Here is a 144,179-nt window from a genome sequence, read left to right as displayed (position 1 = left end):
AGTGAGGCAGTTCAGGGTATAGGCTCCGGAACCCTGTCCATCCTACCCTCACTCTCCCCTACTGCCGGATGGGAAGCTTGTTAAAGCCATGTCGCAAGTTTCGCCCCCCACCCCCTTGAAAGAAGGGCGCGAGGTGGAGTGCAGGCTGGAATGAGGGAGGAGATAAGCAGTCCGTACCACGATGTGCGCCTGCGCGCAGCGACTTTGATTCTCAGTTCTAAACTGACCCTGATTTTCATGTAAAACAGATTCAATCCCCAAGATTGAACTCCAACTCTGTTCTTTGAACTTTTCTCCTTAAGAAACCCGCTGGCAGGCCCAGAAACCTGCCAGAGTGGACCTGTTGTTACTGCACCCTCCCATTTGTTGAGCTTTGAACTCATATTCCTGGGCCTTGTTGTTGCCAGACACACGACTTGCCCTGATGCACACACATTTCTCTGTCCACGAAGGACTGGGCAACAATCTTTTGCCAGAGTCTCCCTGGCTACATCCAGAGTCGTCGTCTAGGGGTCACTCTCCCATCCCTGAGCAATCCTCTCAGCTTGAGGGACCATGGGTTATCAGTCCTACCCTCTGTAGAAATTTTCCTGCCTCCACAGGGGTCCAGTTCTCTGGGTAATGTGCCCTTACTACGTTGTCTCCACTCATAACCCTCCAATCTAACATGCCGCCAATCAACAGCATAAACTTCCAAGCACTGAGTTAGCCACCACACACACACACACACACACACACACACACACACACACACACACTTGACTTCCTCTCTTTCAGGACATCTTTTTCTTAATGTGGTCTACGAGGTGCCTCCACTATCCCAAGTTCCACTGTGTCCTGCAAGGGAGGAGGCAGAGTAACAAGAGTTTCACAGAAGACCCTCTCTTGGGCAGGGCTCAGAAGCCTTGGGCCTTTCTGCCTCCCCATCCCCCTATCTTTCCCACCCCACCCCCATCCACTTGTTAAAGTTTGCTCTTCAAACTTGCCGGACACCATTCTGTGCAGGGCCAAGAAAACAAGAGGGGAGGAAGAGAACTGGTCAAAGAAAACAGGAACACAGTCAGGCCCCAGACAAGCCTGGCAGAGAGGAGCTCCTTAGGGGAAAGAATGTGGCTGCCTAGACCAAGAATGTTTGTCCTCTGCCCTGCCTGTGCTGGACACCAGCATTCACCTGCTTGCTTGTCCTTGGCCCACTGCCCACCCCTCAGCGTTGCTATGGGTTTCCTCAGGCCCAGCAGGTATAGAGGAGACCTGACCTCCAAGATAACACTGGGCTTCTAACCCTTAAAGTGCACCAGGAGTCCTGTCTCGCCAAAGTGCACCTGGAATCTCATCTAAAGAGAAACCGCTCTTGTTTCTCAGGCCATTGTAGCTACATCTAAGTTTCTGAGTTGGAGCCAGGCCATCAGTCGGTTCCCTGGAGAACCCGCCCCTCCAGCAGCTGCCAGGCCCCCACCCCCATGTCCTCACTCACTCAACCCCTGGGTCCTGGGCCTGTGGTTGGTGGGAAAAACGTCACTTAGGGTTCCCCCTTCTCTCCACAGAGGTGCAAGGACAAGCTAAATGCCTTGGCCATCTCTGTGATGAACCAGTGGCCCGGAGTGAAGCTGCGAGTGACCGAGGGCTGGGATGAAGACGGCCATCATTCAGAGGAGTCTCTCCACTATGAGGGCCGAGCCGTGGACATCACCACATCCGACCGGGACCGCAGCAAGTACGGCATGCTGGCTCGCCTGGCTGTGGAGGCCGGCTTCGACTGGGTCTACTACGAGTCCAAAGCCCACATTCATTGCTCCGTGAAAGCAGGTAAGCGAGCCTCCCACCGGCCTTGCTCCACCCCTACGCCTCCAGCCCTTCCCACCTGAAGGTCTGGAAGAAAAACAGGGCTGAAGGGAGAGGCATGAAAACGGAGAAATGCTCTTGAAAATCAGTAGATCTCGGGGAGGGGGGGGGAGCCTATGACCCCTCCCCCAGCCAGGTACTTCTGCAACCTTTTAGGCCACAGGCCAGCATCTCTACATGGTCGAGTTCCTGGACTGGGTGGTTTCCAGAGCCCCCTGCTTCAGGTAGTAGAGACAGAGGTTGTCACAGAGCATTGTGGAAGGGAGCCTTCCTGGTGATTACAGATATCAGCCAGAGCACGCCTTGATCTCTCTCATTTAAGGCTTAAGAACCTACTGCCATCCCTCCCCCACCCCCGTGGGCAGAAGGGTCTGTCCAGGGCATAAAGCTGGGTACTGGCTTCTCCCCGCTGGGCGCCTGTGGATGCTACACTAACTCACTAGCTAAGCTTGTGTTGAGAAAGGCCTGGTGGAAGGTAATAAACTCTTTACTTCAGGAGACCCGCAAGCCTAGAAGCATCCGTTCTTATTAGGAGCCCAGCTGGGATTCAGAAAGTCCCTGGCAGGAGTGCGGAAAGCGATCCCGCTGCAGCGGCTGCCCCCAGCCGGCGCGAGGCGGAGTTCCCTGGGCCTGCAACGCCACACGCTGTTGGGGGGGAGGAACAGCTAGGGAGGCAGGCAGCCAGCGCACGTGCAGTGTCCTCTATGAATTGTGTGTTCCCTGACAAGCAGCTCACGGTGACTTTCCATGGAGTTCTGTCCTCCCCGAGGCCCCCACCCCAGCTTCCCAAGTTTCCTAAACTGTAGTTTTAGCGACACATGTTAGTCGGAAATAATTTAAACGTCAAGAAATACTGAGTAGGTGATATCGCCTCTGGCAACAATCGCTGGCAAGGATGCTTAGGAGCGGCGGCGGGAAGGCCTGTAGGAAGGCGTCGGCTTCAGGAGTTCCACCCCACCAGGCTCCTCGCAGGACCCTGGTCCGGGCGCTCCTATTAGGCTAGGGTGAGAAATAAAGTTGGCGGGCCCAGGCCCTAAGTAAGCTCTTCCCTGGACCTTAAGTGTGCCCTGAACACACAAGGCTTCCCTGCCACCCCTGTCCGCAGAGTCCCTCTGGAGGGAGTCCCTAGGGGATCTCCTCCCAAATGAGCAGCGGTAATCCAGCCCCGAGGGTCTCGAAGGCAGTGCAGACCCCGGCCAGCCGGGGAGGGCAACTCATTGGCATTCTACACACGCGGGCTGGGGCGCCGCGCCGTGTGTGTCAAGCGGGGTCGTGCGACTCGACGACTCCGGCTCGCTAGAGCCCCGGGTCGCATTCCGGGGGGCTACGGAGTGCTTCCAACGGCCAGCCCCGCACTTCATGCCGGGGAAAACGATGAGAAGATTAAAAGCCTTCTGTAATTCCAGCAGGAAGATTCTTTCTGGCGATCTCTATTTGCCAAAAGCATGATCCTGGAGATTGGAATGCAAAGAAGACTGGGACCTCCCCACCCCTCCTCCCTGGCCCCCTGCGCTCCGCCCCATCGTCAATTATTGTCCTCCGGGACAGTGAGCCTCCGAGAGCTACGGAGGGCTGGGTAACGCGGGTAGTCAAGGGGCCTTGAGAACCCGCGCTTCCAGCGCTCCGAGCAGGCCTGGCCATTTAAAATTCAAATACACATCTCGAGTGCTTGAAAAAGAGGCCGGGCTGTGCAAATAGTGCCTTGTGAGGCCCGGGCTTCTGGAGAGTCCCTGTGTGTGAACTGCACCAGGGGGAGGGGTTTGCACCTGAGCAAATAGGGAGGGGGCGGCCAGCGAGCTGTAGAGTGAGCTGAGAATGGGGGTGGGGGGGTTGGAAGTGTCCCCTCTTCCAAGGCTGACTCCTATTTATCCCACAAATCACAATGACAATACCAGGCTCTTTATTGGATTTTAATTAGAAAATCCACACAAGTCTCGGGCTTTCACACCTCGAGCAAGCCTCTGGAATGTTTGTCCAGTTGCTACAACGACTACTGCTATTTTTCGCTCTCCGTTCCCTGGGCATCCATCGACCCACACCAAGGCCCTCACTGGGGAAGCGGGAGGCGGGGGCGGCCGGGGTTCCCGCTGCGCAGTCACCAAACACTGCGCACCGAGAGGCGCAGCGCCCCGCTGTCCCGGCGCAAGAGAGGAGGGTGCGCCTGGCGCCCGTGCAAGCTCAAGGAGGCTTCCTCAGGAATCCAAGTGGAGAGTAAATATCCTTCTGGGTTCGTGGCGAGGTTGGGTGCATAGGAGGGCAGAGTGAAGACAGGGCCGGAGGCAGGAGAGAGGTTGGGAGTGTCCCCTGCCTCTTGGAGCGGATGGCTGGCTAACTTTTACCTCTGCGGGAGCAGTCTTGGAGGGTCGTTCAGGAATGTGCCTGAGTCTGAATTTAGCCACTGGAGCGCTGGGATTGCTGGCATAGGGCGATCTGCGCTGGGCCAACCTATATCTACCCCCCACCCCGCCTCTCCACCCCAAAGCGCGCGCCCCTGGTCCAGCGGAGTGGGACATGGACGTGTGCCCCCACGCACACACGCACGTTCACGCACCGGGTTTACTGTCTCCTTTGGCACTCAACACCGGGTCTCTCTCTCCCCCGCAGAGAACTCCGTGGCGGCCAAATCCGGCGGCTGCTTCCCAGGATCGGCCACAGTGCACCTGGAGCAGGGCGGCACCAAGCTGGTGAAGGACCTACGTCCCGGGGACCGCGTGCTGGCGGCTGATGACCAGGGCCGGCTGCTGTACAGCGACTTCCTCACCTTCCTGGACCGCGACGATGGCGCCAAGAAGGTCTTCTACGTGATCGAGACGCGGGAGCCACGCGAGCGCCTGCTGCTCACCGCCGCGCACCTGCTCTTCGTGGCGCCGCACAACGACTCGGGGCCTACGCCCGGGCCGAGCGCGCTCTTCGCCAGCCGCGTGCGCCCGGGGCAGCGCGTGTACGTGGTGGCTGAACGCGGCGGGGACCGCCGGCTGCTGCCCGCCGCGGTGCACAGCGTGACGCTGCGAGAGGAGGCGGCGGGCGCGTACGCGCCGCTCACGGCCCACGGCACCATTCTCATCAACCGGGTGCTCGCCTCGTGCTACGCCGTCATCGAGGAGCACAGCTGGGCACACCGGGCTTTCGCGCCCTTCCGCCTGGCGCACGCGCTGCTGGCCGCGCTGGCACCCGCCCGCACGGACGGCGGGGGCGGGGACAGCATCCCTGCACCGCAATCTGCAGCGGAAGCGAGGGGCGCCGGGCCGGCTGCGGGCATCCACTGGTACTCGCAGCTGCTCTACCACATTGGCACCTGGCTGTTGGACAGCGAGACCCTGCATCCCTTGGGAATGGCGGTCAAGTCCAGCTGAAGTCCGACGGGACCGGGCAGGGGACGTGGGGGTGGGCGGGTCGGGGAGCGAGATAAGCAACCGGTGTGAAAGCGCACGGAAGGAGACTTTTAATTATAAGAATAATTAATAATAACAATAATAATAATAAAAAGTAGGACAGTCCAAAGTAGACTATAAGGAAGCAAAGACCCCGGGGATTTCTGTTGTTGTGTTTAGTTTATATATATTTTTTAATTTTTTAGTTATGGTCTTATTTGGGTTATATTTCTCCTCTCCTGGCTATTTATTTGTTTCGTATGAATAGATGTTTTAAATAATATGAACGGACCTTCAAGAGCCTTAACTAGTTTGTGTCTTGGATAATTTATTATCGTGTGAACTGTACTCACAGTGGGGGAAAGATTATTTTGTGAGGCCAAGCAACCTGCTGAAAGTCTATTTTTCTACATGTCCCTTGTCCTGCGTGTCAGAAGGCAAAACTCCGCACTCCTCACCTGCTATGATCCTGCTTTTCCGCAAGTGTAAACTAAAACCTGCTCCATGGGGGTCCACAAATTATATTTTTATACACAGAATTGTAAATTAGATTTTTGAGAGATCAATACTTAACTGAATGACATTTCATTTTTTGAAATAGTGTAAAATATGAAAATATATTATTTTAATTTAACTATTTTCCAATGTAACAGCTGTCTTCTGTACTGCCTTCTTGGTTTGTATTTGCTTTGTAACCGCCACTTTGGTCATGTTCTTGGAAACCAAGACTGTTAACGCACACATCCACACTTTTTTTTTTTTTTTTTTTTTTGACAGACTGGAAGAACTGTTATTTTTAACTTCAAAGAATTTATTAGAAAATAATATTTTTTAAAAGCGCACATAGCCGCGAGCCCACGAGGATGGAGCCTGTAGTTTGTACAGAGAAAAACAAGGATGTTTTTGCATTAATAAACTGAAAAATAACTGCTGTAAATTTACTAAAATGTATTTTTTAATATTTTGTAATAGTTTTATAGAAATAAAGCGTGCCACGCACCCAGTGGTTAGTAGATATTTCCTGAGAATTCCTGTTGCGCCCCTTTTATGTTGTTTTTGGCTTCATTTCTGGGAAATCTGGAGCCCCAGTATTCTGTTGTAATATGAGTTGTAATTTCAGTCCTACTGACTTAGGAAATCAAAGTCAAAAAACAAATCCACTGTCTGCCCTCCTCACTGGAAGACCTCATCCCTGTGCTTGCTATGCAAAGCTCTTTCCACACTCTCCAAAGTTGGGGAATTGAGGGAGACAGTCCCCCCAAGTCTTTGCCAGCAAACCCTTCTTTGTGGGCAGGAGAGGCCCAGAGTGTACAGTTTCCTTTGCATGGTAACCTGATGCCTTTCTCTGGCCTTTAGTCTCTAATCTAGAGGGAACAGCCTCCATAGCTGAAGATGGTGGTCCTTTCCAAACAGGGTTCCCTGGAAACTTAGTTCTCTTAACCCTCCCAGGATGGTCGTTGGAGTAACTTCTCCATCTGGGCCTGGTAAGCTGCCTGCCAGAGGGTGGCCACTTTAGTATCTCTTGGTCTGTGTCTCTCTGGAGCAAAGCCTGTGGTTTATCCCCAGGGCTCAGTCAGTGACAGTGTTAGCCAGGTGTGGTGGGAACCCTTCCAGTTTACTGCTGCCTGACAGTGTGTTCAAGAGGACTCTGCCCTGGTTCTTTGGTGTATGGAAACATGTCCTACTCTGTGCTTTGGGGAGGAATGTCTGAGAAGCTTTGATCAGATGGAGGGGTCTCTGGGCAGATGGGGCCAATGCAGAGGCTGGCCCTGATTTAAGTGAACTTTCTAAGTGCCTGGCAGGCCTGACATCCAAGAAGAGACCTTTGAGGGTGTCTGCAGCCCTGAGGAGTTTCCTGGTGACAGCCTATCCTCAGAGATTTTCCCAGGAGGCTGTGCCCACTACAGTAGCCTTGGGCCAGAGATTTGTCTTCCGCCTGCTTCCACAAGGCCAACCCTCTTGGCAGCAGCAGGCCTTGGTATTTCTCTGCAAATGATTTTTCTTTGGTCTCATAGGTCTCAGATGCAGACTCAAAGCTGATCGTACAGATGCCTCATGGAATTGGCCGCTGCTCTTCTTCGGAACGACTTTGCACACCAGCAACTTTGACTGTGCCTAGCAACATGATCAATTACCCATGCAGCAGTTGGTCAGAGGCAAGAGTTGGATGCCCACTCAGCCCAACAGTTGGCCCCGACCTGAGAGGAATTCTGGAAACAAGGGCACCACAGAATGCACAACTCTAAGCAGTGTCTGTTCCTGGAGGAGCCACAGAGTCCTGTTGCTCACCTTCCAGGCTCCCTCTGTCCTTCTTTGCAGGATTTTTCTATGGTCATGAAAGAAAGGTATTACATAGGTGTGACAAAAAAGGTCCTGAAGAAAATACAGGCCATCCAGCCTTAGAGCAGGGCACCCATGTATCTCTTCTGAATTGGTGGTATCAAGAAATTGTGCAAAATGTATTATGTTTCTTACTGCCTGCACCTCATACCTAAGTGCTTGTCAGTTCTTGTTTAAAAACAAACAAACAAACAAACAAAAAAACTGCATCAGAATATCCTCAAAGCTATATGGGTTGAATAAGTTAAGAAATCACAGCGACTTCCTGCACTGTTGGTTATGTGACAGAATTCCTATCCTGTGCTGTGGAGAACACTCTTCATGGCCCTCCGTGAGGCAACCTGTAAGTAGAAAGGAAAAATTCCCATTGAGAGGGTGGATGTCACTCTCTCAGTGGGTGGATTGAATCAGGCTGTGGTAATTTTTCCTGTGCAGGAAAACACATGACTTAGCAGCTGACAGGGTCACAGAGTAGCCCTCCCCTGGTGGGATCTCTGTTGTCAGTGACACGATTCATGGGAAATGCTGAGCACACATGCAAAGGATGCTGGGTGGCTCCAAGGCTTGGCCAGGAAGGACCAAAGCTCCTGCCAGGGACTCAAGCAAGCACAAAGAAGCTGGCTGTACTCAGCCTATGGGGCTCCCTAACACCTAGGAAAGCTGGGTACCCAGGGGTGTGGCCCACATGTAATCATAGAAACAGATCACAATTCGCCACTCAAGCCATCACTTTTTCCAAGCACTCTGCTAAGAATACATTGAAAGACAAAGAGCAAGCTATGACCCTGGGACAAATCTAGTCCAAAGCCTACTTCCGCGTAACTCATAAACTGACATTGTCCTTAGCACCTGTAAATGTCTGAGACAAAGAATCTCAATGACAATATTTTATGGCACCTGAGAACTTCATGAAACTTGGAGCTGAATAGCCATCAGTAAACTTTCCCTGGGACACACCAGGCGCACTCACGGCACCTTGCCTGTGGGACAGAGCTGGTGGGTGCAGCAGAGATCGTGAGGCCTCTGGAACCCTGGATATGTATTGCTGTGGACAAGGCTGTTTCCAGTCCTCTTCGTAGGATTCCCAACCACGGCTGGGGATGTGATTTGGTCAGCAAAGTGCTTATGACACAAAACTTGAGGAACCAAGCTTGATCCCAGTACCCACATAAAAGGCCTGATGGATCAGCACTTTTCTGTGATCCCAGAGCTGGGAAAATGAAGATAGAAGAATCGAGGGCTTTCTGGCCAGCTAGCATGGCCAGATCAGTGAGCTCCAGGTTCAGCAGAAGACCCAGTTTTAAAGAGTAAGGAGAACAAATACAGGACATGTGATATTGACCTTGACCTCCGCGTGCACATGCGCACACATGCGTGCATACTCACACACTTTAAACACAAAAACTAACACATATGTACACAAAATGACAGATTAACCAATTAATTAAAAACAAAAATGACTTGGGGGCTGGGGCTGGAGACAGGGACTGGACTGCAGGGGCTGCTAGCGTCAGAAGCAGTGATGTCTTTCACTAGAATCCACAGGGCTTGTACACAATGCCTTCCTCCCTAAGAGCCAGAGAAGACATCCAAGGGTTTCCCACCCCCTCTGGTGGTGAAGCTGCAAAGCTGATGTCAATCAAAGATGTACTTGGTCAGAGAGACTAGCCCATGCTCAGAGCCACCACCTTCCAGAAGAAACTTCCCAAATCACCCCAAAATAGGAGTCTGGGATTGGAAGGGAAATGGTTCTTTCTCCCCTAGAGCTTCATTCTCAAGAAGAAAATTCACTGCCAATACACATGTTACCACACTAAAAGTGCTGAGCCGATTGGAAGGAGGCCTGTCTCCGGCATGAAGCTCAACTTCCACGATCCAGTCTAAAGGTAGGGTAGCCATGTCTCCAGGCAGGAAGCTGGTTTAACCTTAGCAGGCTGAGAAATCTGTAGCAGAAGAAATGATAATACAACAAAAATCAAAGAAAAAACTGTCCCCACACAAAACTGATTTCTCAGTGTTGTCTTGTGTGCACGGTGAAGGCCTGCATCTAGCTTCTGCAGGAAAGTATTCCTCTCCCCGATTCAGCCTCACTTCATCTGGGAAAATCCTTCCAGTGGCTCTCGGCACACACCACAAGGGCTGGGTTTTAGATCCTCACAGCCTGCAGGCTAACCCAGATCCTTGAGAGGACTTTCAAGTTCCAGGCCCATGTTGATTACCCCTGTCTATCACATCCATAGGGTTGACGGCTGTCCTGGTGGCACCCATCTCTGGCAAAGAGGGCAGACCAAACAGCTAGGCAGGGCACTAGGACCTAAAAACATGGAAGCAGTCTCCTGAGCAGTTGACATCCCTGGAACAAATAGACTGGGAGGTTCCTAGAAGTCATGCATAGAGAATAGAGGAGGAAACCTGATGTTTACCTTGGCATGCACGTGCACACACACAGCAGCGTCCCCGCTAGAGACCAAATGCCTTCTTAGGCCCTCTCTGGCTTTTAGGCAGGAAGACATTGGATGCAGCCCTGTGAATTCTACTGGAAGATAATCCCACTCCTGACAGTAGCGGGTCCCTGAAAGTGCGGTCCCTGTCTCCAGCCCTGCAAGCCAATTTTGCTTGCTTGTTTGTTTGTTCATGTGTCTGTGGCATATGCTTCTGTATATGCTTGGTTTTGTGTTCGCAGTGTATGGGTGTGCATACATGTGCGTGCATGTGGAGGCCAAGGTCCACCCCGGGTATCCTCCATCTGCGACTTCTAGAAACCTCCAAACTACTAGGTCGAAGTCCACGGTAGCTGCTATCAGCCCTGATAGCACCGTCAACCCTCGCAGAGACAGACATCCCAAAGGCAGCTCCGGAGGGATGCTGGGCAACCCCGGCTCTCTTCTGGCCGGAAGTGAAAAAGGAAGAAAAAAAAAAAAAAAGCTGACCTAGCAGCCCTGAGCCTTGTACGCACGCCTAGCCATATCCTCTCTGTTTTCTGACTCCCATCTGTCGCATAAGCATGAGGCATGGGTGAGGGGGTGTCCTGCGATGGTGAATCCCCCACCCCTTTCATTTTCTAGCAGCTGTGAATTCCCTATGATCCAGCGCTGCCTGGTAGCTAGGTGGAAAAGGAGAGCAGAGAGCCGAGCGCAGCATTCTTCCCTGCGTGGAGGCCGCGCGCCCTCTGGTGGCCGCGTTGTGAGACAGTCTTGTGGACCCAAGCGGATGGCTTAGGAACAGGCTCTGCACAGATACATATAAATAAAAATTTTTAAAGAACAGCCAAATTAGAAGTACTGCACTGAGCCGACTCTGTAGCAGTGGACAGATGGGTCCTCGTATATCTTATCATCTGAGGCGTGGTGAGTCCAGGGCTCATTGAGATAAGTTGGACAGCAGATGGTTGAGACCTGAGGGAGAGAAAGGCATCCCTTGCTCAAGGGACCTGAACATCTGAAAGGGGCCTGGCACTGTCCTAGCTTCTTTCTGCTGCTGTGATTTAAAAAAAAAAAAACTATGGCTAAAAGCAACGTATGGAAAAAAGGGGGGGTTATTTGGGTTCAGAGGTTACAGTCAGTGAGTCCCGCAGAGAAACACTGCTTGCTAGCTTGCTCATGGTCTCACGTTTACCTAGCTTTCACATACATCCCAGTACCACTGTCCTAAGGAATGGGGCTGCCCACAGTGGGCTGGACCACTGAGGAAGGAACATGGAGAGGTACAAAGCCATGCTTGCCATGAGGACAAGCAAGGAGGAAAGGTGTAATAGAAATGCAAGTGACCTGCTGACCAAGGGTGGAGGGTAGAGACGCCCGCACAACTAGAACCATTGAAGGCATTCGTGGGGGGCCCAAGCTAGTACAGCTGTGCTCACCCTCCACCGAAACCTTTCCTCCAAGACGATTGAGCCCCTGACCCTTGCCTTCATGCTAACAGAAAAGCATATGGGTACAAGTTCACAGTTACACAGAGGGCACAGGGGACACATGCCTGGTGCCATGGATGAGGCGCACACCTCTCCTTGCCCACTAGTGACAGTCCCAGCCACAACAGACCTTCAACATCAAGCTGCCAGGGTTGAGCTGAGAGCACTCAGGACACACCAGTGAGGGCGGGCACTTGTGTGGTGGCCAGTGTTATCAACAGAGGTGAGATAGAGCAGAGGAGGGACTGCCATCTTACTCTCTCAAGCTCCTGCAGGAAACATTTTGAAAGTCAGAAGAGGCCAGAAGGTAAAGAAATGAAGGAAAGCCAGCCAGGACCCTGGGCTGCTGAATCCAGAATGCTATCCAAGAACATGAGGAGGTCCCCTGAAGAAGGCCAGCCCTGGCTGGAGAGCAACATGGGATCTATTCCAGGAGAGATGTAGTGTGGGACAGCAGGAGTTCCTGTCCTGTGGTATCCAGGACCTCCCAACACCTTCTACAGTGGCAAGCAGAAACTCTAGCGCCAGCATGGCAGCAAAGCTCTTGTGTTCTGTAAGCAAGGGTCGGCCATCTTTCCTTCCTTATTTGTGATTGCTGGTTTATGTGTGTGCAGATTGTACCTGCATGCGTGTCTGTGCACCACATGCGTGTAGTGCCTAAGGAGGGGTATCAGGTCCTCTAGAACTTGAGTTGTGGACAGTTGTGGGCCCTTTTGTGGGTGCTGGGAATCAAACCTGAGTCCTCTGGAAGAGCAGTCAGTGTCCTTAAATGCCTAAGCCATCTCTCAAGCCACCCTCCCTCCGTTTTTAATAAACTTTTGTTGAAAGGAAAAAATATGATGCGTGCCTGCTTTATGCTGGAATCTGCCATAACCGTTGCCACAAGCCTCATACAGACCAAGCATGCATTGTATCTATGCACAGCTCTCCTGCCTCTGACACTCTGCCCTTGGGGAACAAACTACAACAGGACCTGCAGTGCCTTGTGGGAGCAGTCTTTTATATGGCAGGACCTGCAGTGCATTGTGGGAGCAGCCTTCTTTACACTTTTTATTTTGAAATAAGATTTCTTTCAGTGGCCTCCTATGGTCTTGAATTTACTCTGTAGCCAGATAGGATTTTAACTTGGTAATCTTCCTGCCTCATCCCCCTCAGCTGGTTTGCAAGCCTGTAGTATCATTAGTATCTATTAAATGTATAGTAGCATTATGTAGTTGCACGTTTGTGTGTTTCTGTGTGGGGTGTGTGTGTGTGTGTGTGTGTGTATCCTTATTGCTAAAAAAAAAAAAAAATGGCAAGAACCATCTGGTCCTGTTGAGTTGTACCTGCTTCTGGGGGTCAGGCGTCAGTGCTGACGACTGTTGCTGACTGCTGACTAATCAGGGTGGTGGCTGTGGAAGGCTGGGGTGGTCAAGGTGATTTGTTTATTTATTTATTTATTTATTTATTCATTACCTTAGTAAGAGAGTGGAGTGAGCCACACCTGTCCACTACTCCCTTCATGAACAACCCCTGCAGTTTTCAGTATCAAGGACATTTCTTTTAACACTGGAGTAATTCTCTCCAGCTCTGTTGCTGCTTCTCAACTAAGTTTCCATGATACCCTGACTCCTCTGTTGTCACAGGGGTAGATTCTGTCTCAAGAAACTTCCTTCTGGGGCTACGGAGATGGCTCATCAGTACTTCTCACAAAAATGTGAAGATCCAAGTTTGGGTTTCCAGAGCCCATGTAAAGTCAAGCCTGGACTGAGGAGATAGTTCAGCGGATAAATGTTTACACCAAAAGCCCGAGGACAAGAGTTCAAATCCCAGCATGCACCTAAATCCAGATGAGCCCTTCTATAACCCCAGCACTCAGGGTGCAGAGATAGGAGACCCCTGGGGCAGACTAACCACACTGGCGTGCATCAGCAAGCTCCAGGTTTAACAAGAGAGTCTGACTCCATAAATAAAATGAAGAGTGGTCAAGGAAGACACCTGATGCCAACTTTTGACCTCTATACGCATGCACGTGCGCGCGCGCGCACACACACACACACACACACACACACACAATAATGACATGTACATGCAAATAACTAAGCTTACATGGTGTGCACTCGATTCCAATGATGACAAGCTAGGAGGTGAAGCCAAGTGGATCTCTACAATGAATAATGAGCCAGCCAGCCAGACAACCAGGCTGGGAGAGGAGTGTGGTCTCAGGTCATTGAGAGACCCTGTCTCAAAAGATAGAAGGACCCTGAGGAATGATGCCTGAGACTGTCTTCTGACCTCCACATCCACGTGTGCACACATGCTCCCTGTCCGAGTTTGCCTTCCATTGCTATAAGCGCCTTGGTGAGGAAAGGATCTACTTGGCTTACACTGGAGGAGCCACTCAGGCAAGACCCTAGAGGCAGGAGCGATGCAGCTGCCGTGGAAGAGCACTGCACACTGGCTTGCTCAGCCTGTTTTTTTACACCACCTGAGACTACCTGCCCTGGGTGGCACCACCATAGTGGGTTAAACCTTCCCACACCAATCAGTAATCAAGAAAAGGTCCCTACACATGTGCCCACAGGCCAGTCTAAAGGAGGCAATTCCTCAATTAGGGTTTCCACTTTCCATGTGACTATATTTGTGTCACATTAGCAAACAAAAGAGAATAAACACACACACACACATACACACACCACAAACACGCACACACACATACACACAGTCACATATACACACATACCACAAACATGCACACACACATGCACACACACATACACACACCACACACACGCGTGCGCACACACACACATACACACACTCATACACACATACACATACCATCCACATGCACACACACATACACACACCACACACACGCACACACACATACACACGCACCACTCACACACACCATACAAACGCACACACTCACATACATGCACACACACACTCACACACACTCACACACACTCACACAGACGCGCGCACACACATACACACACACTCTCGCACACACGCACACACACACACACACACACCTCTGTTGACAAGGGTCAGCAAGAGGAGGTAAAGATAAGGAAACCGTTTACCCTTTTAAATGATTTGAGTGTAAGAACATGTCACTCGATAACAAAAGCATGGAAGCACGATCTAGAGGCTGGAGAGATGGTTCAGTGGTTAAGAGTACTTACTTCTCTTCCAGGAGACCCAAGTTCAGCTTTTAGCACCCATATCAGTTTACAACCACCTGTAACTTTAGCTCCAGGGGGAAAATGGTGCCTCTCACAGTATCAAGAAGAAACCCATTAGGCACCCTCGCACATTTGTTCACACACATAGATATAACACACCATTTTTGAAAAGCCTAAAAGGGTAGGAATTTTTGAAAGAGAAAGAAATGCTCTCCTGTGATCATCCCTGAGGCCAGGCTCTCAGCTGTTCATGTGTAATCTAAAGACAGCAACCGCTTACTAGTCTTTTGGCCACAGGTCAAGTCAAACTTGCCTGCCGCTTCAGTATCTATCTGAAGCTACCTCCTCCCCTGTGGGCTGCAACAAACTTCCAAACTTCTGCTAGTGCAGAGACTCTGTCCTCCCTGTGAATTACTATTGTTCCAAATGGTGTAAGAATGGCAGAGTCTCTCTAGGTTTCAATTCACTTTGCTCAGCTCCACTGGAGAAGCCTCTGTCCACCGCTGCCACAGCCCTGTAAGTCCACCTTTCCATAGACCAGAGTTGGGATTCCCTCCTTCTCTGTAGGCTGCACTGTGGTCACAGGCTTGAGCACATGGGCCTGTGTGCCTCCACCTACGGAACCGTCAGTATTTTATTATTTACTGATTTTTTTGTTTGGTTGGTTGGTGTTTTTGTTTTTGTTTTGTTTTTCAAGACAGGGTTTCTCTGTGTAGCCCTGGCTGTCCTGGAACTTACTCTGTAGACCAGGCTGGCCTCGAACTCAAAAATCCACCTGCCTCTGCCTCCCAAGTGCTTAGATTAAAGGCGTGCGCCACCACTGCCTGGCCTATTTACTGATTTTTAAATTTGTTTTCCTATGCTCTTCTCCTGGGCCCTCCCCTTTGTCTCCCAGACAGTTTCACTTCTAATTTCCTGCCATAGATACATACATGATGTTATGTACATATAATCTAGAAGTAAGTACATGATATTTGTCTTTCCGTGACTGACTTAATTCACTCAATTTGATAGTCTACAATTGCTTCCATTTTCCTGCAAATGGGTTGGCTTTATTCTTCTTTGTGTAAAAAAATTCCATGAGTATGTATATGGAACACGCTTTTTAATATATATATTAAATTGTATTTGCTTATTTGTTTAGTGTGTTCAGGGGTAGCGATCTCTGCCAGGGTTCATGGTGAAAAATCAGCGGTCACTTTGTGGGAGGTGACATTCTCCTTCTACATGTGGAATCCAGGGACTGAACTCAAGACTCTCAGGCTTGGGGGCAAGGCCCCTCACCTGCCGAGCCATCCAGCTGGTCCCTGGATAGTTTCCACTCCTCTGTTGTTGGACACTTAGTTTGTTTTGCAGTTTCACCATTGTGAGTGTTGTTGCAGTAAATGTCAATGCGCCACAGCTATGCTCTCCAAGGGAAGCTTTGGCCTGAGCAGTAGCCTCGTTAGTCACATGGTGAGCAGAGATGGGTGTGTCCTCCAGGCTTTGCTGTCCCATGGTGGTCCCGGACAAGTGTCTGCCTCTCCTTCTAAGCCAGGCATTGGCTTCTCTCCAGCTATGAATGTTCCCAGGAGATCCCTCAACCAGTGAAAGAGGGTTTACACTGAAGGCAGGGTTTACACCGAGTGTCACTTTCCGACTACCCTCTGTCAGCTCTGTAGCTTTGTCTGGGTCAGGTAGTGACTGGAGGGAAAGCTGAGGTTGGTTTGATCTCTCCAATGTGACTCCACAACCGGCAACATGGCTGCTTTGCTTTCTTATTGCTATTGTGCTTGGCGGGGCAGCGCTTTCAATTTCCTTCCAGAAGTTTTCCCCAGCACTCAAAACTTGGCTAGCCTCTCAGTGCAAGAGGCTTCATGTTAGCCTGACCCTAACCTGAAAGGCACGTCCTTTCACTTGGGATGTTTAGAAGCTCATAACCACACAGTTATTCGCTGGCCAAATTTCAATATTGTTGCCTCAGAAAATAGTAAGGTCTCAAGGCCAGAGAGATGGCTCAGAGAGCAAAGGTGATTTACACCAAGCCTGGTGGCCTGGGTTCAGCCTCCAGAAACCAAATAGTAGGAGAGAACCAATTCCTCAAGGTTGTCCTCTGACTTCCACAACCAGACCATGCCATGGGCATGCCCCTTACTGGGGCGGGGGGGGGGGGGGTGGAGAGGGGAGGAGAGAAACAGAGAGACAGAGAGACAGAGAAAAAAAAAGACAGAGACAGAGAGACAGGGACAGAGAGGCAGACAGACACAGACAGACAGACAGAGACAGATAGAGACAGACAGAGAGACAAAGACAGACAGGGACAGAGACAAAGACAGACAGACACAGATAGACACAGACAGACAGAGACAGAAAGACACAGAGACACAGAACGACTCAATTTTAAAAGAATTAAATTACAAGAATAACAAAGACTGATGGTCACAGATCACCAGAACAGACAGAAAAACAGAACAGCAGTGGTAATAGACTTCAGCATGCAGGATGCCATGCACCGTATAGAAAGATCGACACCTGTAAGCCAAGCCCTAAGGTGGCCGGTGTAGAGGACTCTGCTTTTTCTACCCCATCCTCCTGGCTTTGAATATGCAGTCCCTTAGGACTTACTTTGGTCTGGGGAGATGGTTCAGTCAGTATGAAGATCTGAGTTGGATCCCTGCAACCCATATGAAGGTGGCATGGGCCCGTAATCCCAGTCCAGGGGACACAGAGTCAGACAGATTCCTGGGGACTCACTGGCCAGCCAACTTAGCTGAATCAGCAAGCGTCAGGCCACTGACAAAACATCCAAAAATAAGATGGAGAAAAATTGAGGAAGACAGCCAACCTTTGGTCTCTACATGCACATATAAAGAGAGAGGGGGGAGGGGAAGAAGAAGAAGAAAAGAAGGGGGAGGAGGAGGAGGAAAAGGAGGAAGAGGAGGAGGAGGAGGAGGAGAAAGAAGTCATCTACTTTTATTTTTTTCATTTACATTTAAGATGCCATCCCCTTTCCACATTTCCCCTCCCTAGAACACCTCTGTCCCATGCCCCCCTTTCCTTTTTGCTTTTATACAATTTTTAAAAAATGTCAATCAAAGGATTTATAAGTTTGGTAATGCTCAATCAGAAGCGTAACCCAATACCCAACCTAGATATAAAAACTATCTTTGACTGGTGGAGACATGTGAACATCTGCCTCCATGCCCCCTCTCTCTTTCTCTCTCTCATCACCTAGCTTCTCTTCTTCATCTTCTCTCCTTGTTCCATCTCTTCCTCTCAGTACTCCTTCCCACTTAGCTCCTCCTACATATCACTCTTCCTGTTAAAGTAGAACTTTTCTCTCAAAATACAATTAGAGCATACTTATTCCTAATTGTACCAGTGAGATACAAGATAGTCCTAATACCCGGTCCATCATTCTGTTGACTAACCAGAACCTCTGTCATCTCTTCTAACTAAAACACTTACTTTTGATCCTGGCTTTTTGGCTTTAGAATGAATGTCAGCTGAAAACCATCTACTCAGATCTTATCTCTCAAAGTAAATAGCCAGGATTGGCTATGAGACTATAGGTCTTCAACCCCATCAGAAATCCAGAATGACTGAGTTAACTGAAGTTATGGGAAGCACTAAGCATAGCTTCTAAAACTTAGCCAATTTATAGAGACCGCTGAACACCTGAAAAGCCCCTATACTACCGAACGTTGGAGCAGCAAATCTTCAGCCTTCTGGCCAGAATCATCTGACAGACCTTAGTGATGCAGGATTATTAAGGGCTGATTACTTTGTCTAGGCAGATATAATCAGTCGACTATTCTGCATGTGTGTCCTTTTCTGGACAGTAATTTGTCTGTAGATGGAGAGAGGCAATTCTTGCCTAGTGGCTGTTACCACACAACTGGAGTAACTCCAAGGATGCTCAATTTCTTCTTAGAATCCACGACAGGAAGCTGTCAGGAGCAGACAGGTCTCTAATCAAAATGAACATTAATATATAAATATTTGTAGCATCAGTTCTATGGACTTCTGATGTTTTGAAAACCAACTATCCATGTAAGGTAACCTGGACTGTTGTCTGTTCACTCCTCTCAGCTATTTCTAAATAAAATATGGAAAACACCCTAACAATAAACTCAAAACCATGAATTTGCTATAGTCCCTTAACTCATAGGTTAACCGTCCTGAATCAGTTAAAAAAGTTAAAAAAGGGCTGGGTCTAGGCCTTGTATTCCTAAATGTGTTATACAGGCACAATGCCCATGAGCGTATCAATATTCATCTCATTTTTATATTAATAAGAGGCTCATACCAATGAAAACCTTAAATTTGAAATCAAAGTAAATTTTGTACCATTTAAGAAATTATAACTTCATCTTGATAATAATTATACAGATTTCTACCAATAGGTTATGGCTATGCAATAAGTCCTAGCTAATCCCCCCTGTTCCAACAAAACCACTACTTTTCCCTGGAAAGACAGACCATTATTAACCACATTAGTCCCCAAGCTCAGGGAATAGGGGCGCTGACTCTTCTTTAACTTCTTCAAGCTGATTAAGGGCGTTGAGATTTTAGAAGAGGGGTGGGGGGAAGAGTAAGTTGATAAGCCTCTGATGCTGTGTCTTCACTGAATCCAGATGGAATTCCAGGACATCGGAGGTTTCGGCAGGTCTGCTCAGTATGCTTGATGAGTAGATACACCAAGGCTGTGTATTCTGCAATATACAATTCTCAGAACAAGTTTTAGTATCAAGAAAAACAAAATTTCCCACCCCCAGGGGCCTGACATTTTTTTTTTAAGATGTTGGTTCTGACGACTTTTTTTTTCGCTTGTTAAAATTGGTTGTAGTATTTACGTTTCAGATTTTATCCCCTTACCCTACTTCCTCCCACCACCCAGAAACCTCCTATCCCATCTCCCTCCTCATGCTTCTATGAGGCAGTGACCACACCTACCCCCCCCTCACTATCCCCTCCCCGCCCTCACATCCCCCCCCCCACTGTGTGTTCATTTTTTTTATGGGACCAAGAAACTCCTCTCCCACCTATGTCTGACAGGGCCATCCTCCCCTACATATACCTCTGGAGTCTTGAGTCCCTCCCTATGTGTTCCCAAGCTGGTGGTTTAGATCCTGGAGGGCTCTGGTTGTTTGGTATTGTTGCTTTCCACCTGGGGTCACTAACCCTTTCTGCTCCTTCAGTCCTCTCACTAAGTTCTCCATTGGGAAACCCCTGATCATATCAGTGGTTAACTGTGAGCATTGTCCTCTGAGTGTGTTAGTCTTTGGCCGACCTCTAAGGAGACAGCTATATCATATTCCTCACATTATGCACTTCCAGCCATCCACAACAGTGTTTAGCTTAGGTGGCTGTACTTGGGGTGAATACCCAGGTGGAATGGTCTCCTGATGGCCCCTCCTTCAGTTTCTGTTCCATGCTTTGTTTCCCTATTTGCTCCCTTGAGCATTTTTGTTTCTTGTTCTAAGTAGAACTGAGGCATCCCCTCTTGGTCTTCCTTCTTCATGAGCTTCATGTGGTCTGTGGGTTGAGTCTTCGCTAATCCAAGCTTTTGGGCTAACATCCGTGGAGATATGTTTGTGTAACTATCTTCTTTTGGGGTTTTTGGAAGATTACTTTCTTGCTTTTTCTAGGTTGTAGTTTCCCTCCTTGTGTTGGAGTTTTCCACCAATTATCCTTTGAAGTGCTGGATTTGTGTTGAGATACTGTGTAAATTTGGATTTGTCATGGAATATTTTGTGTTCTCCATCAATAATGATTGACAGTTTTGCTGGGTATAGTAGTCTGGGCTGGCATTTGTGTTCTCTTAGGGTCTGTATGATATCGGTCCAGGATCTTCTGGCTTTTATGGTCTCTGGTAAGAAGTCTGGTGTAATTCTTATAGGTCTGCCTTTATATGTTACTTTACCTTTTTCCCTTACTGCTTTTAGTATTTTTTCTTTGTTTTGTACATTCGATGTTTTGACTATTATATGGCGGGAAGTATTTCTTTTCTGGTCTAAACTATTTGGAGTTCTGTAGGCTTCTTGTATATTTATGGACATCTCTTTCTTTAGGTTAGGGAAGTTTTCCTCTATAATTTTGTTGAGGATATTTACTGGTCCTTTAAGTTGGGTGTCTTCCCCCTCATCTATACCTATTATCTTTAGGTTTGGTCTTCTCATTGTGTCTTGGATTTCTTGTATATTTTGGGTTAGTAGCTTTTTGTATTTTGCATTTTCTTTGACAGTTGTGTCAATGTTTTCCATGGTATCTTCTGCACATGAGATTCTCTCTTCCATCTCTTGTATTCTGTTGGTGATACTTGTGTCTATGACTCCTGATCTTTTTTTTAGGTTTTCTATCTCCAGGGTATTGTCCCTTTGTGATTTCTTTATTGTTTCTACTTCCATTTTTAGATCCTGCATGGTTCTGTTTAATTCCTTTTCCCATTTGGTTGCATTTTCTTGCAATTCCTTAAGGGATTTTTGTGTTTCCTCTTTAAGGGTTTCTATCTGTCTACCAGTGCTCTCCTTAAGTTCTGAGAGTGTTATTTATGTCTTTCTTAAAGCCCTCTATCATCATCATGAGAAGTGATTTTAATTCCGATTCCTGCTTTTCTGGTGTGATGGGGTGTTCAGGGCTTGCTCTGATGTGGGAGCTGGGTTCTGATGATGCCATGTAACTTTGGTTTCTGTTGCTTACGTTCTTGCTCTTGCCTTTTGCCATCTGGTTAACTCTAGTGCTGCCTGTACTTGCTGTCTCTGACTGAAGCCTGTCTTTCCAGTTATCTAGCTTGTGTCTGATCTCCTAGGGGTCCAGATGTCTCTGTGATCTTTTCCAGCTGCACTGATTACAGTGGTACCTCTAGGATGCCTCAGGATATGGTGCCTCCAAGGTAGTAGTCCAGCTAGGTGTCTGCTGTTCTGGGTGCAGTGTCTCCTCTAGAATATCTCAGGATATGTTGTCTGACGCTCTGAGTTCAGTTGTTCCTCTGTGGCTCTGGGTTGAGTGGACCTTCCAGTATGTCTCAGGTGGAATCCGGGGTCCACACAACAGCAGACCTGGCAGAGGTCTGATCCAGGCCTCAGATCTGAGAACTAGTTTCTAAGACACTGTCCAAGTTAGAGCACCTGGGATCCCTGCTTCCTCTGGGTTCTTGGAGGTTGGGGGACAGAGCTGCCACCCAAGATCTGCTCAGTGCTCTGGCCCAGACCGGAAGGGACCAGTGTTCCGGGCCGGGAGTGACTTCCTGGGTCCTTTTGGTTCCCAATTACTCCCTGTTTAGGGCGGGCCCTGCTGTCTGCTTACCTAAGATACTGCCTGAGTTAGAGCACCTGGGATCCCCGCTTCCTCTGGGTTCTTGGAGGTTGGGGGAAGAGCTGCCACCCAAGATCTGCTCAGTCTCATCTACTTTTAAGTACACAGAGTTCAGCTCCCACCCAAGCCATCTCATTATGGTAGTTCTGAGTCCTGCCCACAGCCCCAGTTTGAAGCCTCCAGACTCCTTGAAAGCCCATGCACTATGAAGTGTGTCTTGGATACACCTTTGGGCTTGCTCAAAAGAATGCCAGTTCCTAATGACCCAGCCCCATCTACCTCTGCCCAGGCCTAAAGTGTGACGTGGGAGCTCTATCCAGGGCATGTGTCCCTACAGGGTGCATCAGCTGTGACGTTTTACTATGTTCATACTGAGACTGTATATAGTCTAGTCTAGCCAATCCTCCAAGACAAAGTATTCAAACAAAAAAGCCCCTATTTGTTGGGAGCCGACTTTAGTAGAAAGCGGCTAGATCAACTTTGCAGCCATCTGGAACCATATACCCTGATAGAGACTTGCTTTCAATAGCCTACAACAGCTGAAGCACACTCTGATACATATATTGTTTATCCCACATAGCTTGTTTTGCTGTTTAGTGACCCCAGCTGCATGGTGCACGTGGTAAAATGTTTTCACCTGTGTTCTCCTGCTTGTGCTTACAAATACCCAGGATTTCCTTGTAATAGAGAATAGGGGAAATAAAGGAGTAACCAGACTTGACTACACACTCTGGTTTGTCTCTATTCGCGTCTCTTGCCTCTCCATCCCCACTCTCTCTCTTGACCAGAGCACTTAGCCCCAAAGCGTGGGGCAGTGTGGACAGCAACATAGTAGCCCCAAAGTGTGGGGCAGTGTGGTCCCCAACACCTTTTTAGGTGAGGGAAATGAGTTTTTAAAACTTTAACCTCGTCTATAAATGTGTTAGATGGAGTGGGGGAACATGGAAACTTTCTGTCAGGAGAAGCTCTGGAGGCTTCCTCTAGGGTAGGCTTGCCAGAGCCAGCCCCTGGCCCCAGCAGGCAACCCTGAACTTTTCTCCCTGCCACAATGTACCCACTAGTTGGGCACTGTTGTTGCAAACACCACAGCTCCTGTAGGCCCTGGCAGAGTCCCCACAAATCTTTTGGTCCTGTGGGCTATGACCTGTACACTCATGAGGGCCAGCAGGCCCTGGGAGATTCTCTAGTGCTGAACTCAACTAGGCTACTTTCTCCCTATCACAGAGACACAGAGCTGCTGGGGATCACATGGACTCTGGGTGATGTGAGAGAGGAAGACTCTGTGTAAGCATGTACATAGCTATCACCTGTGCATCACTCTGCGAGCCATTGAGTATATGAGATTTGTATATGTGTATGTATCATGTGGTACTGTGAACCCATGTCCACATAGTGGACAGAGGTGGAGCAAGGTATGGGGTGCCAGCAGAAGCCATCACTGCTACATCCTCGCTAGGGTGTAGGCATAGTGTTTTTATACACTGTGTAAAGTTTACCCTTGTGTTATTCAAATGTTGATTTTTCTGCTCTCATATCTTGTTTTAATCCAGACACAGTACTGTAATGCTTATACCAAGAATCTCTTGTCTCAAACTTGTATGAACAGTTCTTTCCAGTTATTATTCTTCTGCCTTGTCAATAAATGCTGATCGCCTAATGGCTGGGCTGAATAGAGGATAGGGCAGGACATCCACCAACCAGAGGAAGGAGAGAAGGACAGAGTGAGATTCAGATAGCAAGGCGGGTGGAGGATTTGGAGCCATGAGGAAGTAGTCTGGAGAGAGATTACAGAAACACACCTGAAGTCCCAAGAGCCAGATTAATAGTAATATGCAAGCATTGTGGGATGGGACCTGAGGTAGCCAGATTAACAGGTAGATCATGTAGCCGCTTATCTATGGAGGTGCAGTTTCAAATATTGGTTTTTCTGTGTGATTATCGGTTAATAGTATAAGGCAAAGAAATGCAGCCCTAGGATTCATTTACTGCTACATTTATATTCATGATATTTCATTTACACTGGGGAATGACTCTGAGTGGTGCTGGATATAGAGGGTCCCTGTCCCTAGTAGCACTGTGAGCACCAGGGTGTGGAGCTTCCCAGGTCAGCCTAGTGGGTCAATAACACTCAAGATCAGCTGCAGTGATCATCCCTTCTGCACTCCCAGAAGGGCCCCTTGGTCGTTCACATCCTCCCCTCCAGCTTCTTAGTGTTTTGCAGATGGTCACACAGTGAGCAAGAGAGAGGCCATTTCCCCTTTGGTCCTGTCCTCCCTAGCACTACAACAGCTGCTCCACGAGAGAGCTCCAGAGCCTTTGGCCAGAGACCAGGAGTGGGTATGGGCAGAAAGGAGCCCGGATGTGACCGTTCTAGAGCAGCTCTCACCCTGTGGATGGTGACCCTTTGGGAACCCTTTCACAGGGGTTGTCTAAGCATTGGAAGGCACTGATATCTAGATTATGATTCATAAGAGTTGCAAAATTACAGCTATGAGTAGCAACAAAACGAATTTTATGGCTGGAAGGTCACCATGAGGAACTGTACTAAACGGTTGAGAACTGCTGGTATAGAGCATCATGCCCTGAATATAACGTGTCTTCCCTTAGTGTTGAAGGCATGATGGTCAGCGGGTGTTGATGTTAAGAGGTGATTGGATGGGGAGCCACTATGCTTTGACTTTGAAAGCCCCCTCATCTAAGGTCCACATGTCAGGCGTACAGCTGCCACCTGCTACCTCTGGAGGGAGCTGCCTTCCACGGTGGATTATTCATGGGAAGATTCATGATCTGATCGCAGGAGTGGGGAGCGGTAGAAATGAAGATATGGGGCCTAGATGAAGGGAACAGGTTATCGGGTGCTGTCCTTGGAGCTACATATCCAGAACTCCTCTCTGCCTCCCTGCTTCCTGGCTGCCAGCCATGGACCAAAAACCCTGAAACCACGAGCCAAAATAAATCTTACCTCTTTTAAATGGCTTCTTTCAGAAACCCACCACAGCAGAAGGGACAGCTACTAGCCATGAACACTGAGTTTGTTAATGAGTTACGCCAGTAGTGAATTGATACTGAACAGGAGGTGGGATCTGTTTTCAGAAAGGGTGTCACCAAGGAATTGCCCTGGGGTATTTTCTGCCCCTGCTATCTCTGGCTCTTCTTTGTCTCTCCCTCCCCAAATATCTATTAGCAGCAAGGATGGCTGACTCAGACGCTGCAACCTATTGAGGTGCCTGCAGCCTGTGTTCCTAGCTTCACCCAGGACAGGGTGGCCTTTTGATGATGCAGCTGTGTTTGAGGCATTTCTGTCCCGTATGTAACCCCTCAACCACTTGCAGTCCAGTAAGTAAACCCAGTTAAACTCAGTAGTTTATCAACTGGACTTTGGCAGCGTCTAGGTCGATTTCCATTGCTTTGACAAAGCACCATAACCAAAAGCAACTTGAAAAGGGAAGTGGTTATTTAACTTACAAGTTACAGTCCATTAGGGGAGGCCAGGGCTGGAACCTGGAGGCAGGATTGGAAGCAGAGACCATGGGAGGGTAGCTTGCTCAGCTTGAGGTTTATACAGTCCATGGCCCACAAGCGGCACCACCCTCGCTGGCTGGACCCTCCCCCATCAACCATTAATCAAGAAAATGCCCCAAGACATGCCTACAGGCAATCTGATAACGGCATTTCCTCAATTGAGGTTCCTCTTCCCAGGTTAACTCCATCTTGAGTCAGATTGACAACTAGGCTGGACAGGTGGAATCTGTACTTTGGTCTGTACTGAGGTGAGTAGACACTTGTTCTTGTCCCCCTGGGACAATGTCACACAACACCCTCTCACAATCCTAAGAGCTAACCCCACTGACATCTTGATCTCAGATGTCCAGCCTTCAGGATTATGACAGTTTCTCATTCAGGCCCAGGCTATAGTGCTTCATTCTAACAACTCTAGGATGCTGTGGTGATTCACACATTAGTAACTTGACTGGGTGGAGACACATCGGGAGTTGTGTCTGTGAGAGTATCTCCAGACAACTGTAACTGAGAAGATGCATCCTACAGGTGGGCGGCTGTACCGGCTGAGCTGCCCCATGTTGGGCGGCCAAACTGTAACGGCCCGCTCTGTTCCGCAGGCCCGGGTCTAGAGCGAGAGAGTGTAGGGGCGTGGAGACAAGACAGAGGGTCTGATCAAGTCTCAAGTCTCCTTTATTGTGTCTCTCTCTCCTTTATTGTCTTTCTCATTGTCTCCCGTATTCTTTCTATTGAAGGGAAATCTGGGGTATTTATAGGCTTTTGCCACGTACCTTGTAGGCGCGTGGATACCACGTGCCTTGCAGGTATGGATATGACATAAGCCTTACAGGAGTGTATAGCGTGGATAGCACGTGCACCGTGTGCCTTGTAGGCTTGGATACTACGTGTGCCTTACAGGCATGTATGGCGTGGATAGCACGTGGATAGCATGTGGATAGCATGCGAACCGCATGCCTTGCAGGTGTGGCTACCACATGCTCCTTGCAGCTGGGGGCAGTAAACAGCAAAACAAAATATGTGGGATATCAGCGTGTGCTTCAGCTGTTGTAGGCTGTTGAAAAACAAGTCTCATGTCAGGGTATATGGCTTGAGATGGCTGCAAAGCTGATAGCCGCTTTCTGCTAAAAGTTGGCTCCCAACAGGCGGCACTGTCCGCAGGGCACCCACCCTAGACAGGAAAGCAGAAGCTTCTCTCTGCTTCCTGACTGCAGGTGACTGGTGGGCAGTCCCACGCTTCAGAGCTCACATTTCACCACACCTGTGTTCAACACAGCATTATTGCTTGAATATTTGGTTTATTCAGGTTTGCTCAGGTCTAATTGTTCCTTGCTACGTCTCCTAATCTTGTATGTTGGGAGTATGGGTTCCCCCCTCCCATTTTTTAGCGGTTCACAGATGATTTGGGTCTCAGAAGAGACTTTGAATTTGGGCTATCAATAAACATGATGGGGACTCAAATCGATGAACTGAATGAATACATTTGGTTCACCTCTCAAGGTCCAGAGGTGGAAGGTTATAGTTAGAATGTGTTTGAAAATCTAATTGGCAGGGAGTGTGTCGGTGTAAGGCGGCACACTCGGGAGTGTGTCGGTGTTTCAGATCGTTGCTTTGTTTGCACACTGACCTCATCTATAGATTCCTGCTGGATTTCTGACATGATGGCACAACTGTGAGGGGGTAACAAGTAGGAGGAACAAACTGGCAGGAAGCAGGCCATTGGAGGCATGCCCATGAAACTGTCCATTCCTGGTGCCTCTCTCTAACCCTTTCTCTGCCTCTTGACTGCTATGAGATGAGCTAAAATACTTTGACTCCCTGCCATGATGAAATCACAGAGCAAGAGAAACAATTCCTGTGTTTAAGTTGCTTCTGTTATGTATTATGACCACGTGTATACAGGAGAGAATACACATGTCTGGCAATGAGACCCATCTTTGGATAATTATGACATGTCTAACTCATGTACCGGCTTGAAACCTATTATTGCTATTTCTTAGGAACACTGATCAGGAACACGAAGCACCCACCTATTCATTCGCCCTCATCTCTTTCAGGTTTTGATCATTTCCTATTAATTTTATTCTTTTGTTGTGGCAATTTTCTCTTTTGTGCTACCATTATCAGCCTGCAATTTATACAGGTGAGGGCTATAGACTTTTTTTCATATTAATTTGATCTGTAGCTACTTTGGTTTTTTTTTTTTTCCTTCAAAACAAATTCAATTTCTCAATATACAGTCAAAAATGCTGAATCCAGGATTTAAAGACATTCAAATCCTCATGTTCATATCTTCACAGTAACAAGGTATATAAGCTACTCAGATGCTCAACACACGGACAGAGAAGCAAAGTGTAGCCCACCAGCAGACTAAAAAGGAATTTCTTAAACAAGCTGCATGTACAGACCTTGAGGACAGAAAAGCCACAACATCCTGTATGATTCCTTACCCATGAAATCCATCCTGAGTAGAAAGGCAGCTGCGGGGAGTCTGGCGTTTAGTGGGGACAGAGCCCAGGTCTGTCTGCTGAGATTGTCGTCAACACACAGCCTTAGCCTGAGGAACAGGATGGAAAGCGTCCTGTACCATAGAGGGGCTCAGAGGACAGGACAGGTGCTGACCACACACAGACCTGATGGCACTCTTCACTGGTACGTCAGTAACCTCCTCCTGTGTGCTTCCTCAGCTTATGGTCTGTGAGAACCAGGATTTTAACTTTATTTTATTCAAGTATTTTCCTCTTGACTAAGTCCACAGGTTTCTAGTTAGTAGAATAAAACATGGCAACACGTCAAGGTCTCATTCCTTAGCCATGACTCCAAGCTGAAGGACACACAGGCCCTCACCAGAGCAGGGTGGGTGTCCACTCACAGTGGTCCACCCTGCAGGAAAAAGGAAGCATATTTTTACTACTGGCTAGTCAGAAGGACTGAAATGGCCACACTCCAGAACACACTTGGAAAGGCTCTCTGGGCTCCTATCTCCTAGCATATACATGCTTGGGCACACAGCCCTTCACGCAGCCCAGGCTGGGCTGAAGGCGAAAATGTAAAAAAGAACTACCTACAACTGGGAATCTTAGGATTTGTGGCTAAAGGTCTTCTTCCTGTTCAAGCAACAGGAGCGTCCCCAAGTCCCTTCCTGTTGTCAACACACAGGCTTAGCCTGACGGACGAGACACAGGGCCAGCAGGGCAAGGCTGCATGTGCACCTGCCTTAGCCACATTCACAGCCACTGGGTGATGAGGGTCAGGATCAGGTATGACATGCACCCCCTTCTCAAGAAAGTCAAGGGGCAGGCAAGAACACGACTGTACAGAACAGTAGTTGGCCCAGAGATACCAAGGAGAGAGATACACTGGGAGGAGAAGGGAGAAGATGCAGCCTAGGATGAAACCTCTGGCCCATCAGGCACAGTCTGGCTTCTCTGAACAGTACCCAGAAGCAGGACAACTTTATGAGGCCTTAATCTCAGAACAGCGAGATCTACACCAGACAGGGCTAGCAGTTGCAAGGTGGGTGTTAGGGCCAATGCCTCCATGGACAGGGTCTGGGCAGTGCCATCATACTCATCTCTTGCAAGTTGTAACCATGACCTGTAAATGGACTAATAGTTCTATGGAGAGACAAACTCCCTGACCACAGCAACACCCTGTCATCATCAGGTCAGTTCCAGGTCTTTCGAGCTCAAAGATAGTGTTGTCAAGTTCCTGATTTCATGGTTCCATTAAGGAGACACTGGGTCGCGGCTCTAGGCTGTGCTGAGTGCTGTTCTTCCCCCCCCCCCCCCCGGGCCCTTCCATCCATCCAGGGCCAATCACTGCCCAGAGCATTGTGTGGGGCGGACAGACGCAAAAAGAAGTGAACTCTTTAGAGCCAGGAAAACCTCTAATATTTTATTGACAGAATTTTTGGTTACAGTACAGCTGAAACACATGTTCTGTTATGAAAGCACACAAATGATACACGCAACATTACACTTTCGTTTCATCTACATCACAACTATTCTTCACATATATAGCCTGCAAGAGTTCCCACGTAGTTAATGCAAAGGATAACTGGAGTAAAGCACGGCAGTGTCACTCATACGGGAAGAGCACGTGACTGGCAGAAACACGAAGACCGGCAGAAACAGTGAGGCCAGAGGAAAGCAAGGTGGTGTCTCGTGGTTTCTAAGCAGCCAGCGCACTCCCAGCAACACAGCCTGCACTCCAAGCTGCCTGCACAGCAGGGAGGCGCACATACATTACACGACGATGAGGGCCATATCAGCAAGGGCAGTATAATGGCCACACGGCCACCACTTCCAAGCGAATGAGAGCACGCTACCACTAACACTGACCCATGCCCCAGGTCCTGCAAAGGTAGAGGGGTAAAAACAGAGAGGGGTGGTTAATGACATGCAGACCACAGCTGAAAGGCACTGGCATCTTTAGCCCAGAATCAAACTGCAAAATAACAAGCAAAAGGTCAAGCTCTCCAATTCAGGTTCTGGAGGAGCAAATCCCAAGGAAAGACCTGTCAAGGCAAAAGTGTTAGAGAAACTGCACATGTGGCCCTGGTGCAGACATCCACAATGTTCCCTCCTGCCAGAGGGAGCCTGACTCAAGCGGGTATCATTGGCCACCGCAGGTGTGGAAGCCACAGAAGTGAAGGGAAAGAACATGCAAACAGAGACTCACTGGGTGGGGGAAGAGTGACAACACCTCAGGTGTCAACAAGATGGAAGCGAAGCAGAAGGCAAGGAGGGAGTCAAGAGTCCCAGCCAGGGCAGGGGAGTAGGTCGCATAGTGAGAGAAGACAACAGAACACTAGACGCTCTTAAAGTGAAAGGAAAGCATGGGGCACTGCTGCAGCTCCTGAAAATGAAACATCAGAATTAAAGCCTGGGAGGGAAGTCCTCACAGAGGACACAGCTCCCGATCGATTGGGATCCCGTACCTGTCAAAAGTAAAGAACAAGTGGTTATCTGCTCCTCAGCGGCCAGTCAGTATGGGCCGGGTGCGGCCCGCTGTCTACAATGTGTGTGCTCTAAGACAACAATGCAGAATGCAAAGTGTTAGTCCCCAAACCAGCCTCCGATGCACGTGTCCTTAAAATAAAAAGTAGTTTAGCAGAAAGTCATGTAAGAAAGTCAAGAGGCCTACTGCCTAGAGCATATTAAACTTTCCAACACAGAACACAGCAACATGCACCTGTCTGTCCATCCAACCTGTGTGACTCTTAAGAAAAACACAAGGCTCTCTCTAAAACACCAACAGTTTCCCACAAACCTTTCAAAACTCAGTGACTAGAAGCAAGGAGGACACTTAACAACCTCGTCTACTGTCCACCTAAGGGCAAGGGAGAGCTCCGTCAGTGCAAGGACCTGTCCTTTCGGTTGTTCTACCAACATACGACAGAAAGAGGTAGCTGATTAGCAGTTCTTAGAAAAGTGAGGTGAGGTACCTGACAAGTGTCCCTTCTGACACCGGATACCGGCAGGAGGTATACCTGTGATCCAATATGAATCAGTGGGTTGCTCTGGTTCTAGTACACAAACCCATGGGTTTGTATACCTAAGAAGTGAGGCATTTTAAATGAACAAAACTAAGTAGGTTACAAAAAAACCTTACAGGAAATCCTTAGGATTTAATAAATCAAGGCTAAATGCCTTTTCAAGTTTATATTTAAAAATATAAAAAGAACACTTCATCATAAACTTTAAAATACCCCAGCCATCATTGCAGAATCATTAAACTCGGTGAAGTGTCTAAGGCCCTCCCATAACTGAGCTAAGCTCCTGGTGGCTTCCTCTGTGGGGAGGGGTCTTGTTCCTGTCTACTCTGTGCCCCATTAGTTATCTCCTTTGCAGAGCACATCAAGGTATCATCCCCTAGACCTCTTCTCCCTCTCTGAGTAACAAAGTAACTGGGCATGAGAGTAAGGATGCAAAGCCAGAGCTGGGGCCAACAAGCAGGAGGTGAAAATTAAAGCTGATTCTTAGGAAGGAGACACCAAGCAACAGAGCTCCCCCAGTGTGGCCCACAGCTCAGGCACAAAGAAGTGCTTCCTGACTCGTGCATTTTGTCTTGGGTCAGAGGATACAAAGAAGACCCTCAGAGCACCCAATGATGACCAGAACTAATACTTAACTACTGCATGGACCTCTTGGGCTAGTGCTCTTATGTCACTAGGACCTATCTTTGACTGGTGTCAGCCAATGGCCTACATTGAGCTTACCTTTCTAATAATGCCACAGGGAAATAAAAGACGAACAAACAAAAACCAAAAGACAGAAGACAGGGATAGTCCTTAAGCCTAGTTCTCCAAGAAAGACCCTTCACCTAGCTTATGTCATCCCGAGAATTCCCTCACATGCCCATCTGTGGTTCTCTACACCTGAGTGAAGGGCCACCCTTTGGATCCCATCAGAGGTGCACATCATTGACACTCCATCCTGTAAGTCTCTCCTTACCCACTGGACCACTGTCCAGTCCTCCCTCCCATGCCTTCCCTACCAGCTTCCATGAGCAGCAAAGCCTTCTACCTTGCTTCAGGCAGAATGCTGCTTGGTGGGGGGAAAAAAATGACCAATGGGTGCAGAACCTAAGCTCCATCCTGATTCAGACAACCATCTCAGATTGTTGCATATCACATGAGAACTACCCAGATGAAAATGGAAAACCCACCTCCCGCCCCATCCAGCCACACTCCTCCACAGCAAGCCATGGGCACAGGACCTGCACAAGAAGCTGCCTATTTGGATTGAGTGGGGGCCATGGTGGGAGGGTTGCCTCAGACTCTTTTGAAAAAGAAAAGGTGAGATTTCCCCCTCAAGAAGAATATAAATAAGGATTTAACAAATGTGGCCAAGCCAAGGGCAGCATAAGGTTATGTTCAGGTAAGCAGCCAAGTGACTCACATTCATTACAACACAAAATCAAAATCAGCAGAGAAAGGAGGTACCTTGTCCCTGCCCCTACTCTCTACCTCAGGACAGATGTGAGAGTCAGTCCTTCAACCTTCTGGAACTTGTGAACAAATAATACACAGATGAGGGTTAATGCATTGACTTACTACCATCTTTATGAAAATCAAATGTACACACAACAACAATTATGAAAGTGTCTCCATTAAACTTTGATAAGACAACAAAAAAGAACTAACAAATAGCTAAGATGTTGCTGTTTGAGTTGAAAGCATTTCCATTAACGTTTTCATCTGAAAAGGTCCATATTTACACAGTATGCTAACGCTTTTCCATCTCATTTTAAATGCATGATACACAAAGAACAGAGATAATGGTTGCAGCAGATCTTCCACGGTCTGACTTCACTGTGAGAAGGGCACTGCAAGTGGGGAACGCTCTTTCTAATTCTGCTTCTTTCACTTCCAGTGGTTTCCTTCACAGAAGCTACCCTTTAGGACTGGCTTGCCTGGTCTGATAGTCCACTCCAAGTGAGCGTGTAGCAAGGTGTTCTAAGCAGTGCCTGGAGCTGCTCTCACAGGACACTGCTCATGTGTGCAGACAGTTAAGGGACACACATGCTCTTGGATATCTCATCACACTCAAAGTGGCCCTGAGACCCTTGGGGAACAGTGGTGGTGATGAGGATGTTTCCTTACCTGACTTCAGTGCTTCAGTGCCTACTTTTCAGACAAAAATGCAGAATTGGGTTTTAAAGGCCCAGCACTCCAAACCATTTGAAAAGCAGTGAAATAGTTAAATTCATGTTCCTGTGTCCTAACCCTCAGCCTCCTACATGGCGTCCATCTATCTTGTCCATCAAGAGCTAACATATTACCAAACTCACAAATTTAACAAAGTATCTATCAACATTTCCTGTGTCCAAGTGAAATGAGTGGGATTGACAGTGGGGCGACCAGCTGAAAGCAGTTGGATGGGCTAGGGCTGAGCTGAGTATAGCCCTTGCAGGGCTGGCCCTTAGTGCACCAAGCAGGGGTGAGGCAGAGGCTTTGTGGTCAGAGGCGGCACCATACCACAAGGTCTTCTAAGACATCCTATGAATGCCTTAGCTCAACTGCCTGGAACCCAAAGAACAACTGTGTCCCCCAGTGCTCTCGTCAGCACAGTGTCATCTCAGAGTCAATCCTATGCAAAGTTTCTTGGGGCCTGGAATACCATTCTCCGGTTGTCAAAACATTGGCAACTTAATTGAAAACATAATGTAAAACTTCAGCTGTGGAAGCCAGCTGCTTTGAGCCCTGCGCCTAACTCCTTTCTTATTACCCAGTGACAGTAGATGACAACAGACTTCTGTCTCCCTCCATCCTACTCCAATACTGAGCTAAAAATCACAGGTATAAAATACAACTAAAAAGTCCTGAGTGTGTCCTAGTGTCAGTTCATTCTAAAGTATGACCCAAACACTGAAGCTTTCATGGGGGAAACATAATAAGGCACTGTGTTCAATGTCTGCCCAGCATGGACTTCCAAGGGATGCTTTGTAGAAAGCAAGTCTCACCTGTTGGAATCAACCAAAATGACTAATGTGGACAGATACACTTATCTTGGGCAGCATCAGCCCTGCTGAGAAATCCATCCCTCACACATGTGATAGAAGGGCAACCCAAAGGAAACTCAAGAGCCCTGAAGGACAGTGAGGCAATCAAAGCAATGACAGCACACGCCACAGAGCTAGGACATTTAAAAAGCAGAGAAGCCCAAGCAGGTCTGACCACCCTTCAAGCTGTACCTCAACCTATGCAAGGAAACTAGGCCAAGAGGGCTGCCTGTAGGGTGGCAGAGCCACTGGCTCTGGAGTGCCCTGTGCTTGCCTAGCTAGCACTGTGCCCATCTGAGAGTTTCTGCTGAAATAGGTGGCACTTTGGAGGTATTTACAAAAAGCAGACTTGCCACTTCCACGGCACCATTCCCAGACATCCATCTCACCCCTGGCTTTCCAGGGCAGGTGAGTGTCAGTCATAATTACCCACTTTTACCTAGGTTTTACCGGAGCCTGTGAGGGCTTTCTGAAACCACTCCAGTTAAGCCTGGTTGAGAACTCTTTCCTAGCCTGTACTGAAGATAAGTGCAACCATTATCAAATATTCTTTGCTGTGGAAAAAAAATCCTTGGAATTTGAGTCGGTAACGTTCTTTCCTGAATCTACAACTGTGACCAATCACACAGCAGGATCACAGAGAACAAGTCTACATGCATTATAAGCACTTGGAAACAAAAGAACACGAGAACAGAGTTCTTGTGGACAACAGAATTCAAAACAATCTAACACCAGACTCCAATCCCATGTCCACCAGTTTAAACAGCTCTCTTCTGGAATCACCCTGTGGCTGGCTGGCTGGCTGGCGCGCAGACAAGTTGGCAAACTGCAGATCAGAGAGACCTGCACTGCAGGGGATCCTGCACCGACTGACCAATAACTTCCTTGAAGAAATTCCACAGTGTGTGCAGCATGAGGTCAGATTTTTTCATTCAAGATCACTCCACAATCAGGGCCACATTTATGTGGGACAGATCAATCATGTGCCTGTGGGGATTTGAAGAGACAAGTTAAAACAAACTCTATGACAGCAATTCACCACGGTGCATGAAGTGAAGCAGAATGGTGGAGGTCCTGATGAGCAAGTCCTAAGGTGTACGGAAGTAGAAGGGGCCTCTCCAAACAACAAAAACAGTTTACAGAAAGGATGTGGACCCCGATCTTGTTCTGCACCTTTGTACAGCATTGCACTGCACCCTCCTCTTCCCAGTCACCAACTAAAGAACACAGAGGATACCTGTGGAATTTCTGCTGAAATGCTAGTGCATGGGCCGGCTCCTTGAACTTCGCTATGGCTTTCCGTTGCTGAGGAAGCATCTGTAAACTCTAGAGGAAGAAAACAAAGACAATTAACTAATGCCAACTGTGACATAAAATAAAACATGTCATAAGTTTCTATATAGGAGTCTAGGCTGTTGGCTCACACAGGAAAATAAGTCATCAGTCCTCCTTGGTCTCCCTGGGCACCTGTACAGAGCAGCGCTCCTCAATCAGCGGGGAGCAACATGTCCACCCTCTAGTATGATACAGGTAACCACAGGTGCAAACAGTTTCTTTCCCTGTACCTTTTTGGAAGGCAACTTTTGATGGTGCCCTCACCCATCTAAAGAATGGCACTCTGCCCTAGTTTACCACAGGGGAAATGGGTTCTGGGCATGCACTGGGGTGAGCTGGGGGACCTGTAAAAAAATGGCATATTGAGCAGCAGAGCCTTGGCTCTCTCTCTGTTCTATAGACATAGCAGAACTGGCTCCTAAGTCAAAAGCTGCACACTGAGAAATGGCAAAGCAGGGATCTTAACTCAAGACAGGCTCCAGCGTCTGTTATCTCACAGCTCTAGATAGCTGCCTTTCTGAGGATTAGTGTGCACTGAGAAACAAACTTACAGTTACTAGGCATTTCAATCTAGTCTACAGAACTACTAGAACAAACAACTAAGCTAATACAGAAAATGAAAAACGAGCAGTATCTGGCCAGAGGCAGCAATTAGATACCAGGTATCACTATGTGATGGCTCACACCCAGTGCTGTCAAGAAGTCATGGTCACTGAGCCATGTGAGGAGTCACTTTTTGTTCTTGGATACTGGAGGTTCATGGGGGTAAAAATTTTCTTCTGAATATAATTTCAGGCAGAGCCTAGCAAACAGATTTGTTCTAATAGAGGGGCTTCAAAATTACAATGAATTTATTTCCTTGGCTCTAAGCTTTAACCTGGCTCTGCTCTCAGAACGAGGCCCACATGTATCTCTTGCTACATCTTTCATTAGTCTCCTTTGGTCTGTGGGAACTTGCAGAGCATTAGGAAGTAGCACGCTAACTGAAACCAGTAGTGTCTGTGGGGTCGCTGCCCCACCAAACACAATTTTCAGGTCTGTTGGGTACTCAAATATAGTTTACCATCATTCTCTCTTGAGTAAAAGGCTTGAAAGACCAGGTATCCCCTTGGGTAACAGTACTAAGTCAATGAGCACTAGACACACCAAGTACATTAACTGCTCAGCCATCTCTCCAGCCCTGAGCCACAGCTTTACCCATCAAATACTACCAGACTTTGTTTTGTTTTGTTAGTGTACACTCTTAATCCCAGCACTTGGGAGACAGAGAGGCAGCTGGATCTCTGAATTCAAGGCCAACACAGTTTATAGAGCCAGTTCCAGGACAGCCAGGGCTACCCAGAGAAACTCTGTCTTGGAAAAAAAAAAACAAAAAAACCCCAAAAAACCCAACCAACCAAATAAAATAGTCACGTAATCCTACTCAAAACCATTACCCTGACCTAAGACCAGTAGGAACCAAGTAATCTGCTTCCAGAAAGGCAAGGCCTTGGCCCAGTAGTCCCTAAGGGAATCCCAGGATGGCACACAGCACTGAAACTTCTATTTCATCTAAAGGGCAGGCATGTTACTGGCTAAGTTAGATACATATAACATGCCATTTATCAATAACAGCATTCTTTCTGCTGGGGATTTTAGGTGACCACAATAAACTTGATTTAAAACACAATTATTGTTTTCAGAACACACACACACACACACACACACACACACAAAGTGGCAAATAAAGGGGGAAGGAGATGAGACACTTAAGAGCTCTATATTAATCCCAAAGTCCCACCTAACATGTCTGCTGAGGATCACCAGAGTCAAGAGAATACCCAGGATGGCTTATGCTGAAGCCAGAGCCCATGGCAACAGTGCTAAAGCTGCCCTCGCCTTCAGTGTACAAAGCCCAGAAAGTGAGAATCCTCACAATTATAAACACCACTTCTTCAGCAAGCACCTGGGGCCACAGTGCGTAACAGTGTTAAAATCTGGATGCCAGGGCCATTGTGCAACCCAGAATCTTCAACTAGTACTTATTTTGACACTCTAGTTACAATAACTACATGCTAACACATCTATAACCTCCTATTATTAATTTTGTTCCTACAAATAATCTACACCATAATCAACTACTCAGAAAGCATCTTTTTAGACAATTTCAATCTATACCCCTTTTTAGAGAGTCTCAATATATATTCCAGCTAGCCTCAACTTGTGCTCCTCCTGTGCAAGAGCCTCTCAGTGCTGGAATTACAGGTGTGTACCATTACAGTAGCTAAAACCACTTATCCTTAAAGACAGAGTTTCTAAACAGCTAGCAAAAGTGGTAGTCAAAGTTTAAAGATTAATCTCTCAATTAAAAAAGACAGCAACCTAAGAATCCCATAATAAAAGAATCCCATAATAAAAGGTGGCTGTAATTAAACTCAAATACCTAAACACCAGGCCCAGTTTTGGAAGGCTTTCTCTTCTACTCACTCTTAGACCTCTTAAAAGTAAGCAGACATATGTCTCTTTGACAAAGGCTCCTTCCTTCTTCCTATATAACCCTGGCAGGCCCATAAGTAGCCCAGACTAGGCTGGCCTCATTCTCAGAGGTCCTCCTGCCTCAGCCTCCCAAATGCTAGGGTTAAAGGAGTAAGCTACCACACCCAGCTGTAAACGGGAATCTGAAACATCTTAGTGAAGCACTAACATTAAAAGAACGTCCGTCCTTTGTTCTGCTCAGAAATGTGTCATTCCCTGTATAACCTGCATTTTCCACTGGCCATGCACAACTCTGAAGACCACTTGCTCACAGCAGACATGGAATGGTGTCTGTCTCCATCCTTCATATGACTGGTAACAAGCTCAGATCTGCCATTTTCAAAGGATATGACCACAAAGTTTAAGTTACTGCTCCATCTGTACTGCAAATGCTAAGATAAGCACCAGAACTGTGAGTGTGTGATTTGGCTTCAGAAAGTAAGACAAGGAGGCTAATTACTTGAAAATTTGAGAAATTACCACAAATAAAATGTGATTTAATACAAAAACATATAGGTACGTGTACACATATAAATTTTAGGATAGACTTCCTAGGACAATTTGTTCTACCAGAGTATTTACTTCCTAAACTTTGTGAGGCAAGCACTAGCATCTTCCTTCTTACTACATCTTACTACAAATGTAACTCACAATGGCCACTGTTTTGGAAAGATCAGCCACGGGCATTGTCGCCACATGCAGGCAACCCACCTGGATGGGCCCCACAGACATCAGCAGGCTCTTCAGCTGGACATCAGTAGTGGATGAGGATAGGCCTTCCACGGACACCACACAGGGCTGTGGCTTGCATTCCACCACTCGAAGGTTCTGCTTATTTGGCATTAGTCGTCCCCGGCCCATGGGACCTGCCACTCCTCGGCCTCGTCCATGCATGATGGCCTGGCAATGACAAAGAAGATGCATTCTGACATCTGAGTGGATTCTTCCTGTAGTGGCTAATAAAGTACAAAAGTAAGAATGTGTTCAGGGTCCCTCAGGACATGCTATGAGCCACAGGATCCTCTTAGAGGGTGGCCTAATAGGTAACCAGGGCAATACCAGCAAGTAGAATGAGGCTATGGTGGAAGTCCCAGAGTCGTGCAGCTATATTTGGAAGGGATTCCGGCATTACTTACATTCATGATACAAGCACCATACAAGCACCGCAAGGCCAGGACACTGGCAGCAATTAGCACAGGGAGGGGTCATATCCTATTCTAACTGTCCCAAGCAAACACCTCTCCCACCATGGTGCAGGCCAATGGACATATGGTATACACAGGGTTAAATCCCCAGCTGTAAGGAGTCATCTAGGATTCGACACCAAGCGGCAAGGTTTATATTTATCATCCTCAAACACTGAAACAAGACCTCGTCTAGCCACATGTGACAAATCACCTCCAGAGCTTTCACACAGTTATACACCAATCTGTCAGTAAAAGCACCGTCTTTCAAAGCTGCCCTGGCCTCAGAAGCACAGTGAGGAGCCTTCACTGTAGAAAGGCTAGATGGCTGGCATTTCTAGCATTTTTAACTGGTGAGGCTATTAAAAAAAGAATATCTAATTCTGCAGTTAACTCGCTAGGCGTGCTGACAGTGGAACCAAAGTACGCTGGACCTCACCCATGTCCTACCCCAATTCTGTCCTAGCACTTGGTTTAAAGGAGTAATCCACCATACCGCACTACCTCGCAAGGAACGGCACAAAGCCAGAGTTGATACTCAGAATACGTGTGGGCACCACAGGAATGAAAACCCAGAGGAACACAATTAGAGATCCATCTACATAAGGTCACTACCGTTCCTGTGAGGCAGACTCTGGAGAAATGAGGGGACACTTCAGGAACTCACAGGAGACACAACAAAGGTGAATTAACCCGTTTGCTGCTTTCATTACAGAAAGTCACATTATGTACACTCTGGGATAGATTTCAGCCAGATACTAGGTTTTAATATAAAGTCTTATAAAAAGCCTCACAGTAGTTCCAGCAAGGGAGAGACACCATTGGCCTCTTAATGGAGAGCTAAGGAGTCAAAGGTGAAGCCCCTTCTAGCAAGCCCACATTTAATTCTCTAAAGCCATGTTCTTCATATAGCCAGAGGTTAGGTCTGAAAGGAAACGTAGTCTAGTGCAGCCTGTGAGACCCATCATTTTATTGCTGGACTTTACACTAATGTGTGCATCTGCCTGCAGCAACCGTTGAGTCATCTATGGGCTCCTGTCTCATTAACAGTGTGAGAGACAGCACATTCACCGTATCAGCAGACACCACATCTAAAGAGGGGCAGAACCTGAAACATTCTCCTTCTGCCTGACCTCACCTGCACCTCAGACATGTGCCACTGCTGTAGAGGGGACTTTGTATTCATCCACTTCTGACAGTTAGAAAGCTGAGGAACATACATGGAACTTCTCTTGTCTGAAACATGACTAGACTGGCTTCCTCAAGAAGGGACAGGGAGCCTCTGGGCTCCAGGCCTCCCACGTGGCAGGCCGGGCTCAGCGGAGATGCCCTTCACCTCCACCTCCACAGGGCCTTGTCTTTATTCCTTAAACTGAGGGGTGACTAGACAGGACGAGCACGCCTCCAGTTCTCCATTAGGAACATTTCTGCTATCAAGTGGGTGAGAGGAGCAGAGGTGCCAGTGCTGTCTGGCTGTTCCAAGGTGTAGGACAGCCATACTCTACAGTTGTACCTCCAAGTAAATGAGTTGAGGGAAATAAGAAAACAGCAGCTCACTTATTAATGTGAATATTAGCAAGCACCAGAAAAGCACCTGATGCCACCTCCTCTCAACCAGTGGGCCAGGAAAGCTTAGAGGACAGGGCCTTTCCACGTCAGTACCTTCTTGGCTGGGTGAATCCCCTGGATGCTTTTGATCCCTGGAGGAATGGCCGGGTACATGTGCGGCCCCACAGGAAGGTGCTGGGGCTGCTGAGGAACCCCCTTGGTCAGCGTCACCTTGCGGGTAGGCTGCTGTCTCATGTCTGGAGGCTGCGGAAGCCGCTGGGGCTGGCCTTCTGTGTGAGAAAAACCATCGCTCTCTCCTCCCTGCTGAAATCAACAAGGCAGCAGGCAGATCAGTGTCTGCCCACCATTCTGGTCAGGCATTGGCATCCACTGCCAGTGTTGACCTCCAGGCAGAACCTTTCAGATATAAATAATACCAATCTGCCTCTTCCCTGGAGCCAGTAGGAAAACTTCTCATTGGGCAGTGGTTAGGGTTTTAAATATAATATTTTTGAAATTTAAAGCACTACATTTTCTTTCTAGAAATGTATTCATTTAGAGAGGCTGCAATAAACATAAGTACTGTTTAATTCATACTGATGACATTGTAAAACTACTTCATTTTTATTGCCAAGAATACTCCTGTTGAAAACTGACAACCAGTCTTAATTTTGTAGTTATTGCTCAAACCCACCACAAATGGAAAAGCTGCCTGGCTCCAGGGTCTGCTGCAGGAGTTCCCCCACCTGAGATCTACACCACTAGCAGGTTGCACAGTCAGCCAATGTCAGAAGAAGCACATGTGCTTGGCTAAGAGCTTTAGAAACATCCACAACCTGTTCTCTGCTCTCAACTCCAATGGCTCCTGACCACAAGGACCTTGAGCTATGACCATAGGCATGTCCATGTCTACTGAACTATCAAGCAGCAGCATGAAGACAGTCTGTGGGTGAAGCCAATGGGCCATCTGAAGTTTTCAGCAGTGTTTCAAAGAATGACTGGTGAGTGAGACAGAAAGAACAGATGACAAGAATTCTGCCTTGCTATATTATGCAATCTTGGTAGACATGGATGCTGGCCCTTGACAAGTGGCAAGTGTACTTGTACTCCTCTTGATGTGAAGAGGCATAGACCAGGTGATGGTTGGTAACCTTCCCAAACAGGCTATACAGCCGTGAGGGTAATGGGTGGTGACTTAGCAAACTATTTCAAAAGAGGTCCATGTCTATATCCATTTCCTACTCCCATCCAGCTATAGGGTGGATTATAGTTTATCCCCACCAAAGCCCTTCTGAAGTTTAACTGTCACTGCAGCAGTATGAGAGCTCATAAGGCTTTTAGAAGGTGTTCTGGTCACAGGGACTCCACCCTCCATAAAGTGATTAATATGGTTCTGAGAATGGGTTAGTTACACCAAAAGCTTTCAAACAGCACCTGGCCTCTTACATCTCCCCCACCTCCTACCTCTCTTCTGCAAGCATCTGTCTGACTTCCATGAAACCCTCACCACAATTGGGATCCTGGCTGCCATACTCTAACATTTCCCAGCCTGGAGAACCAAGAACCAAAATTAACCTCTCTTCTACAACCAGCCTTTGGTATTTTGTTATAACCACAGGAAAAAAAAAGGCTAAGAAAGTCTCCTAAGTTATCTTTTAAAGACCACTTAATGGGAGAAGGGGGCCTTCAAGGAAAAGCAACCAGTATAACTATTACCCAAGAAAAGATAAGCTGTTACAAGGAGCCAAGCTTTGACCCTTGGCAGTATGCAGAAACTGGCAAGTCTGGTCTCCCTAAAACTTCATAGCCTTGCAGAACAACAATTTTGGGGCAGTAGAATCAACGGTGAAAGAAGAGGTGACAGAGCACCGTTTTCCAGGACCAACTGTCACCTTCCCCCAAAGGACCCAGCAATTATGTCAGGACAAAACTGGATGGACCAATGGGACCCACAAGCTTCTGGGGCTGTGGTCCCGTTTGAAGACTAAAAGAGCCACCAAGAGCCCAGGCATTTTCCTCAAGGTGCCTTGGGGGGTGGGGAAGAAATATGACCTGAAAGGCTAAGCTATGCAGTACCAGTCCAGAACTAAGGAAGACATGGAAAGAAATAATGATTTAAAAAAACATTTAAAGTGAATTAAATTCAAATATTACAGTTATTCCAAAAAAAAAAAAAAAAAAAAAAAAAAAAAAGGGAAGGAGAACAAGTTAAGATCTTAAGAGGAACCAACCCCACTTCCAAATAAAGGAGGAAAGGGACAATGAAGGTCACACTCCAGAACAGATACAACGAAGCCACTTCTCTAACAGCCCCACAGGCTCCTCTGAAAACAGCAAACATCACACTCCTTTAACCATCCTGACTAAGAAAAATGAAAGGGCAGAGGACAAATGTTTCAAATTGGAAAACAGAGGGACTGAAACAATGCAGTTCAAAGCAGTGAAAGGATGTTAGGAACATTATGCTAGCATATCAAGTCAACTTACATGAAATGGGCTAATCCTACAAAAACACACACCCAAACTGGCTCAAAACCCGTGGAGCAAAGACTAGAGGTCTAAAGAGCAAGGAATTGACAAAGAGACATTTCTCACAAAGAAAAAAACACAAGACTTCATTCCCCCAGGGGATTCTACCACAGTGCTAGGGTAAAAATGTTACCTAGTTCAGTCTTGTTCAGGAAAAAAAGGGGAATGGGAGGCCCATGTTATACTGACCTCAGAGCCACCAACATCAAAAGGAAAAGGCACCTACTGAAGAACACCCTCAGAAACACCCAAAAACCTTTATCAAGATGTTAGCTGGTTCACTCTAGGAAAGCAAAAAAAGCATCTCACACCAAGGTGATTCAACTCTTAATTAACTAGTACACCATAACATGATATAGACGGCCAGACCGAGCCTGAGCTCCTACAATAGAGGTCACTGGCTCCTACAATAGGTGGCTATGTACTGACATTTAAAAACATTTTACCATGGAAATTCTCCAGTATGCACAAAAATAGATAACCAAATCACATTCATTCATTCATGTTTTGTTTTTTGAGACAGGGTCTCTTTGTGTAGCCCTGGGTGGCCTCAAACTCAAGAGATTTGCCTGCCTCTGCCTCCTGAATGATGAGCTCAAAGGTGCATGCCACCACCACCTGGCTTCACTTTTTATTTTTGAATCAGTTATATTTTGAAAAATGTAGGTACTTAGAACAGGCCTTGCCTACATGGATGCATCTCCTATTCCCCAAGGACAAAAACTTCTGAAAGCTCTTGACAGGCAGAGGGCGACAGCCTGACTTTCTGAGAACCATGGTCCTCTGAGGAGTCTGCCTTTCCACAAGCTTCCACTGGGTGGAAGGTCAATTCTGGACTCTTGCACAATGAAAAGCTAATTTTAGGCAAAGTTTTTGGCTCTCTGGATTAACACTAGAAGAAAATGGGCTATTGCCAGGAACACATTTTTATATCTAGAGTCATGCACATAGACAAACCTGAATGAGATTCAAGACAAACTAAATCTACCCTGTATCTTGCTTGGTGTGTCCTGTACACCTGGTTCTAGCACTGAAAAGGGACCTGTAATTATTAGTCTCTACATCGCACAAGTTTTAAAATACTCTTGCTTCAAATTAGGCATCTTAGAAATCTGTTGCTGAGATGTAAACAAACCAGTATCTCTGAGTAGATGGCAGCTGGTGTCCCTATATAAAAGCAAGTCTGCAGGAAAAACAGTCTCCCCAGGCAGCATGGCGCATGCTGTAACTTCTGGCACAGCAGTTTATCCAAAGCAGATGAGGGGCAAGAAGTTGTAGCCATCATAACCACCAGGTAGAGACATACTGTTGAATTGCTCTAAAATGATTGTCTTTTAATGAATAAAATAAAAATGTTCCTTTTAGACTAATGTTTGGTTTTAAAATTCCTATCTGAATTAAGTAAGCTCAGGGAATACTTTTTATCAGCTTAATCTTACAAAAAATGAGGTTTGTGGCCATCAACATTAGCAGGACAAATTTATTTATAACAAATGGTTTAAATGTACAGATAAAAATGCCCATTGACACTGTCAGGGCTTCTTGCAATTTGACAGATCAAATCTTATTTTCATTCTTGAAAGCCCATGAAGAAGTGATATCGCTGAGTTGCATTCACTAGCAGGCAAATTGATTAATCCCTCGCCACAGAGCCTCGGCCCTTGATTATACCTATCAGGCGTTAAGCAGCATTATTCTGGAGTGACAACACTTGACAAATTCCCCAATCATTTTCCCCAGCCTTTGTGGCCCTGCTAGCTTGTATTAACCCTGATGAAAAATTAATTTTCCTTATCTTCTTCTAAACCCCAAAATCCAAATCCGCCAAACTGGCAACTCTTTCTGTAAAGGTATTATGAAAACCTCTAAAAGATTAATTGCATGTCTTCAGGTGACATTAAATTAATTTCTATACTCATGACAGACATTTGATACTCAGCACTGAAAGGACAGATAACATTGTCAGGACACACAGAAGGACAGTGGCGTGGTGTCCTAGGGCAGCCTCTTATGAATTCTCCTTCTGATAAGTCCACACTTCACTGTCACCAGCACTGTGGACGATGGTGCAGCCACAGACCTCGCTGCACAGGTTTCTATTAAGGACAACAATACAGGCCTATCCCAGAAATCCCTAGGAGGCTCGTTTGGGATCAGCACAATAAATGATATGCAAGCTATGTAGAGATTCTAAGTACACATATGTGTAGAACTCTATGTTCTCTCTGTAGACTGCCAGACTACATGAGAAACAGGACAGAAATGGGCCAGCCCTCCTCCTTGCCTGGGTGCAGCTATCGAATGTAAGAACACCTTACACTGATCAGTCATGTCTATATGCCAGCAAGCACACTGAGGACAGAAATCTGGAACATGATTTCAGACATCGGGTCCAGAGAGCAACTACAAACCAAACCCAAAAGACAAAAGCAGCTTGAATAGCCAGACCCAACTACTGGGCTTCACTTATGGGGGATTCACTTAGCACATGTGTTCTACTTTACCATACAAGAATGTGTCAGTTATTCCGGTGCTTACCTTGTAATAATCCTCCCTTATGAGATTAGTTAGATATGAGAAAAGAATTAGCTAGTCTTTAAGTTAAAAAAATTTAAAAAAAAAAAAAAAAAAACAACAATAAAAAACTATAGGACCCCAAAGGGCTGCTATGCCCTGGCTGAGACTTCCCGTGTGCTGCTGTCTACTAAGTAACATTCTGCGGATTTTCTAAGATCGAAACATCCTGAGGCAGGCATGGTGCCCCAGGAAGGGAATTTACACTTGACATCCCATCGCCCCAGCTGAGTTCCTGTTGGTGTTTTCCTTCTCTGGCTTGGTGTATATATATTGAGCCTGCTCAGTAAAAGCTTTGCATTCTCGAATAACGAAAGACTCCAGTCTGTGTCTTCCTCTAATCCCCCAGGCCTACGCCTGAGCTCGTACAGTGGCAGCGTTGGCGCTGTCAATAAAACAGAACACCAAAACCTTAAGCCTCTGAGGAGAAACAACAACGTCTAGGGCAGATGGCACAAATCTACCAGGTGAAAATGAAAATGTATTACAAGTGAGGTTCTGGGTGCTTTGCAATATGGAAGCTTCCTAAACAGTGGGGCTGTGAACTGGTTCTTCCAACTCAGAGCTGAGGCTTCAAGGACAGTTTTGTTCCTGCAGGCCTGCCTAGTGCCTACTGGCCCCACCCATGTTACCAACAGTCTCTCCAGAACTCTATCCATGGTCCTGTCCTATATACCTGCAAAAACCAGTCACAGTCAGTTCTATCTCCATCTAAGCCACCTAGGCTATGCCCAGGTACTACCAGACTGCCCTACAAAGCTAGCTTCTGCTAGAACCAACCAAGCAGGGCAGAGCTGTGTCCTCAAAGTAACAGTTTCAAACTAGCAAATGTGACAGATCTACCACTTCAAAGTTCAAAACAGCAGACAGACCAGATGGCTCAATGGGCAGGGGTATTTGGTGGCAGGCCTGATGACCAAAGTTCTATCCTGAGGCCCACAGGATGGAGAGACAACTTCCGTAAGTCTTCTCTTCTCCACATCGGCTCACCAGAATAACTGTGAGCAGTCTGAAAATGCAAAAGCAGCAAACAGATCTTACAGAACAATCCTGTTCAGCAAACCAAATGAAAAGGAGTTTGAAGAGAAAAGCAGGAAAAGGTAGCTGCAAAGATTAACAGTAAAGATCAATGTTATTCAGGGCCCTGCTCCTGTATTGCTCACTTCCTGGCATCACTGACAAGGTCAGGGGACAACTATCCTGTTCACTCTGAGACATTCTGGAGAGATTCCGAGTCCTCTCCACCTCTGCTTTGACACAAGAAACCCAACTATGCAGACATCTTCAGCTTCACATTTGCGTTTCTTAAGTATTTCTAACGCTCTTGAAACTGTCCTAGGCTGTGGTGACAAACATGGGGGGAAGGCAGAAAGCTCCTAAAAGAGCAGAGAGCAGGAGCTGGAGCTCTAAAGCACGGAAGCTCTAGTCAGCAGGCACGACAGAGCATGTGCAGCAGCAGGGATCCCAGAACAGTAGTAGCAGTCCTGAGCAAGAGAAAACAGAGGCTCAAGAGTGGGCACCTCCAGAGAACAAGAAGGGGATGTGAACATTCTACATGAGTCTGGGAATAAAGACACGTGTGCAACTCTCCATCAGGCTGGTCCTTCCCAAAGTAACAGAAGACTGGAGAAATAAAGTATTATGTTTCTATTCACACAACCTCAACACTAAGGTGATTGGTTATGTCTTATGTACTCTATGTATTATGCTTAAACTAGAACTCAACCCAAATCTGGAAAACAAACCAACAAAAATGCCAATTTTCTATCTTCCTAGTCCCCCCCCCCCCCAGCCAGCAAAACAAAGTGAGACCATCAACTCATCAGAACTTTCAAGTGTAAAGCCCTTCTCCAGACTCTCCTGATCTCTGTCCTCAATCTTCAGTTAGGAATTGCTGCTACAGTCACATATACCCACACTCCCCCCACACACACACCTGGAAGAGCCACCCCTTTACTGCACTCAGAAGCCAGGTCTCCCTGCTATGCTGCCCATCCCACTTCACTTCTGCTTGTACCTGCTATTACACTCAGTCCACGGAGTGCTCAGTTCACTACAGAGCTCCACAAAGGCAGGCCTGCTTTTGTATGCAGCTCAATCACCACTAATGCCTAGTGCCTCAGTTCATGTTACACCTGTTGTGACAACTGAGACCATGGCTGCTCTGCAGGCTCTGATAAGACCTCACCGCTGATATAATATCAGCATGTATAGTATACCATGTCCTCCCTCCCTGAATAACTTGGCAGGCAGAAGGCCTCACCAAAATGCATGAACACTAGAATCCAGAAACCCTGCCCTGAAAGGCAAGTCCTCAGATAGTCTCCCTTCCCATTAAGTGTCCTATGTCCTGGCTAGGAGTAACAGGAGCAGGTCTTGGCTAGACCCTGAGGTACAGAAGAGACTCACTTCAAAGACTCAAATATATTCAATTGTTCTTTTGACTACAATATAACTCTCATAGAGTGTAGTTAAAAAAAGAAAAGATAGACACATTTATATATTGCCTGCCAATAATCTTTCAAGAAATAGGAACCCTCAGTAAAACCCAGCAGGCTCAGCAGTACCTTGATGCTTGTTCTCTTTTCAACTCCCAGAAGAAGGCATAGATCTGCACTATCTGTATTAAGGACTGACAGCCAGGATGATCTCACATGCCCTTCAAAGGCCATGGTTAAAGATGTGGTTGGTTTCCAATCTGTGGTGTTCATGGAAGACTGAACAGGTCATTGGAAAGTGCCCCAGTTATATGGTTATATGGCACTTTTTTTCCAAGCATAACATGAGGCCATCCATCTTGGGATAGAGAATACTGTGGCTCAGTAGCCAGAGCCACTAAAAGCAAAACACTGGTAGCTAGGTCATTGTAATGGAAGAGATGATCACAGAGTCTCATCTAGGATTCCTGTCACGGCTCCTTCCTGCCCTCTGCAGCTACAAATGATCTTAGAAAATGTTAGTGTATATCAGACATGGAAGATTCACTGAAAGTAGAACTCCATGATACATCTTTCATGAGGTCATTGTCTATAATGGAGTGGTAGTGATACAACTTGAAGGTCACCCACATCCTTGTACGTTAACCTTCCTCTATGCTCTGTAAACTCATTGGTTTACCAAGTTGGACTTGGGTAGAATTCTATTTTGGTCTGCCATTGTGATCTATGGACAAATATTGTTTTCATGTCTCCCAGGAAAAGCTAATGAATGAAGAGATTTCTGGAACACTGGCTCCTTTCTCTTCCTCTCTGCCCGGCTGCTAGGAGACAAGGAGGTCTTCTCTGCCGTGATAAAACTGCTGACATAACACTGAAGAGGTGAGGCTTAGAAACTGTGGCTCAAAACCTGACTTGGTGAGACAAGGCAAACGTTTTCTTCTTTCAAACCAATTACTCACTTTTTCACAGCAATGGGAAGCTGATAAACACAGCAGGCCATGGCATCTGTGCTCCAAGGGGCCAATGACTTCTAAAGAGAAGACTCACCCCAGAGCCGCACAGAAAAAGGCTGAGACATTTCAAACAAGAGTTTGAGTATAGGGAAATAAGCATGCATTCAAAGAACAATGGGGAGTTCTCAATGTGCACAGAAACCAACAAGAAGAGGCCCTCTCTGGTCAATAGTGCTGAGTTCTAGCATCAAAGTAAATAATGGCAATGGCAGTTCATTGAAAACCAAAACCTCACAAAGCTGACTGATGTTAAGTAAATGAACAAGTAAGAGCTGGCAGATACACAAGGCACACTAGAATTGGATACATCAGTGTTGGATAATAAGAAGCTAGTAGTAAGGCTGATGTACTGTAGCATGCAGCTACAGTCTAGTGCCTCTGACCTAAGGCAGCACTCTGTAACTCCAACCTTCTCATAAACCATCTGAGGAAGAGAAAGTACTCGATCATAAATGGACACTAAAGGACAGAGAGACAGGGGTGGAGGCGGAAGAGCAGACGCAGCACAAGATGTAAACGCCTGGTGAATGGAGGAAAGGGGCAAGGCCTCTAATTTTCTCTTTCATTGAAGATGTAACAAAACCCACACACTGCCTCTAAAGGAAGCCTGGTGACAAGGATGGAGAGACCCTCACTGCCTAAGATAGGAAAAGAGATGGGCAAATTCACCCCACTTTCCAAAGCAAGCTCCTACAGATCAACTGAGGACTTCCATAGGGTAGTAGGACAACCTTTAAAAATAAATACAGAAAGAGCCACAGCTCAACAGCCGGCTTTCCTGCTGGGGGAGGGGGGTGTCCTGATTCTCTCCCACTTCTCCAAGTGCTCAGAGGAAAAGCTGTTTACTTAATTTGCTGGCAAATTTCTAAATCTTTCATAGCCTGGGTCAGGCTGAAGTATCTGCCTACTTTCCTGACCCTTTCTCCCTTCAACCAAAGGACAGTTAGTTCCCTGAAAGGAACTAGGCCTTCATTTTACTGATAAGCAAAGAAGCTCAATCCAAGTGACCAAGGTCACTCAGAGGTGAACCGGGTTTCATCTCTCCTGAGCCAGAAGAGGCTGCAGGGCTTTCCCAGACACACACTTGTTTTAACTATTTGTTTCTGTGGTTAATCAGAGAATGACTGATGGCACCAGTAGTTCACAGTAAATAAACTTTTTACGTGTCCTATCTTGGCGTTTATTATTAAATAGGGCCAAGACTCAGAATTGAACCCAACCAGATGCCTGGCCCTACTGCTTTGTTATGTGGAGACTCAGTTTGCTCCACTGTGAAACAAGAATGTGCCTCATGAGTGGCACATGCTCAGCCCTGGACAAACATTAGCCGTTGCAAATGCCATCAAGAAGCACACAGACCTCTTTAGAGCCTCAGGAACACCTCATCCGCCAGTGATTTTCTTCTACAACTCCTCCTAGATTAAGCCCATTTATAGATAGGAAATTAAGATGATGACGAAGAGGGAGAGGAAGAGGAAAATGAAGCAGCGACAGCACAGCATCCCAGAAGCAGCTAAGACAGACAACTACCCAAGCATGGTGGGAAGCATCTATGTGTCAGATGATCACACAGAAAGTTAGCTTGTGATCCTGGAGAGGGAAAGCTTCAAGTTCTGTGTGCTATGGAAATGAGTTTCAGAATAGCCAAAGCCAGATATGATGGCAACAACAAGCCCCATACAACACACAGTGTCTTTCTCCAGGCATAACTGAACAGTGACCCAGTCACTACAAGCACAGAAATTGTATCATTAGAATTATTAGTATCATTATTATCATTATTAAAAATAATATCATCATTAAGAAGTCATTTTTAAAAAATAAATGAATAATTTATTTATTTTATGCAAACGAGCTCTCTATCTGTACGAACACCTGCATACTTGAAGAGGGCATCAGACCTAGTATAGATGTTGTCAGTCACCATGTGGTTGCTGGCAATTGAACTCAAGTCCTCTAGAAGAGCAGTCAGTATTCTTAACCACTGAGTTATCTCTCCAGCCCCCAAGAAGTCATTCTTATGAAAATATTTAGGACTGTTTCCTACTACCACAATGAAATTGTTTTAATAAAGAGGACTCAAACCATTTCAATAAAGAGAACTAATGTACAACAACTAGAAGACAAATCATCAATGAAAACATCCTTAAAGGTAACATAATTAAAGAAATGAAAAACCTAAAATTTACTGTCTTAAACTCAGGCTCTCTCTCCATGTTTCACAAAATCCAGTTTTAAAAAAAAAATTCTCTAAGAAAGTCAGGTATGGTGGCAAGCCACTTTAATTCTTGCATCTGGTAGTGTAGGCAAAACATCAGGAATTCAAATGACATAGCAAGTTCAGAACTACATGAGACCCTATCTCAAAAAACAAAATGAAATATGCAAAGATAAATGATTTCATTTTTAAATCAGCTATGGAAGACAAGAAACACCCACTGTGAGTCACAGCAGGCTCACAGGTTGTAAGTCTCACACACACACACACACACACACACACACACACCCAAAGTTGGGTCATTCCCAGCTGGTATGAGGTATAAGAACAGCTGGCTAGAACCAAGCACAGAGACTCACGTTCTTAAGTAGAAAGTCAGAAAGCCTTGCTAGAGAGTGACTGCCAGAAGGAAGAGACTACTCAACACTTTCGACATCATTATATAGAGTTTGTGTTAGCCATAGAGGAGGCAGCTCTCTTAGGAAGCATGAGCTAACTTCTGCCCTATAAGAAAAGGTTCTCCAATGGTCAGCCCTGAAAAATACAAGTAACATTATACAGGATGAACAGATTGTACTTATTTATTTAGGAATTCATTCATTCTCATTCATATTCTCTCTCTCTCTCTCCTCTCACTTCCCTCCCCTCTCCCTCCTTCCCTCCCTCCCTCTACAACTAAAGCAGCAATTCTAACCTCTGTGTTGTGAGGTGGCTGTCTAGCAACCCTTTCATAAGGTCACATAAGACCATTGAAAAACAGATTATACATACATACATACATAACTGTGCACTTGCGCGTGCACGTGTGTGTGTGCATGTGCATGTGTGAGAGACATGTTGTGCATGCCTGCAATCCAAGCATGCAGGAGGCTAAGGGAGGAGGATAACAACTTGGAGGCCACTCTGGGAAACAGTAACAAACTACCCGCCTCCAAAAAAACAGGAATCAAAAAGAAAACACATTAGGTTTTCCTTAAGAAACTTTGTAAGGGATGTATTATACTTTCACTCTATTAGAAGTCAAGACCCCCTAGCAAAATAGAATTCAGCCAACAACAAAGTATTGTAATTCAAACAGTGAACTGGAAAACTAAAAGCTTTCATTGACATAGATGCCACTTACAAGCTTGTCCTCCTTGCACCCTCAGGTAGCCCGACTGTGATCCCTGGCTCAGTGCAGACTCATAGCTAGACTCTAGAGGCAGAGCAGAGGCCTGAGCCCTAGCATGACGCCAGTGCCAGGAAGAGGACAGCTATGATGGTTACCTAGTACCAACTGAAGGCGATGATAAAAGTCAAGTAAATGTGACAGCAGTAGATGCTGGGACACACAGCTATTTATTTTCTGAATTGTCCTAATTAGGCACACTTTGCAACTAACCCAAAATTATAGGTTCTCTTAATAACAGCTCCTATCCACTTCGGGGTGGTGGGGGTAGGGTTGGGGGCAGCATTAGGGAAATACTATTTACTCAAGGTAAAAGCGAGCAGCACCAGAGACTCATCAAAGCTGTCAGCGCAGCAGGGCTAGAAATGCACATTGGGACTTAAGAGTCAAAGGGAAAGGTGAGACAGAGCCTGTTCCAATGCGCTTGACGGTGGCGACTGAAGTAGAAAACTCCAGAGACTGTCTTTCCTATTTGTTGTAAAATTAGGCAGCAATGAAGTAAAATCACAAATAAATTTCGTATTAAATGACTTAGTTTTGTTTTTACATTGGAGCAGAGAGATAATTTTAAGTAAATACAGTTTTTTTGAAAGGAAGTCTGCTTTCCAGTGTAAATGCTTCTCCCTATGGGTAGATACTGAACTTCTACAGCAGAGCATCTACACAGTTCGTCCCACAGGGGGGAAGTCTATGTCCACCAGCAGCCATCTTCTCTTGAGCTTTGAAGTCAATGAGACAGACTAAAACCTCAAGTTTAAAATAAAGACCCAAAGCTAAAGAGCCATTGCACAAACTTTACTGTGCCACTGAACACAGCAGCTTCAGATGTTAAATGTGACAGGAGGAAACATTCAGATAAAACAGGATTGTGGATGCTCACTGAGTATTCTACATATGTAATTTATTTGACATTATTAAGGACATTCATTATGTCATGTCTTTACATCACATGGGAGAAATGCTGTTTTCTGTCTCCGCATACTCAGCTGACTGACAAGCAAACCACATACACAGCACTTCATATACCAAGGGGGCACTGCTGTCCTTCATGGGTGGAGTTACAGGTCCTTTTCCTTTTTGCTGTACCAATGTTGTGCCTTTAGTCATTCATTTCCCCAGTTTACAATGTGAAATGCATACAACAGGTATTATTGCTACAGAGCACAGAAAATACGCAGACAAATATGTGGCTCGAAAGTGGGTCCACCCCCATGACCATACATGTATAATGCCATCAACAACTACTAGGTGTATAACAATTTTTTTTTTTTTTTTTTTTTTTTTTGAGACAGGGTTTCTTTGTGTAGCCATGGCTGTAGAACAGCACGGCCTCAAACTCACAGAGATCTGCCTGCCTCTGCCTCCTGTGTGCTAGAATTAAAGGTGTAAGCACACCTACAACAGACCTGATAGTTTGTTTGCTGGATTATGAGAAAAACTGTTACTTAAAAAGAAGCTAAAACTGAGAAAGGTAAGTCACAGGATGTCACAATGACCTTTCACCAGACTCAAGACAGCTGAGACAATATGGATTCAGACAGCAGTAAAACTTCAATCTTAAGGTTTGGTTAATCTACATGACTCTACCAGAGTTCACATTCAACTCTTTTTATGGAGACTAATACCCTCTAAGGCAAACAAATTTACAGAGAAATGCATAAAATTTGTCAACTTACCCCTCCAGACAACTTAATCACCCTGACCTTGGAGCTGACATGTGGCCCATCTCCACCACCTCCACTGTTGGCCCTGTGCATGACAGTCCTCTTCACCCCTGGCTTGGTGTCCTGAGGCCGGCCCTGGAGGGACGTCACTCTGGCTGCCTGTGGGGAGTGGGGGGTCTCCTCCATATCCATAGGTTTGACCTGGAGGACTTTGTGTGGCAGCTGTCGCAGATGCTTCAGTGGCCTCAAGTGTTGCCCTTGATGCTGCATGTTAGCACCAGGTGGGACAAAGTTTACCGCTTTGGGCTGAACATTAGCAGTGGTGACATCTTGGTTTTTAACAAGAAGTCTGGTTTTCACATTCTGCCTGCATTGTGCCCCCGGAAAGGGCAACAATGGGTTACCGTTGGTGGGTGATGGTGTAGCTGCCAGTTCCTCTTGCTCCATGGAGCTCTGTGAGCCATATATCTGCTGTTGCTGCTGCTGCTGCTGCTGCTGCTGCTGTTGCTGCTGCTGTTGCTGCTGCTGCTGCTGCTGTTGTTGTTGCTGCTGCTGCTGCTGCTGCGCAAGTCTTTCCAGTAACTCCTTCTTTCTGGCACCAGCCTGCTGCTGCCTTCGTAGCTCCTTCTGCTTCAGGATTTCTTCTCTCAGCCGCTTCTGCTCCTCTATCTTTAAGCGATATAACCTTGTCTCTTCATCTTCATCAGGAAACTAAAATGGAAAACACAGTTCACTATGCCTTACATGATAGGGTGGCCATTTCAAACAAATGACTCTCCCCCCAAACCTTGCAATTCAGTATTTGAAAGAAGGCATTCAAAGATCTGCTTAACAAGAAGTATAACTCTTTCCTCTAGGGAGGGGGAAAATTATACAGCTAAACCTAATTTGGAAAATCTTATCAGAATATTAAAAATGAAATAATGTAAATTTCCAGTCATTTACAAGTTTGAAACCAATTAAACTATTCATTTAAGATATCAAAATATGTTTCAAATGGAAACGGCAACAGCCTGACTCCCTGCTGTCACAGGGTTTTATCTGGCTCTTCCCTGACAAACCAACAAAAGGTGGGGTGTAAATGACCTGAAAGGCCCTGATTAGAACTATTGATTTTTCGTACAGAATTTTCAGCCTGATCTCAAACTCATTTGTCACAGAATAATTGGTTATAATGAATAGCACAAGTCAATCTTTCTGACCTTGAACTCACGCACCCTCCTCAGAATCAAAATGCTGCCAATCGCAGTATTGGAATATTAATGTTAAGTGAATGCCCTGAATAACCCAGACCCAAACTACACTCAAAGTCTATACAGAAAATTCCTTTCAAAAGTCTAATGATTTATTTATTTTTTTTTACTAAAGAATCCAATAAAGAAAGCTTATACTTTAAAAATATTTTATAAAACCACCTATCCATAAAATCTTTATTGAAGATTCAATCTATCTACAAATTCACCTAGTTACAAATTAAAAGCATAAGACAATCATAGAAGTGGAGAGTTGAGTGGGCACCCTATGGACTTCTTGTTGAATGTCAAAGTCTTAGGTACATTTCAAACAAAACTAAAGGTAGGAGGGTAGGTGAGGGGTTGTTACTGCAGCAGGCATGCTGAGTAAGAAGCCCACAGTGCAATAATAGCAAGGGATGCAGCCATCAGCACCAAGACCCAGATGCACCATTTCCCAACACAGGAGTAATTCCTCTACATTTGTTTCCCAAGCAGTCAAGAAAGGGTTAAAGTAGGTTCAGAGATATAGATAAAAATACTTTAGATTTATCCTTTACTGTACCAATAGCAACCAAATAAATCTAAGTCAAGTCAGTAAGTCACCTTTAGCTAAGCAAAATAAATATATTTTTTTAAAAAGAAAAAATATAAGCCTGGTTCCATTTATGTGTGTGTGTAAACAAAAAAAAATTTAAGGCATTCAGCCTATACCACTACAATCTGTCAACTTTCTATTTTACTTTCATAAATTATCTGCCTGCCTGTAGTAAATTTACAGGATTTCTGGTAAGTCTAAAACAAAATAAGTAAACATGGCTGACTGTTCCTCTCCTTGTAATATTTAGTCGCTGTTATTATGTAAGAAACATATAAACCAGACACTCTCACACACACATTCTCTCTCTCTCTTTATATATGTGTATATATATACATATATACATACATATATATGTGTGTGTGTGTATATATATATATATATATTTTCCCTAAGCTAGCTATATAACCCAAAGGCACTATGAATGATTGGCACGCGCACACACACACACACACACACACACACACACACACACAACATTTTTTTAATTTAGGGTTTGGTTTTTTTTGGTTTTTGGGCTGCTGAGATTGAACACAGGTCCTTGAGAATGTTGGCCATACTTTACTACTGGGAGAGGGGAAATACACACACACACACACACACACACACACACACACACACACACACATTTATTATATATTATCTATATTTATATGTCTATAATATATTATATACTTATAATATATTAATATATATTAATGTTTATATATATAAAATCACTTTATTTTATTATTATTTTTTAAATTCTGAGAAGGAACTAAGTTGCCCAGAATGGCCTTGAACTATTGATTTTCCAGCCTCACTTAGCCTTCAGAGGAGCTAAAATTACAAGGGCGCATCCCAAGACCCAGATCAGAAAGGCTCTTTATAAACCACGCCATTCCAGTTCAGTAGAGCCAGTTTATGAAACCCACATATCAAACTTTTATTAAGACTGTTAAATGACATCCAAAACATTCTGACTTTCTAATTTTGATGTGATACAATTAATACCATCATAATCACTTATCAGAAGAAAACCTGAATGATGAAAACCTAATTAAAAGGTTAAAACCATGTTAACTGGTTTTTTAAAAGGATGAATTCCCTCAATTCTTGCTATTATTACACTGAACAATAATCAGTCCACACAACATGGATTTTATGGGTGTGTTCACATAATTCCATGTACTTATCTGTGCCCAGCTCCCAGATATACCCTACCTTATTTCATCCCCATTTAACAGGTAAGAAAGTTGAGGTCTATAAGAGGTGAAGATCATGTAAATACTGCCCCACATTTATTACTCCACACCTACTCTAAATCACCAAATATAAGGAAGGCCACAGAACCACATGGTTTTGTGAGTAAGGTTTTACTGGTTTTCAACACACCTGTGCCTATAAGAATTATTTATAAACCACCTTGTACAATGGCAGAGGTAACTAACTAGGATTGTCTACAACATTTATAGAACTTGGGGGTCCTTTACAGAAACATCAGCTAAACCAGGGTATATATTGATTCTATATAATACAACAATAACTGTACACATATAATCCTCGCATGAGTGAACTAAGCAGAATATACTGGCACTCAGGACCCTATTCCAGAACAAATATGGCCCAGGAAGGCGTCCTACCTCTGCTTCTGCTTTTGCTTCTTCCTTAGGTTGAGCCCCAGGACTAAGTGGCTTGGCTTTTGCATCAGTCTTTCCCTGTGAGCTCCTCGAAGCCACCACAGCCCTACAAGGTGGGGATGTGTTGACAACAGACTTCACCTGAGCTGCAGGTGTGGAGGAGCAGCGATTTCCACTCATTTCCAAGACATGTGAAGGTGCTATGGGGAGCTCACGCAGATTACTGTTTCTGGGAGCACTGGGTTGCATCTGCTGCATGGGCCGTTTGCTTATATTCTGAGATGCTGCATTCTGTCACAAAAAGAAACACAAGTTTATTAGTGAGTAAAAACACAAGGGATCACTGTCATCAATACCTGCCTTCCTGTCTGAGAGGTAAACACTTACTCTTTGGCTAATACTTTTTATGCTTAAGTGTTGCTGTGTGCCCTGATGCTTAGGATTCAATTCCATAAAGATTCAGCTTCCATTTATAAAAGTGAAACCCAGTGATTTTTCAGTATATAGACTAACATTTCTAACACCATTCTGGGCTAAACAATAACTACAACAACAACACTAACTCACTCTGCATGCCTCAAGGACCCAACACACTATGTCTACTTTACCTAAGTTTAAAACGGAACAGGAAACCCAACACTATGTTTCAATCTTATAAAAAGCTTTCTGGAAGAGAAAGGTACCACAAAGTTCTATCACAAGAAGAGATATCCCTGAGAGAGAACCCACATGTCAAGGGTCAGAGGTGGCTAAGAGAAGGAGGAACTGAGCTTCTGATGTTACCTTAACAAGGAAACAGGACTACACATGCCTCTTCTCTATCTAGAAATCCCCTTAAAGCTTTTGTCTGAGTCATATTATGATATAGAGGCAGATTAGGAAAACAGGTTCAAAGCAACTCACTGACTTGCTCAAACTCTGAGGATAAAAGTACAGGACGAAGAGGCAGACTTATAGAGAGGAACTGTGCTGGGATACTGTGATCTGTCCCGGAAGAGACAGTAATGGCAGTCACTAGTGGAGGACAAGACAATGGCAGGACGCTACGCTTTACTCTCACACCAACCTACTATTCCCCAGTTCCTTTCGATGGATGACAAGACCCACATTTGCTGACCATAGGTAAAATGTAACATAAAAACCAAATAGAAGTGACTTTCCTAGAACTGAATGCAAGCTCTTATTCAGGCCCCACAGAGGCAGACAATCTGTCACAAAAGCTACGCCCTTGTACTGGAGGAATGACTCAACAGTACTGTCTAACCACTACAGAAAACTCAAGGCTCAAAAAAGGGTAAGTAAATATCTATAGTTTAAAACTTTTTGCAAAGTACTCTAAAAAAAATTAGTTTTGCTTTTGAAAATATACTGTTTATTAATTTTTAAAAACTAGAAAATGATCTACCTCAAAAATTATGTCCCATAAAGCCTGTATGTTAACCCACATCTGTTACTCACGTGCCGGAGCCCCTGACGTGGGGTACACTGCATCCGACTGCTGTTGGGCTGAGGCTGGGCAGTCTGTACGTGCGGCCTGAACTGCGGCTGAGCCATGGGCATCAGAGGAGGGGGAGGAGCAGAGAGGTGGTGGTGATGCTGGTGCTGCTGTGGCTGATGCTGCGGAGGAGGCTGATGCTGTGGGGGAGGCTGGTGTGGAGGCTGGAGGGGAGGCTGAAGGGGTGGCTGGTGCTGGTGATGCTGGGGCTGCTGCTGGGGTTGCTGGGGCTGGGGCTGTGGTTGATGAGGTGGTGGCAACGGAGGATGCAAGGGTCCCTTCCATTACAAAAGAAGGAGAAATGACAGCTTATTAATAAATGTGCTAGGGTGATTTCAATGCAATGGTCTCCTTAAAAACCCAGCATGAGAAGAAGCTTATGTGGAGAACACACACTGTCATAAATGTAGCATCTGCCTGAACATTCCCTCTGTGTGCCTAAACATACGCATCATCATAAAAGGCAACCTCCCACAGCATGTTCAAAGGGCCTGCCAAGACCACAGTGACTAGAGTACCTGAGGAAAAAGTACAGACACAAAGACACACTGCATTCCAACTAAAAAAGACACACCTACATGTTCAAGGCAACTGCTGCTTGGTAATGGAATTATTAATTTCTTTAGATTCACCTATATTCTATTATTTCCATAACAAAGGAGAAATTATTTTTAATTTTAAAAATCAAAATACTTAACCCATTTGAACACTGTAAATAGTTATCTATTCTTTTTAGCTTAAATATATATTCTTTTTAATTTTTCATGTCATTTACTTACTGTTCGACTAGATGTGTGTATATGTGAGTATATAGGTACAAGCATCAACACGTGCCCAAGAAGATCGGAGGATAACTTGCTAGAGTCAGTTCTTTCTTTCCACCACTTTCTTTCCAGGGGTCAAACTCAGGTGATCAGGCTTGATTGCAGATGCTACACTATCTTCACCAGCTTAGATATGCTTTTAAATAATTTATTTATGTGTATGGATGTTTTAGGTGAACTTACATCTAGGTAACTTGGGCATGTCTGATGCCCATCAAGGCCAGAAGATAACTGTGGATTCCTTGGAACTGGAGTTACAAATGATTGTGAACCACCAAGTATCTGCTAGGGATTGGACCTCATCCTCTCGAAAGGCAGCAAATGCTCTTAATGACTGAGCTATCTCTCTAGTCTCTAAATACACATTCTTATATTCCCTGTGTAGCCAAATAGTTGAGACAAGTGTACTATTAACAACTCTCCCCACCCTTTTTTGGTACACAATATTTCCCAAGTATTAGATAGATAGATAGATAGATAGATAGGTAGGTAGGTAGGTAGGTAGGTAGATAGATAGATAGATAGATAGAGATAATTATGATTAAAATACAAAAATAGATAGATAGATAGAGATAATTATGATTAAAATACAAAAATATACTTGATAGAAAAAAATGTCACAAATACTTGTACTGGCCAGTAAATGCCTACCAGCAGAGGGCGCATAAGTCTGTCACATAAAGAATGAGAAACAGCACACTTTTTTTCCTCCCCACCAAGAAAGGCCCTTTTTTCTCCCTAGCAGGAATAGGACGATGAGAAAGCACTACCAAGATAAGCAAATGCACTATCCGGGCATAGTTTAAATGTTAGTAGTCTTACATCCCTTTTAAAATTCCAAGAGTGACCAAGTCCAGTTCCTGGAAAATGAGAATCACTTTTTTCACATTCCCTAATATTAAGGAAGTAAATAATACTGTCAGGAAGAGCTGGCTGTAATGAATACTTAAGACTACCACTCATATCCTTTATATAACCATAAGTTAGCAGAAACAAAACCTGAAACTTCCCTTTCCTGAAACACAAAGGCTTAGCACCATACAAGCATGGCTTCCGTCAAGGCTGGTTCATGTGCATACCTGAAGGTTAGGCTGTGCATGTGTAGGCAGGAATGGCTGTCCCGGGCTGGGTAGAAACGGCTGTCTAGGAGGAATGAAAGGCCTGGCAGTTGCTGACCCTGGCTGGCTAAAGTGCAGGATCCCCACTGGGCCTGGGGGCTGTAGGGCTGGTCTTACAGGCCTCTCTCGAGGGAACACTGGCTGCTGTCCTTGCTGATTAAATGCTGGTCCAGGCTGAGTGAATGGCAAGGGACTCTGAGTAGGGACAGGATGGCTGCTGTTCAGGAGCGTGGGAGGAGGCGGCGGTGGAGGAGGACTTCGCTGTTCCAAAAAGAGATGACTGGGGAACCTTGGTTCACCTGAAACTGAATAGTAATGTATTACTTTCAAGTTAGAAAAACCACACACTTCCTGATAAGCTGTAGAGGAATTTTAATACAGCAACATGGCTGCTTTGGCAAAGGATCACATCCTAAGATCCCCCCAGAATGCAGACACGCTAGTACACACCTTTAATCCCTAACAATGAAAGTAAGGTTAGTTTGTAGAATGAAGCAGCCAAATTTGAAAGCATCTAAGTGAGGGACAGATAGAGTGATAGATCAGAGAAAGATCTGACAGAATGAGTGAGAGATAGGATACAGGCAACTCACAAAGAACAGACAGGAAAGATAGGCTACGTAAGAGGACTCAGAGGAAGAAAGTGGGTGTGAGTGTGTGTGGCTGTTTTTTGAAGAGACAGGTTGCAGAGAGAAGAAGCTAGACATAGGTAAAGACAAAAGAAGGCAGAGAATGAAAAGAAGCCAGAAGATTAGAATGCATTGCTAAAGTTAGTATGAGGCCAAGCAAAGCAATTCAGGCAGAAGCACAAAGAAGGCAGATCTAATCAGTCAGCTTGGAAGATTAGACAGTACAGGGGCCAGAAGCTTCCAGGCTCAGGCCTAGGGATAGTTAGATAAAGAAATGCTCTGGGCTCAGCCCAAGCCCTTTACTCATATAGCTTAGGTTAGGCTCTCATCTCATCTCTCTATCGAAGAAAATAAGTGACATTTACAATGAGTATTTTCAGGAACTGCTTCACTATTTTCAAGTGTTAGTAACATCCTATTTTATAAAGAATCCTAGATTTTAGCTATCCCAACATGATTTTGTAGGCCATTATCTATAACCCCTTCCTTCTTTGTATAAGACTGTCATATTTCAGATCCAACTATTGTTTAATTTTAGCCACTGAGATGACTGGTAGAATCACTGTAACACATCTCCTGGTGGGAGGCAAATCCTGTTTTAGCAGTAACTGCACAGGTGCACCATTAACGCAGCTTCTGTCACTTTATCTTGTGCCCATTACACCCCTTCATGTACCTCCTAAGAAGAAAGGGTCTCTTTCTTGAGGTGGGGGTGGGGCTCTCCACTGGTCCTGGAGAGGAAGTCGAGGTGGCTGGTTAAAAGTGTTGGGAACAGGTCCAGGTGTGTGCTGTGGAAATTCTGGAGGGCCCTAAAGAACAATGGAAACAAGATGAAAAACACCATGTGGTTTCAGAGTACACACATGATCCCAGGCTTGACAGTATAACATGCACTTCCTAAGTCAGCCTGTTTCTTTCTTTTGCCTACGCACATTGATGAAGAAAAATATTGATATGTATATAAATATTCAATAAAAAGCAATTTGCCATAAAACAATCAAGATGCAGCATCAAAAAAATTAATTCAGGATTTTAACATAGCATTGCTCCAAGACTTACTCAAATCATATACAACTGTTGACTTTCACTTTCAGAAACCCAAAAGACCAAATGTCTATTTTGGACATCCATGGCATTTGTCTTGTCAAAGATGTTATTCTTTGTTATTTACCTCACACAACCCTAAGTTACAGCTATGAAGCAATTTACTTCAAAAGAAGAAAAAAAATTTTAATTTGTACCTTAACAAAAATTAGCAACCTCAGATTAACAGAAAAGCATTACCTTAGAGCTAGAGTGCTCTTCTGCCACCAACGCGAGGCCCTACATCCTATACCAAGCACCTAACGAAAACCAAACTAACCAACAAACTCAATCCTCAGTAACTGGCCTCATCTCACTGTCCTTAGCGTAGTCACTGAAATAATTCAAATTTCTGCTAGTATTGAAAGAACCACTATTCAAAGAAAAGACCAAAAAGTGCTCTAAAACAAAATAATAAATATCAATTTCTCTTCATGTAGTATTACCTCACCCATGGGAAATGACCCGGTATTTCTCAACTCTTAAACTCTTAAGAATGCCTGCTGGTTTTGCAGAAGACCTGAGTTTGGTTTCCAGCACAACTGTAAGCAGCAGCTCATGATCACTTGTACCTCCAGCTATAGGAGATGCAATGTCCTCTTCTGACCTGTCAGCACTGTACTCCCATGTACATATATAATTAAAAATAAAACTTAGAAAAACAATCTTTCTTATAAACTCAAAACTCTTAATGCCTTGCTTATTGTTTTGCTACAAATTTTAGCTATTCTCCCTAAATGTGACCCCATTTTACAGCACCAAAAATACTTTTTTCCGTTGCCTTTAAATGTCTGCTCTAAGGCCAGCAAGATGGCAGTGGGTGCAAAGTGTCTCACATCAAATCTGAGGACCTGAGTTTGACTCCCAGAACCTATGTGGTAGAGGAAAAAAAGAAACTGACTCCTGCAAATTATCCTCTGACCTCCTCACATGACCTTACACACAAGCACACAGAAACAACAAACAAATGTAAAAGTCTACTTTAGAGTTGGGGAGATGTCTCAATGGAGCTTGCTTCATAAGCATGGAGACCTGAGTCCCAATCCTCGGTGTACATATAAACACAGGCTGTGGCAGCACGGACCTAGAAACCCAGTGCTGGGGAAATGAAGTAGGAGAATTCCTGAAGCTCACTGGTCAGTTGCACCAGCTAAAAGGGCTCAAGATTTAGTTACAAACTTTCCAAAAATAAGAGAGAAACGTGACTGAGGAAGATATCCAGCATCAACCTCTGGCCTATACATGTGCACTCACAGAAAAGACACACACGGGGGTTGGGGGGAGGAAGGGAGGGAGGGAGAGAGCAAGCCTGAACCTGGGGGTACAATAAGAATAATGCAAAACAAACACTCCTATTTACCACAAACCTGTAAGCCTATTAGCTAAAAATAGCCACACACACACACAAAAGGTTTGAAATGTAAATAATACATCTTTCTCAAACTAAAGCATTAGAATTTATTGAAAGATATAGAACAAAAGCCCCACAGATCACATTTTTTAGCTGTTAATTTTAGCTATGTCAAGTGAGACTGAGGCAACCCTCACTATATCAAAGTCTAAAGACGTTTCTTGCTACCAAAAAAGACGTCAAGATACCTTCCCCTCAAAGCTTAGTCATTAAATGAGGAACCTGTGAATATGTAAAACATACTTGCCCATTCTCAGAACACACACACACACACACACACACACACACACACACACACACACACGATAATGGTACTAGCTAGACATATCACTGCTCTGATGTTCTGAGGATTCTTTAACATCTTCACTTTGATAAAATGTGGAAAGCTTTTTCTATCAACACAAGTTACGCTGCTGATACTTAAGAAGCCTGGATAAGGAGTTCTAACAGACATGTCCATTCTGCCATGAAGTCAATGAAACACATCATGTACATTGTATGTAACATCTTTGTTTTTAAGAGCTCAGTATGAGGACTCCAGTTTCAGTTCCATGCGTCAGCATATTCTGGCCCATACAACTTGAACATTCTTAGTCTGAAAAAATCAGTAACTTTCTAAGTCACATTCAAAGTTTCATATTGCAGAATTCAAATTTTGGCTTAAAGTTACTCAATGGGTAAAATCTAGGTTATGTATTCCCCAAATTAGAAAACTCTGAAACCTGAAATACTCTGGTCCTAATCATTTCAAATAAAGATGACGCAACACCTCTAAGTGTATCCAAACATGTTTTAAGTGATCTTCAAAATTTCCTGGATTATAAACTAGAAATCATGTTTATGTAACATCTGATGGGATGGGGAAAGGAAAGGGAGAATGGAAAGGAAGAAGAAGATATAAATGAATGAATGAATGAATGAATGAATGAATGGGAACCAGTTTACATACCTCTGGTATGTGAAGGTTTAACTGATCTTGTGGCTTCTGATCCAAGTGCCTTAGTTAGGGTTTCTATTGCTGTTATAAAACACCATGACAACAAAGAAACTTGGGAAAGAATGAATTTATTTCATCTCAGCCTGCTTTCTTCCAGGAGCATCAGGTCAGAGTAGCACACCTCACTGTGTGCTGGGCTCTCTCATGTCAATCATCAATCAAGAAATATGCCCTGGAGGCTTATTCACAGGCCATCCTGGTACAAACATTTCTAAGTTAGGACAAAATGACTCTAGCATGTGCTAAGTTGACATAAAACTAACTAGCACACCAAGTAAATCAGCAATCCTGACCCTTTCCAATTAAGACAATTGTCCTCCAAAGCTGTGTAGAATTGCCACCTCAGGGGCAGTCTGAAATGAAACACACTGAGGCCATCAGAAATCAGAAAGAGTGAGCCCACCTCTTGTAACAGTTCAGAAGATTAGAATGGTTTAGAACTCAGTATGTGTGAATAAGGTGAAACCCCAACTCTATAGAGCCAGGCACCTGGCATGGTTACAAGAGGTTACTTGAATCTAGTGTTGACTGTCATTGGTTATATGGTTAATCTTGATGTCAGAGAGCTGGGAGAGAGAACTGGCCTGAATGAAGGATCACATACTCTCTACCTTACAGTGATTTTCACATAAATCTTTTTAAAGATTTATTTTATGCATATGAGTACACTGTAGCTGTCTTCAGACACACCAGAAGAGGGCATCGGATCCCATTATAGATGTTGTGAGCCACCATGTGGTTGCTGGGGATTGAACTCAGCACCTTAGAAGAACAGTCAGTGCTCCTAACTACTGAACCATCTCTCCAGTCCTCATAGAATTTTAATAACTACCATTTGACTCCAAGAACATAATCATATACTTCATAATGATCTACAGAGGACCAATGGTGTTCTGGTTTAAAGATTGTGCTACCATCACTGCCCATACAAGGCCCATTACCTCATCAAACACAACCAGGAAACAAAATCTTTATGGTGTCAAATCACTACCTAAAATCAAAGTCATACCTCTACTTTGGTAACTTTAAACCATACCACAATCACTCAACCACATCAAAAGATTTCACTGAAAAAACTCAGTGTGAGCTCCCACAGGTCATCCCTGTCAGGACAAAGCTTGCAGAGTTGGGGATTTCAAACAGTAATCAACCTTCCCCTTAGATACATCTTTGAACATCAAGGCCTGTATTCTCTGTGGCACTATACTAGACTTCTCTGGAAACTATACTAGACTTCTACAATGCATCTATTTCTTTAAAAACTTTATTCATGTTTTTGTTTTAAACTAAAATATAAAATCCTCCTGGGAACAGCTTCTCTGGTAGAAATGGCATTCTGCCACTCCTCCTCATTCCAGACAGGCCTAGACTGCTCTCTGAGGTTTGTTTCACTCATCTACCCTGGGGTAGACCACAGAGGACCCGCATTCCTACTTCCCAGCCTGCTGAGGGACTACACAACGAAAAGGCTCATTACAGCAGATTAGTATCACCAAGTGATTTTAACTGGTTAATCATCACTGGGAAGTTGTTTTCCTATCCCTAGTCAGCTTCTTCTCACACTGCCCTGGTCACTTTCCATCTGATCATCTTCTGGTTCTGATCTACAATACAGCTGCCTCTATGCCTGCAACAGCCTGAGCAGCCTTACTGTATCCAAGTATTGCATATAATCATTAGTAATGTGCGTGCTAATTTTTAGCAGCAGCCTATTGAAGGTAATCTAAGTTTTCATTCTATTACTTCATTTAGTCAATTTTTCATAGAAACAAACAGTATACTGGTATACTGAATTACAGCAAGCACTGAAGGCATGCTACTGATGTGGTATTTATCAGTGAGCATGTTTCAGGCTCTTAAATTTTTAGCTATGTTAACAAGGTGACAAAGAGTAGATGCCAGAGGAATTGAAGAGGGAAGAATTTAATTCAACACTTACATAATACTTACACCAATAGCTGGATATCACCAACACTCAGTGTGAAAACTTTTAACACTTTAACTTTCAACAATTTCAAAAGAGTGCAGGAAGCCTAATTTATTCACAAGTCATCATCCTGTGCTGCCGCTGTCACCACTGCACAGCTGCTCTCCCCACCCAACTGATCCACCTAGTTCCTTCCCAAAACCAGAGTGATTTACTGCAGTGTACCTGGCTTTCTAGATAACCCAAGTTATCAGGAATTACACCTATATGCTTCCAGAACCAGAGTGACTTCCTGCATTGTGACCCTGGTTTCTATACAAATCTCCTTCATTTTCATGAAATGCAAGACAAGACCCTCTGCAGCTGGCCTTTCTGTTCAAGCTCAGAAAGATTCAATCTCAGCAAGCTCCAGTTTCTTTTCACTCTGACTTCCTCACACAGACCTCATAACTGAGTATAATTAAGCCCAGCATTCTTGTCTGTTTTTATTACTGGGCTCACAGAAGTAGAACATGTATTGGTTCTGTGAAATGATCAATAGGATGAGTCATATGGCACACAGGCCTTTTCATAATCCTCCCCTTGCCCCACCACCACCCCACCCTCCACCTCTCCAGACAGTTACTTTTGAATCCTCCAAGGAGATAAGGTCAGTGGAACTGGAAAAGAAGGCTGTTTTCCACACTGTGAGGAGTGAAGTTTTGCTGAGTTTTGCTGTCATGGAGAGACCAGGGTATCACTCTCCCCTTAACCCTTCATCATTGCCCCAATTAGTGGTCAGAGCCAAGAGGACTCCAGGGAGACCAATGCATAGTTTCCAGTAAGAACTTCAAGCACTGGGTGGTGGCGGGGACACACATATAATCCCAGCACTTGGGAGGAAGAGGCAGACAGATCTCTGTGAGTTTGAGGCAACCCAGTCTACAGAGCAAGGTCTAGGACGGCCAGAGTTATTTACACTGTGAGACCCTGTCTGGAAAAACAAAAACCCCCAACAACTTCAAGATATGGCAGACTAAGTACACTGCTTCTCTGAATAGCTGTAGCCCAACCCCAACTGTCATTCCTCTTTAGGTGCTACACACCTGTTCTGTCAGACAGGTCTCTCAACTCACCAAGCAGGTCAGACCTCACCAAAGCTGGGATTACAAGCATGCATCATTACATCCAGATTTGTTATGTGTGCTTGGTATTGAACTCAGGTCTTCATCTTTTGCATGGCAAGCATTCTGCCAACCGAGCTATCCTCGTGACCCCAGGTATATCACTTCTTGGGTCTCTATATGCTATCAGAGTCCACAGAAGAATACAAATCTTTATAACTTCCAAAGACACCCTTTTATATTAAATTGAAAATTTAATGGGATCTCAACTCTTGCCATTCTGGATTCTTAATACTGTTAAGTTTTTTTTCCCTAGTACCCATATGCTGTTTAAATACATATTCACAAGCATTACAATATATAGGGTATGAATTCTATGGTTCATTAGAACATAAAAGCTTAAGACTCATGGAAATTCTTAAGCAGAGCATTATTCTCACTTCCAGATGAATCTTTAAGGGCCCAGCTGAGAATGGATGCTCACAATAATAGTAACTGCAGCACTTGCTCCAGGGTATAGAGCAGAACCCAGAGCTGACTAGCAGCTGCCTCAGCCCTGTCATCCTCCCCAGTCACTTCCCAGCTGTAGCCCAGAGCAGCTGACTTATTGTCTGGGCCCAGGTTTACTAACCTGTAAAATGGGAATAACAACAGTAACTAAAAGTCACAGGACAGAAAAGTACTCTGCACAGTACCCAACAAACAACCTAACTCTATCAAACATGTCATTACCATTCTTGCATGATGTATTTGCAGATGGTCATCTAGACTGTGAAATAAAGCATAGGACTTCTGATAATTTCCACATTTCCTTGTCATGTAAGAAACAAAGGAGTTGAAAACCTAAAACCCCTCAGTATCTCCAGTCTGTTCTCACTTCTCTCTGCCTCTAACTGAAGGCCTGTAAGGCATAATGCCATAAATATCGTAGACACTATTATGTCTTCCTTACTTGGCACAAAACCTGGCAAACAGGCTGTCATGAGTTGTTATATTTAGTAAATAAATAACTTCCCACATTTAATAGCAAGCTATATAACAAGCCTCACATTCTAAACTTGGAAGTACTGCAGTACACTAAAATACTGGCTTCCACAAACCACACTGGTATTTATAGGATGACATAAGGCAGGAGGAGAAAAGGAGGGAAGAAGAGAGAAGAGGGGAGGGAGGGAGGGAGGGAGGGAGGGAGGTTAGTTGGTTGGTTGGTTTGGGGTCTTAGCTTAAATGTATCTGAAACTCACAAAGTGCACAGATGCCAAGGTCTGAAGTGACCATAGGTTTTAGCACTCTTGGATTCTCTGGCTTTGTAACATTACTAGAGAAGGAGAGATAAACATGGATTCTGTCTCCCCTATTCTTTTTATTCTTTTTAAAATAAAAAGCAATCGCTTTTTATTTTAAAAAGAGTTAACATTATTTGGACAGTCTGCTATCTACTTCTAAGACTGTCAACTTCCATTGCTGCTATAGACTGAACTGAGAATTCAAACACCTGTAAGATACATAAAGTCCAGCTCTAATCATTCACCCCACACAAATCAACAAGTACTTTCTGGTGTTAAATCCAAGTATAAAATGAGGTCAATAAACTAGAAATATCCTCATTACGGCAGAAATTTTTCCAAGAAGAAGAAGACAGCAGGAGGAAGACTGCTCCATACTGCAATAACCCATCTATGCAACAACATCTATGTAAGTAATTTCCTGAATTTGTCCAAGTGCTAGCCACTGTGAATGGCAGTTAATGGAGAAGTAGGAAGAAGAAAAGAATCCTATTGTTATCAAAAGAACATGGGTACTAATAAAATATTAAGACATTCCAGTGCCATTTGTTTTATACCAACCTAAGCCCCACTGCCCCAATAGTTGTTAGAGGTCCTCAAGTGTTTCTGTCATGCTCTGAGAACTAGCAAGGCTCTGGCATGGAGCCTTCCCTGACGGTCTTGCAGCTAGGAAAGCATACATGGAATCTCTAATCTAGAAAGCTAAAACCTCCCATAAATTATCCTCATTCTAGGCCTGGCGGTGGTGGTGCATGCCTTTAATCCCAGCACTTGGGAGGCAGAGACAGGTGGATTTCTGAGTTCGAGGCCAGCCTGGTCTACAGAGTGAGTTCCAGGACAGCCAGAGCTACACAGAGAAACCCTGTCTCAAAAAAACCAAAAAAAAAAAAAAAAATCCTCATTCTTTTCCCAGATGCCTACAAATGTGGAGAGCACATCATCAGGGCCAGAGGCAAGGAGTCAATATATATGAAACTTGAAAAACAAACCATGTAGGTAAGAACATTTTTGTAGTTCCACCTGTGAGGTCACCAATTCTGGGTACTCATAAAATGGGCACTCTGATGCCATCTAGGTATCAAAACCACATCTGCAGATGTTTCAAATGCCACCCAGACCCATATTCACTGCTTTTCTGAAGTCTACCTAAGACAAGGAGGGAGAAACCTTACATAAATATGCTGACTTGTGCTCAGGGCTCTGCCTTAAGTAGGGGTAAGGGTATGGGGCTCAGGACTCTTCGCTGGAACCACATCTCAGCCTGACTTCATATCCTTTCTTTCTTGATTCTCTCTGCCTAGCCAGGTTATGCTTCTGCTACCCTCAGATTCAGCTCCAGTTACCATCACTCCAGCCCAGGAGCTCAGAAGGCCACAACTACAATGCTATCTAATTCCTTTAATCCTAGGGTGCTCCAGCTAGCAAGCACCATCTAGCAAGCCTTACTCTGGAATGCAGGCACTCAGGTAGCAACTGAGCAGGTAAGTAATATAGGTCCCCAAAACACAGAACTACTATCAACCCAACATGTTCTCCCTTTCTCAATCCTCCCCTCTTACGAAGATCATTGAGATCTGGTGTATGACCCTTGAACACACCCTGGCCCACACAAGTCATACAGACAATATTGTACTTAGAAAGATACAATGAGCCATTATTCCTTAATAGGAAGAAACTCAGGGTGAAGAGTTCCACCATGGATGAATGGAAGCCACACCTGAGATTCTTCCATCTACTTAGTTCAATGCTTAAGCCACAGAAGACTTTACCATATCACTCCTCCAGTGACTCCTACCACTGCATGGGTATAAAGCTTAAAGAATGACTAATTCCAAATGCTGAATTCTTTTTTACAACTGTGTTGTCATGGAAAGAAAAGACTAGTTTAATCCATTCAAACTGTTTTGCTTCTTTAATATCTCTTGAAAAATCCAAGATAAGAGATTATATCCCCTCATAATTCCTGTACAGATTGTTCTTTTACTTTTTTTGCATCTCTTCTTAATTACATGACATTATCTATATTAACCCTATTCAGAAAGAACTGATAACTTCAGTTACAAAAAAACATAGATGGAAATTTTGCATAAATCGCTAAGCACAAACTTAATCGTATAAAGACGAGAATAAAAAGGCTTCAACTGTTATTATGCCACTTATCAGCTTCTCTAAAAGGGTCAGTTGATATGTTTTAATAAGACTAATTAAATACCTTAACAATGTCATTGAAATTTCCTGAATCTTTCAATAAATTACAACCTTCCTGTTTAACATGTTTCATTTATTAATCTCACTTAAAATGCAAAGAACACTTTAAGAAATTAACTGGCACTTAAGAACACCTCTCAGTTAATTCTGATTAAATGGGTTAAAAGCAAAGAATAAAGACCACCAGTGACCCCTGACATAATTAAAATTACAGCCTTCTATCACAATGTGTTAATCCTATTATCTGAGCATTCTCTATAGATTTTTTTTTCCTTTCAGGTCCTGCCTTGTTTAAATACACTAATTTTCCTAAAAAGTATTTTTATATTTATAGATACAAGTTATAAACTCCAAAGAAGAAGTTTTAGTTTCATGCTCAGAAACACTGAGTGAACTCACTCAAGGCACTGTTGTTGGTTCAAGCAATAAACTGGAATGGTGACCGTAAGCTAAAAACCACTCTGTTGTATAAAATACTGCTCTTGTAACCTTCCAAGAGATCTTACATTCTGTCACAAAGTGAAGCAATGCACTTGTGTATGCAAACCTGCCACCACTGTGCCTGTTAACTAACAGGCCTTTCTTGCAAACCTTCCCAATGACTGTTAGAGTCTTATAGAATTAGTTCTGAGACTTTTTTTTTTTTTTTTTAAAGAAAACAGAAGCAATTAAAAAGCAAAGCCATAGCCAGGCGATGGTTGCACAAGACTTTAATCCCAGCAATCAGAAGGCATGTTCCAAGGTCTACAGAGCAAGTTCCAAGACAGCCAAGGCTATACAGAGAGATCTTGTCTCTAAACAACCAAGTGTAGTTATATGGTCTAATTATATAGAGAAAAAGCATATAGCCTGTAAATTCCCAACTGTGAACACATTTCCCACATGACCCACTGACAACCTAGGGATGAGCACTTGTTTCCAGCAACACTGTAGTGAACAAACAAATGGCAGTACTGGAACACTACACAGCAACAACCAAGGACAAGTTACCAGCAGGTACAACAAGGCCAGACCCCAGACACATGCAACAGTCCATTTAGAACACAAGATGCTCAGAGAATGGAAAGGCCAACACAGACCATGTCCCAGTGACTGATCCTGCCTCAAAATAAGTAAAGTGCACAGATCCTGAGGAATAATCCCTAAGACCTAGACATGTGTGCATGCACTCTTTCAAATATAACAAAACAAAATAACTGGTGTGCTCTTTGTAGAATACAACTCCCTCCAAGAGATTTTCTTAGTTTAGAGAGCAATTCTTATCATTGATGGCTACATTACTAAACTGTTAACACTGGTTAACAGTGTTTAACAGTTTGCATAAATTGTAGCATTAGTGGTGGGCTACATTACTCTGTCATCTAGGGACAGAAAAGGAGCTCAGTGGGTAAAGGCTCTTGTTGCCAAGCCTGAGCACCTGAGAACCCAGATGGTAGAAGAAGAGAACCAACTCTCAAAAGCTGTCCTCTGAGCTCCATATGAATGCCCAGGCATGAATGGGTGTGCACATACAGTCTGTACATGCGACGATTCTGACTGTTGTATAAGAAATCTGTATGAAACAATTTCAGTGGCCAATTTGTGGCCTCTGGGTTGTCAGTGTGGCCTTTAACCCAGCCCCACCTCCAGCGCTGTGCATAGGGAATGCTGACATAACAGAGCCAAGTTACTGAAACTGATAAGTCACCTCTACCTTTAATGGCTCTTTCCACTGTGTTTAGCTGCTTGTGTTACTGCTGCAGATGGCCATTCATTGATATGATTAAATTTGATGGTATGATAATGTATGGTAATCATGATTAATCAGAAACCCAGAAGCAAGTGGAGGATGCTGGGTATTATGTCACCTGCATTTTAAACTGCATTCTCTGAATGCAAGCCTGACAATATCTGACAGCTGGAGGGATCCCCTACCACATTCTCCTGCTACTCCTCAAAGATCTGATAAGAGAAACTGTCCATCATCCCTTCCCTATCTTAAGTGCTAATAATTATAAGGCATTGCAGCCATGTTGTAAAACTGTAAGCACTCAAAAGCAAGGCTTCCTTCCTAGAGAGCATAAGACTTGATTCTCATCAGTGAGGTTGTAATCAGAAAAGAAATGGGATTTGCTGCAGCAGTCTCTCAGACGTGATTTGCATGAAATAGCACTCAGGAACCATCCAGCAAGCCCCAATTACCAGCACCTGATACCACATACCATAGCCTGGCCCAGAGCTCTGCTGCATTAGATTCATTTGTCAGCTTAAGCCAAACAATAAAGACACTGCTAAAGATTAATTCCAACTTAAAACTATAAACATTCTCATCCTTGATTTAAATAAAGAGCAACAAAAACTTATTCAACACCGGTATGGAGAAAAGAAAAAGTGGACACATAGTCCCACTCTTAAGCAAGAAACTACTCTCAATTAATACCTTCTGGGAAAGGGAAAATCAACTTTTTCTCTAATGGGAATGTAACTGAGTATTATCAACCACACTCCAGGGTAGACCCCGTGCGTACATGTTACTATTTTGGGAGGGGGTGTGTTAGCGGGGTTTTATTGGTGTGTGTGTGGGGGGTGTTACTGGGCTTCTGTTTGACATTTGGTTTTATTGTTTTGTGGAGGGACAGAGAGAGGGAAGACTGCACATGGGAGCATGAAATTGTATGAATAGGAAGGTGGGGAGGATCTGGGGAAGGGGAAAATATATGCAGAAAATTTCAACTCAAAAAAAAAAAAAGAGAGAGAGAAAATTTCTACAGCCTGTCTCTATGTTACTGGGTATCAGAAACATCACTAGTCTAATACAACATTACAAAGTCACAGGACTGAGACAGCTTTAATAACCTATGTCAGGAAGCTTTTTTATTCAGTGATTCTCAACCTTCCTTATGCTATGACCCTTTAACTTTGGTGACCCTCCAGCCAGAAATTTTCTTATTACTTCATAACTATAAATTCGCTACTATTATGAATTGTCTAACAATCTTAGCTCACACCCCCTTGAAGGGGTCAAATAATATCCCCAAAGGAGTGGAAACCCACTGTTGTCTGAGAACAACTGCTTTAAATGGAAATTTATATATAAAACAGCGACGGAACTGAAAATGGAAACGATCTTGACAAAACTCCAAAGTCACATTTATTACAATAATTGACATTTTAGCATTACTGTGAGCAAACAATGTCTTTTCTAGGACAAACAACTAAAAAATATACATGAAGAAAAGAACTAACTCACAACTTTCCATGGTGATGACATACAAAGGAGGAACTGTCTCTATTCAGTGAAACAAACAAGATTTGTAACATGAAAACAGTAACACATGAACTGAAAGTAGAACTTAGAAAAAAAGACAGGACCTGGCTATAAGATAAACTAGTGCCTCCTATTATAAAAACAAGACATACATGTGCTCTGAACTGATACTGGCAAGCTCTCGATGTGCAGTGAGTGCAGAGATTGGTGCTAACAGGCAGGGAGCCAGAAAGAACACCCCATGAGCCCTGCCTGCCTTAGACACTACTAGCTCCTGTGGACATCCCTCATTTAAATAACAGGTGCACTTCACATTCAGAAGACTTTAACACTGACTCAAGAAAAATGTGAAACATAGCCATTCTCTGATCAATATCAACTGAGATATATTTGCAAGAAATTTCTAAGTGTGGTCTGAAAATACAAAATAACCATTTCATTAAATTAAAAAAAGAAATCCACTGCATAGATCTAATTTTTAGCCTGAAGTTTAAATCACAAAGTACTGAGGCTTACATGGGTGGAAAAGGTTGGAAACCACATCCATGCATGAAGACTAACATGACCCAAAGACAATGACCAAGGAGCCTCCAGAGCAGCTCCTTCCAAAACAGAGAACTTACAACAGGATTTCCTTAGAGCATTTCTCACCTTGACATTTAAATCTTTTGACCTAAAAGATGATATTCAATTATCAAATACTCACTGTTTGTCTTACAACAACAGTCTACATTTTGGTTTTAAGAGTGAAAATCTATAATGCCAAGTAATCACATGAAGGTGTTTGTTGTTAGGCTATCTCTATTAATTTAATGGTGGCAAGATGGAGGCAAGGTGGAAATAATCTGGGCTCATTCCCCAGCACCACTAAACCACAAGCACATACTCAAAATCACTTTCTTTTTTCCATACAAACAGCATTGGCATTTCATTGACTGGGCTAATTTCCCCAGGGCACTTAAAAAGAACATGTATTCAGGGCATTTATAAACCAAGAATTCAAAGAAAGTAAAATGCATATACTTAATACTGAGCTATTTTCTTCTAGTTACAGATAAATGACAACAAGCATATGAGTGTGTGCTTTGTTTCAGACTTAAAATTTTCACTTAAGAACAGGAGACCTGTAGCTCAGGAATACTCTCAGCTCTTTAATAACCAAGCACTTCATTCTTATTTCCTAGAATTTAACACAAAGACTCATATATGTCATGTTCCCCATAAGATGTACCCTCAATACAGAACCATGACAAAATCAGAATTCATATTCTTTAAGATGAAAGGCATTCCTCTGATAGTCCTGACTCAGCAATTTTACAGCTACAGAATTAATTCTGCTCTCAAACAGCCAGTGACCTTAACGTTTTAAAAAACACTTTTCACCAGAGACTGCAGTGTCCACACTGTTTCTGGCCAGGCAAGCAAAATACCAGTACCTTTCAGTTACCACACACTTCCCCCTGCCAGAGAGAAGAACAGCTGCTACTCACTGGAAATCTTTGGGGTCCCACGGCAGGCCTTGGCTGGCTTGGAACTGGCAGCAAGGGCACTGTAAGTAAGAAAATACATTTCAATCACTTGGAATCAGACCAGGTGGCAGAAGATAACACATGAGCTCTTGAACAAAGTATACATTACATACACTGTGCACACAGTAACATTCAGTTTAGACTTCACCTATAAACACTTAGTACTTAAGGGAGAAGGTAGGGAGGAATTTTGGCCCCCAAATAAAACAGTACCAATATGAAGCTTAAGCTCTAACAGAGAATTACTATTTAGAATTCAAATATTTTTACAACAAAAGATCATTTTCTTATGAAATAAAAGATCTAGTTTCAGTAGGATATGACATCGTCTCACCATATGCAATCCAAAAATTAAGCCCAGAGGAGTGAGCCTGCCCATGCCTACACTTCCTGGTAGTGCTCATTATAGCAACCTTAGCAAGAATAATCAAAGGTGTGATACAGCACAACTTTAAGACAACTCTGGGAAATGAGACAGAAAGACACAAAAATGTACCTGAAGAAATCAACCCAAATCACTTTTATATAGTGACAAATCAAACTGTTTCACTTTCTACAGTTACAAAATGAATCCCATACATTAAACTAAATTGTGGTTAGTATAGTTAACATCACGCTTTTATAGGCTCACTGTAAACTGAGCCTGTGGGCAACAACCCTATTTTGATCAAAAGCAAATCTAGCAGAAATCCAAACCTCCCTTTAAGTCTATTCCACCTTAAAACTTCCTGTGAGAAGACTCAGAGCAAACAGGAATCTAAAGGAAAAGAGAAAGAAAAGAGAAAAGAGCAGGCTATGACGCAGAGAAAGGAAAGAAAGAAGAGTATTCTCTCAGAAGATTATGATGAAGGTGTAGAAAAGAAGGTGCATTTAACAACAGATGGACAGCACTTTTAAATCAAGTACCAAATATAAAACACCCAGCTAGCTTCTCTACCAAACCATTTATAGAAACTAAACAATTCCAACACAGCACAGTATGAATTAGGAAATAAGAGCTGATTCTAATGAATGGGTTAACAGAACCTCAGGGGAGTTGGCAATACTGACAATGTCTCCGCCCTCTTTGTTCCAGAAAAATAAACCATGTACAGAGTTTACAGGAGCACAACAGAACATGGGAACAGGTGTGATCTGGCCCAATCCAGAGAGCAGTAGTAGATCAAGACCCAACCCCTCACCATGCACCTCATGGAGCAGAAGGGAACTTAAAATGTTTGATGTTTCCACCAGTCTAGTTAAGCACTGATCCTGAAACTCTGGTATTTACTACGTATTTAGACTCTTAGCAGCCTGTGTATCTAATAGAAGACATTTTCAGTTTATTACGGTTGTAAGGATAGATATCTGGAGAATAATTTAAGCATCTATCAAACAGGTTTAATTATATTACAATGAAGCAGTCTTTCACCCTCAAAAAGAAAACAGACATAATTTTTAGAATACATGCAAGGCCTGAGGACTCTGTCTCAGTGGAAAGCATGTACCTAGCATGCACCTAGCATAAGGGAGACTCTGAGTTTCAGCACCAACACCACATATATACACATATGTCAACATACTCATACATTTACTCAGTAAATTAATTTTCAGGGGGATGTAGAAATAATTCAGTGATTAAGAGTATATACTCTCTCTTGAAGGGACTCAAGTTCATAGCTCCATGCTGGACAGCTAACTACTACATACAATTCCAACTCAAGGGATCCAACACCAGGTGGCCTCCATGGACATCTACATACACATGCACCTACCTACATCAACAACCTTTTATTCTAGCACCCAAGCAGCAGAAGCAGGCAGATCTCTGTGAATTTCAGGTTAGCCTAGTCTACATAGTTAGCTCCAAGACTACATACTAAGACCCTGGATGGATGGATGGATGGATGGATGGATGGATGGATGGATGGATGGATGAATAGAATGTAATAGAACACATTCAGCCTCTCCCAAGAATTGGAGCTTCAAATTAAGCTTATTAACAAAGTACTAAATGAACAAACACTACTAGGACCTCACATGAAACCAATAAGAATAAGGTTTTCCTCTTTCTGGCATCAGGTACATGAAAGGCAAGAAACAAGTAGTATCAAAGACCAAGAGCTTCAAACACTGGGCATTTACTGAGTCACTCAAGTTCCAGGATGCAAGACCTGACTGAATTTAGTACTTTCCCAGTCTGATACTTCTAGCAAATAACACCACTTGGCCTATAGAACATTCCGGGCCTATTTTACAGCTTCACTATGTTGTGCTTCCAACACTATTATTTCTGTTAGGCTGAAGAAAATCTATGCATCTTACAGCCACCAGTTTCCCACTGAAATTTACAAGGAAATACCTAATTAACTGATGCTGGTGTAGGACAACCTTGGTGAAGTTCAATCTGGGGGAACAAAAAGAGACTTATGTTGGGGGCTAGAGGGATGTCTTAGAGATGATTAGATCCCAAGGACCTGCAGAAATGTCACATGGCTATATAACCCAGCTGCAATCCCAGCACTGGGAAGACAAAGATGGAGAATGCCTAGAATACGCAAGCAATTTGACTAGCACAGGCAAGGGACCCTATGTTTCCTCTCTCAACCAGTGAAATCTCTCTACCTCTGGAGCTCATCATCAAAACTCTTAACTCTCTCCCTTTCTCAGAAGTCCCAAAATGTCAAGGATTCCCCCCACTCTTCCCGAAGGTGGGTTCCTTACCAATCCCACTGCTATTCCAAACTCAGACCCAAGCCTCCTACTACCTAGAGCTTGAAGTACCTCATGCTACCTCCTCTACTTTGCAGAATCAGTTCCTGAGTCATTGCCATCATCTTCAGAATCCTCTGTTCCAGTCCTGCTGCCACCTCTGGAAGAAGGTGCCTGCCTTCCTGTCCATGCAGCTGTCAACACTCCATCATCTCTCTCCCTCCAGGAGCAATTTCAATAATGTTCTCCCTGTCTGCTATCTTCACAGGACCCATCAATTTCAGGCCCGGCTTATCCACTGCTCTGCAAACATAGCTGTCTATGCTAAACCCACAATAGGAGGTAAGCATAGCCAGTGACGTGACATAGCATCAGGCCAGCTCTCAGGTCCAATTGTTTTCTCCAAATCGAGGACTCACTCCTGGCCTGCTCCAGAACACAGCTTCAAGGCCTCTCCGCACACTTTACCACATACTCTAGTCTACCACTTGCTCACTAGAAAAACTGAGGCCATCACAAGAACTTATCCAAGATTCTGCCTCCTACCACCATACATGTACATTCTGCACTTACACAACTGCCCCAGATCCCATGTCTGTAAGTTCCCCATTCCTACTCCTAGTCCTCAGGGTTCTGCCAAGATAAGCTTTGCTTCTTACCTAGAACAGTGATTTTTCACTCCTGTGCATCCCTGTAAGTATGGGATGTGACTCAACCTGTTTTAATCTTTTTCAAGCCTACGCACCCCCTCACCATCCCCCCTCCCCAAAAACCTACTGACAACAACTCTGTTTTAGAGAACACTATGGAAAGAAAGCCTGTCAATACACAACAGGACCTTTCCATTCTAGGCCCAATTTAGTCAGGCTCCTTCCTACCACTTTCACTTTACAATTCACCAGTAGAAATGAGGCCTTCCTTCAGCCCAGGGCAACCAACAGCCTATCCAGCAGTCACTTGCTTCCTCAGCTTCCCAGCCCGACCCCCAGAGGCCCTGCCAGATTCTCTTACTCTCCCACTCACAACTCCAGCACCCCAGGTTTCTACACCTCTACCTCTGCTAATGCTCTAGGACAGTGGGTCTCAACCTTCTTACTGCTGATGATCCTTCAATACAGCTCATGTTTTGGGTGACCCCAACCAGAAAATTACTTTTGTTGGTTCTTCATAACTGTTATGAATTGTAATGTAAATATCTATGTTTTCTAATGGTCTTAGGTGATCCCTGTGAATGGGTCCTTTGACAACCCCCAAAGGGTTGCGACCCACAAGCAGAAAACCACTGCTGTAGACCTATTCACCAGCAATGCCCAACTTGAACTGCTAGCCCAGATCATTCGGACTTGCTCACTAGTTAAACCAGTCACCTACATCCTCCAAGATACTCAACCTCCCTTCCTTCCCTATTCATCCACTCTACCTGCAGACATGCAGCCTCTCATTGCCTCTGCTGCACAATCCTCACTCCTGGCTTTTGTAGTCATCTACTAGCTAGACACACACGTCTCCCCAAGTACACTTCCTGGTCCATCCACTAAGCTATTACCTTTTACTACATCACAGACGGTTCAAGAAATAGTTTGTTGTTACTGAGTAGAACTGAGGCAAAAATGACACTTTTGATTCTCAGTTAGCTCATGAGACACCCACCTATCAAGACCTTTCACCTTTCCAATTTACCCCAAATGCTAAATGACTATTAAGCAGCTGCATTGAGCTCTAATGGTACCCTACTTCAACAACTGCTCTGCTGTCACTGTGACTTCTGATCTTGCTCTTTCTTTCTTGCACTACAATGTGCATTAGCTAGTGGCTCCTGGGCCAAACAAGCTGTTGATGTTTCCAGTTGTCTCCACAGTAGCCCACTTTTAACTCAGGTAAGAGAATCACTACAAGTTGTTTGGTCTAACATCATTTACACAATATAAGGATTAAACAGTAAGATGTCATTAGCAAAAAATAACAGAGCATTAAAATGATACATAAATAGAAATGCATTCTATTACCAAATGACCAGTTTCAGCTATGTAAGAACAAAAATTCCTTTTTGCCCCAGATTAATATACCACAACCTAGGCAACTCCTCCCAGGAAAAACTAAAGTCCTTACATTGGCCCACACAGGGGGAGGGGGGGCCCTGCATCACTTCTCTCCTTTTGCTAACCATAAGGTGTTTGTCTCTCTTAATTACTTCAAACCCAAGACTTGTGCTCACTATCAACATTCCCTCTTACTTGTGTACCTCTCCAAGACTTGTGACCATCTTCAATGATTCATTCTGATTGTTCCTAGAACTAACAACCAACTCAATGAACCCCCAGATAACTGTATGCATTCCTGTATCTTTAATTTTTTTCAACACCTGTTTTTAATGATGGTTCTTAAATGCTTTAACCTCCCTTTTAGCCCACTATCTACCAGAGGTAGTGGAAACAAAAGAATATGGGGAAAGTAGACTCATTTAGAAATGGTTCTTTGGAGCAAGTCTCATCTGTGATGTCTGGAAATGGGTAATTCAGTTCACAGGTCAGCAGTGACAGCTCAATCTACTCACAACACCTCATGGAAAGATCAGCAGTCTAGTTCAGTAGTCAGGTCAGCAGCAGCGGTGGTATGATCAAGCAGGAAGAGCCAGGCCTCAATCTCAGCACAAGTCAGCAGAAAAAAGCCAGAGAGACACCACGAAAAGTTCTCACTTGTGCCTCTCACTCAGCACAGTGAAGATCAGCAAAGAAACAAGAGCAACAAGCAGTGTACAGCTAGCTCTATCAGCAAGCCTAGCTCAGCCTCCATCACTATCTGTAGCATCCTATTTATACCCTCCAAACATTTTCACGTGTCCACCATGGTCTTGCCTCAGCATGTGTCTTGCCTTAGCATGTACGTCTGTCTCAGTTGACATCACTCTGCCAATCAGTCCAAGTCCATGGAAGCACATCACCAGAAGTTTTTTGGCCTGCTTCTCTCTATGTAGTCCCAACCAATGCAATGTAAGGCAGACCAATACATGCATGCCATTAGCAAAGAATCTTTCATCACGTGTCCTCTCACGTGCTTGATTTAGCAGAACATCCTCTCTCTTGTGTCTACTTCAGCAAAATGTTCCTTCAAGAATCTGCCTTAGTCTTTCACCTGTGTCCACTTCAGGAAAACACTCCTTCACTTGTGTGCCCCAACAAAACACCATCCAACACAACTGACTCTCCAAAGAACTCGCAAGTTTCACTTCACACTCCCAACACTGTTCTACTGTCCCTCTTCATCTGCATTTAATATGCCACACTAGGCCTATTACCGACCTTGGGTACTGACAATCTGCCTCTGCCCATGAAGAAGCAAGAACACGAACAGAACTCTGGTCTGCTCTGCTCTCCAACAAAGCCAAGTTGCCCAGAACAAGTGGAACAGAAAGAGAAGCAAGTGTTTCAAGAAGCTACACATAACAGCTGCCAGCTCCAACACCTCTTCTGTTATACAATAAAGGAAAGCTAGCCTGGTTCTTCCCTGCCAGGTAACAAACTAAAGAGGCACACCATGTATGACCTAAGAAGAACAGTTGTGACTTCCAACATTTTTGCCATGAGACATGAAATAAGCATTCAGAGACTTAAACAACTACCTTCAGGTTGTACTGAAATTGGCACAGTTATATTCCATTCAGTCACAAAGTAAGACATAGACATTTTGAAGAAAGGAGCTTCTTCAAAGTTACACTACAAGCTACACTGTGTCTGTGACTCCTCACAGACCTGAACATGAATCTAGCTGCTACTGGGGTGGCTTTGTGAATGAACACATACCAGAAAAGAACACGTACCTTGAACAGGGGTTACCACTGTCCCCTTGAAGTGTGGGTTGATGTGGATGTTCTTGGGCTGCTGAGGAGTTACTGGGGGAGGGGTCAGCATCATCCTTGGAGTCTCAATCTGGGGGGGCATGTGCACTCCCTGAGGTGGGGAGGGGTGATGCGGGTGCTGTAAGGGGAGTAGAGGCTGCAACTGCTGCTGCTGAAACAGACTTCTGATTGGCTGCTGCTGAGGTGGTGGTGGTGGTGGAGGAGGAGGCTGTGGCTGTGGAGGAGGAATTAATCTTGGAGAGTGAGCCTGAAAACCACCAAAAGAGAAAAATTTACAGAAATCAACATTTAGAATACAAAAGTAATGCTGATGTGCTAAAAACTTACACCAGTTAACTTCTTAGAAATAAGCTTACAATAAAAACTTGTACACAAACTTTGTACAAAGGATGTGCAATAAACTCACAAGATGTCCCACAACCCAGCCAGTCCATGGCAAAGAGAGAAGAGATGACAGCCCACACAGCATGAATTGTGAAGAAGTAAAATTCTGCCCAGGAAACAAACTGCCCATAATGAGTGAAGATACCTATAGCCTCTAAGCATAGCTCTGCCTCTCCTCAAGGGGATAAAAGGCAGACAGAAACAATCACTAGAAACTTGCCATTAAGAAAGGGTCAGGGTTACATAGAGCTGTTCCTAGAAAATACTCTGAGAAAGTACTATCTGGGCCAAGACTCCACTGGAGAAAACAGATACACCATAGAGAGAATGATAGACTATGAATGGAGGAAAACAGGCAAAAGGACTTCCTGTTTAGTGGGGTGGGGCATAGACCAAGTATAGTGAGAGGGTCAATAAACAAACAAACAGAAGTACAACTTGAAGTAGCCAAAAAACCTAAAGTAGCCCTGCAATCCCCTACAGCCCCATGTCTCAAGTCCCCATTGAAAGGTTGTACAGGAAGCAGCAAGTCTAGTCCTGACAGGGCCAGAAAGTGAGTTGGAGTCAGACAATCTGATTCCACGAGTTTTGCTTTTAATCACTAATCAAATCAACTCTACTGCTAATTAGCAGTCAAAACACTTGTAATTCAGCTGTCTAATTAGTCCTTTTCTCTGGGATGATGCCCAATTATAGAGGGTCTCTGCATTCCAAGTGAAAGATACAACATGCATGGTGAGGAAGCCCCAATGATGTCCTTTCTAGGAAAGTGACTGACTGTTCATAGTGTGAAATGGACGAGATGAAAACAGGCCTGTGACAGGCCATGGCAAAAGGCAAATAGAAGAACAGCCACAGTCTGACGAAAGACTTCAGAGGAACGATAAGATTAAAATTAAATTGTATAGGGCCTTGGCTGGCTGTCTTTCCCAAGAAAGGACTTCTCCAAAGATTCAGAAACCAATAAAGCTAGGATCCAGGGCACGCTGTTCATTACTTTTATGCACACAAGTGTGAACTGGAAAAGACTGCATGTTGTTTGAGCTTACTGAGAGAGGCTGGCACTGAAACTGTCCTCCCCAATTCAGATACTAGTATGTTTGTCTGGGGGTGAAATGCCCCCCCCCCCCCAACTTTCTGACAAGGAGAGAAGAGAACAACACACTGCCCAAGAATTAAAAAAAAAAAAAAAATTCATTGTCATTGAGAATAGCTAAGTTATGTCATCGATTAATGGCTAATACTACGAATAACAAGCTGTTTAATAGTAGATCTTACTACTGTTTATCTCATGATAGAAAAATACCTAAAATACCTACAGTGTGAAAGAGAAAGCTGTTTCTTCAGCCATGGATGTTCATTAATGAAGAAAAAGCTAAACTAAAAATACCTCAACATCCGTGAATGGTTTCTGCTGGACACTGTAAGCCCCTGATTTAATAATGTTACCCTCCTACTGTCAATACTCATTAACCCGGAGGGCCTCAGCTGAGCAGAAAATTCTGCACTGGCCTGGACTCCATCAGATACTCTAGCTGGATGCTTTAGAGGGGCTTTCCCACCCACAGTTGATTTCTCCTGAAAGGAGAGCACAAACCCTGAGAGAGACCAGGAGAAACACAAGTATTGCAAACATTCCTACCAAAGACATGGTAACATGACGTGACGGAGATGTTAGCTGCATAGTCCAATCTTCACACAGCATGTAAGTGTGAGAGGTAGGAGGGAAAGAAAGCAAAGCACCCCAAAAGAGAAAGGAAGTCATGTGACACCTCAGACCCTGAGCACTCAAGATGAGAGTTCACTAAGAGTGCAGGCTAGGACTTCAAGAAGAACAGAACCCAGAGAACCCAGATCAAGAAACAAGACCCAAGACCATTCCTCCGGCAATGTGGAGGCGAACAGGCAAGGGGACAGATCTGTTTTTCATGAGGAGTAAGTAAACAGGATCAAGCACTTCTGTGGCTTGGAAAGGGACACCATGGGCAACCTCACTGACATGATAGCCCCAAAAGGAAAGACAAGACTGCAGCCAAGTGCATGGCTGTCAGAGGGTTTGGTGGCTATACAACCCACCAGGTGACCAGTCACACCAGCATCTAAAGACACTGCTACCCTGTCAAGGTTACCTTTGCTTTTTGACTAGCTGTTAAAGGTTATCTCCCACCTGCTCTCTATTTTCCTTCTCACTGGTGAATAGGCACTCATGTTGATAAAAAACTAGTCTGGGGCATAACTTGTTAACCTTGATGGAGAACCAAACAATTGCAATGCATTGATGTCACCAAACTTTCAAGTGCTATCACCCACCTTTCCCTCTTCCCTTGGGGTACATTAAAACTGGATTCTCACGCAAGGCCAACAACCACCCTTTCTACTTCATCACATCACCAATGGTTGATATCGGAAACATTGTTAACAGAAGCCAAGTGCAGGCTGCAAGCCTTAGAGGAGTATGTGGTATACACCAGGTGCGTATCTTACATTATGCTTCTTTCTAACATTGACTTCTAAACGAGAAAGCCATGAAGCTTTCTAGCTTGCAAAAGGACAAAATACCATGACTCCTATCTTCTGAGACCTCCCAGAAGAAATTCATCCAAGTTTAACTGCATAATTCAGTCTCAAGTTATGAACGTTTTAAAAAGATTTAATAATTAAGAAAAACTGCTGACCCATGTCCTAAATCCTGTGTTACCATCAGCATATCTATACAGCATACTTGAGAAGGACTCACTGATGATATAAGGAAGAAAAGCAGGCCTCAGTTGTTCAACAGAAGTGTTGAGATGGATTTTTAACTACCCAATAATGAAAGGACCCAATCCTCAGACTACAAATAAAATCTTACCACAGACCAAAGTCGAGAAGTTTCTGGCATATCTCCTACTGTTCAGTGTCACTTCAGAGAAGGTCAGTGTGAACTGTGTAAACCACAGGACACATTTTCACTGTTCTAAAACTGTCAGTACTGCATCATAACACCATAATTACCACAACAGGCGGCTGTGTAGGAAGCAGGGCAGGCCTGTGCTCCTTCATCCTCCCTCTCTCGCTGTTGTCTCGCCTCTGGTCTCCCATTCCACGGCACATCAGAGAGCCTCCTCGCCTTCCTCCCCGCCGGGAACCGTAGCGCCCCTGCTTATGCTGTCGCTCTCTCTCTTCAAACTCAAGCAATGCAGCTTTGGCTTCTGCTGAAAGCTCTATGTAAAAAGATGTGCAGGTGTTAAGTACAGCCACACTACACACATCTACAGAGAGAGTACCAATCTCTAATACAAGTATCATCTATCAATCTTAAATGTTTTCATTTTCACAGTGTAGATTTAGTAAAAAAAGGAAGCCAGTATTCACAGACATTACAGCAGAGGAGAGGAGAAAACTGCTCCAGTGAGGCCAGTAAGAGAATGCTACTAGCTGGGCACAGTGGTGCACGCCTTTAGTCCCAGCACTCAGGAGACAGAGGCAGGTGAATCTACATGAATCTGAGGTCAGTTTGATCTACAAAGTGAGTTCCAGGACAGCCAGGACTATACAGAGAAACCCTGTTTCAAAAACCAAAAACAAACAACAACAAAAACAAACAAACCCAAGAAAATGCTACTAATATGCAATGATACAGAATCAGGAGGAAACAAACACACAAACAAACCCCAAAAAATCCCGAGTTTTCTGACATAAATCAAGGTCAGTACTGACTTCCTTCTGAAGTCAAATTATTAAGGATAACTCCTAAATGGGACAGTCATTAACTGCATTTTGCTTTAAACTTTTACATTCATTAGCATATATGTCATGCTGTAAAAAGACATTGTGTGTCCATGCAGCCAGTTACAGACACCTTGTCAAATTCAAAGAAAGCCATGCAGAAAAAAAAAAAACAAAAAAAAGCTGGCTACTTAAAGCACTGCAGGAGCTTCATGCAAAATCTACTTATGTTCCTATATTTCACAGTGCAATGAACACAGCACAGACCCTACAAGTCTTCCAACCGTACATTATCATAAGTGTCTAAGGAGCCCTTTCATCCACACAGGGCCCCTTCATGTTACAGTAGTGTCTAAAAAGTACAATTTACTAGTGACAGTAATACTACCACATAGTAGTACATCCTCTATTAGTAAACGTGTATTTTCTCAAAATATCACTAAACATTAGCGTAAGCCTTCCTTCTCCACTGAGAGCAGTAAGTATCACTGGAGTCTACTTTGACACATCAGACTAAAAATCTCTAAGCTATGATTCATTTTCTTGGAAATATTGATATGGAATCCCCTCTCATTCAAATGAATATAAACCCTTGGAAAGAAAACATAATAATCTTTTAACCAGGATAGATTTTTATTTTAATCTTGACTACATTATTGCTTCACATACACATTTTATGCAGTGAATCAGCAATTATTTTTCTAGTGGTTCTGAGTGTCAAGATTAATTTTACTATCCTCAGTAATAAAATGGTTTCAAATGACATCTTTAATCAGCAAGAAAAAATGCTCTCCTCCAATTGAGACAAGCTGTCACAAAAGGTCACCAAAATATGACAGGATAGAAATTACATTTGTAACTTCAACTGAAATGTTAATTTCCCCATCAGTGTTTCCTGAACTATGTCCAACTCCTAAAGGGATCTCATAAAGCAACTACAATCATACTACACTATTTCTAGCAACAACATATTTGCATCCAAATAAGAGAAAGCATTTAGAAATGAATATATGCTTATGGCATACAGTTTGGCAAAATAAAAATGGCAAACTTCAAAAAATAACTAAACCCCCAAAGTTTTAAAACAAGAACCATAGTATAAAAAAGTAAGTATGTGGCTACTACTAGCATTAACAACTGCCCACTGTCACTGGATGAAAGGGTTCTTCCCACAGGTCTTTAGTCTCCAATGAAAGTAGCCAGGATATCAGTTCAACAGACTAGATGTAAGGGTTGTCAAGCAGTTAAGACAAAGTAGTAACAAGTAATTTAATATGTTGTATGTGCCAGTGAGATTGAATACAAAATTCAGAGACTGACTAACTAGGAAGCTTAGCTTTAAAAAACACTTTCCCTCACAGCCATGCTGCTTTCCAAACCACTCCAAGTCCAACTCTGCTTCCTGGGGCAAGAGAAGCCATTGCTCTTCACTTGTGGGCTGAGTCTAGAGAAAAACAGGTCCAAGTATCCTTATGTAGAGGATGCCCTGGCATTTTCATATACAATAAACCAATCCTTTACACACACAGTCTAGCTCAACTGGGCTCTATCAGAGAATTACCACCTACGCCTGTGGCTTCCTCTGCACAAAATGATTTACGTTCTGAATTCACAGTTGGATGTCGTCCTTGGGGAAATAGAGAAAAGCATCACTTAAATGTATTTCTGTAAGGTTTAACTTGTGGAAAAAATCCTGACTGTTAAAAGGGCTAACCAATTAAATACAGATACCTTATCCCCAAATCTGACTCTTAAGTAAATATCCCAATCAACGAGATTTTGCTCTTTAACAGCGGAGAGGGTCATGTGTACGATATAGCACCCTTCACACTTGAGACAACACCATGTGTCTCAAGGTAATTAAACTCCATCATTCTAGATCTCAAAAAGATCACTTCACACACAAGCTTTCAGACTCAGAAATGAGAAGTCACAGCACCAACTGACTCTCAAGATTAACCAAAGCTATCACTAAAGGAGTAAGTTGTTATCTGTGGGCTGTAGAGTTGGCTCATGAGTTAAGTACACTGGTTGTTTTTCCAGGGGACCCAAGTTCAATGGCCAGCACCTACACAGCCATTAATTAACACCCTTAATTCCAGTTTCAGAGGATCCAGGTCCCCTTTCTGAGCTCCACACACATGATAAACACACATTTACTTCAGGCAAACACTCAAAACATACAAAATAAAATAAAAATAATTTTCATAAGTTTTTATTTGTAAACAAAATGACAAAAAAGAAAACAAAAAAATCAAATATTCACAAACTATGCATCACTAGAGATCATAGGGACTCTATAAAAGAAACACTTTCATCTCAGTATACAAGTAGGAAAACTGCTTTACAATCCAATAAACTTCATCTTGGGACTAGGGACACAAAAGGAAGCCTACAAGTAACACTCATGTAAACTTCCAGCTCTCAAAGGCTGTGGCACCGTCTTCCTCACTGAGCCTTCTATATGTCCATTGTCTGGGAAGGTACAAGTCCTATTAGGAAGCTCCTTCTCTCAGGAAACCAATCTTCTGAGGAGTGGTAACATCCTTACATTAAGAATGACCCAACATTGAAAGAAGTTACTAGTAAACTTTCAAAACATTATGCTTCCTTAAATTAGAACTCTAAATAAAGAAAAAAGAACTTTTAACATTTTTCTTTTGTTCAATTACCTAGCCAAATTACCACATTCTACGAAAATGCACTTAGTCCTTTTTAGAGAAAAAATACATTATCAAATTGTTTTCCCTTATAGGACTTCTCCTAAGGACTCTAAGCCCTCTCCTCCCCAGTTCCAGGGATGTGACCTGTTCATAACAAAACACCTCCCCCCAGCCTTTGTTTCTGGAGAAGACTGGTTATAGCTATTAGGTACCTTGAAAAGAAAACAGATTTGACAGCTTACAGAAAAAATAAAAGTATAAGTAACACTGAAAAGAAGGGAAGGAAGCAAAAGTCCTAAAAAAAAAAAAAAAAGAATGAACTAAACTGAAATATGAATACAAGTAAGTGGAACATTCCAGAACAGCCATGCTCACATCCTCAGAAAGAGATATAATAAATTTTAATAAGTGTGATGAGTTGAATTTGTGTTAGTGGATGAGAGCAGCTTAGTGTTCACCTGGAGAATCTGTATATGCCCCTCAAAGATGCATGCTGCTTGCTCCTCTTCAGTAGTAAAAACAAGTATGCTGTGGTTTGAATTTTAGAACAGCCCTTATAGTTTAGGGAGTGGGGGAACCCCAAGTGAATGAAGACCTGAGGGAATGTGTATTTTGAAATGCACACCATCATTTTGAGAACTCCAAGGACAACTGACCCATGGGAAATTGGCATGAATCATTACACCCTATGGACCAGGCTCAAGAGGAATGGAAAAGCTTTCCTTGGAGTCGGGAGTCCAATTATGAACAACTGGTCAGTGTGGACAAAGACTAGCAGCTTCTTCCTCCTCTCAGATGTTTGTAACCCAGGACTGCTCTCTTATACAGACTAGCTAGGCTCCCAGTTTCACTATGTTTGTCTATCTTTTCTTCATTTCCTCACTGTTCTTAGCCAGGGTGCCAAGCCTGAAGCCTTGAATGCCAAGGTACATAGGTTCATATATTGGAATGTCCCAGATGGTGGAACTATTTGGGAAGGATTAGTAGGTGTGGCCTTGTTGGAAAAGATATGTCACTCTGGGCAGGATTTCTGACCATTCACACCATTCCCAGTGTCTGTGTTGCTCTCTCTCTGCCCCTCCCCACCCCCACCCCCCGACTTGTGGATCAAGTAACAATTCCTGCTACTATACCTTTGCTATGCCATAATAAACTCAAAGCCTCTGAAACTATAAGCCTAATAATACATTTTTTATAAGTTCCTTTGGGGCATGGCATTTGGTCATAGCAATAGAAAAATAACTAATGCAAACCATGGTTTTAAAACAATAAAGGTTAGCTAGAGAGATGGTTCAGCAGTTAAGAGCACTGGCTGTTCTTCCAGAGGGTTCAGTTCCCAGCACCCACATGGCAGCTCATGACTGTTTATAATTCCAATTCCAGGGGATCTGACACCCTCACAGACACACCAATGTAATATAAAATTTTTAAAAAATTAAAAAAACAAAACACACATTCACACACAGGGAGAGATGAGAGGAAAGGGGAAAGGGAAAGGGGAGAGGAACAGATAGACAGACAGACAGACCGACCATCATAGCAATGAGACTTTGACCTTTATTTTTATCTAGACAAAAATAGAAAGGCAGGTAGACCCTGATATCCTGTGAGCTTTGTCTTCCTCTTTAGAAAACCACACTCTGGTGGTCCCTGTTCTTCTAAAGTCCAAGCAGAACCTGAAAACACGCTGAAAATACAATCTTCCTAGGCAATGCATGGGACTAAAGACTCAAAATGGCTGGTAGTGGCCCCAACACTGCTTTCAAAAGCCCCAGGTCACTCTAGTGAAGATACTTCTTCTACTACTAAGCAACACTCCCTGCCCCTGGGGTGACTGTGACACTCCAATATTAACTCAATGATCAGTGGGAAAGGACACAGACTGTACAAAGGGGTGGGGCTAATGCTCTCAGCTAGCAACAGTATGAGAAAGGGCTTCAGTGATAGGTGCTTGACATTCAGTTAATGATCTCTATTAACTAGTCACTGAACACCCAGGAAACCCAAAAGGATGGCTATAAGGACATTACAAGTGCAAAATAAAATCAATATGGCCCAGATTTAGCACTGGCTACATGAGGGGCACAGTCCAGCAGAGAAGAACCAGTACCACTGCCAAGCATCCCCCTACTACCACCTCAGTACAGTCAAGAACACATATAAGAGTAGCTTTAGGCCATATACTCCCAAATAAAACAACTAAAAAATAAATAAATAAATACTTTTAAACATTTTACTCAAACATTTATAACCCAGAAGTGGTTGTTTGGCAAAATGTTGAGCATAGCACAGCGGGGCACCAGCCTCCCATATACCATACACTCTTACCAACAATCAATCATAATAAGATATGGAGAGATCTGAAGTGTAAATGAAGATCGAGGAAAGAGGCCAAAAAAAAAAAAAAAAAAAAAAAGAAAAAAGAAAAAAGAGAAGAAAACTAATTAATTAATTAATTAACCCACAGGCCAAAAACAAAAATTACCCAAAGTTTCTGGAATGTTCCTTCTCTCTCTAGTTACATCTGAAAGCCTAATAATTGTTCCTTCTTTCCTTTCAGTTTTAAAACGTAATCGTCCAGATTCTTCATCATCATCATCTTCTTCATCTGATTCTTCTTTTATGTCTTTCTGGAGTTCCAGGGTTTCCATTCCTCCCTACATGGAGACACAGAAACAAAGAAGGAGAGTGAGCCCAGTCACTTAAAATGTGAGTACATTTCAAAGTTCTTGGTAAAAGGCTATGTGAAACCCGAAGCCAACTCCAGTAGGGGAAAAACTTCAAATATCAAAAAGAAACTTACTTTGGGAAAACTTCAAACTCCTGCTTGTAGTAAATACATGAGGACCTCCCCACTACGGCTACTCACACTTGCTTGAGCACAGACCTCTGTTAAATACCCCTGCTGCAAGCCGGGCAGTGGTAGCACTCGCCTTTAATCCCAGCACTTGGGAGGCAGAGGCAGGCAGATTTCTGAGTTCGAGGCCAGCCTGGTCTACAGAGTGAGTTCCAGGACAGCCAGGGCTACACAGAGAAACCCTGTCTCGAAAAAACAAGGAAAGAAAGAAAGGAAAAAAAAAATCCCTCTGCCTTACATCTAACCCAGACCACAGCAAAGTCCCACACAACTTAAGCTGTCAATGACTACGAGGTAGGCTCTAACATCTATAAATCCACCACTGAGATAACACAACTCACCTGGTAGCTGTGATGGCAGCTTCAGCCACATAAAGCTGACGAGTTCACAGTTCCTACCCACATATTTGATCTGTCAGGAGAGCAGTCCCTGTCAGTTTGGGGTTTTGTGGTCACTACCCATGTCCCTTCACTACTTACTTCACTCTTCCTGTCTAGTGTTAACTCACCACAGACTTAGGGCTGAAACCAGTAAAAGACAAAACCCATTTCTTCTGGTTTTATTTTAGCAGAGTCTCTTACAAAACTTTCCTCTAGTACTAACCCAAACTAACGCAGTTTTTTCATACAATTCTTCTTTCTGAGCTCCTATGGCCCTATCATCTCAGTCTCAGTAGCCCACTGGCAGATGAATACAGACACATAGGCTCATTTAAACATTTTCCACCACTGAGTAAAAAATGCAGCTTGCCTCTTCATTATCATGAGCGTTATCTTTACTCTTAAAAGAAACAAAGACATATTGTCAGAAAATAATGTAAGAAGCTAGACCCATGGAAAATTACTGTTAATCTCCTGTCCTAAATATTCTCAATGCAGAAAGCTAACTACAAGTCAGACTCTATAACAATAGTGCAAATGGGAAAACTGATCCAGGAATCCAAATGCTGAACACAGAGACAGACACTTGACTTTCGGTCTAACGCATATGGCTTTTCAGTGCTCTGAGGTTCAGCATGCTGGAGAATTCTACAGCACCAGGATTTCACATTCTTGCTAGTGTAATACCACGATTTCTCAATCATTGTGTACATACAGGCAATCAGAATGAGTAGCATCTATGAAGAGGCCTCAACATACCACTGCCAAAAGGCCCCTGCTGTGCCTCCACATGCTCCTGCAAGACTACTCTGTGTTACACCAATGATATACACCAATGTACATCACTACATATACACAAATGACAGGAAATCCTTTTCAGAAGCAGATTCTGACCTGGGAGGTCCAGGGTGGGGCCTGAGAGTCCACATTCCTAACAAGCTCCCAGGGAAGCCAATTCTTAGATCCACAAACCATGTTAGTAATATGGCCACAAAAAAAAAAAAAAAAAAATCATATCTACCAAAGCAAAAACTTTATTGCAGCAGTTATAATAACCATAGTGTTACTTCAACAGATGCAAAAAGATTACTCAAGTTTGGTGTCCATTAGAAAATCACCACCAGCAAATTAGACCCAAAAAGAACATCTTCAATCTGAGAGCAAAACTTAATAATGAAAAATAAGGTGCCTTCTTCCTAGCACTAAAAAAACATGGCAAGAAAATCAGCTTTGAAACAAGTTTTCTGCTGTACACAGCACCTGCACTGGGAGTCAGTAAGGCAAAATAAATAAAAAGGATTCTGATTACAGAGAAAAAAATTAAGATGTTTTCATTAACAGATAATTTATTGACATGTTAACTAGGGGAAGAGATAGGTAAGTGGTTAAGACTACATACTATTCACGCAAAGGACCCAAACTGAATTTACATAAGGTAACTCCAGCACTAGCAGGTCCAATACACTCTACTGGTATGCACAGATACCTGCACTTGTGTACATAGCCAAATATTCTTTCTCATTCATTCTCTCTCTCTCTCTCTCTCTCTCTCTCTTTCTCTCTTTCTCTCTCTCTCTCTCTCTCTCTCTCTCTCTCTCTCTCTCTCTCTCATATCACAGAGTATAAAAGTAAAACCTTTAAAAATTAAATATTAAAAGAATAAACATCCACTTTTCTATTTATTTTTGGTTTTTCGAGACAGGGTTTCTCTGTGTAAACCTGGCTGTTGTGGAATTCACTCAGTAGACTAGGCTGGCCTCAAACTCAGAAATCCACCTGCCTCCCAAGTGCTGGGACTAAAGGCGTGCGCCACCACTGACCGGCTAAAAATCCATTTTTAATCTAGAGATATATGGCCATCTCCATCAAACCCCTAGCCAGACTTCTAGTAGATACTAACAAATCCATGACAGAAAAGAACCTTAGAATAGAATTAAGTTGGTGGATTTACACTACCTGGTTTCATGTTCCATTACTGCAACTGCTGTGGTGCTGGCACACAGACTTTATAAAAACAAACTGGTGCAGAAGAGCCTGACAGTAAATAAAACCAGCAAACAACACAAAGACTACAATGATTTGATAGCAAAACCTATGCAGCAAACCAGTGAAATAGTGGGAAACACATTTTTACTTAAAAACAATGATAACTCTCATACCTCAAATGCTATTAATAAGGGAGCCTCTAACTAAAAACTAACACTAGCAAGTAATACAAGGCTTCCAGAAGAAAAGCAGGAATTAATTTTACAGTCATGGGATAGTCAAAATTTTCTTAGGTGACTAAATTACTTGGACATCATCCAAATTATTTTCTACTTACAAAATTTAAATGTGAGGGCTGGATAGCTCAACAGAGAACCCCAGGAGGTCTGATGAGCCTCTTCTGGCCCTCAAAGGCACTGCACACATGGCACAGCAATATGTATGCAAGCAAAACTGCCATATACATTAAAGAAAAAAAATTAAACAAATTTGTTTATACCCATACCACCCTGAACACAACTAATCTCATGTAAAACAAAACAAAAAACACAAACAAACCTTAGAAAATAATGCTGTAATCAGAGGTTCAGAAAACAATTCACAAACCATGTATCTTCCAATGGATTTGATATCTAGAATATACAGACACTTATCTAACAACCTCTGTCTAGATTACAGACACTAAGAACATGCAATAAAAACTATATACAAACAAAAAATACTGTCCATGTGGAATACAAATATATAAACAATAATCCTAATGAAGACCTTATAAATTCTGTAGCTTATATAAACATAGGTCAACCCACTTAAAAGAAAAGGCTACTAAACCCAAACCCATGAACTACATAAAATCCAGAAGATCATATGAACAATGCTCAGTATCATTAGCAATCAGAGAAGCAAGGAAAACCCACAATGATGCAGCTATTGAAGGGCTGAGGAAAGAAACTGGTACCAAATGAGGAGCAACAGTGAGGATTCTCAACCAGAGGAAGGGTAAAAAATGACATAATCGCTTTGGAAAACCACTTGCTAATCACCTAAACAAACAAAAACACTAACACATGCTAATCTACTTCAATTATTCTATCAATACCTATATGGTTATATGGGTGTAGCTCAGTGGTACAGCCCTTGTTCAACCTGCCTGAGATTCTAGGTTTACACCACAGCAAACAGATCAGGGAGCAAGTGGACATGAAGATGAACTTCTGGTTTAGTCAGACTGAGCAAGGGAGGAGAAACAGTAGTGCTAGCCTCTGCAAAGCCAGGACCTGAAGGGGAGGAGAGGGGAGAGGAGGGAGAAGGGGAAGGGAGGACAGGGCAGGGGAGGGCAGGGGAGGGGAGGGCAGGGGAGGGCAGGGGAGGGCAGGGGAGGAGAGGAGGGGAGGGGAGGGGAGGGCAGGGCAGGGCAGGGCAGGGCAGGGCAGGGCAGGGCAGGGCAGGGCAGGGCAGGGCAGGGCAGGGCAGGGCAAGGCAAGAGAGACACTGTTTAATTTGCACTGGGTATTAGTATCAGGGTTCTAAGGGACTATGCCAATCTTTTCTCTGACTGCTGGGTATAAAACAGGAGCTTTTCCCTTAAACTAAACCTTACTTTTCTTTTTGCACCTTACTCTCACTCTTTAAAATAAATTAAAGAAGAAAAAAACAAGACAAGTGAAAGAGACTCTTCACCCGGTTTTACAGGTGTGGAAGGTGTCTAATTGAGTGTTAATGTCAGGACTTGAAATGACTACTCTGATCTTTTCTCTGTGAGTGCTAAGTATAAACAGGAGCCTTTCCCTTAAGCTAAATATGATGGGGGGGGGGGGGGGCTAAAGAGATGGCTCCGCAGTTAAGGGGGACTGGAGAGATGACTGCTCTTCCCAAGGTCCTGAGTTCAACCCAGCAACCTCACGGTGGCTCACAGCCATCTATAATAGGACCTGATGTCCTCTTCTGGCATGCAGGTGTGCATCCAGATAGAATCTTTATATTCATAAAATAAACAAATTGTTTTTAAAAGTTGAGCTTTCCTGAAGGGTAATGGGATTGTCCCTCATCTATGAGAATAAGGTAAGGCAGAAAGACGGGAAATTATGGGACAGAAAATTATGAAACAGAAAAGGAACCCCTCTCTGATGTTTGGGGTGAGATCTCTTGCCAGTGGAAAGCCAAGGATTCTAACATAATTACCAAGATTCATTGTTAGGGCTGCCGACAGAGAGAACAAAATATTCCTTTCATGCAGAGTTATTTTCAAAAACTATTGTTAAAATAACAATGAATCACTTTTAAGGTCCTGAGTTTGGCTTTACTCCTTTCTAAGATATTTTATGAGAATATTTTATTTTATTAACTTTAGTTTACATGAAAACATTCTAACCCCATCAGCAACTCCTATGACCTCATCATTGTAATCCTATCGGAGCACTTCAGGAAATAACCAATGATCTCATTTAAATTCCTCAGCATCCTGAACAATCTACCAATATAAGTGTATACAGCTTCTTTAAAGACTTACCATACAGTATGACTCATGCTGGGAGGGGTTTCTACCTTTTCTCTAGGAGTCTTTCTTTTAACCCTGTGCAATCTGTCACTCGTTGTCCTCTCTCTTCATGAACTCCAAATATGCTCCATACTGACTCACCCTAAAATTATTTCTTGTGGTAAAGCCAAGAATGACAGCTTCACCTAACTGGAGGTCTTTGAAAAGACATCAGGCTGCTGTAGGTAGCTGTGTAGAGCTGTGTCTCTGGCTTGCACCCCATAGCTGCTGGCAAAATGGTAAGCTGGATATATGCATGCATAAAAACTTAATCATCTGAGACGTAAATGACTAATTCACTGAATGCAAACTCTTATAGTGTGTGTGTGGGTGGGGTGATATTGGGAGAGGGGTGCATCCAAAAATGCCAGAGGAGGTCACTGGGTGTCTTCGATCAGTCTCTTCTTTAGTCCCTTAGAGTAACCCAAAAATTACTATTTCTGCTAGGCTATGTGGCCAGTGAATATCAGGATCCACTTGTCTACAACACCCCAGTGCCAGGGCTAACAGAAAACTCTGGTTACAACTAACTAACTAACCCCACAGTCTAAAAACAATCACTAAGGATACTTTATCTTCATCCAAACTTTTTCGATTTACAGACAAACAATGGAGGAGCCAAGGAGAGAGTAGGTCACCTAGCTCTTCTCACTTAATTATCAGACATTTCTTCCCATGCTGTACAACATCTTCCTGTAGTCTTGGTTTTGGCAGTATTAAAATAGGTTTTAATTCTTACCTTATTGAATGTATTTTCATGAGCTTATAGCTCATTTTCTTATCCCTTTCGGACATATGATATATGCACAGAAATTGTTTCCCTGCCAACCTTTGACCACCTCCTTGGCAGCCTTACAAGTGCTCTGCTTCCTGCTTTCAGGTCTTCTTGATTTCTTTCTCAAGTGTCCTTGCAGGCCTGACTAAGCTGGGTCATCAATGTGCTGGGTAGAATGATACTGAACGTTTCAGGCAACCAGGCTGCCTGTGCTGGGTCTTCTTCAACTTTGCCATGGTTCCCTGATGAGATACCTTCTTCTACAACTGTACAACTGGGGTGAAGAGTCTCTTACACTAGTCTTCTTTTTTCTCTATATTTTTAATTTATTTCAAAGAGAGAGAAGACACAAAGTTCAAGAAGAAAACTCAAATTCAGCTAAGAGGAAGGTTTCTGTTTTACACCTGCCCTTACAGAGTGCTAGGTGGCTTCAGTAGATATATTCTCTGGCAAGCAGGAAAGAACATTAAGGAAAGAAAGTATTAGAGGAAGAAAAAATGTTAAGTTTTAACATTTTATCCCAGGGATAAGAAAGTTTTATGGCCTGTTTCAGACCTAGACACAGTAGCTACCAGTTCTCAGTTAAACAGGAGCTCAGAATTACCAAAGGCCACTCTTCTTTCAAGAGTACTTCAGAGGTTCTACAGAATCTCAGACATGGATGGACACTCCCTGACAGGACCCTTCAGTACTTGTGTCTGATCCTCTCTCCTGGGAGCTATCACTTTCTGCTTTGTACAGCAGTAGTTTTCAGTACCTTCCTTCCTACATTAAGCTGCAAATGTCCCTTGGGGGCAGAAACCACATCATCACTGTTTCAACACTTAAGACAGAACCTAAAACAGGTAACTTTGCATTGTTTCTTGAATAATGGTGCAAATTAGCTAATATTAACTAAAATAATTAGCACTGATTTCAAAGCAGTGACATAACACTTTTAAAAATCAGCCCTGTGCCAGCATGATAATCTGAGACTGACCAACTCCTCAAAACAAGCTGCCTCATGTGTGCACCATGCATATACTTACAATCAAACACATACACACACACACACCATACACATGCAATCATAAAAAGAAACAAGTAAACAAACAAGCAAGCACTACCATTTCAGAGCACACACTTTTCACAGGTGCCAGGCACCAGAACTCACTTCTCTAGGCCCAGGTTTGGGCTTCTACTACAATGCACACAGTTCAGAGATGCATCGACTTTTCACTAATACTTTTTATTTTTTAACTAGGTACTCATTTTAAATTGGAAGGAAAGAAACTCAAGAAACTGTAGAAGTTGAACAAGTACCTCGTGGGTCTCAGAAGCAACCTGGGAATCAGTAATCTCATCTAAGTCATCTTCAGCCTCACAGTCTTCCCGCACTTGCAGCCCTTGTTGCCCACCATAAGCCTGCAAGTATTCTTCATCCTAATGGCCATTAAAGAGAAGAAACATTTTTCTCACAAAGCTTTTGGTTGTTTTCAACCACTTTTCAGGTACGATTCATGCAGAGTTATTTGAACACATTCTACTGTGGGGACACCCTGACTGAGCACACATCAAAGTAAGGTCCTCTGCAGTCATGCAAAGCAAGCATACATGCTGCTCCAGCGATGAGAGCAACAATGGCTCGGCTTCAGAGCCAAGCTCCAGATGAGCAGCTCTCACATCTGCCCAAAAGAAAAAAGCCTTACAAGACCCAGGCTTGTGTGCTCACTGAGGAGTTGGTGGCAGCAGGAGCTGGTCTCTATGCCCCTCACCAACCTGAGGCCAACAGCAAAAGCAGGAATGGGATGGTTTGACAGTGTTTTTCACACATCACACTACAGTGGATTCTTCATCAAGCCTTTCTTTCTCTTTGGTGAGGTTTTGGATGAAATGGAAAGGGCTTATCAGTAGGCAAACTTGTCCCTTCTGAGTTCAGGCAAGGTAGAAGACAAGGTGACCAGAGAATACCACACTACCAAAGAAAGCAGACTGATCCTGGCATTGCCTACAAGTAGTAAGGTAGGAAGAACTGACCCTCCAGCTTCTCAAGATGATCCTCAGAGTGTATTCCACTTTGCACAAAAACTGTTAGCATCCCATCAAAGCAACATTTCAGCCAAATCCTCAATGGAATAGTCTGCTGCTCTTTGCACAAATGGTAAATCTGAACTTGATTTTAAAACAACGTTTTCTAAAATCTCATTCGATACTAACATTACAGTGAATATACTTTAATGTCACCAACAAATACTATTCTGTTAGCTACTGAGCAACAGTTCCAGAGTACAGATGGTAAAATGCAATCATACTCATCAACAATAGTGCTTGCAAAACTCACTTAACAGTTCTAAGCAGTCTCTCAACATCCCTGGGATCTCCCATTCTTCACACGTGGCAGTATCCCTTCCAGTTACAAAGTATGGTCTTACGGATTCTATAGCCAGTTCTGCACCAAATGCATGGTTTTGGTTTTGGTTTTGGTTTTGGTTTTGGTTTTGGTTTTGGGGGTAGGCTCTCACAGAGAGCCAATGCTTGTGGGATCACATTTCAGAGTTAATTCTGGATTTGAAGAACAGGTCAACAAATCCTGGCTAGGACAAGGAACCAGCTTAAACCACTCAAACTACATACCCATAAGGTACATGGGGACACAATCTATTCATGTGTTACTGATCTAATGGCAATATGCACATCAGGGATAGTCTGAGACAAGATCACAGCTGCTGGACAATAGCAAAGCACTCCACAGATGATTTCTGTGATAATTCTGATTTCTTCCTACCCAAAGCAGCCAGTCACTTCAGACACTATCACTATGGTATCCATGAAGAGAGAAGATGATAGCTTTGGCTCCAACATCAGACATAGTAAAGTAGGCTGCTACTGCTCACAGAACATTCAAGTATGAAATACTAGCATATTCAGAATGTCTAAATGACACTAAGTTTCTGAGGGATTTTTTTTAATTCTGAAAAAAGTAACTGATTTTCATGTAAGAGTTCTATAAGCATTTCAATGTAAATATTTTATTCTTTTCAGTACCTGAATCTTAGACCACAGTATGCTAAATTATTTAAATAGATTTTGTATTATTCCTGGGACTTTATGTGGTCCTAAGTCGGACAAAGATATACACAAGAGGAAATTTTCTCACTGACTACAAGTTCTCTCTTTACAAGTCCCCAAGAACTGAGTAAGTGGCTAAGCAAACTCACCTACCCACACTTTCCACTCTGTGCGAGTACTTCCTCTATTCAATGCTTTTTATGGTTCAACAATATTTATATGAATTATAATTAGTAAAGATGTGATGACTATTTAAAGAGTAGAGGACCAAAGAAATGAACAGCTAGTGTTACAAATGAATAGTAAGAATCAAACACTAGAAGAAAACAGCACATTTTTGAAAGACCTTGGGTTAAACAAGCTGTTTAAATTACAGTGTCTCACATAAGCAAGCAGTATCTACTGAAGGGCTGATTACTAAAACATATCATTACAGACCACAGACAGCAGGCTCCATGATGCTGTTTCATGACTCTACTGATCACAAACTAACTACATATGCTTTCGGAAGAACAAGTCTTGACTTCCTGAGACACCAAAGCCCAGTCATGACTGAACTAAGTATTTTCAGGCTCTGTAACATCAACCCCTAGTAAAACATGCTGTTACATTACATAAAAGACCAAGACTCATTAGCTGTTGACCAATGCTCTCAAATACAAGCACATGCTAAATGATGGTACCACAATCAAGGGTGCTACTCCACCAACAAGGCTTCTAACACACCCCTCCACTCTGCCTACATGAAAAACCCTGGTGAAATGAAACCCTTGGGCATTGCACAATGCAGCAATAACACCTTTACAGCATGAAAGTCATCAAGTGCTTTTTTAAAACACAAACCTCTTCTGATAATATATCATTAGGACAAACAACTAATCTGCCACCAGTAACAAATTCTTTCTTGATGTTTAATTAAAAAAAAAAAAAAGAAAAAGAAAAAGAAAAAAAAAACCACTACCCACTAAAGGAATCTTTCTGAAATGAAGACCAGCTTGCTGATTACAGATAGATAACAAATTATATGTGACATTTTCTAAACTAACCTCAACCTCTTTATTCATATTTAGACAGTTCTCAGTAAGAAAGGGATGAATGAAGACAGGACATCAATCACTGTAGAATATTAGCACCTTAAAGATGTCTTTAGCAGGTCAATAATCTTTTCACCTTAGAAGGACTTTATCAGATCTTGTCTAAAGCCTGGATAAAAGCTCTGCATTAAGTACTTCTAACATTGACAGTGTGCCTCCACCACACAAAGCTGTTTTCTTCCTTAGGGTGCAATCCTCAAGGTCACAATTCTTTGCAGCTTTCCCGAATGACAAAGGACCATTACAAGTGGCCAAACAAGCTGTCAACACAAACTTTGTCATAGCTCTGATAAAGAAACTGGCAGACAGTGATAATAAGGTCTAATTTCTCTCTTTCCCATGGGAGGTAAATAGATTTCAAATCAGTCTAGAAACCTATGTGAAGAAAGCCATGTTATCTTTGGCCATTCAAAAGAGAAAAGACTCACTGTAAATTCATCTAAAGGTTCATTGATTTCGATGTCCAGCACTTCATCACTGTACAGCTGCTCCTCCTCTGGCTCATCCCCATATTCTATTTGGTCTTCTGTCAACTCTGTGTCATGGCCTTCATACTGTCCTTCCTCTGGGTACTCTTGAGTATACAGTTCTTGTTCCTCAGGTTTGTGGTACGCTAGCTCATCGTCTCCTTGTTCATACTCAGATTCCTGTTCTCCGGATTGGTCATTGGTGTTGTCAGACAGCTCAAATGATGTAACTATGCCAGAGGTGGTATTCAGACTGATGGTGACACCCTGAGAACTAGATGACAAAACACAATGAAAGATCCACTGAGAGGAGGCTCAAAGCTACATCATTGCCTAAGAGAGTTATGAGACTTCATCACTGGTAACAAAATATCCCACTGGGTGAGTGCACTCTAACAATCTGTAAAATACAACTGAACTAGATTTCAAGTAGCCCAGGGCCACTGACCCACAATGCAGACAGCATCTCCACTATTAGCTCAGTTATCTGACTAAAAAATGAAGTCAGCCAGATGAAGAAGCTGGTCTGGCTTAGAAACATCCAAGGCTAAAACTAAACACTTTGCATTTCCATCTACTTTTATAAAATGAAACAGTCAGACTCTGTCTGATAGAACTGCTAACAGAAAACAAGAGTGCTACTCTATACTCAGAAAAAGCATACAATTATTTTTAAGATTCATTTACATTTATCTTTGGCATATGTGACTGCCTGCATGTACATGCATTGCATGTATGCCTGGTGCCCATAGGCCAGAAGAGAGCACAGGATCCCCTAAAGCTGGAACTACAGGTCACTGTAAGTGCTGATATAGATGCTGGAAAACAAATGGAGAGTCTTCTGAAAGAACACTAAATGCTCTTAACCGCTGAGCCATTTCCCCAGTAACCAGAGTTAGAATGGTAGAACAGTCTGGTCTCCCCCAGCCCAAAAGCATGATGTAAATTATAAGCTCTTCTTTAGAAAATCAAAACATTAAGTTTCTGTGTAAAAGTACATCTCAACATTCAAATAAATGCTAATCACAAATACATTTTAAAAAATAAAGATACACCACCAACTGTGGTGGCTCATCTATAATCCCAGCACTCAGGATGCTGACACAGGAGGATTGACATGAGTCATAACAGCCCATACTACAATATGTCTCAAAAACTAAACTCAACAAACTAGCAATTTCTTCATAAGAGAGCAAAGGGTCTTAAAGCCATAAAACCCATTTTATACGTAGTTGTTATCACTACCTACTAAAGTGCAAACATTTCAAAGTAAGAGTTCAAATACAGGGGCTGGAGACAGGGTTCAGCTGTTAAGAACAATGGCTTATTCTTCTGGGGGACCCAAGTTCAAGTCCCAGTACCCATATGGTTGCTCACAACCATCTGTACCTCCAGCTTCAGAGGTTCTGACACCCTCTTATGGTCTCAGAAGACACACAAGTGCTACACAGACATGCATTCAGACAAAATACTATATACAATTTTTTAATTAAGCTAAATATGTACACAGACAGACAGACAGACAGACAGACACACACACACACAGAGATTTCAGATTCAAGACCACAAAGTAAATCTGTGCTCACAGTAAGTAGCCTATACAGTAAAACTGAGCACACCATAGATTTCAAACATGTGGCCAAACTCCAAAGATAAATTTCAAGGCCAATTTTACTCAAAAGATCTAAATACAATTCGTGATATCAAACAAGAGAGTTGGCAGATGCGTCTTGCTAGCAGAATAATTTTAAAGTATACTCTTAGTCACAAACCATGTGAAAAAAACAGGTTTCAAATCTATGGCCTTCATATGATGTATCTGCAATCACATTTATAACCCAGAAGGATGTGTATATTTTTCCCATGTTTCCTCCTAAAACAGAAAAATGAGTATTTCTAAGTACTTCTCTAAAGTGGTATCAATTAAAAACTGTCTGAAAAGGAAAACCAAAACAGCAACATCAAATTGTAGCTGCTGCACTGAGTCAGAGACCACTGCACTCCGAGCAGATGGCACTGAGTCAGAGACCACTGCACTCCGAGCAGATGGCACTGAGCTTTCCCACCTGCTCTGAAAGGCAGACACGACTTTAAGCCAGGGACAATCTATATGGCTTCCACATCAGAATACAACAATATCTCATTCAGAATTTAATTGTATGTTAGTTCAATACCACATTATTCAATTACTCATTATAATTACAAAATATATAAACAATTCTCATCCGTTTAGTTAAATATGGCCCTGTTTTAATGAGTTAATATTGAGTACCTGAAATTTTCTTCATCTTCATTATCACTCTGTAAAAGATCATCATTCAGCTCTTCATCTGACAAATCCGACTGATTCTAATTAAAAGAAGAAATCTAATTAATCTGTGTCAGTTCCATAAGAAGACTTGTTACCAAGCACAAGCTTACCCTGAGAGGGTTGTTTCTAACCTCCTACTGCTCGACCTCTTGCCATCTAGGTTTGCTCAGTCTGCCACTGCCATAGTCAATCTGGAGAGCCCACATACAACCTACTGGCTAACTCCTGAGAAATTGTTAATGCCACAGACAAGTAGATACCAAGCAAGCATAATGATCACATTATAATTCTAACACAAAAGAAAAATAAGTAAGACATCCCTGGAAGGGAATTTGTTAACAAATTCTCCTTAACCAAAATAAACAAGAATGGCTGTGTGCCTAATGATACAATCAATGTCTTTAATCCTAGCACATGCAGGCAGATCTCTGTAAACTGAAGGTCAGCTACAAAAAGAATGGTAGCCTTAAGATGACTAACAATGACAGAAACAAAAATCTGAAGTTTTAAACAAGACAAGAGATACAAATCTGATACAAACTGTTTTTAAAGTCACTGGATCAGAAATTTAACCAACTAGAAACATAAATACAGCTTTCCCAAATACATGACATGAAAATACAAAAAACAGCTCAGGTCTTCCAATGTTGTCACCCATCTCATTAGTATGCAGAGGCGTCAGAGTGATCTGCTAGAGTTCTAAATTCTAGGCTGGGTTAAATATATCTCAATATTCTAGACAGAAGGGTGGTTCAATGTTCTTCCTCTACTAACAGTATTCCTAAGTCTAAAAGGGGTGTATCCTTCCAAAAGGCAGACACACACACACACACACACAACTTTACATGAAGAAAAACTAATTTAATTTTTTACTTCTTAAATGAAACAATAAGTGTCTGACATCTACAGCTTGTACAATTGGTTAAATGTAACTGTGTATTTTTTATTACATTACATGCACTAGTCAAAAATAATTCTAGGAAAATATATTAGCTCAAAAGACCTTATCTATCTCAACAGTCAAATAAGCTAACCAAAGCTATGCTTCCAACACAGCAGGATAGATCTATAATAAACAGATCTATATAAAACAAATTTGCTTTAGTGATATAATCGGCCATCCAAAACAGTCAAGAAAATAGTAAGATGCAAAGGTCCCAAACAAGGTCCACAGAATGGCAGCAAGTGCTTACAAAATGCTTTGCTCCATCTTTCCAAGAAAAAACTCCCCTCCAAAACTCCTAAGAATGAGGACTTTCAATAGGACAGCAGGGTTTTTAAAATGAGGACAAAAGGGTCCTCAAACACTGGCATTTAGGACAGAGACCCTGTCTTAGGGTTTTACTGCTGTGAACAGACACCATGACCAAGGCAAGTCTAATACAGGACAACATTTAATTGGGGCTGGCTTACAGGTTCAGCGTTTCAGTCCATTATCATCAGGGCAGGAGCATGGCAGCATTCAGGCAGGCATGGCGCATGAGAAGCTACGAAGTCTAAATCTTGTTCCAAAGGCAAACAAGAGAAGACTGGCTTCCAGGCAGCTAAAACTAGGTTGGTTTTGTTTTTTTTTTTTTTTAAGATTTATTTATTTTATTTATGTGAGTACACTGTACACTGTAGCTGTCTTCAGACACACCAGGAGAGGGCATGGGATCCCATTACACTTGGCAGTGAGCCACCACGTAGTTGCTGAGAACTCAGGATCTCTGGAAGAGTAGTCAATGCTCTTAACCACTGAGCTGTCACTCAAAGCCTCAAGAAGTAGGGTCTTAAAGCCCACCCCGACAGTGAAACACTTCCTCCAACAAACACTCCCTGGGCCAAGCATATTCAAATCACCATAGACCCCTTGGTGTAACAACCTGTCAGGTATGAGGTGTTGTCAAAGTAAAACAGACAAAAGAAGAACTTAAAATAGCAGCCTAGCTCCCCCTCAACCATCCTCTTCCTTCCTCAGATTGCAGTCTTGCCTTTCAACATATTTAAACCTGGCCCTAGATGCTCTGCACTCTGCTACAAGGGCCTAAATGTCACTCAAATGCATACTCCATATATTTCATTAGTTCTGGTGGAAAGCAGTGTCAACCAGGCACAGACAAGAGCAATAAACTTCGTAACAAAAACCTTAAGAAAGGTCCAATCATATCAGAAATCAAAAATGAACTAAACAACCAGCAATCAGTTATGTTAATCAGTCACACTGACAAAGATTCTATTTTAAAAGCAGGATCACATTTTTGGACTTTGAGATAAAGGATACCAAGACACAGACTGCTCCTAGGAACAAAAGCTAATCAAACATTACTGGGGCTGGAGAGATGGCTCAGTGGTTATGAGCACTGACTGCTCTACTAGAGGTCCTGAGTTCAATTCTCAGCAACCACATGGTGACTCATTACCAGCTGTAACGGGATCTGATGCCCTCTCTGGTGTGTCTGAAGACAACTACAGTATACACATATACATAAAATAATTATTAAAAAAAAAAAGGGGGGGGGACATTTCCAGGATGCAACTTGGCAATATAAAGAATCTTGAAATGCCTATATCCTGAATCCAAAACTGGTCCCTGACAGACTTACAAAGATCCCCAAAACAGCTTATCTGAAGTGCCCTTCAAAATAACCAGGCAGTCAGACTGAATAAATAAAGCTGGAGCAAGATCCCCTCTAACCAAGCACTGACGGTGCTAGGTAACGCCCCACCAGAACAAATGGCACCTTGCTCTCTTCTTCCTCACACATCTTTGTTTCCACTGAAGAGTCTAAAGTAAATACATACCTTGGAGTAACCACAGAAACAAAGTAAATGTGATCATGGTGAAAGGAAAGTGCTAGAAGGGAATGTAGGACACAGGGGCTATGAACGGAAAAATGAGAACAGAGGGGACTACTTTATTTGGGGAGGGGAGAAGAGCAAGGGCGGATGACTAAAAATGACATAGGGAGATACATTATTGCATGGTGATGTAAAAAGACATGCATATTGCATTGCTGGGCATGGTAGAAGCAGAGGCAGGCTCTTTTAGTTAGAGACCAATGTAATCTACATAGTGAATTCCAAGACAGTCAAGGCTATATAGAGAAACTCTGTCTCAAAAAAGCAAAACAAAACAAAAAGCATGTATATGTAATATAGTAAGTATGCATATACATACAGAGGAATTTGAGTGAAATTACTCCACTGGAGTGATAATGCTCCCTTGAGAATCATGGACTACCTAACAGGACCCAGCATGAGAAACAACTGAGCTGCTGGTCGGGGGAATCCAAAGAGACTCCTCAAACAATAAATACAGGTGCCATCACCTTTGGTTGCCCCCTTAACCTTAAACCCATTGCTAAAAACATCACACATGGCCAAGAGAGAACTCAAAGGAATCAAGCTAGGACTGACCATGAGGAATAGCTTTCATGGTATCTAAACATGCTATACAAACTGCCAAGAGGAAAAAGTAATTAAAAGTTCTACCCAGCTGTTAAGCCTACACATTACAACAGTGACCAGCATGGCAAGATACAGCCAAGGGTGCAATAGTGGCTTATATCTCAAGGGTAAGCAACAACCACCTAATTAGACTTAAGGCCTATTCAACTGCAGAAAACTCATGCAGGAAAACTATCCAACTAGCCAATTGGTCTGTAGCTGGTGAGGTCATGGACCCTAGAGGAAGACCTACTTCTGCCACGTTCCTAAACCAGTGTCTTAGTTAGGCTTTCTGATGCTGTGATGAAAGGCCATTACCAAAAAGCAAGTTGGGGAGGAAAGGGTTTATCTGGCTCACACTTCCACATCACAGTCCATCACTGAAGGGAGTTATAGGGACTTCAAACAGGGCAGGAACCTGGAGGCAGGAGATGATGCAGAGGCCAGAGAGGACTGCTGCTTACTGGCTTGCTCCCAGGGCTTGCTCAGTCTGGTTTCTTTAGAACCGGATCACCACCCAAGGGAGGGCACCATCCACAATAGATTAATTCATTCAATCACAAATTAAGAAAATGTCTTACAGCTGGATCTTATGAAGGTATTTTTCTTTCTTTCTTTCTTTTTTTTTTTTTTTGGTTTTTCGAGACAAGGTTTCTCTGTATAGCCTTGGCTGTCCTGGAACTCACTCTGTAGACCAGGCTGGCCATGAACTCAGAAATCCGCCTGCCTCTGCCTCCCAAGTGCTGGGATTAAAGGCGTGCGCCACCACTGCCCAGAGAAGGTATTTTTCTTAATTAAGGTTCCCTCCTTTCAGATAGCTCTAGCTTGTGTTGACAAGACCAACCAGCACATAGTATAATCCCAACTTCATTCCAAAATAAACCCTATCCTTATATTCACAAGTGTAGCTCTTACCCCTCACCAAAAAGGCGTCTTTTGGCAGCTGACCAAGATCATTACAGAAATCTACAACTGGCCTACAACTGGTCAAAATGTAGAAAACAATTGACTGTGGGGTACCCACTCCTAGCTGATATATTTACTACACAACCCCTACACCAAAGGCTCAGGGAGCTTCTGGGATGTAGGCATAATGTTATTGTGCACTGTGTAAAGATTATCCTTGTATTATTCAAATGCTGGTTTCTATACCCCCATATCTGTTACAAAACATTGCTCCTCAATTATTCCAGCTGTTAAATAAAGAAGCTGATCAGCCAATGACTGGGCAGGGGAGAGAATAGGACTGGACTTCCTCCCAGCCAGGGAGGCGGGAAACAGAGGATGGGGGGGGGGGGTTGGAGGTGGAGGTGGGGGATCCCCATGGGGACAGAGTCCAAGAGAAACCAGAGGATGGGGCGGGGGGGGGTTGGAGGTGGAGGTGGGGGATCCCCATGGGGACAGAGTCCAGGAGAAACCATGAAAAAACACCCGGAACCCAGAGAGTCAAATCAAAATTGAAATGCAAGTGTAGCTGGGATTTTGACTAGGAAGTAGCCAGATTAGCTTAGAGGATTTAAATATAGTAATACCCTTAAAGCTTGTTAAATAAATATAATAGTCTAGTTTCAAATATTTGGGAGCTATCTGGGTTAAAACTTTAACAAACATAAAGTAGCGATTAACTCTGGGAAGAGAGGGTAAGAAGACTGTAAGAGCCAGTGAACCAGGACATTAACAATGAGACAGTGTCTCATACACACACATACCTACATATGTACATACTTATGTATGTATGTATATATGTATGTATGTGTATGTATGTAGGAGGGAGTTGCACCATGAATTCTTAACATCTGTACAATGACAAACTGACATCCCAATATGGACAGGGGAAATCTTACAAGGCCCCATACCAGAAACAAATAAGGGCAAAGGCTGCTAAGGATGAAAACAGAATCAAGGAACAAGCTGTCCTGATGGGTTACCTAATCCTGAGAGGTCAGCCTTAAACACATGCATATAAGCTAGACGGACTCAGTGGGTTGTGTAGGGGTGTGTGTCTGTGTGTGTGTATGTGTGTGTGTATTTATAACAATAATTAAAGAAAGAATCCCAGAGTAAGGGAGATAACAGGAAAAGCTGGAAAGGAAAAGGGATGGGGTGGGGTTGGAATACAGTAGTCATATACAAAATTCTCAAAAAGACATTTTTAAAAAATATGTTGGCATTTTTAAAGTTGCTATGATTTAGAACTGCTTAACTATTCCCTAGATTCATGTGTTGAAATGGGAAGAGCTGCATCACTGCCAAACTAGGGAACATGTAGCTAATGATCAACAGAAGCAGAACTGGAACAAACACACACAAACACACGCCAGGACAAACAGAGTAGACAGATGGAGGGACACATTCTAAGTCACATTCAATTCCAACAGAAAATGCTGATGAGGCCTAAAAGTTACAGACAGAGCGACAACAGAATAGGGATGAATCCACAGCACAAGACCACTAAACTGTCTGAAAGTCTTCACTGAATATGTAAGAAACTTTAGTATGAACAATGTGAACCCTAACAATTTTAAGACTGAAAATAAAGTATAAAGAATTACATTGATCCGGGCGGTGGTGGCGCACGCCTTTAATCCCAGCACTTGGGAGGCAGAGGCAGGCGGATTTCTGAGTTTGAGGCCAGCCTGGTCTACAGAGTGAGTTCCAGGACAGCCAGGGCTACACAGAGAAACCCTGTCTCGGAAAAACCAAAAACCCAAAACCCAAAACCCAAAACCCCAACCCCCAAAACCCAAAACCCAAAACCCCAACCCAAAAACCCCAAACCACAACACCACAACCAAAAAAAAAAAAAAAAAAAAAAAAATAAAAGACTTACACTGAGGACCTGGGATAAGACTCAATGAAGTGCTTGCCATACAAACCTAAGAAAATGAGTTCAATCCCCAGCACCATGAACCTAGAATTCCACCATTAGAGAGGACAAGACAGAAGACCCCTTGGGCTCACTGACTAGCCAGTCTAGCCAAAATGATGAGCTCTAGGTTCAGTGAGGAAACCTATCTCAAAAAATAAGGCAGCAAGCAATTGAACAAGACATGTAGCAGCGATCTTTGGCCTCCACATGCATACTTGAACATACATAAGCACACACATATACATGACCTCTCTCTCATACATAAACACTTGTGCATACTTACAAATAGCATTAACGCTTAATATTAAGCATATGTTAATGCTAAGCGTGATGGTTTGTATATACTTGGCCCAGGGAGTGGCACTATTAGAAGGTGTGGCCCTGTTGGTGTGTCACTGTGAGTGTGGGCTTTAAGACTCATCCTAGCTGTCTGGAAGCCAGTATTCTGCTAGCAGCCTTCAGATGACGATGTAGACCTCTCGGTTCTCATGCACCATGCCTGCCTGGCTACTGCCATGCTTCTCGCCTTGATGATTACGTACTAAACCTCTGAACCTGTAAGCCAGCCCCAATTAAATGTTGTCATTTAGAAGACTTGCCTTGGTCATGGTGTCTGTTCACAGCAGTAAAACCCTAACTAAGACACTAATTGAAAACAGAAAGTGTTTTTAAACTATTTAATAAACCAAAAAAAAAAAAATGTTAATTCACTTCTGAGGAACCGGGGAGGTGGCTCAGTGAATAGAGCACTCACCAATCAAGGGCTAGAATTCAGATTCTCAGCACCTATGCAAAACCTTGGTGGGCATAATGGTCCAGTGTGACCTGAGAGCTCAGCAAATGGAGGCAGAATCCCTAGGGCAAGATGACTATCTAGACTAGCTGAATCAGCTAGAGACCTTACTTCAATAGAATAAAGAGAAGAGTGACTAAGAGAGATGTAGAATGTCAACCTGACCTCCCCTAAATATATATGAACCTGCAAGTACACATACCACCTGCCCACAAAAAAAAGAAAATTCTCACTTTCATCTCTTGCTTCACAGTTCTACTTTTTACATGATTTCATAAAACAGATTGGACGTATATTATTAGACAGACACACATATTAAAGATAATGCTTTAAAGGTTCTTAATCAAAAAGTCTAGAAAAGTTTCCATGAGAACTTCTAACTATTTATATGCAAATCTGTTACATGATATAGTTTGGCAAATTTACCTTTAGGCTGTCAGTGAATATTCCCAGAAGTGCCTTCTAGAACCAAGATGTAAAGTATCAAACCTATAATGTCTCATTCCTTTAAGGCAAATACATGTTTTAGGCTACTGTTATCCTGATTATGATACTTGCTAGAGTGCACTGGACACAATAGAAACTAAAATACTTGCTTTCCATGGTAATATCCAAAGCATTTACTAATAAGCAGCCATTTTGCTGGGCTGAAAGAGTAACCCCAGGGCTCTGGGTCAATCTACAGCAACAAAACAATCACTCCATTGAGTGATCAATGCTCAGCTTTCTAAAAATCTACCGCATACACAAGTGATGATGGTGTGTCCCTGTTTTATGTATAATTAAGTAATTCTTGTAAGCAATCCTCTCTCTTTCTTTCTTTCTTTCTTTCTTTCTTTCTTTCTTTCTTTCTTTCTTTTTTTACCTTTTTGCCAGACAACAAATCTTCTCCAAGCAAGTCATCTTCCAGTTCACTGGGGAAAGAAAAATGCAAAATGTCACTCCTATTACACTAGAAAATCAACAATAGTCACTCAGAAATCCAGTAAAGGCTCCAGGGTATGAGAACTTCCAGGTAGCTACATTTTCCTTGCTCTACAAAAAAGAATAGATATTCTCAAGGATACATGAATACTCCTGTCTGTCAGCTAAGGTCAGGCTCAACACAGAAGGTGGCTTACTAGATTTAAGCTCAGCACTGTATAGAGTATTTTATTCCCTTTGAGCCTGCTAACTAATAAATGAGAAATATATACAAAGAAACACCTAAAGCTTTCCCGTCTTTAAAAACTTATGATGTAAAGAAAAAGGTGCTCAATAACATTAATCAGGAAGAAATACAACCCACAAAGGTGGCTCAGCAGTTAAGAGCACCTCCTGCTCTTGCAGATTATAAGTTCAGTTCCCTGCACCCATGTTAGGAACTTCAAGTATAGCATAGAGGATTCAACATTCCTTTCTGGCCTTCAAGAACAATGCACTCACATGGCACGCATGCACACACAATTATCTTAAATATTTTAAAGAAAAATTATGATGAGATTACAAAACTATATTCAGGAACTAAGGAGTGTGGTATTGAAATCACAGTGGTCACTTGCCAGGTTTCCCAGCATGCTTTTGTGATAAAGTGACTAGGAACAGGTTTTCTGTAGGCTCCAGAGGGAACCTTTAACACATCAAGAAGGTTGAAATACTTCCCACTGCCTTATAAAAGGCCATTTTTGTTCAGGTATATAACGTATTCCCTCTTCTCCCCATTCCAATTTGTTCTCTTTGTTCCCAAAGCAGTTCTGTTTCTACATTCTTATCACTAGCACATGTGATAGTATGTATGTAAATACTACATCTAAGTCCCCAAGGCAAAAAAAAAACATGTCAAAACAATATTTTTGTTAAGTGAAAATGGCTACTACTAGATTCCAGGGAATCAACTTTTTAGAAGCAAATGTCTTTATAGACCAACATAAATAAGAAAAATACAATTAAAGTCATGATGATCTAGATACAGAGAGGTCCAGGAAAATATAACTGTATCAATATTCTTACTAAGACTGTTTAGGCTCCGGTTTAAAATTTCTATAGGTTGAGATTAGCACCAGTACTAAAGTAAACTATTTTAGTATGTTGTTGAACACAATACTAGAAGATCTAAGAATGTAGAGATGGAGTTGTAAGAGAAATACACACTTCCATAAAAAGCCTTTCAGAACTAGAAACAACCTGAAAAAAAAAAATCACTCACTTTATATACTAAAGGTACTGAGCTACTCTAAATTACCCTGTAACTTACCTCATAACTTCACTTCATAAATAGAGATATGGACAAGAGCTTAAATAACCTGAGACAAAGAGAGATGCAAGACAAGGACTTTAAAGACTACCTTTCTGACATCTGCATAGTTCCTTCCAAGATTTTAAAAGCAGTAATGTGGGATCTGACTATCTTCTATGTTACATTCCTCCTGTGAGGACAGGAGAATAAGTGGTCAGCCAATGCCCTATTTGAGAACCTGATTCTCTACAACCAAAACCATGCAAGTACTTCTTTTAAAATGAATTTCTCTCCATGCCACAGCTTTAAGAAATGGGAAATGGGGGCTGGAGAGATGGCTCAGAGGTTAAGAGCACTGACTGCTATTCCAGCAACCACATGGTAGCTCACAACCATCTGTAATGGGATGCCCTCTTTTGTTGTGTCTGAGGACAACTACAGTGTACTCCTATACATAAAATAAACAAGTCTTCAAAAAAAAGAAAGAAAGAAAGAAAGAAAGAAAGAAAGAAAGAAAGAAAGAAAGGAAGGAAGGGGAAATGGAAGGTGACATCACTTTCTCAGGACACATTAATTGGGATGGTAATAAGAGAGGTCTTCATAATTATACCAGAAAAACTACAAAGAATATGCAACTTTTGCTAACAAACAAAAGCATTTGAAAATAAGAAATGGTTTTTGAATGACTGTTTGTCAGTCACCTGGCTACATATGACAGCATAGCCACTGCTTGAGAACTCAGTCTACTGTCCTCTGGTTCCTACCCATTCTCGCCTCTCTCACTTACTCTGGGCTTGGACTATGTCCTCCAGGACTGGCTCACATACATGTTCCCCTGCAGCTTCTGGATTCAATTCCAGACCTGGCCTCCCCTGGGGCCTAGACAGGAACCACTATGTTCTGGGTGGGTGCCCCTCATTCCTTAAGCCTGCTCCCTAAATACACCTTCATTAAATGATTCTCAGTTAAGACCTTCTCAGTGTGTGCCTATCTTGCTTGAACATTTTTCAGATGCTGAGTCAGCATCACCATATTCTCTTGCAAATCTCCACTGATACAACATGACAAGAGTTTTCCTAAGAACCACTCTTCCAAACTTCTCCATTATGCATCAGACAGAAGATGTTTGATACTTAAACAGTATCAAAACATGCAAAACACAGAATCTAGAATGTGCAAACATCACACTGCAGACCATGTCGGAAAGAAGCTGGTTTACAGAGACAACTGCTCCCCATACTGAGGAGAATAATAAAACCAGGCTTCCTCACACCATGACCAACCACCACAGCAGGAAGGGAGGAAGGAAGCTGTCAAAAACTACAAGTTCCAACAACAGGCAGACTCAGGAGCCAACCGGTATAGATTCTAACTGAGGGACTGTTAGAGCAGTCTGACCACCATACAAGACTAAACTACCACAGATTAAACACAACTGACATAAGAGTCTATGCTTTAAAATTAAACCTATGCTTGGAAGCAGAAGATGTTATAGATAATTACTTTGGAAAAGGGCAAATGAAAATCTCCTGTTGTACTGGCTGGTCTTGTGTTTCAATTTGACACAAGCTGGAATTTTCATAAAGAATCCTCCCTTGAGGAAATGCCTCCACGAGATCCAGCTGTAAGGCATTTTCTCAATTAATGATCAAGGGTAGGGAGGGCCCACTGTGGGTGTTGCCATCCCTGGGCTAGTAGTCCTGTGTTCTGTAAGAAAGCAAGCTGAAGCCGGGCAGTGGTGGCGCACGCCTTTAATCCCAGCACTTGGGAGGCAGAAGCAGGCCTGGTCTACAGAGTGAGTTCCAGAACAACCAGGACTACACAGAGAAACCCTGTCTAGAAAAAACAAAAAAAAAACAAAAAAAAACAAAAACAAAAACAAAAAAAAAAAAAAGAAAGGAAGGAAGAAAAGAAGGAAGGAAGGAAGGAAGCAAGCAAGCAAGCAAGCTAGCTAGCTGAGCAAGCCATGGGAAGCAAGCCAATAAGTAATATCCCTTCATGGCCTCTGCATCAGCTCCCGATTCCTGACCTGCTTGAGTTCCAGTTCTGACTTCCTTTGGTGATGAACAGCACTGTGGACGTGTAAGTTGAATAAAACCCTTTCCTCCCCAACTTGCTTCTTGGTCATGATGTTTCTGCAGGAACAGAAACCCTGACTAAGACAACTACCTAATCTGTGCCTCGGATGAACTTCCGAATTAACAGACACACTACAGCAAACAAACCACTGTGGCTGTATTAAATCCTCCAGAAGTGTTTGGCTCCTAGTGGAGACATAAGACAGACATGAGAGGCTTCCACATTCTGCCTTGCTAAACTAAGACTTCAATGTGAACAAACTTTCTGTCTATATTCATGTACATAAAACACAACCCCTTATGTCAGTTAGACTATATACAGATAAGCAGCCATATCATTTTGTTTCTTCAGTTCTGGTGAATGACCTCCAAAGGCTATGATTCAGTTAAAATCATGGTGTCCAGGGCAGTGCTGGCAGAGGTACTGGAACTGAGTAGACAGGGACTGGTGAGAGGTCCCAGGAAGCAGTGGGACATGAGCATGTTTCTGGCTCTAACATGAGTGGTTTTACTTGGCCATGTGCCTCTCCCATGATATGCTTCCTCATCAGAGGCCCAAAGCTAATGGGCCACTCAATTACAAAGTGGAGCCTCCAAAACTATGGGGCGCACAACTTCCTATGTTAACTGTCCAAGCACTTCACTGTAGCAACAGACAATACAAATGAGAAGAACCAATACTTTAAAATGCAGACCTTTATTTGGAGTCATTTCAAATCATAAGAAAGGGGACACGTACCTGCAATGTATGAAAATGCACGGATACAGGTAGACATTCAAACATAACAGGTAATGGGGAATTATGAACAATAGTCAGGCAATGTATAATCAGGAATTTTCCTTAGATGCAATATGGCTGTATGTGTAAATACTCTGTATTTTAAAAAATACTCTCAAGTGTTTCCAGGTAACCTACATCTGATTTGAGGGGTTTGCAGACTGTATAGATAAAAACTGATAATCCCAAAAGTTGGCTGACAAACACTGGGTTGACCAGTGCTCTATTATAATTCCACATATGCCTGAAAGTCTGAATAAATTAAGTATCGATCAGTGCAATCAAATTCAGGTAGACTGTACTCTGTTGAAAAAAATTAACTTTGTCCGAACCATACAATAATACATTCCTCCCCCACCTCCACCCACACAAATAAGATACATCTCCTTCACAGCCTAACAGTCCTCTCTAAAATTCTGACTGAGCACTGAATAAGTCAGGAAAGGCTAACTAATCTACCTAGGTTGATTATCCAAGCATCCATTGTAAATAACCCTGTAAACCTCTAGGCACTTGTTCTTGAATGAAGTCAGTCCATAACCATAGTGTATTTTTTGTTCACTTGCCTCAGCACCTAACACAGCCAGCCTGCCCTACAGCACACCTCCTCTAAAGCAGAGCTCCCCCCAGAGGCACCCACCACACTGAGATGACATCAGCCATCCCCAAGTGTTTTCCACAGTGTGTGCAACTGTGGTTTACAAAGCAGGCACATTCACCTGCATTAATTAATAGTTAGGGAAACAAAATGAAAAGTTAACTGATATTAAAATGGCAAAATGTTTTAAAGTCTTGCTAACTACTGGGTAGGATATACACCAAAAGGTACTGTGGCATCCAAATGTTCGTAGTGTTGTTCTATAAACAGGGATGAAGCAGGTATATGTGCCACATGGCACTTACAACATAAACTTAGACTTGGCCCTGGTGCAGCCTGAAGAGACCTCCCATCAGTCTAGCAGGGAGGTTCATAATGGACAGGGCACCAAAGGGCTAGCACACTGTCTTTGGTAAAGATCTCTGTATCCAGTACAGGATCACAGACATTACAAAAGGCCCTGTGGGAGAGCCCAGGTGTGCACATACCTGTCCCAGTCCTCATCAGCAGCTCTTCTTCTCCAGGACCGTTCTGCACCAGGCTTGTCAAACTGATCAAAGTCATCATCTGTGAATTAGGGTACACTCAAGTCAGTTTTGTTAAATTAAGACAGATACAAGGCAGCTGTTAGGACACCAGCTTCCTTAGGAGTCCAGCCTAACCTTCCAGATTATCCATATATAGCAATTATAAATCCTTGGCCATGCTGAAGCGTTAGAATTTTTAATAAAAGAAATCCAAAATGTATTGACTACAAGGTATGAAAATACAGCAAGAACAGCATTTTTAAATTATAACTTGTTACTGCACAAATGATTTGTTAAAAGTTAAAAGACTATAATTTTTTCTCAACCTTCACATTTTCCAAATAAGTAACAGTAATAATATAATGTAATGTACACATGTACACACATACACACACACACACACACACACACACACACACGTAATAGTATAATGCAAGCTACATAAAAGTTTTCTACTGGTCACAATTTATAAAAAGTAAAACCTGTCAAATTTTAAGAAGCAAATTTTCAGTAAGTCTGGCCATTAGGCACAGAATCAGAACAGACAGCAGCAGTGGGTGTTTTGCTGCCATGGAAAGTACTAAGTGCACAGTTTACACACACAGCATATTTCCTACCTCAACATGATGACAAGAAGCCACTAAAATAGCTCAAAAATACATAGAGCCCTTCTTTCTTTTGTAAAATCAAGCTATTATTTATCTTACAAATTTGCTGGAAGTTTAAGTGTGACAATATATTTTTAAAATAGGAGAGGCACCTGATAAATATTTATTTTTATTGTTAAGAAATACTGACAAATATTTATTTTTATTGTTAGGAAACACTAAAAACTGAAATTAAGGTTTTCATGTGAAGCTAAGCAGCAGTGGCACACGCTTTTAATCCCAGCATTCAAGAGGCAGAGAGGCAGAGAGGAGGCAGAGAGGAGGCAGAGAGGAGGCAGAGAGGAGGCAGAGAGGAGGCAGAGAGGCAGAGAGGAGGCAGAGAGGCAGAGAGGCAGAGAGGCAGAGGCAGAGGCAGAGAGGCAGAGGCAGAGAGGCAGAGCTAAACTTCAAGGCCAGCCTGGTGTACAGAGCAAGTTCCTCAACAGCCAGGGTTACAGAGACACTGTCTCCAAAACAAAAACCAAAAAAGGCTGGAGGGGTCGTTGTGGCTCAGGCCCTGTCAGACCCAGAACACTTGAGTGACACAGATACCTACTGCCTAGGGCATGTCTCCAGCTCAGACTGTAAAATTAACCACTAAGATTCTAAACCAACCCTTTAACCAGTTAAGACTCCTGAGGGAACCTGATAAAAACTGTTTTTAGCAGGGAGTACTGGTGCACATCTTTAATCCCAGCACTTGGGAGGCAGAGGCAGATGCATCTCTGTGAGTTTGAGGCCACCATAGTCTACATAGTAAGTTCCAGGATAGCCAGGGCTACATAGTGAGGCAGGTGGAGGGTGGAGGGTGGGGGAGGGGGAGGGTCCACAGGCTGCTTTTAAAAAATGACTATATAAAGTCTCTGAGATGTACCAAGTGAAATAGAGATTACAGAAATTCACTACATGTTCAGAGCTGTGGCAGCAACAAGAGACCCAGAGTTCCTCCAAAATCATAGGGCTGCTTGTCCCTGGTTCTCTAGCTGAAGGCTAGAACCTGTGACATCTTTCACCACCACCACCACCCCCAGCCTACCTGCTACTGAGACTCATCTGTAGGGGATATCAGTGGGGAAGGAACCCTTCTCCCATACCAAGACCCACCTGTAGGACAGACATTCAACACAGATGTCCCCTTCAAGAGAAAAACAGAAGCTTCACACTCCAGTCAGCAAAAGAATCAACAAGCAAAGAACAGTAAGAAACCCAAGGAGGAGGAGGAGGAAAACTAGCACTCACAGCCACGGCAAGGTACTACCTCAAGTACCCATTCAGGAGGGGAAAAAGCTTAGCAAAGACACTCAGACCAGCCAAGCTGAAAAGAAGAATCTTGAAATCAGACCAGAGCAGCTGCAGGGTAAAGGTTTAGATCAAGTCACATGAAAAGGACACTTCATACCCAGCTGCCTGCAGGCTCTGCAGTGTGCTCTAGGTTCCAGGTTGTGAGCTGTAACCCAGGCTGGAGTAGACTTTAGTGATGCAGCTGTCTTTGAATCATCTCTACTGCTGTAAGTAACTTCTCCCATATTCCTGTGAGTAAGTAATCCCTATAAAACTCACTGGTTTACCAAGTTGGACTCTGGTGGTATCCATACTTTGGTGTGTAGTCAATTTCTTATCTGGGGTGAATAGGCATATGTACATACATATACTCATGCAGATTTTCCCTCTCCACAGGGAAATGACACAGCATGCACCAAAGAGAAACAGAAAGGTATAACCCTTCATACATGGAAATAGGAGGGAAGAGACAGCAGAAACTGCTTGTAAGAGGCTCATAAGAACATTTAAGTAGCCATCATTGATATTTATATTCAAAGATTTATGTTCAAACTAGGAAGAACTAAAAATTAAAGTGGCAGTGCCATAGCAAAGGGCACATAAAAAAGCAAACCAGTACAAAACCAAATACATCTTGAAAATTAAAACTAACAGGAGGGCTTACAAGATGGCTCAGAAGTAAAGGGATGTGTCACTGGGCCTGAAGACCAAATTTCAAGTCCCAGAAGCCCATACATCATAACATAGGTCAGAGAACAACTTGGGGGAGTTGGTGTTTTACCTTTCTGTGGCTTCTGGAACTTGAAATCTGGTCTTCAGGTAGCCTTTTGTAAATAGTAAGTGATTGCTATCTGAGGCTTTATGGGGTTGCTCTTCTAAAGGATTCTCAGAGCTTTTGCACAACTTAGTTCTGAGACATACCTGGCAAACCAGTAAGCCTCCTATGGCTGAGAATTGCTTAGGTAATGGTTCTTTCTGACAACCTCTAGATCAGATAATAGGTTTTGTCATGCAGAAATTGACTTGCTAACACTGCCTTTTGTGCAACAATAATGCAAAATGGGTTTAAGGTTCAGTACTTGAGAGGCTGATCCCCTACTGCTGAGAAGCCTAAATTCATTCTGCAGGGTCTCCCACTCTCTTAGCTCAATCATCCTGTATAACCCTGAACACCAACATCTAACTCCTTAAACAAACATGGTTGGTTGTTCATGCAACCAACCCCCATTTCACAGTTAAGGAAATCCCTCTCCACTCATTTCATTAGCATAGGAGAACAAATTCCAAGAATTTGTGCATAGGGATCAGAAACAAGGCCCACTCTTTCATCATACTACAATTAATGCCCATCAAAAATCCTGATCACTATAACCCCAGAATGTGCCCTTATTTAGAAACAGCAAAGAAAAAAAAAAACTGCACATATAATTAGTTCAGATAAAAATCACTGTATTAGAATGGGTCCCAAAATCAATAACTAATGTGACAAGCCACTCCCAGACACCTGAAAGTAACAATGCAGGGCCAAAAGTTATTTGTGTATCAGTGCTCACAACAGTGGCAAAAGGTGAAAAACACAAGTACAGCTGGGGAAAATGACTTGTTTGCCTTTTTAATGTGTTTTATACACATAATATAGAGTATGTTTTATACATATAATATAGGCACAGGCAAGATGTGGCCACTGGTGCAACAGTTCTGACTGTGATGAGGGTAATTAAATGTTTTGAATGGATTTAAGGCCTGCTCTATAGAAGAGAATTATTCCTACAACTGTACATCTAGTCAACAGTGATGGCCGTAGAGGGTCACAAGCCATTGTGGGGAAGCTACTATTGTTACTTGGCTAAAAAGGCAAAGTTCTCATCAAACTGCCTCCCGAATATTTTGTTTACACCCTTAAGTGAGACTTTCTTTGACTTTATCAAAGAAGCTTCTTTTTATAGTGGTTACCGGGCACTGATTACTGCAAACTCAAAACTGATCAAAGCTCTGACACTGGCTGTTCCATGTATCTGTTAATCACCCCATCCAAAGCTCAGGGAATATCTTAGAAAAGAGGCACAAAGAATGTAAGAGCTGGAGAAAGAGGTTGTCTTCCAGACATGACATGGCACGGCACAGCACTCACGGACTCACAGCAGCTGTGATCACCTCACAAGACTAGACTCTGTTCAACACTGTATCAAGGATGGAGGAAGGTCTTATGAGACTTCCTTTCCTGAGGAAAGTTTATAGGCAGTTATTGCAGTAAGTAGGAAGGATTCAAGAGGACAACCTCCATTCCCATGAAGATCTACTGGTAGTTAATGGTTGCTGGAAGAGTAATTTTCTTCAATGCTATAGCCACTGTTAGGTTGCCTATTTGCCTGTGTAAAAAAAGAAAAAGTCTCTCACCCATGCTCATATAACTAACTCCAACGAAACTCGAGTCACCAAAAAAAGAGAAAGACATAAAAAAGGTGGGCTAGCTGGGAAGATGATCAGTAGGAGTGAAAGGAGACTACGTAGGGTTATGAGGGTTGAATATGATAAAATACATTACACACAGTATGAAAAATGCCTTAATACTAAAATCTATTGTATTTAATAGCATGCTACTAAAAATGTAACAGTATTAATTTGAAAGTATAAAAAAATACTAAAAAATAGACTAAAGCTGACATTCGATTTGTAAAAAGCTTTAAAAATTACAATGATAGAAGAGCTAGAAAGTAACTTTAAACCCATGCGTAGTTTCAGAGTCGAGCATTCTTCCAACACTTAATACTTTTCAAACTCCCCAAAACTTCCTCTAAGAGAGCAGCATATAGTTAGCACAGCCCATGTGTGCTCACACGCAAAGACAATTCAAACAACCTCTGTAATCACAGATGAAAACCTAAAATCAAACAATATCTGGAGAAGAAGGAAAGTTCCTCTCTTTAACAGGGCATATATAACAGGGCATATGTTTTCTCTCTTTAACAAAGCATACAGAGCAAGAAACTATCGGCAAAATAGAGAACAAATTTATAAATGAAGGAGGTATTGAACCCAGGAATGCACGGTCTGTTCAACACAGACAATCTATTAACACAACACTATGTTAAGAAACTGGAAAAGAGGCTGGAGAGATGGCTCAGTGGTTAAGAGCACTGACTGCTCTTCCAGAGATCCTGAGTTCAATCAATTCCCAGCAACCACATGGTGGCTCACATCCATCTGTAATGGAGTCTGATCCCCTTTCTGGTTGGTGTCTCTGAAGACAGCTACAGTATACTCATATACATAAAATAAATAAATCTAAAAAACAAACAAACAAAAGAAACTGGAAAAGGGAGATTCATGATTACCTCTGCAACCTGAGAGGCACTTGATTCAAACACTATCAACAACCTATATAGCAAAAGTCACACTCAAGGTAAGACATTTAAAAATCAGCCACTAAGCTGTAAACCAAGACAAAGAGATCAGGCCATCTCTCACCAACCACTGTACTGGACTTGGTATTGGAGGGACAGCCAATACTTTCTATTCAAGTACCGGGCTTCCAAAAAAAGACAGACACAGATGAAGATACAACAGGTACTAAAAAAATAAAAAAACTAAAAAAAACTCCAAATTATTAAAATTATTAAAAACCAGAGTCCAACTAGTTCTAACTGTCACAATTACCGAAGTGTCCTGGTTAGCATTCTGTCAATTTGACACAAGATAGGGTCATCTGGGAAGAAGGAACACATTTGCGAAATGTGTCATCAGACTGATCTGTAGAGCATATTCTTGATATTTAGTGTGGAAGGGTCCAGTCTACTGGGGCAGTAGTGGTCCAAGAAAGCAAGCTGAGCAAGTCCTGGGGAGCAAGCCAATGATGAGCAGCACTCTTCCATGATCTCTGCATCAGTTCTTACCCTGACTGATGGGCAGTGATGTGAAAGTATATGCTAAAATAAACCCTTTCCTTCCCAAATTGCTTTTAGTCAAGATGTTTTTATCACAGCAACAGAAACCTTACAATACACAAAGGTAACAGAGGAGCTTTTGTATTTTAAAGCACTAAGAAATTTGAGAATGTAAAGGTTGAAAAAACCAAACTAGGGCTAGAGAGATGGCTCAATGGTTAAGAGTTCAATTCCCAGCAACCACATGGTGGCTCACAACCATCTATCTTCTGTCATGCAGGCATACATGTAACTAGAACACTCTTAATACATAAATAATCTTTTAAAAAAACAAACCATAGGGCTGGAGATATCTCAGTGGTTTAGAGCACTGACTGCTTTTCCAGAGGTCCTGAGTTCCAATTCCCAGCATGGTGGCTCACAACCAAGTGTAATAGGATCCTATGCCCTCTTCTGGTACAGTGTACTCATATACATAAAATAAACCTAAAAAAAAAAAACGTTTCAAAAAAAAAAAAAAACAAAAACTACATCACCTAAAATGACAATATATCAACTAGAAAGAAAAACAAGAGGCCAAGAGATGGCTCTACAAGAAGTCTTGAGTTCAATTCCCAGCACCCACATGATAGCTCATCACAATCTGTGATGGGATTTGATTCCCTCTTCTAGTGTGTGTGAAGATAAAGCGTTCATATACATTAAATAAATATTAAAAAAATAGAAACAAGTATAAAAAAATTATATAAACCTTATGTTATTAAGGCCTGGGCTATTCACTCAGGCATCCTATGTCTAAGTACCTTGCATAGGATGCATACTTAATTAACATCTGATAGATAATAAATGATAAAAAAATAACTTGACAGTGGAAGTCTTTATACTGGATGAAAGAATCCATACTATAAGAAATACCACTCTTAAGCCAAGCATGGCAGTGTATTTATATAATCCCAGCATCATGAAGACTCGGGCAGGAAGAGGCCAAGTTCAACACAGAGACACTGCCTCAATCAAAAACCTACCTTACAGAAATTATGTTAACAAACCTATCAAAATCCAAGTCACAATACCAACAGAATTCTGCTGGATTCATTCTCCTGGATGGTGAGTATAACGTTCATTGTTTTTAATGCACCAGGTTAATCAAAAAACATTCTGGAAAGCACAAGCTGTATTCTCAGAACATATGCATACAACATGCTAATAAGCCACAATGTTTAAAAGCTACTAACTGGAAACCCTACATAACAGAAGGACGGGGACTTCAGTACTTGAAAGCACAGAAGGCCCAAGTTCATACCATACCCAAAACAAGGCCTTTGGGTTATACAAAGGCATGTGCAAAGGAAAGAGGAAGTGACATGGAAAAGTCTAAGAGAGGAAAATGTTCAAGAACAGATACATGTCACAAGGTAAAGCTAAAACTGCCACAATGAGTTTAAAACAAGGTCACAGGGAAGACCAAAGGCCCAATCATCCAAACAAGAACTTAAAAACAAGAAATAAGTTTGGTGCCCAATTTTTAAAAAGTGAATGAACAAGTAATTAAAAGGCACATAAAAATTCATTTGAGAGCTATAAGTAATGTAAAATACAGCATTGAAGCTACTTTCCCATCTACAGTAGCAAAAATTCAGACTCATAAAAGAAAGGGAGTATTTGACTGCCAGAATGACAGAATGGTACTGAGTGTTAAGGATGACTGGAAAGTAGCTATCCAAACTCTCCACACATATGCCTCAGTGAGCCCAATCTTAAAGGTATCCATCTTCAGACATTAGCACAGGGCAAAATCCTACAGTGAAAAAGAAAAATAAATGAAGATGCTCATGAAATACTAATGGTAGGTGCATCTCTAACCTACCAACACAAAAATGGTTCTCAAGTAAACAAGCAAACCCAGAATGATACACATTCTAGTCACACTAGTAAAAGTACACTGTTATCTGTGTATGTACAAACATGCACAAGATTACCTTTCAAAGTCGTTATGTATACAACAGATCTTTCCCTATCTGAAAAACTACACTCAAGGACTGAGAAGATGTCTCAGTTAATGAAGTGTCTGCCACACAAGCAGCAAGACCTTGTCCAGAGCCCCAGTACCCACATAAAAAACTGGACCAGAAGCTTTTGAATCCATTATCCCCATGTTAAAAGATGGGAGAAAGAAGAGTCAGGGAATCCCTCTGGTTTACTGGCCAGACATCCTAGCTCAGTCATATAGATGGATTCCATGCTCAGTGAGAGCCTGTCTCCAAAAGTTGAAGAGTAATACATGGACCACTGTCCTACACAGACACACACCTGCACACACTCATATGAACACATATATAATACATGTGCTGGGTGTCACAAACACACCTTATAGTCATTGTAAAATTCATTTTAACTTGCTAGACACAGTAGAACTGAACCTGTCTGGCTACTGTAGTAACATTAAACTGACAAAAGCACAGTCTTAAAAAAAACAAAAACCTAACCCAAGAGTTAACCAACATGGAAATGTTGATGAATGTTGACAGTGGGCTCAATCTATTAGGTATGTCTAAAATTTCTCAATCTTTGTCTTTAGTAAGATTGACCCAAGAAACAAAATCTTACAAGTATGTTTTACTTTCCTCATCTATAAAATCAGTGTATTTAAGGTCCACGATTACTTCTAAATTGTGAGACAAGGAAGGCACTCATCCTAACCCAGTTCATGAGCTCTTTTATGAACTGTTAGGTCTTAACATACAAATCAGCTTGGAGGATTTTTGCTAAAATTTATGTTCTGACTTTTCATTTTATACTTCAAAGCAAGCACTAGACCTTGAAATGTATTATTTGTTCTAGGATGTGTCCTTAAAGACTGACTTTTGCATTTATGCTAATCTCCAATGTCCAATGTGCAACATTCTCTTTACCAGCCAAGGCCCCATGCTTCTCCCACCCTTACTTGGCAACAGCTACTATCTAAAGTTATGGGCATGCTTCATTCCTACAAGCACCTAAGTCTCACACCGACATAACTGAACCTCTGTGATTATCTATTTTGGCCACTTAGAGATTCCATTAGTTTCTGGTTACATTCTAGACATTGAAAATATTACTACAACTACCACCACCACCAAACCCTGCCCCCAAACATCAACCCCTTACAATATTGAGATAATTTTAAACTGATACTTCTGGGACATTTAATGGATTTAACAATGCAGTTAGATTAGACCACAGGCAGGTTTTGTTGGGGGAAGGGGTAAAGACAGACTCTCAAAGAGTGAGGTGGCCTCAACTCACAACCCTCCCAACTCAACTCCCCAAGTGCTGGGATGATAAACCCATGCCAGGTGCACACCAACCTTTTGATGTAATGAAACAGAAATCAGAGTGTACACTGGAACAGTACACAGTCTAATTACCCATGAATTTTGTGTAGTACTAAATCACAATGTCAGTGTGAGATCTAACTGTAAAACTCTGAAAGCCACTGTGCTAGGTGATAAGCACACTGAAGGGTCAAGTAAGCAATCTATAAAGAAGGTATTACCTACAATGTAAATATTTCCAGTGTAATAGTTTTGTTGGCTCTACAGCAAACATTACCGATCTAATGGACAAAAGGGCACTGTTTTCTTTTAAATGAAATTATTTCAATCTCAGAGATTATCATCAAGTATTTGCTGAACACATGTACAAGGTCAGGAACTTGGGGTACATGGCACTGCAGGCAGACATGCTTGTCCTCACAGGTCTTTAAAAAAATTTACAGATTATGATAGTTGTTCAGGAGAAAAAAAAAGTGTGACACTAGATGGAGACGGGGACTGAGGCAGGAAACAGATACACAGAGAGAAGTAATGACTGCTCTAGTGAGGTCTCCTCCCTCAGGAGCCAGAACTGCTCAATCAGGAGACAGTTACAGGACATTTGATCACACTGTGAACTCCAAGATTGTGTTACTTACTGAAAAAAACATGTTCTAGTTGTGTTGTATCTCAGCCTTAGCACACACCTTTAATCTCTCTGCTGAAATAAAGACATGCCCTTAGTACACACTTTTAACCCAAACAAGGAAAGTAAAACTCTACCAATAAAAGCTGCCTCCTCCCTCCCTCCCTCCTTAATTTCTTTCTTTCTTTCCCCTGCTTCTTAAATATAGATTGCTTACTTGACCCCTCAGTGTGCTTATCACCTAGCACAGTGGCTTTCAGAGTTTTACAGTTAGATCTCCCACTGACATTGTGATTTAGTACTACACAAAATTCATGGGTAATTAGACTGTGTACTATGCCAGACTCTGATTTCTGTTTCTACAACTAAAGGTTAGTTTGTAGAAGAAAGCACCAATGTTTGAAAGGGATGTCTAATTGAGTGGCAAATCGACAAATGAGTGAAAGATTTGACTGAACAGGCTATGCCCAACTCTCAGGAGAAGACAGAGAAAAGGGAAGCTATTTAAGAAGCAGGGAGAAAGACAGAAAGAGAAAGGTGGGAGAGGGAGGGAGGGAGGAGAAGGAAAAGGCAGCTTTACTGGGAGAGTTTTACAAAGACAGGTTGAAGAGGGAACAAGTCAGAGAACAAGGAGCCAAAGATTAGAAGAGATTGCTAGTTAGTCTGAGTCCAAACAGCAATTCAGGAGAAGCCCAGAGAAGCCAGATTGAATCAGTTAGCTTGGAGAAGAGTTTGAGTCAGAACAGCTAGGTTGAAGCAGCCAGGGTTCTTCAGAAACAACTTCCTCAGAAGTAATTCTCAGAGGAGACAGTCCTGGGGTAAGGAGCTCAGGCAGCTGAGTACCAGGGTGGACGATATTCAAAACAACTTGCCTACTTTCTCAAGGAGTTTGGATTGAGTCTAAGCAATGGGACCACTGGCAAGATAGTGAGATGGAAGAAAAATTCCAAACTTCCAAAAAAACAACCTAGCCCTCTAAAATTATAACCCTCAAACTTTCTGGCTAAAAACTAATATACAGCCCTCAAATTTTATTTGTGTGGATATTTTTCAGTCTTTACTATTGTTTAAAGTTTTAGATGAGACACTTGTAAGATCATAAAAGCACACAGTCCCCAAGCCATCCATGTCAAGCCACATAGTCTCTGGAAAACCCCAATCCACACTAGTGAAAACAAATAGAAAACGAAAATATCATCTTCATCTTTTCACTAAAAACAGCTTTGATCCAAGGGTTCCCATAACACTGAGACTCAAATATAAAGCGTTAGTTTTTACCTTCTCTAATCAAGTAAGTCAAATAAAATGTATTTTAAACATTTAACTAGAAAGCCTCGAATTTGTAAGTTAAAAAAAAAAAATCATGTATGTAAGCTGGCAGTGACATATACCATACCACATCCTGCCAGAAATGGCATTCTGGCATGTAGCCTCTGCCGTTTTGGTTTTATCATACAAACATTCTGGTATTGAGGTCAGAGTTCCTAAGCAAGGTTGTTTAACATCCCCCCCCCCCATCTGTAAGCATCACAAAACACCTCTGGAACATGTTGAATAGCTCAAGTGTCTATAGTCAGAACTAGCTGGCAAATGCTTTTGTTGTTCACATTTTACCATGTGAGGGTCTTCTTTAATCCAAGTCCTGAAACGTCATTTTTAAAAGTATTGTCCCACATCTTTAAAGAAAAGAAGATCCTGATTCAACAAAACGTGGTTTTACTTTTAACTGGCTAGTCTTTCCGTATCATCTATGATTGCAAAACGAAAATACCCAAGCAACTGGTTCAGTAACTAACCCTTTGTACACGGTCTCTATCCCTTTCAAGCACACGGCCAAACACTTAGAGGTTTTCCTTAGATGATAACAGGTTTGCTTAAAACACTCTAATAAACCGCGAAATTCTTACATTGAGTGAACTGCTTGCCTCTGCCCAGGGCGATCTTCCAAGAAGACTGGAAGTCGCCAGGGCCGCCCGACCCCCGACCCCGTCGCGGGCCCATCGCCGATCTCGCGGCGCCACCTCGGGCCTAACGCTCCGCGCTCCCGGCCTGAACGGCGCCGGCAGGCCCGGGGCGGCTCCGGCTGTGGCGGGGCGGCACGAAGGCCCTACCAAAAGGCTGCCTGGTCTACGGCCCCCGCCGCGGCCCACATACCTCCAGCGCCTGCTCCTCCGCCCGCGCCCAGGGCGGCCGCCATGGTGGTCCCCGGGACCGGCCTTCAGCCGTCCCCCGAGCCCCTGGCGGGCCGACAGCTCTGGTGCGGGCCGGGGAGGCGGGGGAGCGGCGAGGGCCGGCGCCCGCGAGCGAGCAGAGGCGAGGCCCGCGCGTCGCGGTCCGCAGCGGACCCTCGCCTCCGCAGGAAGAAAACAACACTACGGCAACATGGCCGCGCCGCGGTGCACGCCGGGAGGAAGGCGGGCGGAAAAGCCAGCCAGCGGCGGGTGGACGCCCGAGGTCCCTGGAGCCTGACCGCCAGGGAGAGCCCGGCGGCGCGCGCTAGAACGAGCAGCGCACAGGGACAGCTTCGGCCGGGCGAGAAGGCCGAGGCTCCAGGCGAGAGGAGTGTGGACGGCCGCACGCCGTAAGTCGAACGGGAGGCTGTCATAAATCGCCTTGCAGCAGTCGGCGCGGCTGCGCTTTACGACGGCTGAGCCGCCGTCGCAAGTGGAGCTGGAGCGCGGCCGGAGACGGTAACGGCCGAGTCTGGCTTCCTCGCGACCGGAGTTGAGGAGCGCGAGCTCTGCACTGACGCACGCGCACTCGCGTTCGCGCTAGCTGGCGGAAACCGTAGCGCGTAGGGTCTAGGGAAAAGAGAGGAAGTGTGTGGCGGTGGAACAGGGTGCGGGGATGGGGCTAGGTACCACAGCCTCAAAGACCGGCTCCAGAGCATCCTAAAGCCAGCCTCCGAGCCTAACGCCTTAGAAGAGGAGGTTTCAGGCCAAAGTGAGCTGGCAAGGCCGGGGAGCAGCGCAGTGGGCCCCTGGAGAGGCCCGGCGTGGAGGCTGGTCACCGTGAGAATTCCATACTTCAAAAGAATAATTTCTATTTGAAACACTTCACCTGAGTTCATTAACATTTCAATTATGAGTGAATAAAAATGTTGTGTACCCATAGAATGAAGTAGAGGTTTTGTGGTGATCATCTCATCAAAGATGTCTGACACCCAATGTAGTCACCGACCAGCTAATAAAGACTTTCTACTGATGGAATCGTGAATGAAAGCACAAGAAGTAAAGAAAGACCATTTGCTGTATATGTCTCCGTAAGTCATGCATTCAACCAAAACATGGAGTTAGACAGATGATATGAAGTAAAGTTTTCAAAAGCTAGGCTTGAAAAGGTATTTAGTGGAAAGGTATAAAAGAATAGAAATTCCTAGTTCTATGTCAGAAATGTACACAGTTCTGACATAGTACATTCATAGTACACAGTACATTCAGCTTACAACTGAGAAAACGTGCAATTTCCTTCATCCAAAAGATCAAGATTTCAAAGCAACTAAGTAACTGAAAAGTCTGGGTTAAGATGCCTCTAAAGGGTTAGGACTTTGTCACAGTCACATGATAGACAGCCAGCTCCATAGGAACTGGAAATCTGAGTCAACCAAAATGGTTAATGAACTTGTAAGAGCCATGTGTGAAATAAAGTGAGTTTGGAGCCCCTAGCCATAGAGTAAAAACACTGGCTTCTCCCTGAGCTGTACCTCGTATTCATGAAAGGTGGGGAGAATACTGAAACTGCCCATCACTGTGGTAGCTGATTTCCACTTAAGAAATTTCACCCACACATATGTCCCTTTTCATCCTTCTGAGAAGATTCCAAATCTTCATGGGGGGAGCAAAAACTGAAGCCACAGAGCAATGAGGAAAACCAGGTCCACTGTGGGAAGAGCACAGAGAAATACAGACAGAAGGAAGCACAGGCTAGTGTGGCACAACGAAGTGGGACTAGAAAGCCCAACCACCACAAGAGTCAAGGACTGCCTCCCTGGCATGGAGGGCTGACCCATCACTAGTGGAGCCTGCTTTCCTCTCCTGTCATAGAGGTAACATACCAGGTGAGGAAGGGCTATGGGTGGGGCTCAGGGATAAAGTACTAGTCTATCATGTATAAGGTTATGGCTTCATCCCCACCACCAAAAAGAAGACAAATATTTTTAAAACAAGCGTCAAAGATGGGGCATGTGAGCAGGTACACACCAGTAATAGCATTTGCGAGGCAGAGGCAGAAGGATGGCTTCAAGGGCATGGCCAGCCAGAAATCCACAGCTAAACCCTGACTCAAGAAAGAAAAGGGGGGAAAGGGGAAAGGAAAAGCTAAGTGCAAATAACATGAATTCGGTTGGGAGTCATATGGGGCTCATTCAAGAATCCAGCAAGAAGAGTGGACAAAGGAAATAACTACCAACAAACCCACCCACATCTCACACAGACTGCACCACTAGACGAGTCAGGAACTGTCTGGGCACAGAGAACCTAGTATTGTGATTTGCATGTGAAATGTGCCCCATAGGTCTATGTGTTCAAACACTTGATCCCATCTGAAGGTGCTCTTTCAAGGCTGTTGAACCTTTAAAGTTGAAACCTGGTTGGCAAAAGTAGGACACTAGGGAAGGCCTTTGAAGGTTATACCCCGTCCTTATTCAGACTCTTTAGTTTCTAATCAGCCAAGTCGTACAGCAAGCTTCCACTGAGCCACTCCTGCCATGATGCTCTCCCCCACCAGGTTGGACTGTACCCCCTGAAACCTGAATCCAAAATAAATCACCCTAATGAATGTGCAGAATGTATGCAGGCACTTTGGGGAAGCCTGGCAGTTTCTGTAAAAAGTAAAAGTGCATGTATCTGGTCAGTGAGATGGCCCAGCAGGTAAGTGCACTGGACCCGACAACCTCAGTTTAATTCCCAGAGCCCACAGAGTAGATAGAGAAGAAGGAAGGAAGGAAGGAAGGAAGGAAGGAAGGAAGGAAGGAAGGGAGGGAGGGAACAAAAGGAAAACTGACTTACACAGCTTATTCTCTGACCTCCATGCACTGCCAGGGCATAGACACATAACAAATAATATTTTAAAGGACACTTACTATATGACCCATCACATATTTACCCAAGTGAACTAAAGATGGGTGTTCACAGAAACCCCCGTGTGTTTATAACTTTCATGTCAGTGCTCATAGCAGGCTTACCTGTGTCAGACATAACGATCATCCTTCAATGAGTGACTGGATGAATTGGTAGGTTCATGTCATGGAGTACAACTCAGAAATAATGATTGAGCTGTTGATTCACACAGCAACCTGGGTGGATCTTTAAATGCATTCTGCTACACATTCAGAAGGCTGAGCATATACGTTCGTATACATTCTAGAAAAGGTAAAGCTGTAGAAATGGAAAAGCCAGTCAGACAGTCAGAAGTTGCCAGGCGGTGAGGTGATGAAAAACAGACTTATAAAGGGCTGGCCTGAGAGAAGCGAGGGTGATTGTCTGTTCTGTACAGGTCTGTGGCATCCCACGCATGATTTCTCAAAGCCTGTACAATTGTACAAGGGCTGGGGACATAGCTCAGCAGTAGACCCCTTAATTAGTATATGTAAGACCTGGGGTTCAATCCCCAGCATCAAGACAAAAATGTAGTTTAATCTCATCAATGGTCTGAAATGACTGCATTTCCATGCTGAAAAACTCCACTGTAGTGACTCTTCCTGGTTGTCAACTTGACTATATCTGGAGTGAACTACAATCCAGAATTGGAGGGCTCACCTGTGATCCTGAGCTTGAGGCTGGAAGATACAAGTTTATGACCTGGATCTTAACATGGAAATCTTGAGGCACAGTGGCCATGAAAAGTTTAGCCCCAGGCAAGGTAGCACACACCTTTAATCCCAGGAGATTGAGGCAAGGAGAGCTCTGAGTTCAAGGTCAGCCTAGGACAAGTCTCAGATACAAGCATAGTGGTTCACACCTTTAATCTGAGCCGTACCTTCTGCTGGAGACCTCCATAAGGACTTTGGAAGAAGGAAGGGTCACTCTTCTTCGACTTACTTACTTGCCAGCACATCTGTTAGAACCTACTTCTACAGAAGACAAGCTCACACAACTATCCTTGTGGGGCTGAGCAACTACTAGATCCTTGGACTTCCCATCCCAACCCAACGCTGCCCATTGTTGGGTTACTTGGACTACAGACTGTAAATCATCACAATAAATCCCCTTAACATGTAGAGACACTCCATAAGTTCTGTGACTAGAGAACCCTGACTAATACACCCACTGTGCTCAGACTTTTGGTTACTTTGTGGGTTCCTTTTCCTGCCACCCATTTACACCTCTATTCCACCCTTCCAACCTCCCAACACTAGGTAGGAGAGAAAGAAGGTTAGAGAGGAGAGGGGCATTGATGTCCTTAGACTACTTCCTGCTGATGAGGAAGGGACATCAAGTCCCTTTGATCCTCACTGTTAGAAAACCCAGTTTCTTCTCATCTCTTTGTGCATGACCACTTGACAAACCACAACAGCAGCAGCAGGGGGGAGGAGGAAGAAGGGAGCGAGAGGAGAGAGAGAGAGAGAGAGAGAGAGAGAGAGAGAGAGAGAGAGAGAGGAAGAAGGAGGAGGAGGAGGAGGAGGAGGAGGAGGAGGAGGAGGAGGAGGAGGAGGAGGAGGAAAAGGGGAGGGGAGGAAAAGGGGAGGGGAGGAAAAGGAAAGGGGAGGGGAGGGGAGGGGAGGGGAGGGGAGGGGAGGGGAGGGGAGGGGAGAGGAGAGGAGAGGAGAGGAGAGGAGAGGAGAGGAGAGGAGAGGAGAGGAGAGGAGAGGAGAGGAGAGGAGAGGGAAGGGGGAAGGAGAAGAACAGCAGCAGCCCCTCTAGCATTTATATATTCTTTCAATTCCCCAGAATTCCGAACATCATACAATGGCAAAAACCACCTGCAGCTGGCAAAATCATGCGTCTGCTACAGCATGAGGTAAATCATAGTCAGCTGCTGTGGACAGTCTAAAGCAGCCCCATATCCCACAACTGCTATTAGAACAAAAAACATATTCCTATAACATTTCTGTGTTTTTAAAGAAACTAAAATTCTCAATACACCTCACCTCAAACAGGACCACACCCCTACACAAGAATCAGCAACCTATGTATGATATACCAGTGCATATAAACCAATGCTGTAATGTTCTAGGACTCAGGTTCTCAACGTGTGAATCAAGACCCCTTTAGGAGGTCAAATGATCACTTCATAGAGGTCACACCTAAGACCATCAGATGTTTATGTTACGATTCATAACAGTAGCAACACTACAGTTATAAAGTAGCAACAACAATAGTTTTATGCTGGCAGTCACCACAGCATGGTTACTAAAGGGCGCAGCACCGGGAAGGTTGATAGCCACTGTTCTAGGAGAAAACGGTTCTTTGTGCTGTTTGGCTTGACAAAGTTTTTTAATGGGATAGAAAGTAAACTATAGGCAAACATTTAAAAGCAAGGTTTTCTAAAAACTTTAAACATCTTTTCTGAAAAGGCCAAAGAACGTGCAACAAAGCACACTTACTTAAATGTTAAGACAAAAAATTAAGCCAACGGCTGGAAAGAAGGCTAAATGGTATGAGCACATCTCTTCCACAAGCCCAGTTTGGTTTGAAGCACCCATGCTGGTGGTTACAACTGCCTGGGACTCCAGTTTCAGGATATTTGGTGCCCTCTTCTGGCCTTTGCAGGCACCTGCACTCACATGCACACATCTACATAGAGATATGCACACATACACATTTTTTATATCTTATTACAAAAGAAGAGAAGAAGGAAGAGGAGGAAGAAGAGGAGGAGGACATGAAAGTAAATTACAAGAACACAATGTACTCTTTTCAAGTGGACAAAAGATAAACAGAGCCAGGCATGATGGTACATGCCTTTCGTCTCAGCACTCAGGAGGCAGAAGCAGGTTGTTCTCTGTGAGTTCAAGGCCAGCCTGGTCTACATAGAGACTACCAGGAGGGCCAGGGCTATGTAAAGGGACCTTGCCTTAAAAAAAAAAAAAAAAAGATAAAGACACCTTACAAAAGAGGTGTCTATGGCCAATTAGCACATTAAAACACTTTAGTCACTTTAGCTACTTTGGCAAAGAGTTTAGCATTTTTAAAAACAGACCTAGACCTGCTAGAGACACATGGCTCAGTTGCAGGACAGTTGCTTAGCACATGTGTGACACTCCATCTCCAGAAAGGTGGAGGAGTACTTGTGACATAGCAATTCTTTTCTTTATCCAAGAGAAATAAAAAATGTGCACATGAAATATGTTTGGTAATTAACAACACTGTCATTGCAGTGGCTTCTATCTAATGGTAACACATCATCAAACCGTGACGTGTATGCGTCACGCAGTGTCACCTAGCACTCAGAGGACCGAGCCACTAATGCATACAATAGAGTCAGAGCTCACAGCTACAAACAAAGCAGCCAAATATCAAAAGTGTACTTCCACACAAGTCCACTTATCTGTCATTCTAAGGGAAGTTATCCATAGCGACAGGAAACAGATCTCTGGTTGCTGGGGTTGCAGGGAAAGAAGCCCTAGTGCAAAACAATAAAGAGGGAAACATCATCATGAAACGTATTGTTGTGCCACAAGTACGTGCAAAACTCAAGTTTATCCAATCATGATTACAAAGTGTTCAGCCAGACATGATCATGCACGACTGTAGTCGCTATAATCCACTTAGGAGGATAAGGTAGGAGCATTTCAAATTCAAGGCCAGCCTGAGCTACATAGTGAAATCCTGATCACATATACATAAGCACAAAGTTCATTCTATATGAATTGTTTCTCAACCCGAGTTAAGAATAACAAATTTTCAATAGTTAGGGAGAACAATCTGGTTATCTACTAAGTAAATACAAGCCAAGAAAAGACCTTTTTAGTAACAAAATTAGAAACTAGAACAGAAAGGGGCTCTTTAGAGAAATGGGAAACCCCAGTGCTGTCTTCAGTCATAAGGGCACAATAAAGACACACTGAGAAACAAAAACAGTGTTTGCAGCCACAAGCCTGGAAATAAGAGACTCAGAGGGAAAAGTTAAGTAGAGGAAAAGTGGCCCCAGTACAAGAGCTGAGATTAGGAATGCCAGGGGAAGTCGGCATGAGCGTGGCATTCCTGCACAAAACCATGTCTCAGCCAAAGTGCAGTCTTGTTCTTGCTCCCTACAGCAATCGTTCCATATAAAGCACAGAGTAAGCAGCGAACAGGCTGTGAGCAGAGTAATTCTACTGAAGACCCATTGCTCACAGGATGAATTCAGCATAATATCTTTCACCTTTCATTCATGTGCAAAATTAAATGTAATGAATGAGTCTGGTTCCTTTCAGTCTGGGCCAGAGCACTGAGCAGATCTTGGGTGGCAGCTCTGTCCCCAACCTCCAAGAATCCAGAGGAAGCAGGGATCCCAGGCGCTCGAACTCAGGCAGTATCTTAGAATACACAGCCTTGGTGTATCTACTCATCAAGCATACTGAGCAGACCTGCCCAAACCTCTGATGTCCTGGAATTCCATCTGGATTCAGTGAAGACACAGCATTAGAGGCTTATCAACTTACTCTTCCCCGCAACCCCTCTTCTAAAATCTCAACGCCCTTAATCAGCATGAAGAAGTTAAAGAAGAGTCAGCGCCCCTATTCCCTGAGCTTGGGGGCTAATGTGGTTAATAATGGTCTGTCTTTCTAGGGACAAGTAGTGGTTTTGTTGGAACGGGGGATTAGCTAGGACTTATTGCATAGCCATAACCTATTGGTAGAAATCTGTATAATTATTATCAAGATGAAGTTATAATTTCTTAAATGGTACAAAATTTACTTTGATCTCAAATTTAAGGTTTTCATTGGTATGAGCCTCTTATTAATATAAAAATGAGATGAATATTGATACGCTCATGGGCATTGTGCCTGTATAACACATTTAGGAATCCAATGCCTAGACCCAGCCCTTTTTTAACTGATTTGGGACGGTTAACCTATGAGTTAAGGGACTATAGCAAATTCATATTTTTGAGTTTATTGTTAGGGTATTTCCCATATTTTATTTAGAAATAGCTGAGAGGAGTGAACAGACAACAGTCCAGGTTACCTTACATGGATAGTTGGTTTTCAAAACATCAGAAGTCCATAGAACTGACACTACAAATATTTATATATTAATGTTCATATTGATTAGAGACCTGTCTGCTCCTGACAGCTTCCTGTCGCGGATTCTAAGGAGAAATTGAGCATCCTTGGAGTTACTCCAGTTGTGTGGTAACAGCCACTAGGCAAGAATTGCCTCTCTCCATCTACAGACAAATTACTGTCCAGAAAAGGACACACATGCAGAATAGTCGACTGATTATATCTGCCTAGACAGAGTAATCAGTCCTTAATAATCCTGCATCACCAAGGTCTGTCAGATGATTCTGGGCCAGAAGGCTGAAGATTTGATGCTCCAACATTCGGTAGTATAGGGGCTTTTCAGGTGTTCAGAGGTCTCTATAAATTGGCTAAGTTTTAGAAGCTATGCTTTGTGCTTCCCACAATTATAGTTAACTCAGTCATTCTGGATTTCTGATGGGGTTGAAAACTTACAGCTATTTACCATAAAAGAAAAGATTTGAGTGGATGGTCGTCAGCTGACATTCATCCTAAAGCCAGGTTCAGAACTAAATGTTTTAGTTAGGATAAATGACAGAGGTGCTGGTTAGTCAACAAAAGGATGGATGGGGTATTAGGACTATCTTGTACCTCACTGGTACAAATTGGCATAATTATGCTCTAATTGTATTTTGAGAGAAAAGTTTCATTTTAACAGGAAGGGTGATGTGTAGGAGAAGCTAAGGTAGGAGGAGTACTGAGAGGAAGAAAAGGAATAAGAAGAGGAGAAGGAGGAGAGGAGAAGCTAGGTGATGAAAGAGAGAAAGGGGGGAGACAGGGAGGCAGATATTCATGTATCTCCACCAGTCAAAGATAGTTGTTATATCTAGGTCGGTCAGTGGGTTACACCTCTGATTGAACAATTCCAAACTTATAATGCTTATGATTAACATTATTTTAAAAAAATGTATAAATGCAAAAAGGAAAAGGGGGCATGGGATAGGGGTTTTTTAAGGGGGGGAATGGGGAAAGGGGATGGCATCTGAAGTGTAAATAAAATATCTAATAAAAAAAAGAAAAAAATGTAATGAAAGAGAGAAAATAAGAGCTATGCTCAACACACTTTAAATTTTTCTTACCAAAAGAGCAGAGGAAGGAAATTGAACAACAACAAAAAAAGTGAAGACAACCACAAAAAGAAGTAATCAATAAAAAGGAAAACACTATGAAGAGATTAGAGAGTGGATTAATATTATAGTGTTTGGGAGTGTCTATTAACAGGTTATTAGCAGTTATAAATGGCCTTCCAATAAAAAGACTGATGACAAGTTGACTTATCAAATCCACTATCAAAGCCAGTTGTGGTGGTACAAGCTTATACAAGCTTATAATCCCAGCATTGGAAAGCATGAGGCAGGAGAATGGCCACGAGTGTCAAGCTAGCTAGGGCTATACAACCAGACTCTATTACTAACAAAAACAACAATAATAGTAAGTAGGGGTTGGAGATGCAGATAGTTGGTGCCAAAATAAGCACAAAGCAGGAGCGCCAGACAAATGGCAGGTGTTGTGCAGACCTGTAATCTCACACAACTGGATTAGCAGGAAAAATCAGACGGAGGAGATGACAAACACCACAGCATGAATGAATGAAGAACAGACAGCAAAACGGCAAGTGCTGACCCTGAGAGACAGTGTTCCTCAGAGCACTTGTGTGCTTCAAGGAAAGACAACCTTGAGCTATTTTGCTGTCACATCTTGACAGGATTTGGAATCACCTAGGAGGCATTCCTTGGGGCAGGTCAGAGAGTATTAACCGAGGGAGAGACCTGCCCTCAGAGTGGGTAACATCTTCCAGAGGACAGCCCAGATATAACCGGGCGTGAGGACAAGCATTGTTTCAGGAGCCTGGCTTCTTCCTCACAAAGTATGCCTGTTACTGCTGCTGACAGGACGCCCCAGTTCTTACAACCTTTGGAGAACTTAGTGCCAGACAGCCTCCTTCAGAGATGGACTGGACTTCTAAGGAATTCAACTTTGTGCACCAAGAAGCTACTGTGTTCTCAGCCACTCCAGAATGCAGACAGTCGTTGTTAGAGTACCCAGCCAGTTGTGTAAGGTGATTCGATAAAATCCCTTTACTTGAGCATGGTGTTACCTGAGTGTAAGGAAATGGAGAACACACACACACACACACACACACACACACACACACACACACACTCACTGGTTCTTAGAGACACACCACCAATCTTACTTTTTACATCTCAGTTATTACTCTACATCATAATAAATTCTCTTATTATGCAGCTGTTTTCTTACCTTGGTTTGTCCTCATTATTAAGAACATGTCATTATAAAGCCATTAAAGCCACATCATCCTAATGTGTACTGTTAAGATTAAAAGACTCCATGTGAGCTGGATGATTTCTAAAATATATCAGTTAAATAATGCATTTGGAAGTGGAAACTGAGGTCCACACAGGAATGATGTCCTCACTTCTGAACCACCTGCTAAATTCAGTCTACTAGAGAAGCTGATATAAGTTCAGGGTCTTGAGCTTCATAGCTCCTGAAGCAGAGTATGATAGTGGGAAAATTAATTACAGAGAAATGGCAATTCTAGTTTTTTTTTAAGTGTTATTTTCTATTGTATGGGTATAGACGTTTTAACCTGCATGTATATCTGTACACATATGTACAGTTGCCAAAATGGTATGAAGATAGCACTGGGTCCCCTGGAACTTGAATCAGAGAGTTATGAGCCAGTGTGTTGATGCTGAGAACTGAACCTGGGCCCTCTGCAAAAGCAGCAAGTAATCCTAACCACAGAACCATCTCTCCAGAGCCCTGTTCCAGTTCTTCTAGCACAAAACCAGCATACCTTACCACAGTCCCATCCAGATGACAGGAGATGAAGCACAAACAAGCATGCTAATTTAACAGTGTTGATCAGGAAACAGGAAGGACCTCTGTCAGTGATGACTTACTGTGACACATTATTTGGAGCTACTCTGGTAAGATTTTGTTTTCTATGATGAGAGAGCAAAGCATTAATCAAGCAAAAGTGTTGTGAGCACCGTGGACAGCCTGGCCAGATCTCCTAAGCATTTACTATTCCCCCTTCGCCATTTACATGGGAGATCCAAGACAGAAAGTTCCTAATCCCAGCACTTGGGAGGCAGAGGCAGGCGGATTTCTGAGTTCGAGGCCAGCCTGGTCTACAGAGTGAGTTCCAGGACAGCCAGGACTACACAGAGAAACCCTGTCTCGAAAAACCAAAAACAAAAAAAAAAAAAAAAGAAAAGAAAAAAGACAGAAAGTTCCACAGAGGTTCCAGGGACAATGACACTAGTTCACCCTTGTGGTCTTGGGTCTGAATTTTTTTTATATTGTAGAAAGCAGTATAAAATTTCTGAATAGAATTAACACTAACATTAGGGATTGTGTAAAAGCAAATGAAATGTCTCTTCTGACCCTGAGGCAGCCCAGGCCTGCAGCTGTACAGTGGACAGGAAGAAAAGAGGCAGGTGGGGGGAAGAATGCCTCGATCTACACAGGAATCTCAACCTTGCATCTGTCTGAAGATCTGGGCTGATACCAAACAACTGGGTCCTTGGTGAACTGCAAGGTCATGTTCTGAAACATTGAAAGAAGCTAATGATTAGAAAAAAAAAATCAATATGTTCCATTCAAAAACTGGCACCATCATTCCAATAGCCATAACATGAAGATCTCAGATACTGTTGGATACATAAGCCTGGCCATTGAATACTCCAACTAAAAAGTTAGATTGAGCCAGGCTTGACGTAGTAAGACCCTATCTCAAGACAGAAATGTAAGATGCAATTTACCTTTTGTTAATAAAGTCACCTCCCATGACATCCCTGGGCTTTCCTTGAGTGCATTTTTATGGTGTCAATGAGGCAAGAGCCAGTTGTCAGTAGGCAGTGAGAGAACAGAGCCCACTGTGAAAAAAAAAAAAAATGCAAGTTGCTCACACATTACAGTGAGAATAGACAAATAGATTTAAAAGGAACTTAGAGTTAAAGTGGTGGGACCAGGAACACTAGAGAAGAAAAGCAAAGAAGTTTGCAGATAGCTATGAGATAACCAAGTGGACCTTAGGGAAAAAAGGCAGAACCTCTAAGGAGCAATGCCAGTGTCCATGGGGCAGCTGGCTAGCTTCCACTGAGATAGTCTCTCAGCCTCAAAGTTTTTGTTAGGCTTTTTATTGCTGTGAAGAGACACCACGGCCGCGACAACTCTTGTAAAGAAAAGCATTTAATTGAAGCTGGCTTACAGTTCAGAAGTTTAGTCTATTATTGTCATGGCAGGAAGAACCACAGCATACAGGCGCACATGGCGCTAGAGAGGTAGCTGACAGTGGTACATCTGGATCCTCAAACGCAGGAAGACAGAGAGACCCTGGGCATAGCATAAGCATTTGAAACCACAAAGCCTACCCCTTGTGACATGCTTCCTCTAACAAGGCCACATCCACTCAAACAAGGCCACACCTCCCAACTGTGCTACTCCCAATGAGCCTATGGGAGCCATTTTCATTGAAATCACCACACTCAGGGAACATGAGTTAGGCACCATTGCTCTTTTATATATCCCTGCCCCTGATGCAGCTAATCGTAACAAATTAAATTCTAAGTAAAGATGGCTTCTAACAAGAGGCCTCCACCTACTCAGGTAAGAGACCAGACTATCCTACAGACAAGAAGCTGATGAAGGAAGAACAACTATAGCTACTTCATGTGGCTGGAAGAACAAAGGACTTGAGACACCTGGCAGGTCGGAAGTAGCAAGGTCAACAGTTCACAAAGCACAAATCAGAGATTAACCGAGACACACTTCCACCATCCCTAACTGGTGGGCAGTGCATAAATAGAGAGAACACTGTCATCATTTCCTGTTAGTGGGGGAGGCTTGCATAGAGGGTGTGGTCCTCCCAAAGGAGGGCCGTGAGAGCCCAGAAAACCTTTGTCCCCTTCTTATTGGTGGCTCTATAACAGCCCCTAGACAGGGAAGCTCAGTGGCTCTCTCTTGGAAACTCTTCTTACTTTTCAGAGTCTCTCACACATTTCCTTAATATCTCTTAGTGTAGTGCAGCTTGCGTTTCTTTTGTTTATTCCTGTAAGAGTGCAACTTCAGTATTTATCCGGTAACACGGTGAGTTGGAGCCACAACCTGGTTACATCTCTGATGACCATGAGCGCCTGGCACCGTAGATCTTGTGATTAAAAAAAAAAAAAAAAACAACTGGGTGGAGAGAGGTCCCTTTATACCCAAGAATCTCTGAATCACTAGACGAACTCACAGAGGTCATTTAACAAGTCCAGAGCAAGAGGGTAGAGTGCCTAAGCTGCCTAATCGTACCTAGCTACACAGTGCGTATGCTATGAGTTCCGGTAGCTTCTAAAATTTAGGAAGAACAAATGTACTGGCAAAGGTTTTAAGAATGGAAGAAACACGTGACCCCCGTATGTTTTGAAATAATGGGATTTTTATCACCTTGCAGCTTATAAGTAAACTGACATCTTTGAGAGTAAAGGGACTGACCAAGACCCCATAATATGAACCAGGACCCACATCCTGTGTGGTGACTATGTATCATTCTATGTGGTGACTGTGTTATCATTCTCTCTGTGAAGGGAAATTAGTCCCTTCTTCGAAGGACTAACTGCTATCTCCTTAATTCTCCACCCAAATTGTGACTGTCAAGAACAGCTGGGAGGCTATATTTTTATCAAAAGGCCCAGCTGAAGAATGGGAAGGATTAGGGCAGCCCTGGGTAGAATCCTGTCTTCACCACCCCAGTGTT

The 144,179-nt window shown here is 43.3% G+C and overlaps 2 protein-coding genes and 1 long non-coding RNA gene across 11 annotated transcripts in view; 1 reads left to right on the top strand and 2 right to left on the bottom strand.

Annotated features, from left to right (window-relative positions):
* The window catches only part of LOC143434500 (uncharacterized), a 12,399-nt gene extending 10,865 nt beyond the window's left edge, over positions 1-1,534 (bottom strand). For 3 of the 4 annotated variants that reach the window (XR_013103977.1, XR_013103979.1, XR_013103978.1), the window contains exon 1: positions 1-1,533. This exon is cut by the window's left edge and continues 919 nt beyond it. This is a non-coding gene — a long non-coding RNA (uncharacterized LOC143434500). The other variant, XR_013103976.1, reaches the window with a different exon arrangement.
* Positions 1-5,217, top strand: part of Shh (sonic hedgehog signaling molecule) — an 8,894-nt gene extending 3,677 nt beyond the window's left edge. The window contains exons 2-3 of the mRNA XM_034519414.2: positions 1,545-1,806; positions 4,447-5,217. Coding sequence (XP_034375305.1) covers positions 1,545-1,806; positions 4,447-5,195 — 1,011 coding nt within the window. The 3' untranslated portion in view covers positions 5,196-5,217. The remainder of the gene's footprint in view (positions 1-1,544; positions 1,807-4,446) is intronic.
* Positions 5,218-34,746: 29,529 nt separating this feature from the next.
* Positions 34,747-130,643, bottom strand: Rbm33 (RNA binding motif protein 33). 6 transcript variants are annotated; one of them, XM_034518885.2, is made up of 19 exons: positions 130,396-130,643; positions 118,452-118,530; positions 113,160-113,208; positions 105,165-105,241; positions 102,854-103,166; positions 99,586-99,705; positions 92,235-92,406; positions 86,373-86,581; positions 82,956-83,241; positions 76,409-76,467; positions 62,333-62,465; positions 60,989-61,332; positions 59,049-59,363; positions 57,594-57,881; positions 54,154-54,852; positions 40,652-40,861; positions 38,517-38,705; positions 35,194-35,282; positions 34,747-34,943 (listed from the first exon to the last, which is right to left on the bottom strand). In XM_034518885.2, the coding sequence occupies exons 1-19, from the start codon at positions 130,436-130,438 to the stop codon at positions 34,895-34,897; spliced, it is 3,723 nt and encodes a 1,240-aa protein (XP_034374776.1). In that variant the 5' UTR covers positions 130,439-130,643; the 3' UTR covers positions 34,747-34,894. The 6 variants fall into 6 exon arrangements, with proteins under 6 accessions (XP_034374776.1, XP_076769398.1, XP_076769397.1 ...); XM_076913283.1 differs by lacking the exon at positions 130,396-130,643 and adding an exon at positions 130,149-130,271 and having other exon boundaries at positions 40,652-40,858; XM_076913282.1 differs by lacking the exon at positions 130,396-130,643 and adding an exon at positions 130,149-130,270.
* Between the last annotated feature and the right edge of the window lie 13,536 nt (positions 130,644-144,179).

This window comes from Arvicanthis niloticus, chromosome 15 (genome assembly GCF_011762505.2).
Source record: "Arvicanthis niloticus isolate mArvNil1 chromosome 15, mArvNil1.pat.X, whole genome shotgun sequence".
Taxonomy (NCBI): domain Eukaryota; kingdom Metazoa; phylum Chordata; class Mammalia; order Rodentia; family Muridae; genus Arvicanthis; species Arvicanthis niloticus.
Note: the sequence above shows the minus strand (reverse complement) of the source record. Positions and strands in the feature narration are given on the sequence as shown.

What these genes read in the sequence shown, in the direction of transcription:
- Rbm33 (XM_076913282.1), bottom strand. Translation starts at nt 130,242, where the DNA reads ATGGGCCCGCGACGGGGTCGGGGGTCGGGCGGCCCTGGCGACTTCCAG. An exon ending in ATTTGTTGTCTGGCAAAAAG is followed by an intron (nt 105,242 to 113,159) that starts GTAAAAAAAGAA and finishes TCTTTTAATTAG; the next exon opens with AATCAGTCGGATTTGTCAGA. An exon ending in TGGGACCCCAAAGATTTCCA is followed by an intron (nt 62,466 to 76,408) that starts GTGAGTAGCAGC and finishes ATTGTTCTTTAG; the next exon opens with GGCCCTCCAGAATTTCCACA.